Here is a 144179-nt window from a genome sequence, read left to right as displayed (position 1 = left end):
TCTCTTCCCGTTGGCTCATGTACCTCCAACAAGCTATGCTACGGTCACTCACAACTGTTCATACTGATTCTGACATGCACACCTCTGTCTTAAAATGACCATTGCACTGTTTAAAAATCTCCCCACATCATCGGCATTGTAATGGTAAATATTAAATACACCACCCGTCTGTTTTCAAATATTTTTCTGTATTATAAAAGTTGCATTTAAACACGATCTCATTCTTTACAGAAATAAATAAAATGGTACAGTAAAAGCATTGTCTATGACACACTGCGAAGAGCGTGGCGGAGAACAGAACTCAAATTGCAACATTAGCATTTGATTAAGGCATGCACAGGAATCCTACACTGACTGCATATTACCGTACACACTCAGCTCCCACACTTCTCATTACCTTATCTTTTTAGTTGTTCTCTTTGGCTGTTCTCTTTGTGAATGTGGCTCCCTTGGATTAACTCCAGCAAAAAGGAACGCTTGCCTTCTCAAACCGGGGTCATTGCCTGGAATTCTCAGCTTTTGCAGATAGGAATGCCTCAGCCAGTGGAAAGGTCCTTCTTTCAGCTCTCCCCAATCTCGACTGCAGCAGGACGCAGGAATCTGCATTCAGTCAGGAGTCCCACAGCCAGGTCTTCTCCCCAGTAGTGCAGAAAAAAATGTCTGCCTGTCTTTTTCCCCGATACTGCCCACTAAAACTTTCATCTCAGCCCTCTGTATGACGTGTCCCAATGAAATCCATCATCTCTCATCCTCCTACTCTCAACAATAGCTTCGCTTATACATTTGCAATTGTTGCAAATCTGACTTCCTTCTTCCTGCAGTTACTGTGCACAAAAACACGGAGAAGCAGACAAAGAAGAGAAGAAAAAAATCTGCACACACATTTAAATGGTTTTCAGAGTATGCCTAATTCTGCAGTGGAGAACACATTTCATTAGTGGGTTATGTTAAATAAGGTTTTATTAGTCAGGTTAATGGTTAATAGGTTAGCTGTTAATTTTCAAATGTGTCTCTCGCACCATAGGCATTTCAGGTGAAAAATAGTGTGCATTTTTAAATGAGCACGTGTGCTTTTAACTGTAAAAATAGATTTGCATCTTATATGTTAAAATCGTTTTTGACTGAATAGCCTGTCTTTCCGTGTTAATCTGGTAACCCATATAGAAATGCACCGCACCCTTGTGGTGATGCTGCAAAAAGAAATGTGCTACTTGTGCAGTAGTGCTGTACTCTGTGCTGTTTGCTACCTGTGCAGTAGTGCTGTACTCTGTGCTGTAACATGCCAAATATCCTTACATATACCCTCCTTTTGTTTTTAGAACTTGGCTACAATCCAAGTCAATTCCTAAAAACAACTTGTTCTCTCTTTTTTTTTTTTTTACAATATAGCAATCCAACAAAATGAATATTCATGTGCATCAATGAAAAATTTGCAATCAACATTTCATCTGAGTCCATTTTTGCATTTCATAAAATGTTCCACATTTGCCTTCTCAGTGGAAGTGGCATTACTTTAAGTTTAAATTTTCCAAGTCAATTAAAAACAACGAAATAAAACAACTAACTAAAACAAATAATTAATATAACAAATTAAAATAAATAATTAAAATAATAAATATGTGGAACTTCATATGCCGGAACTTCTGTTTTGTCTCTTTTGGTATGTCCCGACCAGCGATGTTATTCGGTTCATTCGAGTATTCTTTCATCTTGGCAATCTTGAATCCACAGCAGTCATCTCTTTTGGCATTCCGGTTATTTTGTCTTCACCTCCACCTGGAGGCAGGCATCTTTTGGTCTTCATCCAGGGGACTCCAGGACTCCATCGTCTCCCGTGGCCTCTGATCCCGGAACCTCCGACCAAATAATGTTAATTGTCTAAATCAAAATAGAAAATAAACAAATTAAGTACATAGCATAATACTAACTTCATCCTTTTGCCAAAAATAAAACATGCTTGGTAAAAATATTGTTTTTTTTTTTTTTCTGAAATTAAACACAAGTTAAAAGAAAACAAGCAGATATTCAATATTTAACACACTTTCTCTCTGCACACCAACCATGAGCTTCCATTATATGTGCATTTATTTATTTATTTATATTATATATTTTTACATATATTACAGTGTTTATGTGCCATCATAACAATCAACTTTTTTTTTTAACTTCTTTGTCACTGCCTCCTGACTACATCCACTTATTTTCTCCTTTTTTTTTAAGGGACTTTATCTGTCTCTACATGCTCAAGCTGCCTGATCTCATGTCTGGGATGGCATGGTTTGATTTGATTTACATGGACAAACTGCTCTATTGCTGTTTCACCTTCATTTTTCAAAATTTTATACACTACAGGAGAGACCTTATCTATAATTCGAAATGGCCCCTGCCAGGCCGCTAGAAATTTAGAATTTTTCTGTTTACTTTTTCCAAAATGAAACTTGTACACCTGATCCCCTACACTGTATTCCTTTACTGATGTCTTTTTATCATAATATGACTTTGCACTGTCAGCAGCTCTTTCCAGATTTCTCTGCACAAAAGCAAATGCATGTTGCAAATGTCTCCTCAGTTCATCAATATATTCATGAACTGTGGATGCACTCACAAGGGTTTGCTCATGTGTTCTGTATAGTAGGTGTTGTGGTAACACCATTTTCCTACCTGTTAAGACCTCATGGGGGCTAACACCTGTTGCTTTGGCAGGAGTCGACCTGATTGCCATCAAAACCAATGGTAAACGCAAATCCCAGCTGGAACCTGCTTCTGCCACAAATTTCTTTAAAATATCCACAACACACCTAGTATTTGCCATACCTTACTCATTAGAGCACTTGTGAAATGACTTCCTCTGTCTGACTCAATTCTTTGTGGCAACCCAAACCTTGAGAACACATGGTTCACCAGCAATGTGGCTGCTGTTTGCGCACTACAATCTGGTGCAGGAATGCACTCAATCCACTTCGACATCAAACATACCACACTCAAAATATAACGGTGTCCCCTGCTCGACCTTTTTAAAGGACCTACATAGTCTATTTGCAAATCTGACCATGGGATTGTTAGGCCTCTTTTCATCAATGGTGCTCTATGCATTGGTGAAGCAGGTTTAAATTGGGCGCATACTAGACATCCTCTAGTATATAATTCCACATCTTGGGACATATGTGGCCAGTAAGCATAATCTTTTAATATTTCTAATGTTTTTTGTGAACCTCTATGGCCCGCAGTTATGGCATCATGTGCATGGTGTAGCATCAGTCCTCTGAATGAAAGGGGTACTACCCACTGTATTTGTCCTGTTATGGACTCTCTAATCATGAGTCCATCCTGTAATCTGATTCGTGTTTTGTTCTTTAATAACACCCTCAACTCTTCTTTTCCCATACAATCATTTTCTGTTAAAGGATTTTGTTCAGGATCTATCAAATGATTATAATAGATTCCCAAAATGTGATCATTCTTTTGTGCCTCAATCAAATCTTGGTCTGGCGTGTCATGGCTCCACTGCACCACCGGTTGATCTACCTCCTTTGGTGCTTTAGAACGTGTGACTGCATCAATTCGTATTTCACCCATTAAATAATCAATAGGTAGCAATTCTCCCATCACAGCCCCAATCTTAGCCAGATGGTCTGCCTTATCATTTCCCTCCTTATCCTCTCCTGGTGTTTTTAAATGCCCACGAATTTTTCTCCAGTATATTGTTAAATTATTTTCTGACACCAATTTGTCTATGGCTTGTATCATTTTTCCATGTTTAAGTGGCTTTTTGTTGTATGTAACCATGCCTCTTGCTTTCCAACCAGGCAAATACTCCACAAAGCTATTCCGTGCATAGTCAGAATCAGTCACCAGGACAATTTCACTGAACTTTTTATCAACTGCAGTAGCAATTGCTTTATAGATGGCTGCCAATTCCGCCACCTGACTGCTCCTATCTCCAATCCTCATCCCTATACTGGGAACGCCTTCACATTTCAACCAGACGTTTCCTATTCCTGCCACTAACTGTTTATTACTGTCATTTTCAATGTGAAAAGCACAACCATCCACATATACAGTTGGCAAATCCTTGCATGTTTTTTCATCAAAAGCTTTGTGTGATGATTGTTCAAATTCCTGCAAACTAGTTTCCACTTCCATTTCATTTGGTATTTGTTCAGCTGCACAGTCATGTAAGTCAGCTAACCCTTGAGCAATTGGGCTCTTTTTATTTTGTCCATATCTCACTTCTACGGGAAAACCTTGTAATGCCAGCGTCCATGAAGTGATTCTGGATTGCGCTAGATTGCCTGATCTAATTCTTTTACTCTCTAAAAATTGCAAAGGTTGATGATTTGTTTCAATAATCACCTTTTCTCCCTGAACAATGGGGCGGAAATGTTGTAGCGCCCACACAGTGGTTAATAGGGCCTTTTCACATTCATTAAATTTCATTTCAACTTGGGAAAATGCCTTACTTGAATATGCAATGATTTTGTGATTCAAATCGTGTTTTTGTGATAATACTGCTGACATACAATGTTCAGAAAAACCTATTTCTATAAAGAAATCCCTGTCCTTTATGGGGTATGCTAAACATGGTGCCTTTACAAGACATTCCTTCAATCTAGCCACTGCATCAGACTGCTCTTTTTCCCATCTCCAGGGAGTATTTAGTTTAAGCAGTTTAGTCAATGGTTGAGTGATTTCTGCATAATTCACAATGAACTTTCTGTTATAGCCTGTCATCCCTAATAAACTTTTTACTCCTTTCACATCTTTAGGATCTTTTAATCTTTGTATGGCCTCTATTTTCTTCCTTTGTGGATTTAGCCCACGTTCAGTCACTTCATGCCCTAGGAAGTTCACTTTTTTCTTGCACCATTGTGCTTTTTGCAAAGATACTTTGGCGCCTGCTTTCTGCAATTGGCCAAGTACATGTCTTATTTCATCAAAATGGCTTTTCAGGCTTTCATTTTTTATCAGTACATCATCCACATAAACTATTGTTCCTCTTTCCGCTGCATCCGGCATGGCCTTTCTCAAAAATATGCCAAATTCACTCCCACTATTGATGTACCCGAACGGAGCTCTAAGCCAGGCATATTGAGTCCTGTCAAATGTAAAGGAAAATAAGTGTTGTATCTCCTCTGCCAATGGCACACACCAATATCCAGATGTGAGATCTAACGTGGTAAATACATTTGAACCATGTATCTGAGCTAGGCCCTGATCAATGAATGGTAGTGGCCATCTAGATACTGGTACTCTTTTATTTAACTCTCTTAAGTCTGCACACAGCCGCCATTGACCATTTGGCTTTAACACACCTAAAATAGGCGTATTGGATGTGCTATGAATGGGCCTGATTATTCCCCGTGATTCCAAATTTTTAATAATCTCTGCCAATGATTCTAAACATGCCAGCGGTAGTCTATACTGGCGTACAAACACTGGATTTCTGCTACAACCTTCTGGTAGTGTGGCCACATGTAAATCAGTTAAACCACAATCATAAGCATCTTTTGCAAATACATCCTTAAACTCCATAAATATTTCCCTCAGGTCGTCTCTATCCTTATCGCTGTCACAAGCATCCGCTAATGAGATCTGCTCTTCTACCATTCTGGAAAATTCTGGAAACTCTTCTGGTAAAGGAATCTCAGCGCTTTCCTCTAACTGTGTGGCTGTGTCTTTTTGTAGAGCTGCCACTTTTAAATATTTTGGCATATCAGCTTCCACTTCAATGGGCTGATTTCCTGTTTCATTTTCATTTAAATTAAATATTATGCAATCCTCTTGATGGCAGCACACTGTCTCATTTGAATCATAAGGATACACAGAATGAATTTTAAATATTCCTTTGGGCTGAGAGTCCAGGTGTTCTGGCAACTCGCCCTTGGCATCTACATATTTTTCAGGAATATTCCCAATCACCATGTTATTTAAATCTGCCGTATAATGTGACTTTTGTATGGCCATTCCTAATGGGGAGTTTTCCTCTAAATGAATATCCTGACAACCTTTATTATTTACCATGATTTTTACAGATCCCTCACCAATGTCTACCAATGGAATGTATTCATAATCCAGGCCTTGCTGTTTTATGGATTCATTCAGGCATACAAATGCATCAGAGCCTTTCATCTGCTGCCCATTTTTGCATTTAAGTGTTATTGCAAACTGTTTTGTAAATGCAGGAATAATAGTATCTTTCCTTATTTGTAATTCGACTGCATAAGGAACCAGTTGTGCACAATGATAAGCCCTTCTTTTGTCTTCAAATTCAGGTGCCGGACCACCTAGGCGTGACCATATTTTTTGATTAAGTAAATCTAACACCATACACATTCTGTGCATGATGTCATTGCCCATGTAAAATTCATTTTGTGCTCCACTCACTATCCATACATTATGGTAAATTGTTTTCTGCCCAATGCTAATTTTAAGCATGCATCTGCCTGCAATTCGGTTTTCAAAGTCTGGACTGTCCAACCCAGAAACATATTGGTTTTTAATCCTAAATTTCGGGATTTCTTCCCTCTCCATAATTTTTTGCAACAATTTCTCATTAATGAAACTCCTTTCATGTTCAAGTGCTAAAGTGGCTTTTATTGTTTTAAGATAATCATTTATACCAACATGAACCCATGGTTGCTCATCTTCCATGTGTATTTCTGCCAGAGTGGTAATGTGTTTTTCTGAATATGTTTTAGGAGCAATATTCTGTTTGCATGTTTTCTCTTTTAAATAGAAACGTAATGTGTGCTCATCTATGGCAGTCTGCCAATCTTTCCTTGGGTCCAAGTATATTTGTACAGGTAGTTTTTCATTGTCGCTCTGCATTTTGTCTTGACACATTAATATAACAGTGACACTAGGTATGCAGCTATTCTGGAGATATACCTCCACAGCATCATTTGTTTTGGCAACGGTGTGACATTCATTTATATTGCTGTTTTGTGATTTTAGTTTCTTAGGCCTCAATGGTTTTTTGGTTAAGGACCACAGCACTCCATTCACCCCATCTATGAGAGGAGACAATCTTTTCAGGCAATCTGTCCCCATCAGAAATGGAATTTCACAAATAGATGTGATCAATACCTCTTGTTTCATTCTGTGCTTTCCTATTTTTATGTCAACCTCAGTTACACCTATGATGGGCACCTCCTCCCCATTAAAGTTATGCACTGGGCCTTGATGTGCCTTCACTGTGATCTGACTCTGTGGAGGCCTCCCTTCATTGATACTCTTTACCAGCTCCTTGGACATAATTGTGGCCTGTGCGCCAGTGTCAATCATAGCGAAGGTGTGGCATTTTTCTTCTACAGTGATGGGTGCATAATATCTGTCCTCAACTTCCTCTAATACACATAAGAAATGTGAATTCTTACTGATTTCAGGGCTCACCTTTCTCAGATCTTTTTCACTTTTGGCTAAGCACATTGGTAAATGAAAAGACATTTTTCCCTCCTTTTTACCCATTTCTGTGCGAGATATTTTATTCATTTCTCCATGTTCAGAGGTTTTTTGGAGTGTGGCCACTGTTCGCCCATCCATCTGGGTAACATCAGAGACCACATTACAACCTTCCAACTGAACATGTGTAACAACATCATTCAGCAATTTGTCATTTTTTAATTCTGTGCATTTGTGATCATTTAGTGTAATACCAGCCCTTTCAGCCTCTTCAAAAATATGTGGCTCAAAGAATTCTTCAGGTGATTGACTTGTACCCTCCTTGTGAGTATTTCCTTTTTCTGTCTGTGTTTGGTCATTGTTTTGCTTGCCCAGGGAAGGAGCTATGTCATCCCCACTTACTCCCTGTTCACTGGTATTCCCCATGCATGAGTCATTTTTCTTAAATCTGTTCCTTTGTTCTTTTGGAATTCCTAATGTTTCTTTTTCATTTGTGCAAATCTTTACTGTTTTACTTAGCTCTAAGTTAAACCGTACCTCTTTTTTAGAAGTATTTGCACTTTCTGTCACAATTTCATTTACTGGTACTTTCATTTTTAATCCATTAGGCATCTCAGAGTCGTTATGCAAAATTATATCAGAGCAATCTGTCATTTTGGCACTGCAGTTATCATGAGTACTTAGTCACTTTTCGGAAGCCCCCCGGTCATTGCTATGGCCATCAGCCCCCTCTTTGGAAGGTTGTTTTTGCGCTGTATAGAGCTTTCCTATTTGCTCAGCTAACATTTTCACTTGGGCCTCAAGGCACTGGAACCTTTCCATCTCTCTAGGATCCTCTTTCTGTGGCCTAGGTCGATATTGGTTGTTTTCCCCCTGATTGGATATATTCTGATACCTCTCAGGTAATTGATGTCGGTTGGGATGGTTTCTGAACTCTTGATTCATTTGTGGAGGGGAGCGGGTTGCACCCATCCTTTGATTATAGTCCCCTGGTGGGGAATCATTGTACTGGCGTGGACTGTAGTTCACGTTTTGCCTCATGTCCTGTCTCTCAGATTGTGGGTACTGGCCCCTATGTTGATTTCCATTATCAGTAAATCGATCCACATATCGGGGCCTATCCTGATTACCATATATCATGGTGCTGGGATCAAATCTGCTCTGTGTCCCCAATGACTGGTAGGGACCATCATTTCTTTGATCTTGATTTTGTCTCTGGTTATTGTTCATACCTGCCATATCAGGCCGATATCCTACCCGGGGTCTATCCCCTAAATATCTAGGGCTGATGTAGCTCTCTCTATTACTAGGATCATGTGTTTGGAACATTGGTACAGGAAATGGCGATCTTTGTTGATTACCCCTTTGTTCATGTGTCACATTATTTTTACCTTGGCTTTGAGCAGACTCAAGGGACATTTTGGCTGACCTGATTTCCATTACTGTGGCTGAGGGTTCTTTAGATTTAGGCCTGGTATCTTTCATTTTATCACTTTCTCTACCCTGACAATAGAGTACCTCATATAGCTTTGTGCTTTGATGTACAATCCATTCAAGGGACTTGTCACGGTCAAATTCACGGACCAATTGGGATATGATGTCTTTCTGTAGCCCATAGAAGTATGCGGTTTTAAACTCATTGGAATTTGAGTCAAAAGATACATCAAAGCGAGAGAATGCTCTTTTTAAGTCTTGTAAAAATTGGCGAGGGGGTGTATTAGGTCCAGCAGTAATTGTGTACGCGACTTTCTTTGCCTCCTGCAATGACTGAAAAGGAGAAAAATGACGCCTAATTTCTTTTTCAAACTCCAGCCATGTCATATTCTGCTGTTCATTTAATCTCCTTATGATGCTGGCCGTCGGGGCATCTAAAGTTAAATGAAAATATTGTCTGTACTTTTCCTTAGGTATATGGAGTGCTTTAAAAATGTCATGCACCGCTTCTAAGTGATCCTCAATGCAGCATTCACCTCCCTTCTTAAATGGTTTGATCAGGGCTTTAATGGATTTCATTATTTTTATGGGGTTACTTGTTGCAATGCATGGAATTGCACTATTTTGTGACTCAATCCTGTTTTCAGAAGTATGAGATTGGTGGCTGCCCCCAATGGGAGTATTGAATCCTCCAAGGGCGCTGCAACCAAGTTCAGTCACCGGCCCAGCCACTGTAGCACTAGCTCTTTGGGCATAGCTAGAATTCACCTCCACTCCATTGAATGTGGTGCCCTGCCCCCTCTAATTCAGTCTTTAACCTGTTAATTAGCTGAGTATCATTCTCTTGCATTCGCAGGGATTTGTTTAAAATAAACCATATTTTGCCGCATAGCCGTATTAAACAGTCTTTCTCTGCACTTTTATCGGCTGCATTCAATAATCTTGTAAGGCAGACCTGAATTATGCTGCCTTCTGCAAAAATAATGTCTAGTTTTTCTTTCTGCACCTCACCCTGAATGCGGTTACTCCATTCTAACGTGCTATTCGAAGACCAATTCCCATGTGCAAATAACTTTGCCTCTAAATATTGCACTAGATCTGAGAATGTGGTTTCCCTTTGTGACATTCTGAAATTCGTTTTTAGTGGCACACTGCTATTATAAAATGGGTTCCCTTTAATGTGCAAATGGCAGTGTGAGACACACTTGCCACGCCCAGTAGGTACTCTATGATCACTTTCCCGGCCTGCAACGCACCATAAATATGTAGGGTATTTTGTGGAGATTTGGGGCCTGACGGTATTTTATTACCGCCGAAAAATAACTTAGCAATAATCACTCTTTGTATTCAGATTTGGCCATGTGCAACAATAATACAATGGACATGCATTATTTCAGCACACAGACCTGCATATTTGGTATACGTGGTTGGTAGGCGCGGTTGGTGGCATTTTGGTGAGCATAATTCCCTTGTTTTATTTGTGGCCCCAATGTCCAAAATCCCTTATCTTTGCTTAGATTTTTCGTGTGATCACTAGAGAGACCTCAGACCTACATTTTAGGAAGACCACATTTTTCAGTAATAGTGATGGTGTGCCACCATGGGCGAACTCACTGACTTATTTACAACAGAGAGCTATATATGGTAGTCTTGTGGTAATTTCCACTACCTTATATACGGTAGGGAGCTATGTTCAGAGAGTCTCTCTTCCCGTTGGCTCATGTACCTCCAACAAGCTATGCTACGGTCACTCACAACTGTTCATACTGATTCTGACATGCACACCTCTGTCTTAAAATGACCATTGCACTGTTTAAAAATCTCCCCACATCATCGGCATTGTAATGGTAAATATTAAATACACCACCCGTCTGTTTTCAAATATTTTTCTGTATTATAAAAGTTGCATTTAAACACGATCTCATTCTTTACAGAAATAAATAAAATGGTACAGTAAAAGCATTGTCTATGACACACTGCGAAGAGCGTGGCGGAGAACAGAACTCAAATTGCAACATTAGCATTTGATTAAGGCATGCACAGGAATCCTACACTGACTGCATATTACCGTACACACTCAGCTCCCACACTTCTCATTACCTTATCTTTTTAGTTGTTCTCTTTGGCTGTTCTCTTTGTGAATGTGGCTCCCTTGGATTAACTCCAGCAAAAAGGAACGCTTGCCTTCTCAAACCGGGGTCATTGCCTGGAATTCTCAGCTTTTGCAGATAGGAATGCCTCAGCCAGTGGAAAGGTCCTTCTTTCAGCTCTCCCCAATCTCGACTGCAGCAGGACGCAGGAATCTGCATTCAGTCAGGAGTCCCACAGCCAGGTCTTCTCCCCAGTAGTGCAGAAAAAAATGTCTGCCTGTCTTTTTCCCCGATACTGCCCACTAAAACTTTCATCTCAGCCCTCTGTATGACGTGTCCCAATGAAATCCATCATCTCTCATCCTCCTACTCTCAACAATAGCTTTGCTTATACATTTGCAATTGTTGCAAATCTGACTTCCTTCTTCCTGCAGTTACTGTGCACAAAAACACGGAGAAGCAGACAAAGAAGAGAAGAAAAAAATCTGCACACACATTTAAATGGTTTTCAGAGTATGCCTAATTCTGCAGTGGAGAACACATTTCATTAGTGGGTTATGTTAAATAAGGTTTTATTAGTCAGGTTAATGGTTAATAGGTTAGCTGTTAATTTTCAAATGTGTCTCTCGCACCATAGGCATTTCAGGTGAAAAATAGTGTGCATTTTTAAATGAGCACGTGTGCTTTTAACTGTAAAAATAGATTTGCATCTTATATGTTAAAATCGTTTTTGACTGAATAGCCTGTCTTTCCTTGTTAATCTGGTAACCCATATAGCAATGCACCGCACCCTTGTGGTGATGCTGCAAAAGAAAATGTGCTACTTGTGCAGTAGTGCTGTACTCTGTGCTGTTTGCTACCTGTGCAGTAGTGCTGTACTTTGTGCTGTAACATGCCAAATATCCTTACAGTGTGCTGCTTGCCTTTGGCATTGTTAATCCCTTTGCGCCCTATTCCGAGGTCCCTTTGCGGGTGTCATGATGCCCGCTCCCGGGGAGCCGGTTCAAGCCCGGCGTCCCCGAAAGCAGACATCCAGTCCCCAAGGAAGGACCCAGCAACCCCATATAGGGGCCCTTTGGACAGTGTCCTGGCGCCTATGGCGTCAGGCTCATAAAAGACATCAGTCCTGGCGCCATAGGCGCCAGGCTCATTATGGGAATGCTTGGGTACACTTACCTGATGCAGACCATGCTGCAGGATCCCGGCCTCCTTGAGGCCTGAAAGGAACTACTTTACCTGTGGGACTAATTTACCATCCGGGCATGGTCGGGGAAGGATACATACCTGATTGGAGTAAGGATACATACCTGGAACTTCTTCCAAGGCTATTTAAACCCCACCTGAACAGCCACACGTGCTTCGCTTTGTTCTGCATCTAGCAGCTGGACGCTCACCATGTCTGCTCCTGCATCCTGACTTCTGCCACGCCTGCCAGCATCCTGGATCACCTGCAAAGGAAGAGAAGAAGAGAACAGAAGAAGGAAAAGTCCTTACCTGCTAAATCCGCATCCCGGAGACATCTCGCCGACAATCCTGAAAAGGAAGACTTTAATTTAAAAGCTCATCGCGTCGATCGCTGCAGCGCCACATTCCACTCACCTTTACAGGGCGCCTCCATGTTCAGCAGCGATCATCCGGTTTCGCAGTCACGCCCCAGCGTCTAGGAAGAAAAAGACCAGAACAAAAGGTGAGAGATAGAAGGGAATAAGGAAAGCTAAATCTCCATGTTAAGACTTCCCTGTTGATTCATTCCCTCTTCATTTCGGGTCCGCGCCGCATCCTGGCATTTCCGGACCCCGGCCCCTAAGGGGAAAAAGAGACTTCAGCGTTAATGAGTGAATGAAAAGACATTGCCAAAAAACGCTCATTAAAGACTTACCTGATTTCTACAAGGATTTAACCTCTCATCTCGGGTCGGTGCCTGTTCCCCGGCATTCCGTACCCCGGCCCCTATGGGGAAAAAGACACTAGCATTAGTACATTAATGCATGGACACAAGGGGAACCTCTTATCAAAAAACTTACCTGGAAGCCAAGCAAGTTTGGTTCTCACCAATCCGAAAATCCAGTGAAGTAACTGGATACCAACGTGCCCCTGCATCAGAAGCAGGATGGAAAGCTCATCCTTCCAGACCCTAAGGTAAGACGCTACGAGAAATCACAGAAGGGTTTCAAGGAGGGTGAGAGGGGAAAGTGGGAGGCCGATTGCATTACCCCGCAGACAGTTAATCCCTATTTTCGCCTACAGAAGGATACTTCTGCGAGCCAGACAAGCCAGATTTGGGGGCCCGGTCCAGTTCGTCTTCCGAACCCTGCGCATCACCTTAGAAGAGGTCACAGCAGCGCGAACCAGGCCAGCACCTCCGTGGGAGTCAGGTGAGCGTAACAGAATGCGAAGCCTTCCTACAAATTCCCACCCAGGCGCTATGGAAAGTTCTGAGACTGATCAGTTGGCCCAATTACTGGGGGAATTACGGGCCGAAGTACATGCCGCTCGTCAAGAGACTAATGCCCTCAGGAGGGAATTAATAATATCAAAGGAAAGAACTGATAACCTGGCCAGACAGCTTTTGCAAGGTCAAGCTGGGCAAACTCCTCTACCCGGTTCCGGAGGGAACCCCGCTCCTGTGTTTTCCAGTAACCCTGTGCAGATTAATCTACCTGGAAACATGCCGCTGGCCCCACCCGAACGTTTTGCTGGAGACCCCAAACGATTCGCCGTATTCATGAATCAGTGTCGTTTGCACTTCCAATGCAGACCTGGGTCCTTCCCTAATGATCAGACCAAGGTAGCCTTTGTATTGTCATATCTCAGCGGCTGCGCTGCCGATTGGTTAGTTCCACTGGTTACTCAAGATGACCCGATTCTCCGTGATTTTCAAAGGTTTCAAGCAAGCATGGAAAGGTTATTTGCTCGGCACTCTCATGGGCAGGCTCTGGATGACGAACTTCTATCCCTGCGACAGGGCAATCAGGACCTCCTATCCTATATTGCAACCTTTAATAGACTAATTGTGGAAACGGGATGGCCAGAGGATAAAAGAGTCACGTTGTTTTATCGAGGCCTTCGCGGAGAACTTAAAGATGTCTTGGCCCAAGTTTTAAATCCGCCCCAAGAATGCACAGAGTATATAGACTTAGTGGTCCAATTGGATCACAGACTTCAAAACAGAAAAGCAGATCGGTCCAGGTTTGAGACCCGGGTGTTGGTCAAGACCCATGCTAATCCCAAGGGAGTTGATGTCTCTGAGCCTATGCAAATTGGAGGGGTTAAAGGACCCTTAACTCAAAAGGAACGTGAAAGGAGGCGGCAGTTAAAATTATGTCTTTATTGTGGGAATTCTGGACACTTTCTACGAGATTGCCCGGCAAAACCGCCCCGAAAGGCGGTAGGAGCCGCTGATAAAAACCATGAAGACTCTGTTTCGGGAAACGACTCCGCCCGACAAGTGTAGGCGTCCGCTTGCCGAGCTTGAAAACTAACTCTCAGACCTCGCATTTCATTGTGCCAATGGTTCTCGTAGATCCAGAACAGCCTAAGCGCTTGCATGCAATAAAGGCATACATCGATAGTGGGGCTATTGGAAACTATGTGGATCGTGAATTGGTCTCTAGGATTAACCTCCCTCTCCGTCCTAAAACCAGCAAAGATGTCATCACCACAGTCGATGGAACTGAAATTGCCTCTGGACCGGTAACACATTCCACTACTGAGGTGACTCTTATTGGTCCCGACGGCCATCGGGAGGGTGTTGTGTTTGATGTAATCAAGGCTCCACAGTTTCAGGTTATTCTTGGAATCCCTTGGTTAGAGACACATAATCCTCGAATTGATTGGCGAGCTAAGAGAATAACCTTCCCGGATTGTACACAAACCTGCTACCCAGAAAACCTGAAGATTAATCTAGCATCTGTAACCTCTGCCTCCATGCAACTACCTCCGGAATACCAAGACTTTCAGGACGTCTTCCAAAAGGAACAGGCCAACACGTTACCTCCTCACAGATCGTACGATTGCCAAATCGATCTGGTGCCCGGTGCACAACCCCCTTGTAGCAGGATTTATGCCCTTACCGAACCTGAGAATCTGCATTTGAGACAATATTTGGATCAATACCTAGCTAATGGTTTTATTCGCCCGTCAAAGTCCCCGGCATCCTCGGCTTTGTTCTTCGTGCCCAAAAAAGAAGGCGACCTTAGAACTTGGATTGATTACCGCGCATTGAACCAGATAACGGTTAAAAACCGTTATCCTCTGCCTCTGATCCCTGATCTCCTTGACCAGGTGAAGGACGCTTGCATATACACCAAGTTAGATCTCCGGGGGGCTTATCTGCCTTCCGTACTAAATACGGATTATTCGAGTACCAGGTGATGCCTTTCGGATTGTGTAACGCGCCGGCTGCCTTCCAATACTTCATGAATGATGTCCTTTGGGAACTCATCGATGTTTGTGTTGTCGTATATATCGATGACATTCTGGTGTACTCCTCTTTGGAATCTGATCACAGAAAACACATCAGGGCAGTACTTGAAAAACTGCGCCAACAAAAACTATTTGCTAAATTGGAGAAATGTGTTTTCCATACCACAGAAGTCGAGTTTCTAGGTTTCATCCTGACACCCAAAGGAGTCCGAATGGACTCAAGAAAAGTGGATGCCATCCTCAAATGGCCATCACCTAGCTCTGTAAAAGGGGTTCAAAGCATGCTCGGCTTTGCCAATTTCTATCGCAGGTTTATCCCGGAATTTTTACGCGTGGTACAACCCATTACTGCACTCTTGAGGAAAAATAAACGTTTTGAATGGTCTGAAGAAGCCGAGCAGGCCTTTCAGGATTTAAAAGCTAAGTTTACCTCCGCACCTATATTAAAACACCCGCGTCCAGATCTCCCTTATGTTGTCGAGTCTGACGCATCCAGCCTAGCCATGGGAGCTGTCCTGTCCCAAAGAGATCCCGAAACCAACCAACTGCATCCCGTAGCATTTTGGTCCAGAAAATTCTCGGCACCCGAGGTTAATTATGCAATCACGGACAAAGAATGTTAGCCATTAAGTCCGCTTTTAAAGCCTGGCGGCATTATCTGCTTGGTGCTCGACATACCATCACAGTGATCACTGATCACCGGAATTTACAGTATTTGAAAAACGTCAGTCATCACGGCAGCTCCGATTGGCTTTGTTTTTCGCTGAATTTGATTTTGTGATTACCTATCGACCTGGCTGCAAGAATGGCAAAGCAGACGCCTTATCCCGAATTGGAATGGGAGAATCTGATACAAACTCAGAACCAGTACCAATAATTCCCGAACAGAGGATTCTAGGCATGACTTTGTTACAGACGCTTGAAGACATTCAAGCCAGAGTGAAACAACTCCTGGACCCTACAACCTTACAGGAATGGATACAAAAGGGATCAGACTTTACCATAGATAATGGTTTACCTTATTTCCAAGGATGCTTATTCCTGCCACATAAGGAATTACACGAACTAGTTATTTCCGGTTATCATGATACATTAATAGAGGGACACCCCGGTATTGCCAAGACAGAGGAAAATGTTAAACGACAATTTTGGTGGCCCTCTTGGCGAAAAGATGTTAAATCTTTTGTGATGTCCTGTGGTGTTTGCGCCCAAAATAAAAGTCAAAAGAAAAGACCAGCCGGTCTCCTTCAACCTCTAGACATACCACGAGCACCCTGGCACACCCTATCAATGGATTTTATTACGGACCTGCCTCCTTGTTCGGGGTACAATACTATTCTGGTAATTGTGGATTTGTTTTCCAAAATGGCCCACTTTATTCCTTTGAAAGGTTTACCTTCAGCTTCTGTCCTAGCCAAAGAATTCCTCGAAAATATTGTTCGGCTACATGGATTCCCATCTATACTAATCTCTGACCGGGGAAGCCAATTCATTTCCCACTTCTGGCGCAAATGTTGTCAAATGGCGCAGATCGACGTAAGATTATCGACCAGTCACCACCCTCAGACCAATGGTCAGACCGAGAGGACAAATCAGGCCCTTGAACAGTACTTACGGTGTATGTTACAGCAATCTGAAAGCAACTGGAAAGACATTCTTTGGATAGCCGAATACGCATATAATAATTCGGTACACTCTGGAACTGGCCACAGTCCTTTTTATACTTTGTTTGGGCATCACCCTCGAACCTCAAACCTTGACTCACCTCAGAACCTCGGAATGCCTGCAGTAGAACATCTGCATTCTACAATTACCCAAGCCTTCAAAGAGGCAACTACGCATTTACGACAAGCCAAGAGAAAATACAAGGAGAATGCTGATCTACATCGGAGTGAAGCACCTCCGTATGAGATTGGGGATCGAGTGTGGTTAGCTACCAGACATTTACCACTCAAAGGGCCTCGAACTTTTAACCCAAAATATCTGGGACCTTATTCTATTACGGCAATAATTAACCCAGTGGCTGTTAAACTTGATTTACCAGCTAGTATGCGAATTCACCCTCTTTTTCATGTGTCACTTCTGAAACCAGTGGTACCCGGAACCCGACTACTCAAACCTCCAGAACCTATTTTAATAGATGGGGAGCCCGAATTCGAAGTGAAGAACATTTTAGACTCAAAAATGTTTAGGTCAAAACTGTTCTACCTAGTTGATTGGAAGGGGTACGGACCTCAGGAGAGGTCGTGGGAACCCAGCGACCATGTGCATGCACCTCGATTAGTCAGGAAATTCCACCGACTCTTCCCAGACAAACCAAAGCCCCCGGAGGGAACAACCTTGGGAGGGGCCTTGGGGGGGAGTGCTGTCATGATGCCTGCTCCCGGGGAGCCGGTTCAAGACCGGCGTCCCCGAAAGCAGACATCCAGTCCCCAAGGAAGGACCCAGCAACCCCATATAGGGGCCCTTTGGACAGTGTCATGGCGCCTATGGCGCCAGGCTCATAAAAGACATCAGTCCTGGCGCCATAGGCGCCAGGCTCATTATGGGAATGCTTGGGTGCACTTACCTGATGCAGACCATGCTGCAGGATCCCGGCCTCCTTGAGGCCTGAAAGTAACTACTTTACCTGTGGGAATAATTTACCATCCGGGCGTGGTCGGGGAAGGATACATACCTGATTGGAGGAAGGATACATACCTGGAACTTCTTCCAAGGCTATTTAAACCCCACCCGAACAGCCAAACCTGCTTCGCGTTGTTCTGCATCTAGCAGCTGGACGCTCACCGTGTCTGCTCCTGCATCCTGACTTCTGCCACGCCTGCCAGCATCCTGGATCACCTGCAAAGGAAGAGAAGAAGAGAACAGAAGAAGGAAAAGTCCTTACCTGCTAAATCCGCATCCCGGAGACATCTCGTCGACAATCCTGAAAAGGAAGACTTTAATTTAAAAGCTCATTGCGTCGATCGCTGCAGCGCCACATTCCACTCACCTTTACAGGGCGCCTCCATGTTCAGCAGTGATCATCTGGATTCGCAGTCACGCCCCAGCGCCTAGGAAGAAAAAGACCAGAACAAAAGGTGAGAGATAGAAGGGAATAAGGAAAGCTAAATCTCCATGCTAAGACTTACCTGTTGATTCATTCCCTCTTCATTTTGGGTCCGCACCACATCCTGGCATTTCCGGACCCCAGCCCCTAAGGGGAAAAAGAGACATCAGCGTTAATGAGCGAAAAAACGCTCATTAAAGACTTACCTGATTTCTACAAGGATTTCACCTCTCATCTCGGGTCGGTGCCTGTTCCCCGGCATTCCGTACCCTGGCCCCTATGGGGAAAAATACACTAGCATTAGTACATTAATGCATGGACACAAGGGGAACCTCTTATCAAAAAACTTACCTGGAAGCCAAGCAAGTTTGGTTCTCACCAATCCGAAAATCCAGTGAAGTAACTGGATACCAACGTGCCCCTGCATCACAAGCAGGATGGAAAGCTCGTCCTTCCAGACCCCAAGGTGAGACGCTACGAGAAATCACAGAAGGGTTTCAAGGAGGGTGAGAGGGGAAAGTGGGAGGCCGATTGCATTACCCCGCAGACAGTTAATCCCCTATTTTCGCCTACAGAAGGATACTTCTGCGAGCCAGACAAGCCAGATTTGGGGGCCCAGTCCAGTCCGTCTTCCGAACCCTGCGCATCACCTTAGAAGAGGTCACAGCAGCGCGAACCAGGCCAGCGCCTCCGTGGGAGTCAGGTGAGCGTAACAGCGGGCCCCGCTAAGGCCGCCTGGTTTTACCAGGCAGCCTTAGCGGGTACCGCAAAGGGTCCAGGGAGCAAATAACGGTACCACAAATTGCGGTACCGTTATTTGCACCTTCCCCATTTGAGCCCTACGGATTCAAGAAGGAACCCACTTAGTGTGGGTTGGGTTTAAGTTAATATGGGCTCACAATGTTCCCACAAATCTCACTACCTTGCATAAAAACAAAACTATCAGAGCCCCATTGGTCGATTATTCGATAACTGACCATCTTGAGCATGAATTTAATATGTGTTAAATGTATTATATCCCAACCCCTATGTGTTTACATTGTCATATGTTGATCTCTACACAACATGCCTCAAGTGGTAATTTTGTAAATGATGAGAAACAGACCCCCACCCCAGCACATGATAAAACGGATGGACAACAAAGTAATGGAAGAAGGGCAAGAGTAATAACTGGAATATTCCCAATCAAATACCAAACTTTATTAGAAGTCCAAAATGGTCCAGGGGGGAGCAAAAGGCAGAAAAGGGGTATGACAAATATCATGGTTTGGGCTTGGATGCAGTAGAAGACCCCCACCATCCAGATCAATCAAACAAATGGTACGCAGATATGACCACAATGGCAAAACAAGCTACTAACGAAAGCTGCCATGTGTGCTCCTTGATGCCCCATACCTCGGGGACCAGTGTCTAATTCATCTTCAACTGTGTAGAATTAAAAACACCTATCAGGCGCACGATGTTTCGCTACAAATGCTGCAGAAGAAAAAAACCTGTTACAACAGGCCACAAGGAGTAATCTGCATCAAAAAGTCATTTTTTGTGACACTATTCTCTGACAACAGGTGGCCGGAGGAGCAAGTGATGTGCAAGACAGAGGCTTTGCTGGGACTGTCGGAGGAAAAGCTCCAATGGATCAAAAGCACATGCACTCCAGTGTGGTCTCAGCACATCGGCAAACAGCTCTCGAGAAGACAATCAAAATATAATGCGAAATACCATTCAAAATGTGTTTCTACAGAGAAGGAAAAGTGCTCCTAGGCACAAACAAGAACTGTAGCAAAACGATCATCATACCCACCATGAAGAAAGGAACAGCGGCTCTAATGGACACTCACTGGGTGTGCGGCAAACAAGCGTACCTTCACCTTCAACCATCATGTAGGGTCACCTGTGCTCTGGCAATGCTGCACTCAGCCCTGATAGTGATACCAGAAAGCCACATCCAAGGAAAGTGGGTGCCAGCAAAGATGTCCCAGGCACCCCTGTCAACTGCCAAAGAACCTCCTGCATATGATGTCTTCCGGAAGAGCAGCTGCAAAGTACAGTGTCACAAAAACAAAGATCATCAAACTATATCTCCACAGAATCTGTTGAACTCTTGGCAAAAATACCTGATACATTTTAATTATTCACCTCTGCAGAGACCTTCTTTGCATTCCTCCTTCCAAGCATCCAAGCTCGAGCAAATGGTTACAAATAATCTTCTGGGAGCTCATCCAGCTGGCCAACGACACAGAAGAAGGATTCAATGTCATCAAGGTGGTACTGAGAGCCCTGCGGCTGATGACCATGCAGAATCACTACGTCATGGACCTACTAACAGCAATGGACTGCAGTGTTTGCCGAACACTCGGGAGTGCATATTGTACTTTTTTACCCTCTGCCGATGCGGTCAATGGAACTTTATCACATGTTATAGCAGCAATGCATAACCTCGGCGAAAGAATGAAGGAAGAAGGAGGAGTGCAGTCCAGCACATGTTTGATAACCTGTTTGAGTGGGTCACGTCATGGCTCGGGATGGCCGTGAAGTTGCTGATACCTATCATCGTCTTTTTTCTGCTAATTTTTATTTTGTGTGCGCCAATTGGGAATTTGGTGCTGTGCTAAATTCATTCCTAACAGTGCAATGATGATGGTGACAATGGACAATGCATCAAAGGTGATTCAGGTGACACAAAAGTCGCAGGTCCAAACAGGAGAAGAATCAGAACCAAAATATATGATGACTGCTATATATAACACTGGTAACATTGTAGACCCTCTGTATTACACCACAATAAAAGAACCCCATGAATTAGAATGGTACAATGAGGTATGGGTAGATCTGGCAGGAGATGGGGGCTGTATATACATGACCTGTACCCCAGATGAATATGCACGGAGGGGGGAAAGCCTTAGATCAGTGTGTCAAGCATGGATGCCAATAAAGGGAACTCCAGCCTGGGATGAAGCAGTGGCAGAGGAAAATGAACGGAAACATTTGGAATACTTACATTAAGTAATGAAAGGAATGTAAGGGAGGAAGGGTCTCCCAGGCCCCCCTTCATTCCTGATGATGCACACACTATGCTCACTCCATGGTTGACAGCACACCTCTGGCCAAGGTGTGAGGTAGCCATTGAATGATACATAATTGTGCATGGCCTATGAGCTGCAAGACTCAATTTTGTGTCAACCACCGACTCCATTTTCTACTAGGCTGCACATACACACTGAACGTGAGCCTGCACCTCTCCCCTTCCCTCTCCGTGCACAGCCAGCCTGTCTCCCTCTACCTCTTCTCCTCTGCTGGCTCTATGGCTGTCCTATTCCCACAGAAGCTTGGGCGCAAACTGTAGCAAGCGAAAATTGTATCTCTCTTCTTCCTCTGAGATCACTGCCCTGTGTATGACTACACCAGAGCCTGGTCTTGGACAAACACATCTGTCTCAACAAACCTGCATCTGCACTAGCAGACCCCTCTGAGAGAAATATAGACATCAAGCCAACTAATCTTAAATTTCTTTGATGTAACAGTTGTAAAACCCCTGCCCATGTGCCACCCCAGTTCACCCCCATAGTACTAATCCCGTGAGGCCATATATTCTTCTTGTACTAACAAAAAGTCAAACATTTGTGTTTGATCCAAGAGGCACTTAATCCATATATTCTGAAATAGTGTGTTAGATAAGGCACCTAGACCCATGTATCTTTGCTCTCACTGTGGCCCAGGCCAAAGGCATATGTGATATATATACTAAGTCTAAGTGTTATGCATTATACTACATTTTGTGTGATTATAATTTAGAATTGATGAGATAAACTAGATTAGAGAAAGAGCAACAAATATTACTGCACGGACACCGCCTGAACCTGCACCCCTCCCCGATTAGCCCAGCTGACCCGTGCGCTCCAAGAAGTTACAAGAACAGCGCTGACCAATCCCGGAGCAATGCATCTATGTAATGTGTACTGACTTGCCCCTTTGCCCAATGAGCAACTTTCAATGTATCCCCTATAGAACATGTCATCAATGACGTGTTTTTAGTAATATAACCTGTATTTTCTGTATCATGGGCAGAGCGCTTGCGGAGTAGCAGAGTTCTCTGCGTGCCCCATTTAAACTTTATATAAAGGCTTGTCTTTTACCTCACTCGGAATTGGTCCTGGTCTCATTCCCTACTGGGGACTTTCCATTGGTGTCCTATTATTTGGTTATTTCATTCTACGATTGGGGAATGCCAGCTTTCAACAGCCATAACTAGAAGGTTGTCGATATGAATAAAAAGGCATAGGATCAGGGAGAGGGGGGATAATAGGTATCTCCTTGGCACTCTACGTAAGGTGGTGTGAGCCAAACTCTCAGAGTATAACCTTTTATGAGGGCTACAAAGTATCCCTCTATCCGTAAGAACAGTAGTAAGTAAGGATAAAGAAAGAATCTCCAAGGAGAACCCAGAGTTACCAGCAACACTGCCCATAAGGAGCTTTGTTCTGCAAAAGTAAAACACATATGCTGTAAAAGAGATATGGAGAAATGTAGACTCCATAGTAAAGGTAAAGCACAGAGGACAGAGTTCCAAAATACAGAGCAGATAAGAATTAATGAGTGGAAAATGGCTTCACTCATTAAGGATATAAAGAAAAAGGTACAGAAGTCCAGACAAAGTGCTGAGGGGCTCACTAGGAGAGGGGATTAATTATACAAATGATAAATCTCCCTAACACTGCACAGCATGTTTTTGGAATGCCCAGTATTTTTAAAATACCATCTATTTATAAGTTGGAATCACGTGGGATGTTTACAGCAAAGGGGATATAGATAATATTGCATGGGATAAATACCGTACATTTACCCCATGCAGTATATTCTTACAGACATGGACTCTACTTTAGGCCCCCAATACATTTCAATATCGACTGGACAAAGACGTGTGGTCCTATTAGAGACTGCGTATTAGAGCCTGCAGCCGCATACAGTTCAGGGTTTATGCCTAGTGTTGCAATGCCTTCAAACCCATGGCCTAGCAAGCATATTATGGACTTTGCAACTAAGTAACATGAGTTCCAATGCTTGCTTCCCGACTTGCCTACCCATATGAGATCCTTGACAATCACTTTATCTTAGAGTACAGTCAGTTCATTTATTTTGTCAAAATTAATTTTGGAAACTAGATGATCCCTAATACTAAGCAGCATATGAAATCAAACAAATAGTTCAGAAAGGCAATTCAAGTCCTAGTTATGAGCCACATTAAGCCTTAGTTGTGTTTACCTGGAATACTTTATGTATTCCGTATGGTTTTGATGGCATGCTGCACTTCAATTATTTACTTACGTTATTTTTAACATATTCAGATTAATTTGAATGGCTCTGTGTTACATTCTAAGGCTGTTGTTCAGAGGGGCAAAAGTGCCTGCAGCCCTGAGAACAATGGGTTGGTGGTGGCACTCAATGGTAGCTACTTGCTTTTTTAAGGGGAGTCAGAAATATTTTTCTTGAATCCTTTGACGAGAAAGCAAAGCATGGTGCCCTGAACCCAACAAGAGGGAATGAGAGGGTTTTCAACCATGACGTGGTTTTAAAAAAATTTAATGAATTGATGCATTTTATAAGTCATTTTCTTTGAGAAATTGAATCAAAAGCCTTAAGATTTGCAGTAGGTCCTGAAGTGGGATATGATATGTAATCACATACTTGAGATGCTTGGTCACTCACATGTGGTAGACATGTGGATGCAGCAAATAATGTACAGATCTCGCGTAAAATTGTGGGCACAAAAGAAACCGAAGATGCATGGTAGAGAAATATATATTTGTGCTACATCACTGACACAGTGCCTGATACAGTTTTCCACTCCAGCATTTTTAAACATGTCCATCAAAATCCACACGCAAGTAGACATTACACCATTTTTAGTTTGGGCTGTTAGGTGTCTCTTGCGACACCTTGTGCCAAAACTATTGCATTTGAGTACAGATAGGGAGAAATGGCATATGTGGAGGAACGCAAAGCTTCTAGGTATTGTTAGTTATTTGCCCACCCATTGACTGCCCCTGGCCCTGCTTATCCCTATGGCCAACCCCACCAAGTTCATGCCGCTCCCTGCCCAAAACATCTACTCAGGGGAAATGCTTTGAGCTCACTTTAATCAAGATTTGCCATCACACTTTGCATGCAAAGTGCCTGCCAGTGTTTGTTCAAAGCACACTACTGAGAGTTAACATACTAGTGGTGTAATAAAAATGTCTTATCAGGCCTGCCTTCAGCAACTCAATTTATAAGCACTCTGTGCGTCCTTCACTGAAGGTCTCCTAAAAACAAGCATTGGCAAAGCCACTGAAGTCTTGTTTAAAACCAGTATTGTTTGCTTGTACATACGTTTTAGGCTTTTGCCAAGCACTGTTATTAGATGCCCAGCTACCATTTTGCACCTGCTACCGACAATGGGTAGTTAATACCACAACGGCTGTGCCTGCCTTTCCCATGCCTGCACAATATCCCAAACTGTTAGCATTGTTTCATTTATGCAGCCACTGTGCGTACCTCAGGAAGTTTCACTGTAGATTGTGAGTTTCTCAGTGTTTTTTTTCTCTTGAAGCACAGATCCTAGTTATCAATTTAGTATTGCTTGTCTTCCTTATCCTCCTTTGCTTCAAATCCTCCCAATTTACATAACAAAACAAGGCAGCATCAGTCTGTGATTGATGGTTGTCTGTGAGTTATGACTGCATTCAGCTAACAGAAACACATTTCAAGAAAAGGCCTTCAAAGTACACCATTATACTGAGCTTTTCGTTGGAATCAATGATTGTGATGTTTCAGTGTGGCATGGTCCCAAGAGATTTACACATTCAGAACAAAGTGAAAATATGATCGGAGAGGGGGGAAATGCAGAGAGAGATACATGTATGTGTGTACTTATATACAGGGAGAAGCACTGCTCTTTTGATCATAAAAGAATGTTTAATAGATAAGAAATCAGATTTGACGGGAAGCAGTGACCCGCTCGATATGGCGTTAGGCTACGGCTTTCAGCCGTGTCTGCTTTCCATATTGAACCTTTTGGTTCCTTAAAATAACCCAGTAGCCATATCCTTTGTATTTATGAAATGTTTTAGCTCTCTCTTTTTAAAAACGTGTTTCGCATAACCACGGTTATTTTGGCAATTTACAACAAATAACCGTGGTGATCAGTAGCTGCCCACAAATAACCACGATTAGCTGTAAAAAGCATGCAAAATCCCAAACTCATCAAGTGCCTCTTCCTCCTGCGGTTACCCCTCATTCCCCTCAAGTCCTTTATCACTCGATAGTCGTCTTCTATTCCTTGCAACAGTCATCATTTTGTGTGACACGCTTTCAATCCTGATCGCTGTTTCTATAATAACTACAGTTATCCCGTCGAATAACTGTGGGTATGCAAACATTTTCGAGCTCTGAACCTGGTCCCAGCCCCCCACCAATTCCCCAATTCACATGGTGTCCTCTTTCCCACTCCCTGCCTCTAGCCTAATGCCATAGCATCCTTTTTCCTCCTCCAAATGGCATTTATTCCAATTGTTTTGGGCCAACTACGATTATAACTGTGGTTATCTCTTGCATCGAATGAAAAAAAATATGGCAGGTTTTCATTTCTGAAATGCCTTGCTCCTGCAAAGCACTGTGGGAGATATAGCAATCATTTTGGGAGAAGGGGAGACCACCTTCTCCGTCAATCAATTTAACAACTACTGAATGGAATAACCCCAAGTCAACGCTTCTTGTCCAATTCCGTCCAGCAGGAGTAGGAGAATGGGAGTAGTCCAAAACCAATATTTGGGAGGAAGGCAAGGTGGGTGTGGCAAACATTTTGTTTAGAAAACTTCAGCCAAATTCAACATGTGAGTCAAACGTTTTATATATATATATATATATATATATATATTACATGGCCACGACAGTGGCCATGTAGTTATGGTTAAGTTGGTGTTTCCATAGGAAGAGCACTTTTTGGGCGGCTTATAACTTTGCTCTCCCTGGACGGATCCTCACCAAACTTTGCAAAAGAAGTATTTGGGTCACTCTGGATATTTTTGCAAAGTTTGGTGAGGATTCGTCCAGGGGGGGGCAAAGTTATAGGGGAGGTCCCAAAACTTTTTTTTTTCCGATAGACTGAATGGGAAAAAAAAGTTGCTCGCGTCTACAGCCCAAACCGCTGGACGGATTTTCACCAAATTTGGACCAGGAGCAGCGGCTTGGTCCCGAAAGTGTGCTTTTGCAAATTTGGTGAAAATCCGTCCAGTAGTTTTTTTTAAAATGACCGAAAAGTAGGTAAAAAAAAATTAGTGATATCTGTGTTCGGTCCGCGGACGGACTTCCCTGTTCGCTCCGCGGACAGTGTCCTGATTGGCCAATCGGCTTGCTTGATGTTCGTGGACATGCAACGTGTTCACTGATTGGACGGCGTGGAGCATGAAGCGCGTCAGATTTTCGGTAGCGCCCGCCATCTTGGATTCGCGGTCGTCCGCGGACAGCGCAGTGAAACTTTGTTCAAAATTTGTATTTAGCAGAGTGTGTTGGTGTGTAGGAGTGCTTGGGGAGGGTGGGAGTGTATGAGATAGGATGAGAGTTGTGTTTTTTATGTGTTAGACGTTCTTTTTGTGTTCGATTTGTCTGCGGACATCACGGGTGTTCTGAAATGTTCTAAATAAACTGAATGGGGGGTGTTCTGAGGACTCAATATGTGTCTGTTTTGTTCGCAGTGTCCTGAAATGTTCGCAAATAAACAAAATGGGGGTGTCCTGAGGACGCTGTCCGTATTGTTCGTTGTCAAGTTGAATATGTTCTAAGAACACTCGCGGTGTCCTGAATTGTTCGCAAATACACAAAATGGGGGTTTTCTGAAGACGTTGTCGAACACTCGCTGTGTCCTGAAATGTTCGCAAATATGAAGGGGTTGTGGCTGACAAGTTGAATGTGTTCTAAGAACACTCGCGGTGTCCTGAAATGTTCGCAAATAAACAAAATGGGGGTATCCTGAGGACGCTGTCCGTATTGTTCTCTGTCAAGTTGAATGTGTTCTAAGAACACTTGCAGTGTTCTGAAATGTTCGCAAATAAACAAAATGGGGGTGTCCTGAGGACGCTGTCTGTATTGTTCTCTGTCAAGTTGAATGTGTTCTTAGAAAACTCATGGTGTCCTGAAATGTTCGCAAATAAACGAAATGGGGGTGTTCTGAGGACACTGTCCGTATTGTTCATTGTCAAGTTGAATGTGTTCTAAGAACACTCGTGGTGTCCTGAAATGTTCGCAAATAAACAAGATGGTGGTGTTCTGAAGACGCTTCTAAGAACACTCGCGGTGTCCGTGGAATGTTCATAGGGGGTCTTCTGAGGACGCTGTCCGTATTGTTCTCTGTCAAGTTGAATGTGTTCTAAGAATACTCGCGGTGTCCTGAAATGTTCACAAATAAACAAAATGGAGGTGTTCTGAAGACGTTTCTAAGAACACTCCCGGTGTCCTGGAATGTTGGTATTGGGTGTCCTAAAGGCATAGTCCGTATTGTTCGCTGGCAAGTTGAATGTGTTCTAAGAACACTTGCAGTGTCCTGAAATGTTCGCAAATAAACAAAATGGGGGTGTCCTGAGGACGCTGTCCGTATTGTTCTCTGTCAAGTTGAATGTGTTCTTAGAACACTCATGGTGTCCTGAAATGTTCGCAAATAAACAAAATGGGGGTGTCCCGAAAACGCTGTCCGTATTGTTCGCTGGCAAGTTGAAAGTGTTCTAAGAACACTCATAATGTCTGTGGACATTAAAAGTTTCCATAGACCATAGTTGAAATGTTTGACTCTATGGATGTGATATTTGACTCAATGGTTGTTTCAAGGGCATAGAGTCTTGGGTGCATGGCCATTTGGCCATGCCCCAAGACTGTATGCCCTGGCAACAACCACCGCAGCATATCACATTCATATTTGCTTATAACTTTGGGTGAAAAACAAATGTATAAGGAACAAAGGTATTAGATACTATGGATGTGATATGCTGCTATGGTTCTCCTTATTATTGTATACTTACTGTTTGGTCTAGTAACGGGAGTCCATGTGGTTCTTGTTAATTTCTGTGATAAAAGAAAATAGCATATTAGTATTAGTATTTTGTAATGACTTATTACATTGTATAATGAATATACTTTTTTTTTTTGGACCCTCATATTTAGTAGATTACAAATCAGAGTACTGTGCAATTTGCTCAGTTTCTGTATTTGTTGCTAAAATCATTGGGTCTGTGGGAGAAAAAAAAATCCATGTTGGATTAAGAAAAACCCTTTTTCTGTTATGCTACAGTTTATTTGTTTGTTTGTTTTCAGTGTTCACTTGTTGTTTCTGGCTAATACTTTGGCTTGTTGTATTTTTTTGGAGCAGTAACATATTATTTATTTGTTTTGATATTATAAAATTTTGGAGCAGTTAGATACCAATTGGCGTATTCTAACTGTCTATTTATTTGATATATTTTAGTGGTATTGATTTATCTATTTGGATATTGTTAAATTTTAGGACAGTTAGATACCAATTGGCGTATTCTAACTGTATATTCTTTGGTCTAATTTTGTGGTATTCATTTATCTGATTAGTTGTTGTAGAATCTTTGAGCAGTTAGATAGCTTTTGGAGTATTCTAACAGTTTATATTTTTTTAACACAAGTTTACTTAGGGTTTAAATACAGTTTAGTTATCAAATGTTGGTTTTAAGAACATCAAATAAGCATTTATAAGATTTCCTCGTAATCTCTGCTTTAGAGTAATGGTACTATCATTACATTCAAACCATCCACATTTCTTTTTTATATATGCAGTGTAGTGCCCTGAATTGGTTGTGGCTCCTGCGTGGTAGATTATACCTATTGTTGTGAAGGTTTTCTTACCAAGTGATATTTGACCATGTGTGAATCCAGTCAGCTTGCAGTTGTTTTTGGTACCATCTGCATTGTAACGTAGAAGCATTAGTGTTATGTATTTACTATGTGTATGTATTACTAACGTGGAGCGATTATCTGAATTGCAGGTAGAGCATAATCTACCATGGTTTGCATTTTGTACAAGTCGCTGAAATGGAATGGATTCACAATTTGGTATTGATATATATATGAAGCGTTCATTGGGGATTTCTTCTTGTGTCACATTGTTGCAGAGAGTGCATGTATGTTTCCACATGTATGAAATCTGAAAGAATTCATTTATAGGTATGTTTTTGTTTTCCAGTACTTGTAGTAAGTACATTAGCAATTCTTGTGGATCTTCCTGTGAATTTATAGTGAATTTCAACATTCCAGCACAGTAGTCCAATTGTTGTCTTATTCCAAAAACACTATATGTGTTGTCAGGATTGTTTGCTGCATTTCTGTGAAGTACTAACATTTGCAAACACAATGGGTCTGTACTGTGTAAGTAAATGTTGTCAACAATTGGTGGTAATTGAAATAGAATATTCATTGCTACATTTGCGTAGCAACTTACACCAACTATATTTGAGAATTTAAATGGTCCAGGTAGTTCTGTATCTAACTGCTTTTTTTGGAGTTTGTCTTCCTTCTTTAAAGAAGTACTTGGTTTACTTTCCCTAATTTATTCTTTTTTGCTTGTGGTACTTGATGAAGTATTAGTTTCTTTTACTCTCTTTGGAGGATTTGCAGTGACATCCTGTTGCATTTCTGTTTGATTTATTTTTCTTTTATAACGTTTTACTTTTTGTGGAACAGAATATGTGTTTAGGTGGGGGGTGTATAGTGAGCGAAGTCTATTGTATTCTAAAATGCAAGGAATATCTGCGTTTATTTTACTTGCATCAAAGTTGATTAGAAATAGACCGTCACGTGTACGTAAGCGTGATAGTGCTACATAGCTCATGCCTTCTTTAAAGACTGTGTTACCTTATCTATCATTGCTTTGTCTAGGGTAAGACCTTGTGATTTATGAATCGTGACTGCGTATACAAGAGTTACAGAAAATTGTTCTCTGCGTACATACATATCTTTGAAGAGAAGGAATCTAGCTGTTGAGCGTCCTATCCTTTTTACTTCTGAAAGTTTGTCAAAGAGTATATTGACAAACTGAATGTTGTTGTCGCGTGGGTATGTTTGAAAGCCAACAACTGTACCCAGTGCTCCATTAACTAGTCCTTGGTCCACGTCAAGGTTACGTTTAAGCATTACTCTGCAATTTAAGGATAATTTTAATAGCTTTAGTAAGCCTGCTGTGTTTGAGATTGATTGTTCTAAACTATTTAGTCTTGTTGTGGCTTGGTCACACATGGGTAGTGTCATACCATGTACATCTAGTTTGTCTGTGGCGCTAATTTCCATGATTGCTTGCATTTCTTTACTTAGCATGATTTCATTGAAGTTGAAACAGCTTGCAAGAGTTGGCATTAAGGCCATACAATTGACTTTTTTGTGGGCTAATTGTTCCATAACACTTGTAGCACATGCATTATCGCCAGAAAGTGCATTAATGTGCCGGGTTTTCAATATTCCTTCTGCTTCTTTAGAAAGTATACCAACTCTGATACTTTTTAAAATGTTGGCATAAGTGAGATCTGCAGATTGCCGCATGTTTTCTGTTAATTCTCTGTATTGGAAATGTTGCCAAAGGTTGACATTTCCAATGCTGCCAACAGTTTTACGGCAGAGTTTGTGTCCTAATGTTTTAAAAATAGGCTCACCTTTTACTGGTGTTAATTGAAGCAGATCTCCAAAAACAATAATGTGTTTTCCTGCAAAGAACTCTTCATAGTCTGTTTTGAGTACTTCTTGTAATCTGAGGTGAATCAAAGCTAACATCAGGTTGGAGACCATGCTCACTTCATCTATTAGTAGCATTTTCATTTGTTTCAATACTCTGCGTAATTCCATTGCAGCTTCTGCAGAAAGTTTGTAATAGTCTAATTTGTTCTGGTGTTCTACTGGTAACAGTAGTAATCGGTGTAATGTAACACCACCTATGTTGTAGGTAGCTTAACCTGTGGGGGCAGTGACAACAGCTGACAGTTTGTTGTTTGTCAATTGTTGAAGGAACTTACTAATGATTTTCATTAGGAATGTTTTGCCAGAACCAGCTTCACCACTGACGTACAGTAGTATAGGTTTATAATTATGGCAGGAACATTCTTTATTTTCATGTTTTACACCATGTGCAATTTGTTTTGTTACTTCTTGAAAAATGCTACTTTGCTCATTGTTTAGTTTTTATTGTAGTATAGTTAAGTCTTCCTTATCTTCATAATGACACATGGTGTTTTCTACTTCTATCATAGCTAATTCTGCCTCATTTATTATTAGTGGTTCTCCCAGTGGTTCTTGGCTTCCTGTTACAGAAGGTTGACTACTGTCAGGAGTGTCCTTATCTAGTTGGGCTTGGAGTTCTTCTTCGTGTTGCTGTTCATTGTGCAACATTGTTTTGTACTGTGTAAAGTTTACATCAGTTATAGTGCTTTCATTTGCTTTGAAAGCATCCTCATATGAGTCATAGTTATCTAGTAATTGTTCTTCTTTTCTCCATGGTTTGAAGAGTTGTAGCAGGGACATGTAATATACTTCTTTATGTTGAGGAGTCTTTAATGACAATTTGATATGATTAATTAAATTTGGTTTAGTGAGTTTAACTAAGCTGCCTTCACAGTTTGTCACTCTATATTTACCTTTTTTTTCATCAGGTTTCATATTATTTTTCTATGTGTAGTTTTGGGCTATGTGGTATAGACACATGTTTTCCAAAGTATTACTTCTGTTTGGGTAGTATGTGTCCAATAAATTGTTTTTTAAAATGTCTTGGCTGTTGGGATCATGTTTGGCTATTGTTTCTATATCTTCATATGATTTTAGAACTATTTTTCTAGATTTAGCTGGACCAAGACTTAGCCATACTATATTTTCAGATTTACCATACAATGCAGTACCAGTTAAACGATCAGCTGCTTCATATGATCAACATTCTCTATGGGTGAGCATTTTTATGCCCAAGCTGTATAATTTCTGAGACACTGTTTTATCTGATGACAGGTCATTCCAGAGGTCTTGGAGCTCTGTCTTTTCTGCTTTAGTTAAGTATGCTGTGACATATCGTGCAACTGCAGTAGAATTGTCTGCAATGTACTGCACATCTATGTTTGCATTCCATAAGTGGGCAATGATTGCATTATAATCATTGATATATTTTTCTTCTTCTTTTCTTTTTATGTAATATGTATTTTTAGGTGACTTACCTTTAACACTATGTCTAACTGAAGACATGAGGTTGTTCACTTGACCTGCATTTGTAACTGGTCTAGGGAAACCAAATCAGCATTTGGTGTAGTATTTCCCTTTGTTTTTGTATTTGCGACAACAATATTTTCCACATTTGTGTCTTTGAAATTGTAAAATGTGTGCATGAAGATCACTATTTGTGGCTTCTGATGGAATTTCACAAGTGACATATTTTTCAATGAACTGTAAAACAGTGGCATCACTGTCTTGACCAAATTTAGGACCATCTTTAATCCATAAAAGCATGTGGATATGTGGTGCTCCTCTGGCTTGGTATTCTTTTCTCCAAAAGAAGTGTTGCACTTCTCCAAGGGGAGGAACAGTTTTATTACAAATAAAATGTAGCATAGCAATGAAGCGATGGTGAAAATATCTTGAAACATTAACAGGATCCAAAGAACAAAATTCTCCAGGTGTTAGTATATCTATGTTTGTTTTGTTTTTATTTGATATGCGTAGGAAATCATGTAAATCTTCCCATGCATTTTCTGCACAACTTAATGTAACAAACCAAGTGGGTGGGCCAAGGTTTCTGATCATACATTTGTAATATTTGATTGTAAAACCTCATCCTTTTGTTGCACTTTTTCTAATAATTGTGTAGCTGTCATATTTTGAAAGTGTGATCCTGATTTTAATATGTGTGCAACTCCGTAACATAAAGTTGCAAGTTCACTTTCAAAGAGTAGGTGGAATATGTATTCCACATTTTGTCTAAATCTGGGATCTTCAGAATATATCCGTAATGAGCGGTATTCTGAAGCTGATATTTGAATAGGTCTATCATCATACCTTCCTCCTTTGCCAGTAGGAAAGAGTAGAGGAAAAGCATGTGCTTCTATACTTTTTTCCCATATGCTGATTGGCGATCCTTTTGTTTGACGCATTTGGTAAGTTTCCATTGCATCTTCTACGGTGTCATTACAGTGCAAAGGATGAATTGTATAATGGTCTAAAGTATTTGATATTGTAGCAGGATCTAGTAGCTCAAATTGACCAGCTTCTTGTGTTTCTTAAATTATTTCAGTTGTATCTTGTATATTGTTTTCTTCAATATTAATTTCTTTGTAATATTCATTATTTTCTTTAAGATATTGGAAGGCTTGTCTAACTTTATATAAATCTACCAGCTGTTGCCATTTTTTTTTGTCTTTTGTAGGTACTCCATTTACTAAGATAATTAAAGATTGCTGCATTGGACGTTGCACTCCTAGAGTATGCACATTTTCTTTTAGATCTAATGGTAAATAAACTACTTTTCCATGAATGCCTTTTACCAATTCAGAAGGAGGTAATTTTGCTGTTTTGGTTGAAGGCGTATTATTGCTTGAAATGGGTGTACTGTTTGAATTATGATGCTCTCATATACATTAAGTTGTTTTAGGGCTTTTGGTACTGGGTATAATTCAAAATTATTTGTGATAGCACGTGAAGGAGTTTGGTTGTTGTCAAGTTTTGTAGTGCAGTAACTGCAAAGTATTAAGGGCTCAGTTATTTCGTATTTGTTTTCTGCTACAAGGTAGAGAGCTAATTCAAACCATTTAGAATCTTCATTGTCTTTTATTTTGTATGATAGGTCTACAGTTTTTGTGTTACTTTTATAAAAAGTTCTACGGCAACATACACATACATGGTTTGGTACTTCAGCTGATGTACTTTTAAATTTTAGTATTTCTTTGTTGTATGTGTTTAGCAAAAAGTTGCCATGTGTAGAATTGTTGCTTAATTGGTTTAAAGCTATTTCATTCTGTAAATGGCTTTCACTTCCAAAATATTTTTTCTGCATATAGTGAATTTCTTCAAGTAGGTCTTTTGCTGTACCATGTAGAAGGATGTTATTTAACTTTGCTAGTGCTAAAGCAGGACTTTTAGCATAGTACAGTGCGCAGAATTGCGGATTGCGCAGAAACAAATGTGGCTTCGTTCTTCTTCATTTGGTCCACAAATGGAAAAAGCAAGGCGCAATGTTAATAAGGCTGTTTGTGCCTTATTGGTGGACTTGCTACCTCTCTGTGCAACTTTCAAGATAGAGGAACATCCAGACATAATTGTAATTCATTGTGGAGGGAACAGTTTAGGACATGTGTCTGGAATTTCTTTGCAATTTGCAATGAACGAAGGACTTCAGAAGATCATGGACATGTTTCCAAACTCCAAAGTAATTTTTTCACGGACAAATGTGGCTTCGTTCTTTCTCATGTGGTCCACAAATGGAGAAAGCAAGGCGTAATGTCAATAAGGCTGTTTGTGCCTTCCTAAGAGATTTTGGCATGTCCTCTTTTCACAATGAAAATATTATGTTTCGTAGTACATACATTTTTTGCAGAGATGGAGTCCATCTTACTTATGCTGGCAATCAGATTTTTCTGAGAAATGTACAAAATGCATTGCGACCTTTTTTGGAATTACAACAACCATTTTGAAGTAGGTGTTAAGCATTTATAATTTTTGACTTACAAACACCTCCCAAAGGCTCTTTTCAGAGCCACCACTTCCACCCAGAGAAAATTGCAATGTTTGTGATAGGGTAGCAACCCCATTTTTTAAATGTTCGCGAACTGTCCGCGGACTTCTAAAAAATACAAAGAGCCCTGCTTCATTTATTTTCACTTCTATTTTTTAACTGTGAAAGGCTGCTCTGAAAAGAGCCTTATTTTTTTGTTATTTTTGATATTTTGTATTTTTTTTTGTTTTTTATACACGACACACTAGGAGAGGAGGGGAAAGGAAGGTAAAGGGGGGGACACCAACCACAGGGATAAGAAAGGGCGAGCTGAGAGAGGAAGATGTAGAGTGGGTTTTATTTGGGTAGTGAGCAGATCTTCTCGTGCTCTGAGACGATAGTCTCAAAAGCACTACGAAGTCACTCCCCCCTGCAGAGTACTGTGTCACAGTACATACATACAACTGTGACCCTCGAAAGGTAAGGGTCATCAGCATTCTGTATAGCCTGTGAGGCAGCTTGAGGAAGACGCTGTCCCACAGAGGTGGTCCTTGTGGTGACAGGATCAGAAACAGAGGATGAAGTAGAGGAAATCATCCTGCTACGTTCTTCGCAAGGTACAACCCTGCGAATAGCCCCAGAGTGAAATGACCTCAGGTGTCGCTTCATAGTAGTGGTCCCAAAGCTGTTCTTACCGTGCTTCCCATGACTGAATATCATTTTGCACTCATTGCAGGTAACACGGTTCGCACAAGCCTTAGGAACATTACCATGAATGGTAAATAACCGCCACACCCAAGACTCACGCCTAGTGCGGGTAGTAGGGTTTTCCTCTACCTCATTCTCATCATCCTCTTCTTCATCCTCTGCATCCTCACTCCTGTTCCCCTCTTCAGGCCCTTGGCGAGGTGGTGGTGGTGGAGGGGGTGGGGGTGGCAGTTCAGCAGCCAGTGTTGCCATCAAAGATGCAATGGAAATCTGCAGTTGGCAGCAAAAATCGCTGTGTTTCGAAGAATAGCCAGAAACACAATGAGAATAAGCTCTAGGTGGTGGTCTTTTATAGGGGTGCTTGTGCGCGGTCCGCGGACATGCGCGCTGTCCGCGGACAGATCGAACACAAACAAAAAGTTTGAAAAGTTTCAAAAGGTATGTAGAAACTCAAGATTACTATCTGGGACTTGTGCCATGGTGAGATTTTATTGAAAAATATTATGGATTAATTGAAAATGTACTTTTAATTTGTTCGGGGACCCGAACAGTGTCCGCATTCAGAACACGCGATCAGCATGGGAGCGGTCATATGATCCGTTCGCGAACAAGTCCGCGAAGGAAGCACATGTCCTCAGGACACCAAATGCACGTAGATTGACTAGCGCATGCGCGTTGATGTTCTACGGACACTGTTCGGGTCCTGAACTAATTAAAATTGCGTCACACGTGAAACAAACATTTCAGGACACTGCGTGTGTTCTTAGAACAGTTTAAATTTGCTAGCGAACAGTAAGGACAGATATACTCTTCTTCCGGACACGTTCAATTTCGTTTATGTACGAACATTTCAGGACACCAATTGTGTTCTTAGAACATTTTCAAGTTGCTAGCGAACAGTACGGACAGGTATAGTGTTCTTTAAGACACCTCTATTTTCGTTTAATTACGAACAATTCAGGACACTGCGTGTGTTCTTAGAACAGTTTGAACTTCCTAGCGAACACTACGGACAGATAGTGTTCTTTAGGACACTTTAATTTGTTTTTTTATGAACATTTCAGGACACCGTGTGTGTTCTTAGAATAGTTTCATCTTGCTAGCGAACAGTACGAACAGGTATAGTGTTCTTCAGGACACCTCCATTTTCGTTTATTTACGAACATTTCAGAACACCTGCACTGTCCGCGGACACCTACATTGTTTAAAAAAAAAAAAAAACTATTTACAACACAATATAAAAATGTAACTTTATTTAACATATATTAATAATTTATGAAAGAGAAGGTGAGGCAGAAACAGAAACAAAAACAGGAGAATTAGGGGTTTCATCATGATTGTTATTAGGTGAAGAAGCGATGGAAGTCTCATCAAAACATTTTGGGTTATGGAGAGGGTTTGGGGATAATTGACTGGGATATGGTGAGGGGGACAAGTACATGTGGGGCAATGGTATGACGTTTTTGTTTTAAAATGATCTTCAACAAAAGTTTTCAAATTATTAAAATTGGTCAACAATAAATCAATTTTTTCTTTTATTTTGTCAAGCGTGTTTTCCATAACAGCTTCTTCAGAGGTAGTTTCTATTTTGTTATGCTCTGTACAAAAAAAAATATATATGTTAAATGTATACAAAATAATAATATTTAAATGGTTTATATTATAAAGTGTTTACCATTAGTTTCACTATCTTGTGACATTTCTTCATGTGGGAAATGTTCCTCTAGCCATTCCAGAGTACTAGACATTTCTGTGAGAGAAAAAAAAAAAAGATAATATATTTTTTTATCTAATACAGAAAGTATAAATATATGAATAAAATTAAGTACACTTACTATTTCAGGTAAGATATGTCCTATGTACTCAGTGGGTCTGCTCTTGTTCTCAGTTCTGTTGTGTTTGTGAGGTAATTATGTTGGAAGCCAATGTATTTTCTTGTGGTATATTCCATTGTAGAACATAGTGCATTTAAATTAATGGTTAGTGTGTTGAATATATGGGTTACATTTATTATGTATTAGTACATATAATGTGTTTGTGTGCTTTATTTTTAATTTGTTAAATGTTCCTATGTTATGATATAACAATCAAACATACCCCCCAGAGTTTTTTAGGTAGTGGTACTGTTCTTCGAACATGTCCGCGAACATTAAATGAGTTTGCGGACATCAAGTACAGTAGAAGAGATTCAGTCAGTTCCATATGTATATAAAGTGAAAGTCATTATTGTTAAGTTGCACTACTAAAAACCTACGAAATTCAATGAAAAAACTTTGTTAAAGGGACGTTATGGTTAAGTTGCGCTACTAAAAACCTATGAAATTCAGTGAAAAAACGTTGTCAAAGTGACGTTATGGTTAAGTTGCGCTACTAAAAACCTATGAAATTCAGTGAAAAAACGTTGTCAAAGGTACGTTATGGTTCCAAGTAAAACCGAAAAACCCTTGAAATTCGCCAGTTATGGTAAGCTAAGCAACCATAACTCGCGCCACCACCATGTACTGCTAAGACTAACACCCAGGACATCAAAGATGACATCACAAATGGTGCCAGTGTTTCAGTGAAAAAACCTGCCGGTAGGAACCTGGACTCCCGGCAGGTCAGACTGGTAGTTTAGTGCCCCTTTATTTCCAGACCAGGTCACTTATAATGAGGCCCAATGGCTACACTACTTAAAAAGGTGTGTCCACATTTATTGTTCTCACATTGAAAACCTGCAAAATAGATACTTAATTGATACACTCTAGATTTATTGCGTTGAAAAAAACCCAGTAGTTTGCTAATGTGATGTGTAAGAGCTCAGTGGAAAATGTGTTTAAATTTGACTTCCATTTTGCTAAGAACAAATATGTGGGTTGGTTCAAGAATGGTAAAAGCAGGGTTTGTTTTTTTAATTGTTGGTTAATTGCCATCCGATTGCATTTGTTTGGAGCAAACTGACATTCATGTCTGTACAATGCAATATGGCTTCAACCTGTGTCTCCCATGGTGGGAGATCTTTTGCATTTTCAATGGTTTTTTTCCCCCGACATGAAGCACTGAGGTAAAAAGTGCCAAGTTCCAACATTAAGGGGGGGACTAACTCTAAGCTGATGAAAAAAAATATATGTTCAGTATTGAACAATCAGGATGCATCTGCTATACACTCCCATATTGAAAACACATTATTGTGGGACAAATGTGGTCCTGCATAATTAGCTCCTCCTATTGTCCTTAGTATTTCTATTATATTGTCTGCTCTTCTATGTATATATTTGTCAGGTATGTATTGTTCTTAAATGGAGATCTCTTAACTTTCGACTTAAAGATGCACTGCTGTTCACTTGATATGTATTTTTCCTTTGTGGCTGAAACTCAATTAACAAAGTCCTGGAACAAGTTCAGGCACAGCCCCTAGAAGCCTTTGCTCTCCCTTGTAATTCTTCTAGCCAGTATCAGACTTCATCACAAGTATCCATGGTCATTGTTTTACAGTGATCTTCCATTATTCAAAGTGATATTTTATGCACCTTCCACTTGCTGCCTGTTTTCTTTGGTCTAGTACAAAACAAACCCATCCTACTACTGTGACACTGGGTAAATGTTCATAAATGATTGATGCCACTGCAGGCAGATCAGAGATTTACAATACCTTGGTGCTCTTTAATCTATTGCATTTCGATTATTGATGAATGTAGCGCCGTTTTGATCAGAAATGACATGATGAGTAGGCATTCAATGAGAGTGGAGTCTTTGCAAAACACATAATTTTTGGATTGACCAAATTAAACCAAGTGATGAGGGGGTAAGTGTGGGAAGATACTTTAGGGACAGGGACTTCAGGACACAATTGTATCAACATTGAGCGCCTCAGGCTGTTATAAACATCTTTACAAGTTTCACACAGTAGTCCTGGGTGCAGAATACAGGGAGGTGTATTTGGAGGGTATTTTGGATAGGATGAATGGAGCCTGGAGGGGCTCATTCAATTGATGACTTGCCTCATTTTAAAGAGTTCCTCTGAAGAGATGGCTTTAATGTCCAGGGGAATATCATTCCAGTGGAGTGCAAGTAGGGAGATTGCATTGAAATGCTGCAACAAGGTAGTGGGTGCAAGACGACAGAGGGTTTTATATATCAATAGTAGGATTTTTAAGAGAGAGTGTTTATGGTAGTTAGAGGTGAGGTGTGATCCTGGGTAGTTTGAAATGGGTGCATGCCACAAAGTTGAGGGCTTTGTTGAGGAGAGAAAAAGAGTGGTTGAGTAGACTAAGAGATAGGCTCAAGCAATAATCCAGGTTTCTGAGGCCAAGTGGAAAGATAAGGGTTTTAGGTGAGTGCCGCGTGAGGTGTATCTGAATTGTCCTAATTTAGCAGAGGTGGAAATTACCATAATGTATTGAAAGAATGTCAGGTTACTGTTAATGATAAAACCAGGTTTTGAGCCAATGCTATGGGGGTGAGGAGGTCTGGGGGAAAGGTGTGGGATAAGGACGAGTGGGCTAGCAGTACACAAATTGAGAAAGATGACTTCCGGCTTTGAAGAATTGAGCATAAGGTATCGCAGAGCATCTAGTTGCAGATGGAAGTTAGGCAATTGGCTAATAATTCAGATATTAGCAGAGTGAAGGAGGGGAAGGAGACGATCTGAGTCAGCAAAGAAGTGATAGTTAAAGCCAAAGAAGGACATTTGTTTTTTGAGGGAGGACATGCATAGGGTTAAGAGAAAGGGGGACTAGGAATAATAACTGAGGAATGCGCTCAGGGAGGGGTATCGGGGAGGAGGTACTGTAGTTCCAGTTGATCGACCCACATGGTCAAAGTCAGCTGAGAGGTCCAGAAGAATGAGGTTGAATGAGAGTTGCAAGTGGTGATCAGTGACAAGAGAACTGATAACATGAGAAGAGGTGTCTTAATGTTTTTATTTTTTATTTACCAGATTCCAAACTAGAGGGGGTCGTTAAGCAAGTATATCTGGAGATAGTTATCTATGGGGTCAAAGAAATTTGTCCGAGAATTTGAATGTGGTGAAAAAGGAGCAACAAAGATCTGCAAAATCAGCGGTTGTACTGTCTCGGCTTGGACATTTTTGGGGGGTTCTGACTGTGTCTGTTTTGTAAAAGGCTAGGGAGATGTCAGTTAAGTGAGATAGGTTGAATAGGACATAGATGTGAGTGGTTGTGTCCATTAGGCATTTCTTTATTGTTTGTGTGGCAAATGGGCCAATTACAGAACAGTATTACTTTGCAAAGCAAAACATGGGTAGAGATTCAGTAGGGGTTATGGGTCAAAAGTTGAAATGAGAAGTGAGTGTGGAGAGGGTGGGATGACAGGAAAATGAGGGAGGAAACAGGAGAAATAGAAGGATGGACAATGTCTCTCATGTTTTGGTGATTTCAAAACTAATGACAGAGAGAGAGAAAGGAGGAAATAGAATGTCTCTGAAGAGGGAATAGTATGCTCTGGAGGATCATGTAATGTTAAAAAAAAAGGTGAGAGACAGGAGGAAATAATATTAGTGTTATGGGATGCTGTGCTCATGGTAATTAATTTGGATTAACGTGATCCGACCACGGCTGATTTTTCAGCGGCCGGAAAGTTTGCATGAGAATGGTGTGAACCACCAAAGGTTTGCACATTTCCCATGAAAACACATGTACACAACCCCTACATACCCATATCCCCCCCACACCCGTAACACACCCATGACACACCCCCCAGCCACACCCTCAACACACCCCCACCCACAGCCCCAACATAAACATACCCTACTTACCTTTTTCTTCACGCTGAGCCCCTGCGGCACCAGTTCCCTTTCACTTTCGTGATCGGAAACTGGCGGCACAGGGTCCTTTATTTTTTTTATGGGGGCTGCAGGGGATACCCCCGCAATCCTTGCTCACTATAATGTAAAGTATAGTGAGAGGGGTTTTGGGGGGACATCCCCGCAGCCCACGTTTTTTTTTTTGGGTGTGTTGCAGGGGTGTCCCCCGCAACACCCCGCACACCATACCACACAGTATAGTGAGTGGGGTGTTGCGGCGGACACGGCCATAGCCCCCGTTTTCTTTTTTCAGGTGTGCTGCGAGGGTGTGACCTGGTAGCCGTACCGGCACCTGTGAGCAGAACATGATGGTAGCACCAGTACCGTTATTAACGGTACTGGTGCTACCACCCTCCCCATTCCCATTGGCTCAATGGGAATGGGGATGTACCGAGCCCGGCACTCGCAAAAGGGCAGTTACCAGGTCCGCTGGGCCAGAATAGCCCGGTAATTGCCCATTCACGGGTGCCGGACCTGGATGCGAGTTTGGAGGTAGCCTTGCCGGTAAAACCGGCAAGGCTACCACCAACCGCATAATGAGGCCGATTGTTGTAATATTGGGTGTTGCCACAGCATTGGTGGCTGATGTTAGCCTGTTTGTCCAACCTTAAATAAATAAATAAATATTCTTACTACACACCGGCCTGATTCCTAGTCCTTTTTTGACACAGGGTATTTGTTGGGGTTTGGTGCGAGACAGGTTGGAGGCCTAACCAAAGTTAACTTGAATCAAAAGTGCTTTATTGTGCGCCACCTTGTTTGGTGGGGGGACTCCCTGAGTTGATTGTGACCACATAATAAACCACGACAAATATCCCAAAATTATACCCAATTTCATGTAATAACACAGAGGAGTGGCTAAAGAGATCAGTGCTGCTGCCCGGGACTCCTAAAAGCACCCTTCACGCCTCTTATTTCTATTCTGTGGATCTTCAACTATATATTTGCATGGGGCTTCTTCCCAGAATTCCCATCTGGATTTTATGATCATTAATTATCCAGCCTTGAGAAAGATCCGTTAGAGTCGAAACACATGTCAGATAGGCTAGGAATAAACACAACCATTATGCCATATCCAACCAAGTCTCAGACTCATCAATGAAGATTAGATATTGATCTAAATATTGTTGAGTACACAGCACAATTGTGAAGGGTCTCCAACCACTCCTCCATGTTTACCTTCCAGGACAGTGGGGCACGAGCACAAGCGGCAGTGTACAGACCCAATTCTCAAACAGGCGTGGGAGTACCACACCTCTAGAGCTCCCAACCTATACTCTTCCTCATGGAATAACACGTTTTGTGTACTATACTCACTACACTTCACCACAACAACACATTTATTGGTATTAATACCATGTGCTAATAGCCTTACAAACCACAGGAGGAGTCGTTATCAATAGGGATAAATGATAACCCTTCACCAACTTTTGACCCTCAGCTCCGCCTCAGGCTATAAATTGATAACGGTCATTATTCCTTGCAATAACAACTCCTGCATTTGTCTATAAGGCTATATTACCCCTATGCCAACCTAGCTCTCTCTCTCTCTCTCTCTCTCTCTCTCCCCGCTCTCTCTTTCTCTCTCTCTCCTCTCTCTCTCTCGCTCTCTCTCCCCTCTCTCTCTCTTTCTTCTCTCTCTCTCTTTCTCTCTCTGTCTCTCTCTCTCTCGCTATATGAGCGAAAATACAATTTTCAGGTGTGCATTGTCTAGAACCACTTCGGCCATTCATGACTGCTGTGCAACCAGAGGGAAAAGCAAAACGCTTTGGGGAGTGTGTATTTTTGAAGAGCAAGCTATTCAAAAGACACACAAAGGAAATGATTTGATTGTGCTAACATTATAAAGTCTAATTATCCTTTGGCGTATATACATTGTAGTCATAATAAGAATGTTACACTAGTCTTAGTAAGTAAAGCACATTATTAAATTCTACTATGACCATTTACGTTATTTTCTGATGCAATGTTATAATTTCAAGATGGACGGTCTAGTGCGCTCCTATTATATGCTTTTGAAATACCCCTATTAGTAATGAGATGTGACCAAACAACACCAGTGAGGTTTCCAGCCTGATTTTCATGTAATCAAAGAACATTTGTAGAGCTTAAGTATGACCACATATATTTGACAGACATGCCTTTGATAAAAGGGGTGGATTCTTGAATCACTAAGTGTATAATGGACACTGGTTTGGGTCTCATTCCTTTTCACAACTCATCATCCTAACATTAAAATGTTTCTAACATTGAACGATACACGGTGGGATAGTTCCTGAATTTGGATATGATGATTGAATAGCTGTGACATCAGTTACTCCATTCTTGTCCACGAGTGATAATGTTTATCATCCTCTGCCATTGACCTTTTTTCCAAGTCTTTGGGTAAGGATAAATGTAAAGATACAAGGCTTCCAAAACACAGTCATCCTAAAAGAATTACAAATATGAGATTATAACGTTGATTAGGAGAATGAGTTACACAGTTCTGTTTGTCAGGTTGCTGTGATTTAGTGTTGTACTTTGTATTTTCTGGAAATTGTTCTGTCAATTTACAAGTAGTATGACAATGTTATTCAATATCTTGGTTATGCTTTCTTAATGCATCAGCCCCTTAGTACCCAGGTATAATTTGCTTGTTAACTACTACATTCCACTGCGCATGTCCCAGTTCTGTTACAGTCTTGTAAAGATGTGTCCCCTCTGTTCCTGCAGGTAATGACTTGGTACCACAGCTGTAACATATCAAGTCCATTTTACACTGATTCTAATTCTTGCAGAATGTCTTCTCCTGCTATACACCAGTGTCCAAAGAGCTCACTCTGGTGACGCGAAAGCTTTGGGATCATGTCAGAGAATTGCCAGAAACATACACTTCATGCACTGGTCAAAGTGTAGGAAAAGAAGTAGTGGAACTATGTTCCCTGCTGGTCTGCCTCCCCACGCTTCCCCCACAAACCCCATCACCACGCCCACTCCCACGTACAATCCAAACCCCTGAACAAACTCACTTGCTGTTTAAGAAAATGTTCAGTGTAGTGCATTAAGTGCAAGTTTCAACTTCTTCCTACACTTTTATTTTAAAAATAAACAATCCTGGAATGGTCTCTTTTTCAAATTAAAGTATAGGAGCAGTAACATTTTGTTAAATAAAGTAGAGGCACACCGCTCCAAACTGCTCCCTCCCACTTTGACCACTGATTCATGTTAATCTCCCCCGACGCCCACCGTCCTTCCGCAGACATGCTTCCATGTGGATGAGACCACTGCATGTTTAGACAGTAGTGAGTGTTCACAATTTCATTTTCCTTTTGGGGGGTTTGGGGCAGGGGCAAATCATGTTTATTGGACAACCTGCTAGCCCTTTATCTATTAAGTGGGTTCAATGTGTTGGGTGTTTCACAGCACACTATGAACAAAATGGCGCTGTATATCAATCTCCCAGATCCCGCTTGCCTTTCCTCCTCTTCTTACCGAGTTAAACAGCCACAAACGGCCACAGAACAAGGAAGGAGGATAATGCGATGTGTACCGGGGAATCATAAACATCAATGCAACATCTTTATTGTATTTTATCGTTTATATTGCTCTATTATGCAAGTCTAGGCAAAAAGGACTAGCATACTCGTCCTTGGCACTTAAGGGGTTAAATATGATTTCTACGTACTGTATTCTAAAATATGCATCAGTTAAGTGATAGGCGACATCATTCCTGGCAGTGAAATACCTGTAACTTCAAGAATATTCACCAGTGAGAAGCCTGGGTGGTCATTAGAAAAACATGAACTAGAATAGTACAGAAACATTGCTTGGTACAAGTGCAATTGACACTAGGACACAATTAACCAACTGCAACAATACATATTCTTTCAATGCATTTTTGCACAAAATTATTACAGAAACCTTGTGTGGCCAAATGACTTCTGCCCCACAGGAGTACAAGAATGAGTAGTGGCTAAACCATCTACTGAGCCCCCACACTGCAACATAATAAGAGTATTCCCAATCATAAAGGTGAAATACCATCTACAGAAGGAAAATTGCACCCCTTTTGCCTACTGGGGACACAGTTGAACTTTTACAAGAAAATGTAAAATTTAGGCTGTGTCTGGGAGGACAATATGGGAAGTGGAGCTCAGGTGAGCGCGGAGGTGCAGGCAGCATACCACTCATTGCACATATTGAGACACACCTTACCTTTCATGGCGAATGAGGATAGAGCGGTAGTTATCGGTACTCTGGTCAACTCGAGGCTAGATTATGGTAACGCATTGCTGTCGGGTAGCTCAACCTACCAATTGCGAAGACTGCAGGTGGCCCAAAATGCAGCAGTCAGACTAGTGCATAGGGCAAAAAAATCAGCCCCAACCTCTATTCTGAGAAAAGCCCTACACCGGTTGCCAGTAAAGGAGAGAATAGAGTTTAAGGTCCTTTGTCTGGTCTACAAGGGCATAAATAAGATTGGACCAACATACTTATCAGACAAAATCAGGAGGTATGTTCCCAACCGACAACTGCGCTCTGCAGACCAAAATCTGCTTTATATACCAGGTACCAGGTGTGTGAATAAAGGGGACCGTAGATTTGCAGTCTACGGTCCTAGAGCATTGAACAAACCGCCCAGAGAAATCTGCGAGATTCAAACCCTCTCGGCCTTCCACAGGGCCTTGAAGACCCATCTGTTCTGTTAGGTACTCCTTGTGTATATTAGCTGGTGCTAAGTAATCTCATATGACCTAGTGGACCGTTTCATAGACAAATGACAATTGCTACATCTGCGCCCAGTTACGATTTCATTTGTCCGGTGCACGTTACAAATACTCAATTCAATTCAATTCAATTCAATTCAAATAGGCACAGTTAAGAGGTATAGCGCCTTCGCCTTTTTTGTTAACGTGAGCTGAGGGCCGGCTGTACTCGCAAGCGGGTTGTGAATGAGTAACAATAGCAACCCAAACAGCAAAGTATAGCAGTACAAAATAAAGGAATGCCCAATCAACGTTCTATAAAGTTATATGTACTTTGATTAAAAACACCATATGCACAAATAACTAAATAGAGCAATACCACGCAAAACCGGGTCTTGTGGAAAGGACACAGAATATGCAAGAGATGGAAAAATGCACTCTGTGAAATGAAACAGGGGTGAAAGGCAATAAATAACCAGAATGTTTGTAAAAGGATATGTAATGTGCACGAACAAGAGATCAAATGTGATCTACCTTGCACGAACAAGAGATCAAATGTGATCTACCTTGCATGAACAAGAGATCAAATGTGATCTACCTTGCACGAACAAGAGATCGAAGGTGATCTACCTTGCACGAACAAGAGATCGAAGGTGATCTACCTTGCATGAACAAGAGATCGAAGGTGATCTACCTTCCATGAACAAGAGATCAAATGTGATCTACCTGGCATGAACAAGAGATCGAAGGTGATCTACCTTGCATGAACAAGAGATCAAATGTGATCTACCTTGCATGAACAAGAGATCGACAGGGTAATTCATAGAATTTCGCAGAAAAGTGTCGCAAGCGGCTGGCACAGAGTGTCCGCGTGCGATTGTGTGCGCCAGGCACGTGCGCTAAAACCGATTTCCGCGCACAGCATATTCATGGATTTCATGCTCCCAAACCAGCCGTGGCGCAGAGTATCGCAGCGACCCTGCAGCAGCGCCAGTAACGCCCCCAAGAACGCCCTCGCGCAAGGAAAAGCCATCAACATCGCTAAATCATCGCAAAGGGCTGCGCTAACCCTGGACCAGTTTACAGGGCTGCCAAACAAGGAACGCAAAGCAGGCAACCTTCATATCAGGAGTACGCGGGAAGTTTTACACGCGATTAGCCAGGGTACGTGTATTACAGGGGTACGCGGGAAGTTCAACACGCGATTGTCCAGGGAACGTGTATTACAGGGGTACGCGTGAAGTCTTACATGCGATTAGCCAGGGCACGTGTAATACAGGGGTACGCGGGAATTATCACACGCGATTTGGCAGGGTACGTGAATTACAGGGGTGCGTGGGAATTATCACACGCCATTTTGCTGGGTACGTGTATTACAGGGGTGCGTGGGAATTATCACACGCGATTAGGCTGGGTGGGTCCTCACAGGTGTTCCCTGTACACCCTCCACGGCCCCTGCAGGCAGCCCACAAAACAGGAGACTACCCTGCACACCTGCTCATGTCCCCCTGCACCCCCACCCCCCAGCCACCAGGGGCACCCACCACCAGGCCCCCACCCATGTCTCCTACCACCCCCACCCCCCAGCAGTGCAGGGGCAGCCTCCACCAGGCCCCCACTCATGTCTCCCACCACCCCCACCCCCCAGCCACCAGGGGCAGCCTCCACCAGGCCCCCACTCATGCCCAACTCATGTCTCCCACCACCCCCACCCCCCAGCCACCAGGGGCATCCTCCACCAGGCCCCCACCCATGTCTCCCACCACCCCCACCCCCCAGCCACCAGGGGCACCCACCACCAGGCCCCCACCCATGTCTCCTACCACCCCCACCCCCCAGCGCTGTGGGGCACCTGCCAGCAGGCCCCCACCCATGTCCAACCCATGTCTCCCACCACCCCCATCCCCCAGCAGTGCAGGGGCAGCCTCCACCAGGCCCCCACCCATGTCTCCCACCACCCCCACCCCCCAGCAGTGCAGGGGCAGCCTCCACCAGGACCCCACTCATGTCTCCCACCACCCCCACCCCCCAGCCACCAGGGGCAGCCTCCACCAGGCCCCCACCCATGTCTCCCACCACCCCCACTCACCAGCAGTGCAGGGGCAGCCTCCACCAAGCCCCCACCCATGTCTCCCACCACCCCACCCACCAGCAGTGCAGGGGCAGCCTCCACCAGGCCCCCACCCATGTCTCCCACCACCCCCACCCCCCAGCCACCAGGGGCACCCTTCACCAGGCCCCCACTCATGCCCGACTCATGTCTCCCACCACCCCCACCCCCCAGCCACCAGGGGCATCCTCCACCAGGCCCCCACCCATGTCTCCTACCACCCCCACCCCCCAGCCACCAGGGGCACCCACCACCAGGCCCCCACCCATGTCTCCTACCACCCCCACCCCCCAGCGCTGTGGGGCACCTGCCAGCAGGCTCCCACCCATGTCCAACCCATGTCTCCCACCACCCCCACCCCCCAGCAGTGCAGGGGCAGCCTCCACCAGGCCCCCACTCATGTCTCCCACCACCCCCACCCCCCAGCCACCAGGGGCAGCCTCCACCAGGCCCCCACTCATGCCCAACTCATGTCTCCCACCACCCCCACCCCCCAGCCACCAGGGGCATCCTCCACCAGGCCCCCACCCATGTCTCCCACTACCCCCACCCCCCAGCCACCAGGGGCACCCACCACCAGGCCCCCACCCATGTCTCCCACCACCCCCACCCACCAGCAGTGCAGGGGCAGCCTCCACCAGGCCCCCACTCATGTCTCCCACCACCCCCACCCCCCAGCAGTGCAGGGGCACCCTCCACCAAACACCCCACCAACCTGGATGACTCTGTGCCATCTTCCCCCGTTGGGCCCTGTGGGGTCCCAGCTGCCCCTTCTGCTGCCGAGGAGTCCAACTCCGACCTCCGCCTCTTGGACCTCCCCTCGCCAGCTGCGGCCTGGGACGCCGCACCAGACTCCTCACTCCCCGACGAGATCACAACTTGGGAGGGGATCCGGGCCTTGCGTCTTCGGCTGGTGGTGCGACCCCTGCCGCTTTGCTCCACAGCACCTTCTCCGCCCTCTTCATCAGTTGACGCTGCAGACAGGGAGAAAGAAAACACAGGCATCAGGGCACTGGAAAATGGACTCATACACACATGACAGTTAAACATGAGTGGCATTGGTAAACCTCACACATGGCATCACAATCCCCAACACACATGTCATTTCAACTTGCACACATGAGCCATACCACAGCCATAATGCAACAGCCAGCACCATCCATTCACATACAACAGCATGGGCAGCCAAAGGTCATCCACACATCACATGCAACATAGGGAGTACACTACACATGCACACACAACACCAAACCTTCATGCATGTGTACACCTCCGCCAACTGTCGCAGTGTCTCGATCGACATCCATGTCACACCTGACAATCATTCCTCCACATCCTGTGCCATGCAAGCCCACACACACAAGCACCATCCATGTGTCACACATGAGACCCCTCGCATGTGTCACCCTCACAGCCCTGTACAACCCCCCTACTTGGCCACATAAAAATACATGTTCAACCTGCACACTCCTGGCACACCACCACACGCACAGCTTACAATCAGTATGCATGTACACTTACCGCTCGACTCCAGACGAGTCTGCTTCTCAAGGACCTGGATGTGGAGCGCTGGAGATATGCGTTCCAGGACACTCATCTGATCTTCCGACAAGTGGCCCCGCCCGCCCCTTAGCATCTGCTGCCATCATGAGGCGCCGGGCCTTGTTGAGGGTCCTGGACCTGAAGTCCTCCCAGCGCTTCCTGACACGTTCGTAGTCGCGGACTGCCACCTCCTCCGCGTTGATGGCAGTCACGATGTCCATCCAGATCCGAGTCCGTCCTTCCTTGTCGGCACGCAACCTTCCGAAGAGGGCATCATACTGCCCCAGGACATGCTCCACCAGGACACCAACTTCCCTGGCACTGAAGCTGGTGCCCCTCTGCCTCCTTGGCCGGGGGTTGCCACTGGTGCCAGATGTTGTAGTGCCCGACATGGCAACCCCAGAGGCAGGAGTGGGTGGGCAACTGGGTCCTGGGGCTGGGCTGTGGGGTGACGGAAAAGCAGTCGGGAGCCTTTGGTTCCAGCAGGGGTGGTCACAGCAACAGCACCCCTGGCTGATGTGCAGGCAGCAAATGGCAGGGCACGTGGGCAGCAGGCAGTCAGGCAGCAGCAGATGGCAGGTGGGAGCGTGCTCAGGGCTCTGGGGGGCAGTAATTTGGCCTCCTGGGCAGGAGCGTGGTCTTTCGTGTGTGAACGCATGGACAGCTTGATACGGAGTGATTTTGCACGTGAAAATCCCACACGTCTGCGTGTAAATCGATGAAAGGCCCTTAGCGCGTAAACGCGTCACTAGCGTATGCGCGTCTATGAAGTCACGTGCACGCGTAGGAAAAAGTTGCGTGACACGTCCGAGTGTCAAAGCGTGTTATTGGTGGAAATAGCCCTACACGCAGAAGTTACAAAGCGTGTAATTGGTGAAAATGGACCTACACGCAGAAGTGTCAAAGCGTGTAATTGGTGGGAATGGGCCTAGCACGTACGCCGCGTAAGTGACGCTGTACGTGTGGGCCTGCATATAAGGTACGTGTAGAACACCAATTCCTTGTACGTGCTTTTCGTGGAGAGCGAGTGGGTGAATTCTGTACTTCTAGTCGTTTCACACGCGATTTACTTCACGGCGTTTCAAGTTTGTACTCCCTGTTACCTCTGACAGCTTTTTCTATTTTTTCTCTTGTACTGGTTTACCTGGGCCTGTTCCCTCAAACAGTGTTCCCTTCTACTGTTGTCCTGTCTCCTCAGACAGCGTACATATCTTCTTTTGGCGGGGGTGTTGCCAACCAAACGCGCTCATTTTTCACACTCTTTTACCTGGCAGACGGTGAGTCACGCACGTATCTAACATCTGTGCTTGCCCCGTGTGTAGCCTACCCCTTCAGAGGTCATTCTAGGCTGCGTGTGACACGCATACGTTCATTCTTGTGTTACTGGGTGCCACAGCGTAGTGCAGGTTTTTCTTTCTGCACACGTGGTCTAGGAGGGGTTGCGTGCACGTCATCTCCCTTTTTTGGGCCTCCTGTGCGTGGCGTGACCCGTCATCTTTCCCCAGGGGTTACATTCAGCCTTGCTAGAGCACTAGGGTACAATTACCATCTGGTACCCAACCCCTTTGACCCCCAATTGCCCAGGACAATAGTCTACAGCCACTCCCATACGCACATTAATATCAGTGCCATGGCTGGGAGGCGAGGATTCCGTAAGGGTGGCAAAGGTGGAAGAGCCACAAGTGGTGGCCGTGGTGGATCCGGTAGGGGACGTGGTCGTAACTTGCAGGGTGAGCCTGTCCCCCCATGTGTGGAGGACCAGTCAAGGGCACCCATAATCCCCCCCCCTCCTGTTGAGGCTGATGTGGCTGACACCATCCATGCTCAGCCCTTGTTGGACCAGCCCATTGTGGCACCAGACCTGACTGACTCCATGGCTGACTTCCAGGTCAGCAGGGCTACGACACGTGCGCTGGTGCACGTTGATGCCATCATGCCACGTGGATCTGGGGCACCAAGGTCATCTGCTGCCCCAAGTAGGCAGGGTGGAGAGGCTGCAGGGGCAGCTGCGGCTCCATCCACCCCAGCTCTCACACAGCCAGCCAGGACAGTGTCGGTCCTAGTCCATCCTGCTGACATTCCCCCTGACACCATTACACTTGAGCCAATGCCTGCACCAACTCCCATGCTGAGTGTGCAATCCCACACACCTGATACAGAGCCCACCAGGGCTCCTGCCCCTAGTGTCCAGAGCGGCGCAGGACACTCAGGATCACCACCACCTTCCAAGCGGAAGAGGAAGAGTGCTCGTCCGGCAGAGGCTGATGCCCCAGACACGGCTACACAGTCCGGCCCGTCGAGGAAGCCCAGCTTCACGGATGACGAACTGAATGCACTTGTCGAGTATGTGTCCGGACATGATAACGAGATGGTCATTGTTGCAGGATCCAAGACCACACCTGCACAATGCCAGGCACACTGGCAGACCGTTGCGGACATCGTAAGTGCCCTTGGAATCGTGAGGCGCACAGCCAATGATTGCTATAAGCGCTGGAATGACCTAAAGCGCAGGGCAAAGAAGAAGCTGGCCTCAAGTCATGCCGCAACTCTAGTGACTGGAGGTGGGTCTCCAGTAGTAGACATGGAACTCACTCCACATGAGTCAGTCGCTGGGACCTACGTCACGGAGGAACAGATCCAAGGCGTGGGAGATCTGCCTGATTACGAGGCATTGTCCGGTGAGTGCACATGCATGTGTGTGTCATCCATGTGCAAGGTGTGTGTGTGAGGGCTTCTGTTTGTGTGCCAGGTGAGAGTGTGTGCGCCTGAGTCGTATGGGTCAGCCATGTGCTTCATGCAATACATCCTGCGCAGCTGCATTTGGCCATTGCAGTATCCCTTCTGCCAACAGTAGACATCTAGCCCAACAGCACGCCAGTTGCCCTTGAAGTGTCACCTTGCCACAACATTGTTGCTTATTTTTCTCTGTTCATTCAGACAGATTGTTTGCATTCCACCACTTATACTAGGCATTTCTCAGTCCTCTAGTCACATGTCTGGCATGGCTATGGTAAAGTGGAGTGACTTTGTTACCTGGATATCATATGTTCACACATGTCCCTGTGCAATTGGACCATTTAGGACTGCCAGCTCCAGGTGAAAATCAGACCTGTTTGATTTAGAAAAGCTATTACATGCGGGAACTGGACTGAATGAATAAGTGCTGCCCTCCTCTCCATCTTGCCTCAATAGCAATGGTACATGCCATCTGTGTGATGGCATGTGTGTGTCACCTGGCAATCACAGGCCAATGTGTGATGCCACTGCCAGGCAGCATGCAGGAAATGTGTTCATCTTCCATCTTTGTGTCATCAGTGTGTGCCATTTGCCTGCCCTTCATACGCAGTGAGGGTGCATGCATGGGAGGGTCTTAGTCATGTGGGACATGTGTCAATCAAGTACTGGTTCACTTGCTTCTCAGCCCTCATTGTGTGCCATGGTGCTAATGCCTGTTTCCATTTCTTTGTTATTATGTATTTTTTCTCTTGTACTGGTTTACCTGGGCCTGTTCCCTCAAACAGTGTTCCCTTCTACTGTTGTCCTGTCTCCTCAGACAGCGTACATATCTTCTTTTGGCGGGGGTGTTGCCAACCAAACGCGCTCATTTTTCACACTCTTTTACCTGGCAGACGGTGAGTCACGCACGTATCTAACATCTGTGCTTGCCCCGTGTGTAGCCTACCCCTTCAGAGGTCATTCTAGGCTGCGTGTGACACGCATACGTTCATTCTTGTGTTACTGGGTGCCACAGCGTAGTGCAGGTTTTTCTTTCTGCACACGTGGTCTAGGAGGGGTTGCGTGCACGTCATCTCCCTTTTTTGGGCCTCCTGTGCGTGGCGTGACCCGTCATCTTTCCCCAGGGGTTACATTCAGCCTTGCTAGAGCACTAGGGTACAATTACCATCTGGTACCCAACCCCTTTGACCCCCAATTGCCCAGGACAATAGTCTACAGCCACTCCCATACGCACATTAATATCAGTGCCATGGCTGGGAGGCGAGGATTCTGTAAGGGTGGCAAAGGTGGAAGAGCCACAAGTGGTGGCCGTGGTGGATCCGGTAGGGGACGTGGTCGTAACTTGCAGGGTGAGCCTGTCCCCCCATGTGTGGAGGACCAGTCAAGGGCACCCATAATCCCCCCCCCCTCCTGTTGAGGCTGATGTGGCTGACACCATCCATGCTCAGCCCTTGTTGGACCAGCCCATTGTGGCACCAGACCTGACTGACTCCATGGCTGACTTCCAGGTCAGCAGGGCTACGACACGTGCGCTGGTGCACGTTGATGCCATCATGCCACGTGGATCTGGGGCACCAAGGTCATCTGCTGCCCCAAGTAGGCAGGGTGGAGAGGCTGCAGGGGCAGCTGCGGCTCCATCCACCCCAGCTCTCACACAGCCAGCCAGGACAGTGTCGGTCCTAGTCCATCCTGCTGACATTCCCCCTGACACCATTACACTTGAGCCAATGCCTGCACCAACTCCCATGCTGAGTGTGCAATCCCACACACCTGATACAGAGCCCACCAGGGCTCCTGCCCCTAGTGTCCAGAGCGGCGCAGGACACTCAGGATCACCACCACCTTCCAAGCGGAAGAGGAAGAGTGCTCGTCCGGCAGAGGCTGATGCCCCAGACACGGCTACACAGTCCGGCCCGTCGAGGAAGCCCAGCTTCACGGATGACGAACTGAATGCACTTGTCGAGTATGTGTCCGGACATGATAACGAGATGGTCATTGTTGCAGGATCCAAGACCACACCTGCACAATGCCAGGCACACTGGCAGACCGTTGCGGACATCGTAAGTGCCCTTGGAATCGTGAGGCGCACAGCCAATGATTGCTATAAGCGCTGGAATGACCTAAAGCGCAGGGCAAAGAAGAAGCTGGCCTCAAGTCATGCCGCAACTCTAGTGACTGGAGGTGGGTCTCCAGTAGTAGACATGGAACTCACTCCACATGAGTCAGTCGCTGGGACCTACGTCACGGAGGAACAGATCCAAGGCGTGGGAGATCTGCCTGATTACGAGGCATTGTCCGGTGAGTGCACATGCATGTGTGTGTCATCCATGTGCAAGGTGTGTGTGTGAGGGCTTCTGTTTGTGTGCCAGGTGAGAGTGTGTGCGCCTGAGTCGTATGGGTCAGCCATGTGCTTCATGCAATACATCCTGCGCAGCTGCATTTGGCCATTGCAGTATCCCTTCTGCCAACAGTAGACATCTAGCCCAACAGCACGCCAGTTGCCCTTGAAGTGTCACCTTGCCACAACATTGTTGCTTATTTTTCTCTGTTCATTCAGACAGATTGTTTGCATTCCACCACTTATACTAGGCATTTCTCAGTCCTCTAGTCACATGTCTGGCATGGCTATGGTAAAGTGGAGTGACTTTGTTACCTGGATATCATATGTTCACACATGTCCCTGTGCAATTGGACTATTTAGGACTGCCAGCTCCAGGTGAAAATCAGACCTGTTTGATTTAGAAAAGCTATTACATGCGGGAACTGGACTGAATGAATAAGTGCTGCCCTCCTCTCCATCTTGCCTCAATAGCAATGGTACATGCCATCTGTGTGATGGCATGTGTGTGTCACCTGGCAATCACAGGCCAATGTGTGATGCCACTGCCAGGCAGCATGCAGGAAATGTGTTCATCTTCCATCTTTGTGTCATCAGTGTGTGCCATTTGCCTGCCCTTCATACGCAGTGAGGGTGCATGCATGGGAGGGTCTTAGTCATGTGGGACATGTGTCAATCAAGTACTGGTTCACTTGCTTCTCAGCCCTCATTGTGTGCCATGGTGCTAATGCCTGTTTCCATTTCTTTGTTATTATGTATTTTTTCTCTTGTACTGGTTTACCTGGGCCTGTTCCCTCAAACAGTGTTCCCTTCTACTGTTGTCCTGTCTCCTCAGACAGCGTACATATCTTCTTTTGGCGGGGGTGTTGCCAACCAAACGCGCTCATTTTTCACGCTCTTTTACCTGGCAGACGGTGAGTCACGCACGTATCTAACATCTGTGCTTGCCCCGTGTGTAGCCTACCCCTTCAGAGGTCATTCTAGGCTGCGTGTGACACGCATACGTTCATTCTTGTGTTACTGGGTGCCACAGCGTAGTGCAGGTTTTTCTTTCTGCACACGCGGTCTAGGAGGGGTTGCGTGCACGTCATCTCCCTTTTTTGGGCCTCCTGTGCGTTGCGTGACCCGTCATCTTTCCCCAGGGGTTACATTCAGCCTTGCTAGAGCACTAGGGTACAATTACCATCTGGTACCCAACCCCTTTGACCCCCAATTGCCCAGGACAATAGTCTACAGCCACTCCCATACGCACATTAATATCAGTGCCATGGCTGGGAGGCGAGGATTCCGTAAGGGTGGCAAAGGTGGAAGAGCCACAAGTGGTGGCCGTGGTGGATCCGGTAGGGGACGTGGTCGTAACTTGCAGGGTGAGCCTGTCCCCCTATGTGTGGAGGACCAGTCAAGGGCACCCATAATCCCCCCCCCCCCTCCCCCTCTCCCGTTGAGGCTGATGTGGCTGACACCATCCATGCTCAGCCCTTGTTGGACCAGCCCATTGTGGCACCAGACCTGGCTGACTCCATGGCTGACTTCCAGGTCAGCAGGGCTACGACACGTGCGCTGGTGCACGTTGATGCCATCATGCCACGTGGATCTGGGGCACCAAGGTCATCTGCTGCCCCAAGTAGGCAGGGCGGAGAGGCTGCAGGGGCAGCTGCGGCTCCATCCACCCCAGCTCTCACACACCCAGCCAGGACAGTGTCGGTCCTAGTCCATCCTGCTGACATTCCCCCTGACACCATTACACTTGAGCCAATGCCTGCACCAACTCCCATGCTGAGTGTGCAATCCCACACACCTGATACAGAGCCCACCAGGGCTCCTGCCCCTAGTGTCCAGAGCGGCGCAGGACACTCAGGATCACCACCACCTTCCAAGCGGAAGAGGAAGAGTGCTCGTCCGGCACAGGCTGATGCCCCAGACACGGCTACACAGTCCGGCCAGTCGAGGAAGCCCAGCTTCACGGATGACGAACTGAATGCACTTGTCGAGTATGTGTCCGGACATGATAACGAGATGGTCATTGTTGCAGGATCCAAGACCACACCTGCACAATGCCAGGCACACTGGCAGACCGTTGCGGACATCGTAAGTGCCCTTGGAATCGTGAGGCGCACAGCCAATGATTGCTATAAGCGCTGGAATGACCTAAAGCGCAGGGCAAAGAAGAAGCTGGCCTCAAGTCATGCCGCAACTCTAGTGACTGGAGGTGGGTCTCCAGTAGTAGACATGGAACTCACTCCACATGAGTCAGTCGCTGGGACCGACGTCACGGAGGAACAGATCCAAGGCGTGGGAGATCTGCCTGATTACGAGGCATTGTCCGGTGAGTGCACATGCATGTGTGTGTCATCCATGTGCAAGGTGTGTGTGTGAGGGCTTCTGTTTGTGTGCCAGGTGAGAGTGTGTGCACCTGAGTCGTATGGGTCAGCCATGTGCTTCATGCAATACATCCTGCGCAGCTGCATTTGGCCATTGCAGTATCCCTTCTGCCAACAGTAGACATCTAGCCCAACAGCACGCCAGTTGCCCTTGAAGTGTCACCTTGCCACAACATTGTTGCTTATTTTTCTCTGTTCATTCAGACAGATTGTTTGCATTCCACCACTTATACTAGGCATTTCTCAGTCCTCTAGTCACATGTCTGGCATGGCTATGGTAAAGTGGAGTGACTTTGTTACCTGGATATCATATGTTCACACATGTCCCTGTGCAATTGGACCATTTAGGACTGCCAGCTCCAGGTGAAAATCAGACCTGTTTGATTTAGAAAAGCTATTACATGCGGGAACTGGACTGAATGAATAAGTGCTGCCCTCCTCTCCATCTTGCCTCAATAGCAATGGTACATGCCATCTGTGTGATGGCATGTGTGTGTCACCTGGCAATCACAGGCCAATGTGTGATGCCACTGCCAGGCAGCATGCAGGAAATGTGTTCATCTTCCATCTTTGTGTCATCAGTGTGTGCCATTTGCCTGCCCTTCATACGCAGTGAGGGTGCATGCATGGGAGGGTCTTAGTCATGTGGGACATGTGTCAATCAAGTACTGGTTCACTTGCTTCTCAGCCCTCATTGTGTGCCATGGTGCTAATGCCTGTTTCCATTTCTTTGTTATTATGTCTTTGCAGGGGAAGACGCACCTGATACTGCTGGGGTTGTGGAGATGGTGCAGAGCCAGGAGGGGTCCGAGGGCCGACCAACCACCAGTGAGGGACGTGGTGTGCTGGTGGGTGAGAACCCACAAGTGCTGCAGGTCGTGCTCTCAAGGGGTGTCTCTGGCTGCACCTCCCCCGAGCCGTACTCAGCTGTTGATTCGGATGATGAGACCTACGTGCCGTCGCAGGTGAGTGTTCCAGGGAGGGATTCTGTTCTGTCCCACCCACCTGCACCAGGGTCAGAACCCTCAATGGGGATGTCAGTGTTGGCAGCTAGGCCTTTGGTGGTTACGGATGCAGGGTCACACTCCACGACATCTGATCCTGTTCCTGGGCCAGCAGATCAGAGGGGGAATGCAGTCCTGCAGCCTCAGGCAGTGCCGGTACAGCAAGGCGCAGTCCGCCTTGCCCCAGACAGGTGTGGTGCCCGCCGACGTGGTGGCCGTACGCCACCTGGCAATACCGCATGGGAGCAATCCATTTACGGTATGGCTACCCAACAGGCAGCATCATCCGAGATGATGGCTCAGGCCTTGGATAGGGTGGCCACTTCCATTGTCCCCCCTGAAAGGCTGATGGAGCGACTAGAGCAGGCAACCGACTCCATCTGCCAGTCACACAGGGAGGACATGTTGGCGTCCAACAGGGACAGGCGGGCGGCACTGGCGACTCTGCAGGAGGCCATCTCCATAGAGTCCCAGGGCCACAGGGAAGCCCTGAGGCAGGAGCTCCATCAACTCAGGACGACTCTTGTTGAGCTTGAGGCTTCAACACACCAAAGGACAGAACAGCAGCTGGAGCGTCTCACCCGTACGCACTCAGCTGAGATGCAAGCAACGAGGGCGGAGGTCCGGGCATCCCGTGAGTTGTTGCATGGGGACCTCCTCACCCTCATCCTCCAGAACGAGACCTACCACACCCGCATGCTTGCAGCCATGGAGGAACAGAGTAGGGCCTTGCGTGGGCTGCCTCCCATAGTGCAACCACCTCCGGATGCAGCTGCACAGGGTGATAATAGCGACAGCAGTGATACTCCCACAATAGGGTAGCCGTGTGGGCCATGAGCCCATGGAGGTGTTTTTTTTTCCCAGGATCCACACAGGTGGGTTTTGGTGTGCACCCTGTCCTCGGACCTCCTGGGTGGCCTCCGCAACCCCCCCGGCCCATTAATGGCCATTTTTGATTTTTTTTTATTTTTATTTTTATTTTTATTTTTATTTTTATTCTTATATTTTTCCCAATTTTTTTGGGACAATTTGTTGGCTTCCGTGGTTCCTGTGGGCATACGCTGCATTGTGGCTGGGCAGGCTTGTCATGTATTTGGTTCAGATGCCTGGGTTTGAGTCACACACACCCCTCCTGCTTCCCGTTTCCATGGGCTTGCAAAGGGTGTGCCCAAGTGACATTGAAGTACATGGTGACATTGGACTCCCACTACATGTGTGGGTAGTCTAGTCAATACTGTGTATACATTCCTAGTGCATATTGCTGTTCTGTTGTACACTGCATGTTGCATTGATGTGTAACTCATCATCTGTGTCTGCCTCCCAATTTGCAGGTCCCTTCCTCATGTCTACACAAGGCCCTCTAGTCTGGAGATGGGGTCCTTGTTGGCAGCAGTGCACCTACAACTCTACATGTGGGCTGTGTTATATCCTACCTCGCGTGGCGTGGTGGGGTTCCGAATTGGCGTCATCATGTGGGGGCTGAGAGGGTAGGCACTGTCCCCTGTGGAGGTGGTGATTGGTATCATTGGTGGGGTTGTGACCTTGCTCAGTATCCAACATGCATGCATGTGCAGTGGCATACATACTCACCAAGCAGCCATGTATCGCCATGCCGCCCAGCTTCTAGGTCCCGGCTTAGGGTGGACATTCGGTAAATGAAGCTGTCGTGGGTGGACCCGGGATAGTTGGCATATACTGAGGTGATGATTCACTTGGCATTACATGCTACCTGCACGTTGATGGAATGCCAGTGCTTGCGGTTCCTATAGATGTGCTCAGATGCCCTGGGGGGACGTAGAGCCACATGGGTGCAGTCGATGGCACCTAGCACTTTGGGGAATCGTGCCACACCGTAAAAATCCAGGGCAGCAGCATGCCTTTCTGCAGGTGTTCTGGGCAGGTATATGTGCCTGCGGACTGATGGGCGTGCAGTGATGATGTTCAATACCTGGTGTAGGCAGCGTGACTGGGTGGCCTGTGACACCCCACCCACTATGGCACTTGTCCGCTGAAATGATCCAGTGGCTAAGAAGTGCAGTACATTGAGGACCTTCTCCAGGGGGCTGAGTGCTTGGGAGCACAGGGTGGGTGATGTGAGGTCATCCTCCCACTCACTCACCAGGTCCAGTATTATGTGTGGTGGAAACCTGTACCTCCCATACACCTGGTCATCAGGCATCCCGAAAAGGCTGGTTCTGGGTGTGAATATTCTGGCCCTGACTATCCTCCTCCTCCTCCTTTGGTAGCCCACTGCCACTGCTGCTAGGAACGGTATGTTCATCCTGGCGTCTGAGCTTGTTATTGTTAAAGTGCGCAAATTTATGCTTTGCGCGTGTTCTAGGCGAGCGTGTGACCTGCGCACCCCTGGAATCCAGTTCCCAGTCCAATAGCGTGTGGAAATTCCCACGCACCACGGGATACAGGTGCGCTGACGTACTTGCGTGTGTAAGTGCCCGCGCACCCATGAAATACACGTACATAGGCCAATCGCGTGTACGTTTCACTTTTGTCCAATTACACGCGATGACACTCTGACGTGCAGTATTTCCACGTGTGCTCCGTCATCACGTGCTGAGTGGGGAACACCCATGCGGGTCACGTCACAGACGCGCTTACGCGCTGAGGGACTCTGGTCCAATAGAATCGCGTATGCGTGCTGACGCGCTAAGGGCCTTTCCTCGGATTTCACGCTGACGTGCAGGATTTTCACGTGCCAAATCACTCCGTATCAAGCTGGCCACGCGAAAACACACGGAAGACCACGCTCCTGCCCAGAAGGCCGAGTTACTGCCCCCCAGTGCCCCGAGCAGCCTCCCACGTGCCATCTGCTGCTGCCTGCCTGCTGCCACCGTGCCCTGCCATTTGGTGCCTGCACATCAGCCATCTGCAGGGGTCCAGTTGCTGTGTCCACCCCTGCTGGAACTGAAGACTCCCGACTGGGATTACATCGCTCCACAGCCCAGCCCCAGGACCCAGTTGCCCACCCACACCTGCCTCTGGGGTTGCCATGTCGGGCACTTCCACATCTGGCACCAGTGGCAACCCCAGGCCAGAGGGGCAGAGGGGCTCCAGCTTCACTGCCACCGAAGTTGGTGTCCTGGTGGAGCATGTCCTGGGGCAGTATGATGCCCTCTTTGGATCGTCCCGCGCCAGCAAGGAAGGACGGGAGAGGATCTGGGCCGACTGTGTGGCAACCCGCAACGTCCTGAAGATCAAGAAGCGCTGGGAGGACTTGAGGTCCAGGACCCTTGTGAAGGCCCGGCGCCTCGTGGAGGGGGGCCGGGGCCGCATGAGTTCCATCCAGATGAGGGTCCTGGAACGCGTACGCCCAGCGCTCCACGCCCAGATCCTTGAGAGGGAGGCCCGTCTGGAGTTGAGCGGTAAGTGTCCAAGCATTACTGTGTGAGACAGGGCATGTTGCGGTGTGCTGGTTCTATGATACTTGCCTGTATGTGTGCCATAGGCCATGTATGCATGTATATGTGCAGGGACATCATGGTAATGCATGTGCGACCAGTGATGTGTGACCCACATGGTTGTTGCATGTGTTCAAATGCCGCATGGGGAGCCCTATGCAGATTTTGAACATGAGAGCATGCCAGTCTCTGTACCTGGACATGGGTGGGGGTGAGGGATGGGTGCTGATGCCAGGTACATATATGGTAGCCATGTATGTGTGCCTGACCTGCGTGTCTGTGACTTGTGCATGCCATGGATGCATGACACATGTGTGTGACAATGCACAGATTCAGTGAAGCAGCCAAATTACCCTTGTATCTGCTGTGTTTGGTGTGTTTGGGGCCAGATGGATGTGACTGAGGCGAAGTGTGTGCATGTCATAGGCATGAGCCATGATGCATGTGAGTTACATATCATTGAATGTTTCAAGAGTCCATTGGACATGCATGGAAATGTCCATGGCATGCACCATGCCTGTTACTGTGTGTGTTTTGCCTGGACTGACCCATGTGTTGTGGAGGGACATGATGGAAGTGTACTTTGACAGTGGTGCTCATCTGCTATTGCTTCCTGTCTAGGGGACCATTGTACAGTGCCCTGATGCTTGTGTTCTTTGTCTCCCTCTACGCAGCGGCTAGTGAAGAAGAGGGCGGAGACGGCGCTGTGGAGCAAGGCGGCGGGGATGCCCCCACGGCTGCAGCGGAAGGGGTGGGTGAGCCCCCACAGGGGCCTGCTACGGTGGGAGACGGTGAGGAGCCATCCAGGTTGGTGGTTTGCACAGAGGAGGAGGAGGCCGCCGCCACTGGGGCACACATGGGGCCTGGTGGGGGCATCCCTGCTGGTGCAAGTGGTGCAGTCCAGGGCCAGGGGCAGGAGGCAGCACAGGTCACCGTGGAGGGGCCTGTGCATGTCGCTGTCCCTGACCCTGTGAGTGCACCACCATGCACCAGCAGGGATGCCCCGTCCCAGGCCCGTCCGCAGGTGGAGGGGAGTCAGGTGACATGGACATCCCTGCTGGTGCATGGTGGTGCACTCACAGGGTCAGGGACAGCGACATGCACAGGCCCCTCCACGGTGACCTGTGCTGCCTCCTCAGGTAGAGGGGATGTCCATGTCACCTGACTCCCCTCCACCTGCGGACGTGGGAACCCCTGGCCGTGTGGAGAAGGTCCTGATTGGGGTCGCAATGCGCACGGCTGTGATTCGTGATGCCGTGCGTGCTTCCCGGGAGGAGCACGCACGTCATCACGAAGTGCACCGTGCCGACGTGGCCCAATTGGGATCGGCCATGTTCGGGGGTTTCCTGCATGTGTTGGCCAATCTGGCGGCCCTCTCCTCCTCTGTGCAGGCTATACACCAGTCGTTCTCCTTGCCGTCTTCCGGCCCAGATGCCACCAGGGCCCCCTGTGGACCTGCCCCAACCAATGCAGCCAGCTCGGTGGGGATCCCATCCCTGCCACAGTTGGGAGTCGGAGGTCCAGCAGGGGTGGACAACACAGCAACTGGACCCCGGCAGATGGAAGATGTGACAGCATCATCGGGCAGGGCACGTGCACGACGGCGTCGGTGGTTTCCATCAGCCTGGATGCCGTCGTGCTGGCAGAGGCAGTGGCGTCGGAGGCAGCAGCAGGCTCGATGTGGGAGGCATCATGGCTCAGGGCCATCAAGATCAGAGGGGCAGGCATCGGCCGGAGGGCAGGGCAACCCTGGGATGGTGGTGTCTTCCGTGTGGGAGCAGTTGGTCCAGCGGATAGGTGCGGAGCGGCAGCGGGCGGAAGAGGAGCGGCTCACCATGGTCAGGGCGGAGTTCTCCATGCGTCGGGCGTTGAGGCGGGCTGAGTGCCTCGAGGAAGCTCGCAGGGAGTTTGAGCTGGACATGGGGTTATCCCTGCGAGACCTCGGGGCCAGGACAGAGTCCCGCCTCCAGGACATCGACATGGAGTTCGATGATGCCCTGGCCAGCAACATCACCGAGTGAGCCGCATGACTTGCCCGCTGCCTTTGTATATAGTTATTTAGTTAGTTAGTGTTAGGTTTCCTTTATTAATTTTTATTTTTTTGGACCGCTCGGACAATGGCCACTTTTTTGTATATATTATTTTCATTAGGTAGTAGTAGGTTTCATTTATGGTGTTGGGCTCATGGACCCTGGAATATTCGTGTATATAGTTTGCTTTTTGAAGAAACATTTTTTTTATTAATTATTGTGTTCACCATGAGGAAATGGTTTTTCATTATTTTCCTTCCACATGATATTGCTTTGGACAACATTTGTTTTTGGATTACTTTGTTTTTTTTATTTTTACATTTGTTCTCGGACATGGACCATTTATTTTGTTATCCCCATTGTTGTATGTTTGATTTGTTTACTTATTTTTCACCTTTAATACATGTTTTTTTAACTTTCACTTGTGGTATTTTCTCATTGGTTTCACACATGTCATTATATGGGTTTTGACATTCACTTGCACCCATTGTGTATGTGTGTGTGACGGACATGTGTTCATTTACAGACTTGCCATTGGGGTTGTATCATGTAATTGCATTCACTATGTGGGTGGATGCAATCCTTGCCTGGGTGTTTGTGCTGGGTATGCTGCCCATTACTGCCATGATTGAGTATCGTCAGGACCTGGGGGCAGGGGGACATGTGTGGGTGCCTGGTGGAGGCTGCCCCTGTACTGCTGGGGGGTGGGGGTGGTGGGAGACATGAGTTGGGCATGAGTGGGGGCCTGATGGAGGGTGCCCCTGGTGGCTGGGGGGTGGGGGTGGTGGGAGACATGGGTGGGGGCCTGCTGGCAGGTGCCCCACAGTGCTGGGGGGTGGGGGTGGTGGGAGACATGGGTGGGGGCCTGGTGGAGGCTGCCCCTGGTGGCTGGGGGGTGGGGGTGGTGGGTGACATGAGTTGGGCATGAGTGGGGGCCTGGTGGAGGGTGCCCCTGGTGGCTGGGGGGTGGGGTGGTGGGAGACATGGGTGGGGGCCTGCTGGCAGGTGCCCCACAGTGCTGGGGGGTTGGGGTGGTGGGAGACATGGGTGGGGGCCTGGTGGAGGCTGCCCCTGGTGGCTGGGGGGTGGGGGTGGTGGGTGACATGGGTGGGGGCCTGGTGGAGGCTGCCCCTGGTGGCTGGGGGGTGGGGGTGGTGGGTGACATGAGTTGGGCATGAGTGGGGGCCTGGTGGAGGGTGCCCCTGGTTGCTGGGGGGTGGGGGTGGTGGGAGACATGGGTTGGACATGGGTGGGGGCCTGCTGGCAGGTGCCCCACAGTGCTGGGGGGTGGGGGTGGTGGGAGACATGGGTGGGGGCCTGGTGGAGGATGCCCCTGCACTGCTGGGGGGTGGGGGTGGTGGGAGACATGGGTGGGGGCCTGGTGGAGGATGCCCCTGCACTGCTGGGGGGTGGGGGTGGTGGGTGACATGGGTGGGGGCCTGGTGGAGGGTGCCCCTGGTGGCTGGGAGGTGGGGGTGGTGGGAGACATGGGTAGGACATGGGTGGGGGCCTGCTGGCAGGTGCCACACAGTGCTGGGGGGGTGGGGGTGGTGGGAGACATGGGTGGGGGCCTGGTGGAGGATGCCCCTGCACTGCTGGGGGGTGGGGGTGGTGGGAGACATGGGTGGGGGCCTGGTGGAGGATGCCCCTGCACTGCTGGGGGGTGGGGGTGGTGGGTGACATGGGTGGGGGCCTGGTGGAGGGTGCCCCTGGTAGCTGGGGGGTGGGGGTGGTGGGTGACATGGGTGGGGGCCTGGTGGAGGGTGCCCCTGGTGGCTGGGGGGTGGGGTGGTGGGTGACATGGGTGGGGGCCTGGTGGAGGGTGCCCCTGGTGGCTGGGGGGTGGGGGTGGTGGGTGACATGAGTTGGGCATGAGTGGGGGCCTGGTCGAGGGTGCCCCTGGTGGCTGGGGGGTGGGGGTGGTGGGAGACATGGGTTGGACATGGGTGGGGGCCTGCTGGCAGGTGCCCCACAGTGCTGGGGGGTGGGGGTGGTGGGAGACATGGGTGGGGGCCTGGTGGAGGCTGCCCCTGGTGGCTGGGGGGTGGGGGTGGTGGGAGACATGGGTGGGGGCCTGGTGGAGGATGCCCCTGGTGGCTGGGGGTGTGGGTGGTGGTTTTGACATGAGTTGGGCATGAGTGGGGGCCTGGTGGAGGGTGCCCCTGGTGGCTGGGGGGTGGGGGTGGTGGGAGACATGGGTGGGGGCCTGGTGGAGGATGCCCCTGCACTGCTGGGGGGTGGGGGTGGTGGGAGACATGGGTGGGGGCCTGGTGGAGGATGTCCCTGCACTGCTGGGGGGTGGGGGTGGTGGGAGACATGGGTGGGGGCCTGGTGGAGGCTGCCCCTGGTGGCTGGGGGGTGGGGGCGGTGGGTGACATGAGTTGGGCATGAGCGGGGGCCTGGTGGAGGGTGCCCCTGGTGGAGGCGGGGGGTGGGGGTGGTGGGAGACATGGGTGGGGGCCTGCTGGCAGGTGCCCCACAGTGCTGGGGGGTGGGGGTGGTGGGAGACATGGGTGGGGGCCTGGTGGAGGGTGCCCCTGGTGGCTGGGGGGTGGGGGTGGTGGGTGACATGGGTGGGGGCCTGGTGGAGGCTGCCCCTGGTGGCTGGGGGGTGGGGGTGGTGGGTGACATGAGTTGGGCATGAGTGGGGGCCTGGTGGAGGGTGCCCCTGGTGGCTGGGGGGTGGGGGTGGTGGGAGACATGGGTGGGGGCCTGGTGGAGGCTGCCCCTGGTGGCTGGCGGGTGGGGGTGGTGGGAGACATGGGTGGGGGCCTGGTGGAGGCTGCCCCTGGTGGCTGGGGGGTGGGGGTGGTGGGTGACATGAGTTGGGCATGAGTGGGGGCCTGGTGGAGGGTGCCCCTGGTGGCTGGGGGGTGGGGGTGGTGGGAGACATGGGTGGGGGCCTGGTGGAGGCTGCCCCTGGTGGCTGGGGGGTGGGGGTGGTGGGAGACATGGGTGGGGGCCTGGTGGAGGCTGCCCCTGGTGGCTGGGGGGTGGGGGTGGTGGGTGACATGGGTGGGGGCCTGGTGGAGGGTGCCCCTGGTGGCTGGGGGGTGGGGGTGGTGGGTGACATGAGTTGGGCATGAGTGGGGGCCTGGTGGAGGGTGCCCCTGGTGGCTGGGGGGTGGGGGTGGTGGGAGACATGGGTTGGACATGGTTGGGGGCCTGCTGGCAGGTGCCCCACAGTGCTGGGGGGTGGGGGTGGTGGGAGACATGGCTGGGGGCCTGGTGGAGGCTGCCCCTGGTGGCTGGGGGGTGGGGGTGGTGGGAGACATGGGTGGGGGCCTGGTGGAGGATGCCCCTGGTGGCTGGGGGGTGGGGGTGGTGGGTGACATGAGTTGGGCATGAGTGGGAGCCTGGTGGAGGGTGCCCCTGGTGGCTGGGGGGTGGGGGTGGTGGGAGACATGGGTGGGGGCCTGGTGGAGGATGCCCCTGCACTGCTGGGGGGTGGGGGTGGTGGGAGACATGGGTGGGGGCCTGGTGGAGGATGCCCCTGCACTGCTGGGGGGTGGGGGTGGTGGGAGACATGGGTGGGGGCCTGGTGGAGGCTGCCCCTGGTGGCTGGGGGGTGGGGGTGGTGGGTGACATGATTTGGGCATGAGTGGGGGCCTGGTGGAGGGTGCCCCTGGTGGCTTGGGGGTGGGGGTGGTGGGAGACATGGGTGGGGGCCTGCTGGCAGGTGCCCCACAGTGCTGGGGGGTGGGGGTGGTGGGAGACATGGGTGGGGGCCTGGTGGAGGGTGCCCCTGGTGGCTGGGGGGTGGGGGTGGTGGGTGACATTGGTGGGGGCCTGGTGGAGGCTGCCCCTGGTTGCTGGGGGGTCGGGGTGGTGGGTGACATGAGTTGGGCATGAGTGGGGGCCTGGTGGAGGGTGCCCCTGGTGGCTGGGGGGTGGGGGTGGTGGGAGACATGGGTGGGGGCCTGCTGGCAGGTGCCCCACAGTGCTGGGGGGTGGGGGTGGTGGGAGACATGGGTGGGGGCCTGGTGGAGGGTGCCCCTGGTGGCTGGGGGGTGGGGGTGGTGGGTGATATGGGTGGGGGCCTGGTGGAGGCTGCCCCTGGTGGCTGGGGGGTGGGAGTGGTGGGTGACATGAGTTGGGCATGAGTGGGGGCCTGGTGGAGGGTGCCCCTGGTGGCTGGGGGGTGGGGGTGGTGGGAGACATGGGTGGGGGCCTGGTGGAGGATGCCCCTGCACTGCTGGGGGGTGGGGGTGGTGGGAGACATGGGTGGGGGCCTGGTGGTGGATGCCCCTGCACTGCTGGGGGGTGGGGGTGGTGGGAGACATGGGTGGGGGCCTGGTGGAGGCTGCCCCTGGTGGCTGGGGGGTGGGGGTGGTGGGTGACATGAGTTGGGCATGAGTGGGGGCCTGGTGGAGGGTGCCCCTGGTGGCTGGGGGGTGGGGGTGGTGGGAGACATGGGTGGGGGCCTGCTGGCAGGTGCCCCACAGTGCTGGGGGGTGGGGGTGGTGGGAGACATGGGTGGGGGCCTGGTGGAGGGTGCCCCTGGTGGCTGGGGGTGGTGGGTGACATGGGTGGGGGCCTGGTGGAGGCTGCCCCTGGTGGCTGGGGGGTGGGGGTGGTGGGTGACATGAGTTGGGCATGAGTGGGGGCCTGGTGGAGGGTGCCCCTGGTGGCTGGGGGGTGGGGGTGGTGGGAGACATGGGTGGGGGCCTGGTGGAGGCTGCCCCTGGTGGCTGGGGGGTGGGGGTGGTGGGAGACATGGGTGGGGGCCTGGTGGAGGCTGCCCCTGGTGGCTGGGGGGTGGGGGTGGTGGGTGACATGAGTTGGGCATGAGTGGGGGCCTGGTGGAGGGTGCCCCTGGTGGCTGGGGGGTGGGGGTGGTGGGAGACATGGGTGGGGGCCTGGTGGAGGATGCCCCTGCACTGCTGGGGGGTGGGGGTGGTGGGAGACATGGGTGGGGGCCTGGTGGAGGATGCCCCTGCACTGCTGGGGGGTGGGGGTGGTGGGAGACATGGGTGGGGGCCTGGTGGAGGCTGCCCCTGGTGGCTGGGGGGTGGGGGTGGTGGGTGACATGATTTGGGCATGAGTGGGGGCCTGGTGGAGGGTGCCCCTGGTGGCTTGGGGGTGGGGGTGGTGGGAGACATGGGTGGGGGCCTGCTGGCAGGTGCCCCACAGTGCTGGGGGGTGGGGGTGGTGGGAGACATGGGTGGGGGCCTGGTGGAGGGTGCCCCTGGTGGCTGGGGGGTGGGGGTGGTGGGTGACATTGGTGGGGGCCTGGTGGAGGCTGCCCCTGGTTGCTGGGGGGTCGGGGTGGTGGGTGACATGAGTTGGGCATGAGTGGGGGCCTGGTGGAGGGTGCCCCTGGTGGCTGGGGGGTGGGGGTGGTGGGAGACATGGGTGGGGGCCTGCTGGCAGGTGCCCCACAGTGCTGGGGGGTGGGGGTGGTGGGAGACATGGGTGGGGGCCTGGTGGAGGGTGCCCCTGGTGGCTGGGGGGTGGGGGTGGTGGGTGACATGGGTGGGGGCCTGGTGGAGGCTGCCCCTGGTGGCTGGGGGGTGGGAGTGGTGGGTGACATGAGTTGGGCATGAGTGGGGGCCTGGTGGAGGGTGCCCCTGGTGGCTGGGGGGTGGGGGTGGTGGGAGACATGGGTGGGGGCCTGGTGGAGGATGCCCCTGCACTGCTGGGGGGTGGGGGTGGTGGGAGACATGGGTGGGGGCCTGGTGGTGGATGCCCCTGCACTGCTGGGGGGTGGGGGTGGTGGGAGACATGGGTGGGGGCCTGGTGGAGGCTGCCCCTGGTGGCTGGGGGGTGGGGGTGGTGGGTGACATGAGTTGGGCATGAGTGGGGGCCTGGTGGAGGGTGCCCCTGGTGGCTGGGGGGTGGGGGTGGTGGGAGACATGGGTGGGGGCCTGCTGGCAGGTGCCCCACAGTGCTGGGGGGTGGGGGTGGTGGGAGACATGGGTGGGGGCCTGGTGGAGGGTGCCCCTGGTGGCTGGGGGTGGTGGGTGACATGGGTGGGGGCCTGGTGGAGGCTGCCCCTGGTGGCTGGGGGGTGGGGGTGGTGGGTGACATGAGTTGGGCATGAGTGGGGGCCTGGTGGAGGGTGCCCCTGGTGGCTGGGGGGTGGGGGTGGTGGGAGACATGGGTGGGGGCCTGGTGGAGGCTGCCCCTGGTGGCCGGGGGGTGGGGGTGGTGGGAGACATGGGTGGGGGCCTGGTGGAGGCTGCCCCTGGTGGCTGGGGGGTGGGGGTGGTGGGTGACATGAGTTGGGCATGAGTGGGGGCCTGGTGGAGGGTGCCCCTGGTGGCTGGGGGGTGGGGGTGGTGGGAGACATGGGCGGGGGCCTGGTGGAGGCTGCCCCTGGTGGCTGGGGGGTGAGACATGGGTGGGGGCCTGGTGGAGGCTGCCCCTGGTGGCTGGGGGGTGGGGGTGGTGGGAGACATGGGTGGGGGCCTGGTGGAGGATGCCCCTGCACTGCTGGGGGGTGGGGGTGGTGGGAGACATGGGTGGGGGCCTGGTGGAGGATGCCCCTGCACTGCTGGGGGGTGGGGGTGGTGGGTGACATGGGTGGGGGCCTGGTGGAGGGTGCCCCTGGTGGCTGGGGGGTGGGGGTGGTGGGTGACATGGGTGGGGGCCTGGTGGAGGGTGCACCTGGTGGCTGGGGGTGGGGGTGGTGGGTGACATGGGTGGGGGCCTGGTGGAGGGTGCCCCTGGTGGCTGGGGGGTGGGGGTGGTGGGTGACATGGGTGAGGGCCTGGTGGAGGCTGCCCCTGGTGGCTGGGGGGTGGGGGTGGTGGGAGACATGGGTGGGGGCCTGGTGGAGGATGCCCCTGCACTGCTGGGGGGTGGGGGTGGTGGGTGACATGGGTGGGGGCCTGGTGGAGGGTGCCCCTGGTGGCTGGGGGGTGGGGGTGGTGGGTGACATGGGTGGGGGCCTGGTGGAGGGTGCCCCTGGTGGCTGGGGGGTGGGGGTGGTGGGTGACATGGGTGGGGGCCTGGTGGAGGGTGCACCTGGTGGCTGGGGGGTGGGGGTGGTGGGAGACATGGGTTGGACATGGGTGGGGGCCTGCTGGCAGGTGCCCCACAGTGCTGGGGGGTGGGGGTGGTGGGAGACATGGGTGGGGGCCTGGTGGAGGATGCCCCTGCACTGCTGGGGGGTGGGGGTGGTGGGTGACATGGGTGGGGGCCTGGTGGAGGGTGCCCCTGGTGGCTGGGGGGTGGGGGTGGTGGGTGACATGGGTGGGGGCCTGGTGGAGGGTGCCCCTGGTGGCTGGGGGGTGGGGGTGGTGGGTGACATGGGTGGGGGCCTGGTGGAGGGTGCCCCTGGTGGCTGGGGGGTGGGGGTGGTGGGTGACATGAGCAGGTGTGCAGGGTAGTCCCCTGTGGTGTGTGCTGCCTGCAGGGGCCGTGGAGGGTGTACAGGTAATACCTGGGAGCACACAGCCAAATCGCGTGTGGAACTTCCCGCGCACCCCTGCAATCCACGTACCCTGCCTAATCGCGTGTGGAACTTCCCGCGCACCCCTGAAATCCACGTACCCGGCCAAATCGCGTGTGGAACTTCCCGCGCACCCCTGCAATCCACGTACCCGGCCAAATCGCGTGTGTAACTTCCTGCGCACCCCTGCAATCCACGTACCCTGCCTAATCGCGTGTGGAACTTCCCGCGCACCCCTGAAATCCACGTACCCGGCCAAATCGCGTGTGGAACTTCCCGCGCACCCCTGAAATCCACGTACCCGGCCAAATCGCGTGTGTAACTTCCCGCGCACCCCTGCAATCCACGTACCCTGCCTAATCGCGTGTGGAACTTCCCGCGCACCCCTGAAATCCACGTACCCGGCCAAATCGCATGTGGAACTTCCCGCGCACCCCTGAAATCCACGTACCCGGCCAAATCGCGTGTGGTACTTCCCGCGCACCCCTGAAATCCACGTACACGGCCAAATCGCGTGTGGAACTTCCCGCGCACCCCTGCAATCCACGTACCCTGCCTAATCGCGTGTGGAACTTCCCGCGCACCCTTGCAATCCACGTACCCTGCCTAATCGCGTGTGGAACTTCCCGCGCACCCCTGAAATCCACGTACCCGGCCAAATCGCATGTGGAACTTCCCGCGCACCCCTGAAATCCACGTACCCGGCCAAATCGCGTGTGTAACTTCCCGCGCACCCCTGAAATCCACGTACCTTGAGAAATCGTGTGTGGTACTTCCCGCGCACCCCTGAAATTCACGTACACGTCCAAATCGCGTGTGGAACTTCCCGCGCACCCCTGCAATCCACGTACCCTGCCTAATCGCGTGTGGAACTTCCCGCGCACCCCTGAAATCCACGTACCCTGCCAAATCGCGTGTGGAACTTCCCGCGCACCCCTGAAATCCACGTACCCGGCCAAATCGCGTGTGTAACTTCCCGCGCACCCCTGAAATCCACGTACCCTGAGAAATCGCGTGTGGTACTTCCCGCGCACCCCTGAAATCCACGTACACGGCCAAATCGCGTGTGGAACTTCCCGCACACCCCTGCAATCCACGTACCCTGCCTAATCGCGTGTGGAACTTCCTGCGCACCCCTGAAATCCACGTACCCGGCCAAATCGTGTGTGGAATTTCCCGCGCACCCCTGAAATCCACGTACCCAGCCAAATCGCGTGTGTTACTTCCCGCGCACCCCTGAAATCCACGTACCCTGAGAAATCGCGTGTGGTACTTCCCGCGCACCCCTGAAATCCACGTACACGGCCAAATCGCGTGTGGAACTTCCCGCGCACCCCTGCAATCCACGTACCCTGCCTAATCGCGTGTGGAACTTCCCGCGCACCCCTGAAATCCACGTACCCGGCCAAATCGCGTGTGGAACTTCCCGCGCAGCCCTGTAATCCACGTACCCTGACTAATCGCGTGTGGAACTTCCCGCGCACCCCTGAAATCCACGTACCCGGCCAAATCGCATGTGGAACTTCCCGCGCACCCCTGAAATCCACGTACCCTGCCTAATCGCGTGTGGAACTTCCCGCGCACCCCTGCAATCCACGTACCCTGACTAATCGCGTGTGGAACTTCCCGCGCACCCCTGAAATCCACGTACCCGGCCATATCGCGTGTGGAACTTCCCGCGCACCCCTGCAATCCACGTACCCTGACAAATCGCGTGTGGTACTTCCCACGCACCCCTGTAATCCACGTACCCGGCCAAATCGCGTGTGAGACTTCCCGCGCACCCCGGTATACACGCACACGTTTTTTTTCTGTCAGCGCGTGTCTGTGTTTGTGGGTACTCCTTTGCACGTCATTTGTCCTGGAGGGCCACAGTATTGGGCATTCATCATGGCTGTATATAGGTGCTATTTGTTGGCGCACCTTTTGGCGCAGATTTCTTTCAGGCGCAGAGACGCTACCGCCTGCTTTCTTGTGGCGGTCGTGTTTGTGCCTGTGCGCTGGTTTGAGCGTGCGCTTTTTTGCCCTATTCTATTCCATGAATACGTGTTGTAGGCGAGCGTGTGGGCGTTCCGCGCACTTGTACCCTGTGCTTCCCACGTGACGCCCACATTTTGGCAAGTTGTTCCCCATTCCGAGTGGTACGCCCCGTGTTCCGCCTACTTTTGTTGCGTGCGCCGCGCTATGTGCGATTTTCGCTCTGGCCTGTGCGATTTTCGCTGTGACCTGGCGCACGCTGTTTGATGGCCTGTGCGCCAACGTGCGCCGCGCACTTTTTTATCGCACATCCGCTGGTTTTCTCGCGCACGGACTTCTATGAATCGATGTGCGCTGCTTTTCGTGCGATTTTCGCACTTGCACTGCGATTTTCGCTATTCCACTGCGAATCGCACGTTTTTGCCCACTTGCGCCGCGCTAATTATTCCATGAATCGGCCTGTAAATGTGAACTACCTTGCATGAACAAGAGATCGAAGGTGACTTACCTTGCATGAACAAGAGATCAAATGTGATCTACCTTGCATGAACAAGAGATCAAATGTGATCTACCTTGCACGAACAAGAGATCGAAGGTGATCTACCTTGCATGAACAAGAGATCAAATGTGATCTACCTTGCACGAACAAGACATCGAATGTGATCTACCTTGCACGAACAAGAGATCAAATGTGATCTACCTTGCATGAACAAGAGATCGAAGGTGACTTACCAAGCACGCCAAGAGATCAAAGTTGACCTAGCGAGCATGAACAAGAAATCTAAGGTGACCAATCGAGTATTTAGGGCCCAAGGTTAAACCATGGGCGCAGTTAGGAGTCAACAATACCTTCCTGTTATTGTTGATGAGTCAACAGCTTCGAACCAGGCTTGTTGGTGCCGCAGGAGCGGTTCAAGAGGTCAAAGGTGAAAGAGTATGTTTTTTTGAGCTTGGGAGGCTTTTGCCCTTGTGCTAATTGCGCTCACACCAGTGCATCGTTTTGGAAGACTTTCCTGGGTGTTAATTTTGAAAGGAGGAAGAAACTATACTTAAGAGAACACTGCAACTAGAATCGTTAGAAAGTTTTATTGACAAACAGAGTGGCTTTTAAGAGCAAAAGGAAATGGAAGTTGAGGCGTATTATCTACTGAATGCCAGGGTTTCTTCCTCGGCCATTTGTGACCTTTTAATGTTTTCTCTATTATTTATTTTATGTGCTCGGAAAGGAAATGGTAAATGTAACTTTTATATTTAATGATGCTGTCCGACCACTTCCAACACCTATCATTTCAAATCATCTTGCATCAAACAGCTAGACAGATAACAGATAAAAGGTTTTCGCTGAAGCAATAGTATGGCCATGCGAAAAAAAAGCACTGAAGACGGGCACTTACATTAGATACAAACAAAATGCAGCACTAAGGCACAAAAAGCAGGCATTATATCTAAACACCTCGTGGCCAGGAGCTGCCTAGGACAGCTGATAAAAGGGAGAAGGGACTAAACATAGGTTTAGAGAAGAAGGAATGAACAAGTGTGATTGTTGATGAAAAATGAAAGCCCATATTCACCCTTGAAGGAGAACTGTCCCTCTCAGAATCATTCTGTGGTCTCCATAATGCAAAATAGGCATCGAGATGGTGTTATTGACCCACCCACTCATTATGCTTATTTTCCTGTATATCTGCAGCAATGCAAACTGGATTGCCTCGTGGTGCGGCCAACCAGAGAGATACTATATTGTCTAGGGCCCAGAAAAGGAGCCAGCCTAAGTCAGGGGTCTCCAAACCACATCTCTCTAGTGGTTGTGGACTACAACTCCCATGATCCCTAACCGTTGACAATGCTTGTTAGGGTTGATGGGAGTTGTAGTCCAAAATATTCAAAGAGACAAACATGGCAGACCTCTGGCCTAAGTAATGGGCTAAAGGAAATGGGAAAGGAGCAATCGAGTTTTACAGGCGGAATGTTTTGATTGAGGTCCTGACATCCCATTCCATTCCAATGCAGATCCCAGAAACAGGACATCATAGTTATGTTTTTTAGAGTAATCTCATCTGCACCAATGTCACCATAAAACAACAGTCACTTGTCCACCACTATGTATCGATCATAACGTCTTGTAGTAATTGTAATTGGTTATTTATAATGCGCCCAATACCCAAAGGTTTCTAAGCGGGGACCCAGGAATCGAACCTGTGGCGTTGCCCCTGAGCTATGCTCCCGGCCCCATTTATGTGTCAATGTCCTGGAAATCGGTTATTCAATGGAAATGTTACATTATACTTTATATATTTTACATTATATAGTTCTTTTTTGTGTGTTGCCACTCGCATTATAGGTAAATGGATTTCAGCCAGTTTGACGTCCTCTCCGTTTTTTAGCTCTGTCTCTGTGGTGTCCTACACCAAGGTCACCACACACCAACGTGCACACATGAGATAATGACAGAGGCCACACAAAGGAAGATGGTTTCCAAGGTCTCCACCTGCAAGTCCATTGCAGATTCCATATGAGCCATCCTTAGGATTCCCTTCACCGTGCCTGGTTTTTGCAGCAGGTTTTTACTGAACGAGGTCGACTTGCAGCCCACTATAATGTGTGACCTCAATGCCTTGTCGTTGGAGTAATGATGAATCGCACAATTCTTGATACTGACTCTGAGCAGCACAATCACATTGTCCATGGTTTCTTCTTTTTCCTGGACCCTGGTGTGAAAGATGTGACTTGTGTAATCCACGTTGGTGTGGGGTGCAAAGTATTGGGATAGAGCCTCTTTTTGTTCATTAGATGAGGCAGTGAGTTGGAGGCTCATATAGTATGTCTCGGACGGCTGCTCCCAGCGCAAGAGTAAGCAGATGCTGTTTCTGTGATCATCCAATGGCACCCAGGCGTCTAGATATACATGAATGTCTCGTTTCCAGCACACCCACCTGGGGCCCAAGTTGCTAGTGTCTGTTAAATCAAATGCTGCTGGCAACATGAGTGATAATGACTCAATCCTAACTTGCACAATGCAGAGACGTCGGGATTGCCTCCCGGATGCCTTTTTACGACATGTGTTACCTTGATGTAAGACAGTGGGCCTCATTATGACCCTGGCGCTAATGAGTTAACGGCGCCGTAAAAGGCTGCGTGCCGTTAACCCATTAGCGCCTTACTACGAGGTCCCTTTGCGGGACCCGACCTGAACAGCTGGTCTAGACCAGCATTTAAAGTAGGGACCCACAAAGGGACATTGGTGCTAAGTACGGTACTGCAATTTGCAGTACCGTACTTAGCGCCTTCCCCAGTCCCATTGAGCCCTATGGGGCAAAAATGGGAATGGGGAAAGGCCAATGTTCAACGGGGAATTACCGCCCCGCCAACCTTGGAATGTGGTGGTAATTTCCCATTGAACATTGGCAGTAATGAGGGCCAGTAATTGCAATCTCACTACTCATGCTCACTGCTTGGGGGCTTCCTGCACAGAAAGCACAGGCGCCCTGTCACCTTGTAGACGCCACTTGTTGCTCTTCATTTCTTGGTTGTTCTTCTTTTCTTAGTTAGACACCTGCACCAACAGCCTGCATGCTCTCCTGCATGCAGTAATGAAATATCCAGTAGTTAAATTTGTGTCAGTTGTACTAAAAGGGTCAGAGGTCATGTCTGTGAATGGGCCAAGTGAATGCCACTTCAGATCACACACCCCACACGCATTTGGACATAGTGCAGTTCAGGTACCTGATAAAGGACATATGCCAGCTGAATGGCATGTTGCCTGTGCATGTCTTTCCACTCAATTGAACACTATAGAGCCTGTGCCAACATGACATGACCGGAAGAATGACAGTGTACACTTTCTGTTGCCCCTGTGCAGGTGATTCTGGTTACCCCCTGATGCCATTGTTGAAGACCCCTGTGAGTCAACCACACAACATCCACGAGCAGACATACAATCGTGTCCATGTACGTACTCGGGGCCCCATTGAAAAGACATTTAGCCTGTTAAAGGCAAAGTTCTGCTGCCTGAGCAGATCGGAAGGAGCACTAATGTACAGCCCGGAAAAGGTGGGAAAGATAGTGCTTGTCTGTGCCATGTTGCACGACATGTGTATCAGACACAACGTCCCTCTGCCCCCCGACATGCACATGCCCCCATCAGAGGCTGAGGAGGACAGTGATGATGATCAGACAATTGCACAGCGCCGTGATGGCATGAATGGACGTGTTGCAGGAGATGAACTAATAGAGCACTCCTTCTAATCACCTGTCACACACGTGGCAGAGGCCAGCTAGCGTACTGGGCACTGCACATACATAAATACACTCACACTGAATAATAAATGTTCAGTCATTAATTCTGTTTGCAACACCAACTATATTTCGTGAAATGAAAATATGTACAAATGTGAAATGACTACACTCCTAATACTGTGCACTCCAACTATCCCTCTCCACACGCCCTCCCCAATTATCCCTCCACACGCACCCTCCCCAACAATCCCTCCTCAAACCCTCTCCCCAACTATCCCTCCAGAAACCCCCCTCCCCAACTATCGCACCCCGCACCCCAACTATCCCTCCCCATACCCCCTCCCCACCTGTCTGTAGCCAACTCCTGTCCTATTTTCATTTGTACATTGGCAAGAGTCACAGAAAGGCCACCTATTGGTATATGGCCTATTTGCGGCCCCTTTTATGCACCTTGGGCTGCTTTGCACTGAACTCATTGGTGTTTTGCTGGTTGAGGGAGTGGGTGGTGTTGCCAGGGGCCTTCGGTCCAGGAAGGCCTGCAGCAACATCGCCATAGTTTCAGCGATTGAAAACATGATGCTGTTGCCCTCCCTCACCCTCCGTGACATTTGAACTATGGCACGTGTGCATCGACCAAGTGCCTGTGCATTTTGCCTGGAACTGGCCTGCACTAGCTCTCACATTACCTGTGCCTCATTAAGGTGCTGCTGCACCAGGGATGTGAGAGCATCCTGGCGTTGCTCCATCCTGGTCAGACAGCCTTCTATATCTCTCACACTGTGGAAGGGTTGAGTTTGGGGGCTCATTGGGCCCATGGGGCTGAAAGGCCGGGCCTCTTAAATGCTCTTGCTGTATCGCCAGTTTCAGGACGACCCTCGTCAGCTGAGTTCTCTCCAAGACACCCATGTGCACGTCCTTGTGGAGGTGCCACAGGGATCTATGGTGGCTGTGGTGGAGTTGTTACAGGGATCTGTGGTGTCTGTGCCACAGGGGGCTGCATTGGCTGTGATGGAGGTGCCACAAGGGCCTGCGGTGGCTGAAGGGATGCAGATGGGGTAGCACTTGGACATCTGCCTGTTGAGGCTGTGGAGTCCTGTGTTGTGGTGGTGGTGGTCCTTCAGCGTCAACGCCTGGTTCCCCTTGATGTACTGGGTTGGCCGTCCTTATTGCCAGATGATGTGCCTGAGGGAGTCAGAAAGGCAGGGCATAAGTGATGAATGTGGATTGATGAGACAGAAATGAATACTTTGACTTTTTGATGACTGTGCTGTGTCAGGGACATGGCGGGGGACATGGCATCGTGCACACATGCTTGTGTCATGGATACTGTGCGGTTGGATGCGGGTGGATGTGTGATGTTCCTACATGGTGTGTGCAGTGTCAGAGATACCTTTGTGGTGTACTTGTGATTTCTGGGTAGGGTGTTAGGGGTGTGGCATGGATGTGGTCCCCATGTGCCTGCTGCCTGTGGCACTTACTGCGTCAGTGAAAATTTGGCATCAAGAGTCATGCTGGATGGGACAAGGGAGTCACATGTTTTCTTGGTGTGTGACGCTGGTCATTTGTTGGTGGTGTAGGTGCTTGGCACTGATGTGACATTGTGCCTGTGCTAACACAAGTTTTGCTGTGGCAGGGGGATGTGTATCTGAGTGCCAGCAGGCGCATGTTGTTTTGGTGATAAAAGGGTGCCTGTGATATGTTGTCTGTGTGAATGGGGTATGAATGAGGTTTGGTGTGAAGGTGTTGTGCACAACGCACTTGACGTGTTTGGCAACTCGAGTGTGTGCAGGGTGGACAGGGAGGTTGATGTGACATTGGGGTTATGTGTACTCACCAGCCTCCTCGGATGTCACTCCTCTGGCTTCCACAGCACCAACTCCCTCGATGGATTCAAGGTGCAGCACACTGCTGCAGGTCTCCTCCAGAACTGTAGGCGGATGGGGGATGCGCTGCCATCTCCTGTGGCCATACCGTGGGTGTGCTGGGCCGACAGGAGGTTGCACACCCTCAAGCGTAGGTCATCCCACCTTTTATGGTAGTCACACACAGTGCGGGAGGTTGTGCCAACTGCAGTAACTTTCTGTGCCATCTCCTCCCAGATGGCCTTTTGTCTCAGCTGTGCCTGCCTACGCAGGTCTGTGGTGAACAGATGGTCGGTATGCATACTTGCCAACCCTATAGTTTTAGGCAGTAGGCTACTGATTTTTAAGCAGTCCTACCGCCTACAGATTTCAGTGAGGCAGGCTGCAGGACAGAGCGTGCAACATATTAATTAGTCTGTCTGTACAGTGGGCTGGTAGGCGATTACTTTGATTGGGCTCAGACCAATCCACTGACCTGATAGCCACATGACTCTGTCTTGCACTCTTGCCGAGACAACCCTTAGATGAACCAACAGTGAAGGCAAGTGGCAGAGCGTAACACCATCCCACAGCATCTGCCTATCACACTGAGGGGGGTAGCAGCCGCCATGTCATTCAGTGTTCAAGTTGCAATAAATATGTACTGCCTGGGCTGCCGCTACAGAGCAGTGACAAACGTTGCCTACCAGCTCTGTGTGATTACCTTCTGTGAAGTTAGGTAATGGAATTTGGTGTTACCATTCAGAATTATACATTTTGTAAATGTCAACATCTTTCCATGTTATGCTGTTTGATGGGTTGTGTACTTTAGAATGCTTCAATCTGGTCACAGAATGTTGGCAAGTATGGGTATGCTCCACAATGGTGTCTGCCAACATGTTCAGTTCTGCCTCGCTAAAGTGTGGCTTGCGCCTCTGGGTTGCAGGTACCCTTGATGTCATCTTCATTTCGCAAGACCAGTTCTCAGGATACGTATATGAGTCATGTGTTCTGAGGATTGCAATGGATTGTGTTTTATTAAAAGCAGCCGGTTGATTTCCTGTTCTGGCAAACACTGTATTTACGGTCACGGTAATAGCGGAACCAGGAGCGTGATGCCAGAATTGGAGTCACTGAGGGTGGCAGTGTTGGGATTTTGGCAGATGTTTGGTGTAATTACTGGCATGCCGGTGCCATTGTATCCAGCATGCCGGAATGAGCGTGCACACCAACACGGAATCAGCCGTTGTTTTTCCGGCAGCTGTACTTCAGGAATACGCTAGCACTGGCATGCCGGTAATTACAATTTCTTACTGAGGCCCATAGTGTCTGTATTGGCAAAAGCAACGTCATGTGAGTGCTTCGCTGTAGCCAAGTTATGGTAGATGTACGATCACATTGGTGGAGTTAGGGTACATTGTCAATACTTGTGAAACCATAACTGACACATTCTGTGTGTTTTGTTGTTTTGATGTGCACCTATAATAGATGCCTCAGAAGGCTTTTTCACTGTGTTTGTATTTGTATATTTCTTAAGGGACATTTAGGCATGGATCCACCCACAACGCCAGACACACCCTGGATGCAATCTTCTGCAGAGAAGGGCTATGAGCATCTGCGCCACCCACACCTATGTTATGAAGCGCTCATTACCTGATCCCATTCTACATCATATTCAAAACCATCCTACATGTCAGCAAGAAAAGAAACTGGAGGAACCTAGACCTGGAGGCCTTAAACTTACTAGACTTGCCCCTACCTAGCAACACAGAACCATCCAAAACAACCACAGAAACAGCAGAAAACACACTCAACATCTAATTCACAGAGGCCCTAGAACAATTGGCACCAGTAAAACATTTCAAAGCCACACCAAAAAAACTGGCTGAAAATGGTTCACAGAAGAACTAAAAGAACAAAAATAAAACTGCAAAAGGGAAAAAACATACAGGACAAAATAAAATACCAAAGGCAGCTCAGACTATACAAAGCATTGTAGGTTCTTTGCACAGCACATTGCTTTTTTCTTTTTTAAGCGTTTTTTACATGCTTTTTCTGTTGTATGCATTTTACCTGTGAAATTATTGAATAACGTTCTGTCCTGCTGACTTATTGCCTCACTGTTTATTGTTCAGCCTTTCACAGCAGAGTCAGCATGATGGTTGCACATTTAAAGTTGTGTTTCATATTGATGCCGATGGAACTACAGTTCTCAGCATCACTGTAGTCCTTTGGCATATTTAGCTATCCTCAGACGCATCATAGCCGGCACGCCAGAGCCAAGCTGGTTTGTGGGGGTCCGTGGCAGCCAACGCATGGTGTGCCTCTCTGTTAGTTGATTCGTAATGCAGGCGATATAGTTTTGTTTCTGTACAATCTCCTCTGGATATTATTTGCTATTTGACATATTATCAGCTCCCGTTCCTTTCGCATTATTCATCCTACACTCCTATGATGTGTGTTTATGCCACAGAGTGCCTGCTCTCACTTAGATTGTAGTCTAAAGGCACCGTGTCTTTGTGAGCATTGAATACAATTAGACAACTGGGCATTGAGAGAGCCTCTGCTGCCCTGGAATCTAGTTCATTTCCAATCAATATGGCACTAATTCATTCTAGATTGCCCATTAAAAGGCTGTGGTACTAAATGAGATGATTATCTCATCTAAGTTGGATATTTTATATATTACGGAATCATGGTTTTCCTATTCTTGCTCCACCTATTTTCATCTGTTAGTGCCAGATGATATGATATATGATATGATATGATATGGCATTTGTAACGCGCCTATACACAGGTGTTTCAAGGCGCGACGAGGCAGGGAGGGGAGGAACAAGGGGAGACAGACAACGATCCTACTAGGCCAGGTGTCATTCAGATCGCGCAAGTGCAGGGGTGGAGGAGGGGGAAAAGTGCAAGGGGAAGGGGAGGGGGGGAAGTGCAGTACAAGGTAAGTGGCGTAAAGTAATAAATAAATAGGGCCACCTGGTGGCAAGTGCAAGGTAAGTGCAGAACAAGTGCTGGAAAAGGGGGGGGCTGTAGGGATACAGAGACAGTCCCGCAGTGCAGAGGGGTTCCAGGGCATCAGTGCAAGTGGAGAGTGGCTGGGCCCAGGACCGAGGCCGTTAAGAGTGGTCCAGTTGCAGAATCAGTGCAGTTTCAGTGAAGAATATTAGCTGTTCAGCAGGGGAGAGGGAGAGAGAAAGCAGAAGCAAAGAGGAAGGTTTTGAGGTGCTTCCGGAACCGGAGATGGTTCTCCTCAAGTTTCAGGGAGGCAGGAAGGCTGTTCCAGAGGGAGGCCCCTGCCGCGGAGAGAGATCTACCCCCAGCTCGTTGCTTCGAGAAGCGGCTGACCCTGAGGGAGTTGGAGGCGGATGAGCGAAGGGCTCGGGAAGGAAGATATTTGGGAAGAGAGAGTTGAAGGTATTTAGGACCAAGGCCCCAGAAGGCCTTGTGGACAATGCAGAGGGTTTTGAACTTTATCCTCGCAGCCACTGGGAGCCAGTGTAGAGATTTCAGTCCTGGAGAGATACGGTCCCTGGGCTTGAGGCCAAGGACAAGTCTCGCAGTTCTGTTCTGGATGAGTTGCAGAGGGCGGAGAGTGGAGGCAGGCAGATTAAGATAGAGGCTGTTACAGTAATCCAGCTTCGAGAGAACCAGGGCTCGGGAGACAGTGAGCTTCTGGGGTAAGGAGAGGAAGGGAAGAATACCTCTGAGGAGGTGCAGCTGGTAGTGTGACTTCTTAGCGACGTCAGAAATATGAGGAGAGAAGGAGAGTGTGGAGTCGAAGATGACCCCAAGGTTTTTTGCATTGCAGGTAGGAGCAGGGAGGGGGCCAAGGGAGGCAGGCCAGAGAGCTGCAGGGAAGGAGGGAGTGGGTGTACCGATGAGTAGAATCTCAGTCTTACTGGCATTAAGGCAGAGGTCATTGGCGGCACACCATTCCTGGATAGCAGACAGACAGTCAGAGATGAGGGAAGGAGAGGGGGAGGCTGAGGGTAGCCTGAAAATGAGCTGGGTATCGTCCGCATAGCACTGGAAATTAGGGCAGAGAGCGGCGATGCGGTGGGCAAGGAGTGCCAGATACTGGTTGAACAGCCAGGGAGAGAGATTAGATCCCTGGGGGACACCACAGGTGGAGAAAAAGATGTCGGAGAGGAAGGACCCCAGTTGGACCTGGGAGGGTCGATTTGAAAGGAAAGAGGTCAGCCACGCCAGAGCCTGACCAGTGATAACCAGGTTTTCACGGAGACGGTTGAGCAGGATGGCATGGTTGACAGTGTCAAAGGCAGAGGAGAGATCGAGCAGAATGAGAACACACGGAGTGTTGGAATCGAGGTTCAGGAGAGCAGTTTCCGTGCTTCTGGCAGCTCTGAAACCAGATTGATGGTCATGAAGACTACCAACAGATTCAGCATGGAGGGTAAGCTGGGAGATGGCCAGTTTCTCCAGGAGCTTGCCCAGGAAGGGAGTGATGGAGATAGGGCGATAGTTAGCCGGGCAGGACGGGTCGGAAGAGGGTTTCTTGAGAAGAGGGTGCACAACGGAGTGCTTGAGAGGGGAAGGGAAGACTCCAGAGGCAAAGAAGTGGTTGCAAAAGTCAGCCAGGGCAGGAGCCAGGGAGTCGATGTGGTCCTTGATAGTTTTGGAGGAACAGGGGTGAACCTGTTTAGACGAGACTTTCATAGATCGGACTTGTCTGGAAACCTCGTCAGCAGAGAAAAGTGGAAAGGCAGAGAAAGAGGGAGGAGGGGTGACTGCAGAAGGGCCAGAGGAAGAGCCGGGAAGGGAGGGAGGGAGGTGAAAGGAGGAGAGCGAGGACAGGATGTCCTGAGTTTTATAGATGAAGTGAGAGGCCAATGCAGTGCAGAGGGCCTGGGAGGGGACAGGAGAGGTAGAGACTGCAACAGGGTTGGCCAGCTCCTTGCAGATTTTAAAGAGTTTGGCGGAGTTGTTAGATGCCGCAGAGATGCGGGCTTGGATAAGGGCTCTCTTCTTGGTGAGAACGGAGAGCCGATACTGCCTTTGGAGCAGGCGGCAGGCCAGTTTTTCAGAGGATGAACATGAAGCACGCCATATCCTCTCTGCAACCCTGCACTTGCGTTTTAGGGTGGCGAGATCCGAGTCATACCAGGAGTTACATTTGGCTTTGGGCTTCAGGCGGATTCTCATGACGGGGGCAAGGATATCAAGAGTAACAGATATAGCAGAGTGGAGCATGGAGAGGGCTGTGTCAGGGTGGGAGTCAGCCGAAGGGGCAGGGGGGGGCGAGAAGGTAGCAGCAAAAGCCTCAACTGACACACGCTTCATGGGTCGGATGACCGAGAAGGTGGGTGGCAGTGAAGAGGGTGGCTTTGCCTGTGGGGTAGGGAGGGTGAGGTGGGAGGATAGGAGAAAGTGATCACTCCAGGAGAGAGCAGTGGAGAGAGGGACGGAGAGGGGAAGGTCAGAAGAGATCAGAGCATCAAGAGTGTGCCCAGCAGAGTGAGTAGGCCCAGACGGGAGAATAGAGAGTGAGAGAGAGTCGCAGAGGTCACGGAAGAGAGCAGTGGGGGGACTGGAGGCATCAAGGTGGATGTTGAAGTCGCCAAGAAAGAGGAGTTGAGTGGTTGAGGACAGGAGTGAGGAGGAGAGGTCAGCCCACTCAGAGAGGAAGGAGGAAATTTGACCAGGTGGCCGATAGATAGTAGCCACGGTAAGGGAATGGCTAGGAGAGAGAGAGAGTCGGCAGACAAGACATTCAAAAGAGGAGTAGGTCTGCGTAGGAGTGACAGTGGCAGGAATCCACTCAGGGAAGATAAGGGCAACACCACCCCCAGCACGGTTTGGCCTGGGCAAGGAGAGGATCTTGTAACCATCAGGTAGGAGTGTGTCAAAGCTGGTGGCAGATAATTTTCATATTAAATGGCTGAACAGAGATTCGCACAAAGGTGGTGGTGATGCTGTAATGTTATTGTCTGTTATCGGCTACCAGGTCCTGTTGGACCTTTTCTTAATTGCCTGGACGGTCATCTAGGGATGGAAGCTCTTTTGCATTCTAATCATGTATTGTCATCCTTGACGACCTGAATATCTGGTGTAATGTGTCAGATGATGCTGATTGCAATCATCTTTTGGACATTCTACAAACACACCATTTGATATTTTTGAATAAGTTGACAACTCATTCTGGAGGTCACCCTCTTGAACCAGCACGTTTCGGGTGACTGAATTTTCAGCATTAAGCAACCACGCCAGTTTCTTTGTCTGGCCATTTTGTGATCTACTTTTCCCTTGTAGTCACTTCAGCCAACCCTTTACAAGCTCAGAGCAACAACCATATTCTATGTCATTCAAGGAAAGATTTGGATCATATTCCAGGTGTGATGCTGCTGGATGGACTGCCCCCACTTGATCTCGCGTCCGGTTGTGCGACTACATACCATAGTATTAAATCTGTACTCCAAAAAACACGTTGACACTATGGCACCTTTCAAATCTCATAAACTCAGCAATAGGAATAATCCTTGGTGTAACGATAAATTGTGAGCTCTTAAGGGAGCATATCGGGTGAAGGAAAAGCGATTGTTAAAAAATAAGGATGAGTCTTCTCACCTTGAGGCTAAATTAGCCCTCAAGACATATAAGAAAGAAATAATCCTTACCAAAGCTTGGTAGTTGCAACAACAGATTGATTTTTTTCCAAAAACAGACCTAAAGCCTTGTTTTCGGCTGTTAGGAATTTTGTTGCCCCTCAATGCTTTGCCTCTCAGCTTTCCCCCTCTCTTCAGCTTGCCAATAATTTTAATGTGTTTTTCTTTAATAAAATTGATTCCATTCGGAACAACATTGATCTTGAGCTTGCTAATTGTTCGGCTGTGTTTGTGACACATTATCTGTTCCTGATCCATCAATTGGTACTTTTCTGCGGAGAATTCAGCATTGGTTTAGGAATTGCCAAAAACTCTGAAACCATCTAACTTAAATTATGATCCACAGGAAAGCAAGACCACACAGAGAAACAGAGGTTTGTATCCCAGAGCCGTGCTTAGAAGCCTAACTCATGTATTAAGCGCATTATAAAAAAACAATTAAATAAACAAATAGTCCCTGCCTCTTTGGCTAAACAGCATGCTGCTGCTCTGAGTGTTCCTTTAACTTTTGTAATTCATTCATCTCTTGCCCACGGTTTTGTCTCACCAGAGTTAAAGAAATCATACATCACTCCTTTTTTGAAGAAATCTACTAAGGACCATGAAATATTGGACAACTGTTGTGGCCCAGTAAGATTCTGGAAAAAGTTGTTACTCGACAGTTGCTGAAATTTCTCGAGGAACACAATATTCTTGATACTTTTCAGTCAGGTTCTCTCAGTGTGGAATAATATTTGGAGGGTGGCTGATCAGAGCAATATCTGCACAATATCTGCATGCTGGTTATGCTAGACCTATCAGCAGCCTTTGATAAGGTGGATCTTTTTTTTTTTTTTTATTTTTTTATTTAATGCTTCATCTGCCTTTTTAATCCCCACACTTGAAGACATCTTACAATGAATAGAAACATACATGGTTTCAAATTCGATGGGCTTCCTTTTTAGAAAGCTCTGAAGCCTACGGGCGTGTGGCGCTCTATAAAAATTGAAATAAATAAATAAAACACTTCTCGTGTGTGGAGACGCATAATGGACTGAACTATTTTGAGCATGTAAACACAAGCATCCCTTTATGCAGAGTAATATTTCCAAATGGCTCTGTCTCCAAACAAATGGCTCTGTAATGTAGATATACAAATGTTAGATAAGACATCACAGCACTGTATTCCTTACATGCCAGCTTTGCATGTTAAAGCCTCGGAATGGTTTCTCTCCCTTCATTTTTTGACTACCGTCTGATGAAGAAGGTCTTTGGGACTTCAAAAGCGAATTCATTTTTCAACGCAGCACAATATTTTCAGCTATTCCAATAAAAGGTATCACAACTTGAACCTTTGTGATTTAATTTAATCCAGCAATTCAACATTACATTCTTGTCATGGATAGTTGATACTCAGTTAGATATCAGGTTTAGGGACCTCTCTGATCATTTGATGCACCTGATACTATATCTAGAAGCAATAGAAATACAGATGAAAAATAAATGGATTCGGCTGAGATACTCTTACTTGGCCCACCATCCATGGCTAGACAATTATCTTTTTTTTTTAATTTTATTTTCAAAAAGTTCATATCATAGAAATATATGTACAATAATATAACATCATGCACTAACCATATCAAAACCAACAAAACTATATACATCAGAAAACACCCCCCTCCCCTCAAGGAGTCACATTATAATCAATAAACAGGTCTGATACAATAAAATAAATTTGCCCCAAATCTTATTAAATAACGCATCCTTCTTTTCTCTCCGATACAGCACTCTTTCCATATCCGCTAGAGAATGCATCACTGCAATCCACTCCTCAATAGTAACAGGAGTAGATGTTTTCCACTGTCTCAAAATTAGCTTCTTCCCCACCATTGCCCCACGAAAGATCCATTCCTTCTGAGAAGTAGTCAGGTCGTCCAACAATTCCCCACTACCCAGTACTATGGTCTTAAAATCCATATGAACCTTCACTCCAAGAATCTTTTCACAGATCTGGTCAAATTCAAACCACAGACCCCTTACCCATGAGCACTCCCACAACATATGCTCAAAGGTGCCCACCTCATGTAAGCATGCCCAACATTCAGAACTGTTACACATTCCCCTCTTCATCATTCTCTCAGGCGTCCAGTATGTCCTATTCAAGATCTTTATTTGACGCAACCTGTCTGAAAGACTGAAAGAACACAGCTTCACGTTCTCACAAATACACATCCAATCATCCTCTGTAATGTCTTCACCAATTCTCTCATTCCAATCTAATCTTAAAGCATCATTAGCCTGATAATTGGACACAACCAGTCTATAAACATAACTAACTAGGCCACATCCACTCACCCCAGGCTCCCAACCAAGCATGTCTGTATTGATTTTCCTTTCCAAATCCACAGCCCCCACCGCCCTCCTGATCTTCCGATAATCTGCCAGGCGAAAAGTAGGAATGTCAAACTTCAACTGTATCTCCCTAGCCGTCATCCAATTCAAGCCATTGAACAGATCGCCAATCCACCGCACCCCAGCCAGGTACCACTCATGCCAGAACAACATTTTTCCCTCATGTGTAATACTTGGATTCAGCCAAATGGAAGCACTTGGATTTTTCAGCGCATTGTAACCCAAACACTCACACAATGCCACCCATGAGTTCCGCAAACTCCTGGTCAGTGGGCCTACCATCTCGGCTCGACGTGGCTTACTGGTCAACACAGCCCCAGGCGACAAAGGGCCTACATGGCTAGACTCAGCACACACCCAATCGTCATGCTCCGATTTGAGAAAAGCGAATATATTCCGTGACATAAAAGCCAGATGGTATGCCTTGAAATCAGGGACCCCTAGCCCACCCTTGGACAAAGGCAATTGCAGTTTGCTAATTTTCAGACGCTGAGGTTTGCGATCCCACAGAAACTCCTGCGTAAGTCTATCTAACTCACACCAAAAATGTTTTCCAATGTCTAATGGAACCATACTCAGAACGAAGTTTACTCTAGGAGTCGACACCATTTTTAAAGCATTCACCTTCCCCCAAAGGGAAAGGTTCAACAAACACCATCTATCCAAATCCAATTTGATATTATTACACACCATAGTCATATTTACATTCACAAAATCAGCAACAGTGGGAAAAATCCAAACCCCCAAGTACAGTAGTTTATCAGCACACCACTTAAAGCCCAATCTGGTAATACATTGTTTGTCACACAATGGCACCAATGGTAAAACCTCTGATTTTGCCCAGTTGATCTTGTATCCAGAGCACTGGTGAAAGGCCTCAAGAATGTTCATAAGAACCGGCACTGACTCTCCAAGGTTCTTGAGGACCAATAATAAGTCATCTGTGTATAACCAAATCTTTTGCTGCATTCCCCAACAATTTATGCCCTGTAAACCCTCCTCATTTCTCAAATTTATAGCCAAAGGTTCAATACTAAGTACAAATAACAAAGGTGACAATGGGCATCCTTGTCTCTTGCCACGTTCCAATTCAAAAGGTTTGGATCTCAGACCATTAGTTTTAACATCAGCTGTAGGCCTGGTATACAGCAGTTTAATCCATGAACAGAACTGAATCCCAAAACCCATCTTGTCCAATACTTTAAACATGAACTGCCAATCAACCCTATCGAACGCCTTCTCCGCATCAAGTGATAGAACAGCCAAGTCTTCCGACAACTCTGACGCTTTCGCGATAGTACAAAGCAGTGTACGCATGTTACTGGACGTCATCCTACCTTTAACAAAACCAGACTGATTCCGATCTATCAATTTAGGCAAAAGATTTTCTATTCGCAAAGCTAGAATCTTAGCCAGAATCTTATTGTGCACATTAATCAAACTAATTGGTCTGTAACTGGACGCCAGTGATTCATCCCTGTTTTTCTTTAAAAAGACAGAAATAGTAGCATGTCTAGTAGTGTCAGGAAGTATACCCCTAGCCTTTGAGGTCTTATACATGTCCGTAAATAGCGTCAATGCAGAGTTAGGTAACCACCTATAGAATTCCACTGGCCGTCCATCTGGCCCCGGAGACCTACCAACATTCAATTTCGAAATTGCCTTTTGGCCTCCTCCACCGTGATATCTCCCTCTAGTAAAGTAGCCTCCTCCTCTGAAACATCTTGAACTTGAATCCCCGCCAAAAAATCTCCATTCTCTGCATCAATATGGGTTTCATTCTTATACAATTCCTCATTAAACTGTCTGAATACCTCATTTATACCTTCCGAAGAGAAAGTGACCTGGCCATTAGAGTCTGTAATAGACATGATCAAGCGCTCAGATTCCATCAACCTCAATCTATACGCTAACCAGCGATCACATTTCTCCCCATGTTCAAAATAAGCACATTTTTGATGAAAATACCTCTTATCCACCCTATTAGATATCAGCTCCCTCAACTCTCTTTTCAACCTGTTTAGCTCGGGAAGCAAGTCCACTCTCGTAGGATCCACCATCAGAACCCCAGACAAGTCCCTAATCTTCAGTTCCAGTACATTCTGTGTATTGTCCCATTTTCTCTTCAAACCACTCGCCAGACTAATAAACATACCCCGAACCGTGCACTTGAATGGCTCCCATATCATATCAGATCCTACTTCACCAGTACAATTCTCCTCAACAAAATAGTCAATTTCAGTCGCAATTATGTCCATCTCATCTAGATTGTCCAACAATATAGTATTTTGATCTACACAAAGTGTAACTCCACTTCAAATCCACCGAAACATGTGCATGGTCAGTCAGCACAATATTACCCATATCACTCCTTTTATAGTTTTGCAACATGTCTCCTGCCATCAAAATCATGTCAATTCTGGAATACGTAGCATGTGCACCGGAATAAAAAGTATATTCTCTCACTGAAGGATTGTCAATCCTCCAACAGTCCTTCAGATTATGTTCCTCCAGCAGATCCCGAAAAGCCCGAGATTGCATGTCAACCCTCCTGCAATGTCTGGTACTACTCCTGTCCATAGCAGAGTCAATAACCGCATTGAAGTCCCCCCCTAAGATTATGTTACTGGACTTCAGGTTTTGAATTGTTTGAGCCACCTTTCTGAAAAAGGTACCATCATCCGACGTCGGAGCATAAACATTACAAAAAGTCACTTCTTTACCCTGAATATTAGTTAAAATAGCAACCATTCTACCTTCCTTGTCACATATTTCTTTGACAACCTTGATTGGTGCATGTTTCCTAATAAGAATAACCACACCCCTGGACCGTGACTCAAAAGATGAACCATAAGCCCTCCCTACCCAACCTTTCCTCAAAGCATCCAAATCACCTTTCAAAAGGTGTGTCTCCTGGAGAAAATAGACATCTCCTTTTAAGTCATTCAGATAAGCCAAAACTTTCCGTCTTTTCTGTATATTGTTCACACCATTCACATTCCACGAGACAACTCGCATTTGATCCCCCATTTTCAAACACAGCTTATCCACCCCCGGCCGATGCAAAAGTGATCCCTGCAACCAACCTTCAAAATTATTTGTGACTCCACCTGGAAATGCCAACCCCCCCCCCTCTGAAACAGATGCAAAACACTAAGAACAGCTTATAAAAAAAAATTCTAAAACACATTCCAAGAAGTCCAACACCCTGGACTCCTCTCCTAAATAACCCAAACTCCCCAATAAAACCCCTATAACCCAAAAAGGACAACCTTAAAGTTAACTCGATCAAATTACATCAACAACTCAATATCACAGCAATAACCTCAACGTAAATCCACAACAGTTCCACCACCACAATCCGATCCATACAGAAACACACCGCCTCCCCACAAGGCCATATCCCACACTCGAAGCAAGCTGGTCACTTCCACCACAGTAACCTCAGCATTAATTCAAGACTGCCTCCTCCACCTTAAATCACCATTCACCACAACCGAGAAATGACACTATTTTGAGAGTCCCAAAATAAATGAAGCATTGAATAAATAATCAATCACTAGACTGAATCAACATTGATGCAGCCCCAATTAGACAAACAATGTAAAACAACATAAGCTACCATGCACAAGGAAAACACCAAACATGCATCGAATATGTCCATCAACTACCGATGATGTCTCTGAGAAATCAAGGCATTCAAAGTGACGTGTCACATAAATGCAACTAGCGTCCCCCCACATCACCCCAACCTTGCAATTTGAAGTACCAGTCAATGCCATCATAAAATAGGAAGCACATTGCATAATTAAAGCTCCAACATTAACACAACAAAATGTCATGAGTATGACCCAATCCAACTAAAGGTGACGGGCACAGGCACTCCAAAACATTCCATTTTGACGGAGAGAGAATTGCTAGCAAACAACTTCGAGAGTTAAAAGTCCAGGACATGAGCAATGATTCCACAAAACTAAATCTGCTCAACATATAATTAGCACTCCTGAACATTTCGCAGTATTACTGCCCCACTAAAGCATCCATGACAACTAGATAGCAAAAGCTAGCCATTACACATATGAAAACACCCAAACAGCACCCTCCAACATCCGACTATCACTCCAGTTCCCACAAAATCCCGACTCACCACCGCATCATAGTTGTACATTCTGATCCTGCCTTGAGTGGAGAAAAGTTGTTAAAAACAACAGGATTCAAATGACCCAACTCACAGACACCCAGTACAAAATGGAAACCCACCAGAATTCCCAAAACACCAAATAAAATCATGTACAAGCTGTTGTAGTTGGTGATTATAACATTTCAACCCGTCTAGTGGTTAGCGGCTACAATACCAATAAATGGTTTAACAACATACTGAGTAAATATATGTCTTTTCGGAGCACTTTTGTTCATCTCGTTCATCTCGTAACCTATCAAGCGTTGGTAAACATGCAGGAGGAAGAAAGCTGCTGAAAGGGAAGAGAAACCAGTCCGCCGGCTAAACCCCAAAAAACCACTCCAAACACAATGAAAATGCCATCACTCAAAATCCACTCAGCAGAGTTCACATTGAAATGAAAGATCGCAGCAGTATAAGATCATCCCGTGAAACACAGGACAATCCAACCCTGTCAAAAACATGAGGAAAGCTCATATTCAAGCGGTGCTGGTAATGATATCATTTAACTATATTTGAATAATGAGTTCTCCAAGCATACGCAGCACATATATTACTTTTGGGAGTGGACTGAAAAAAAACGCCTGTAATATATGCAATTTGACGGGCTGACATCCACTAACACGCCCTGCCTGACACTACCAAAGAAAGCCAAAACAGAAAGGCTCACAGGAAAACCAATCCATCTGGCCCCAACTCAAATAGGCATGCATGTAGCGTCTGGCGCTCATTCTCCCTCTCGCTGCCCCTTCAATAATTAACTATTCTGTGTTCGTTGTATGCACACTGCTGTAAGGGAGAATAACTAGCAGTCTTCCATGCTTGAACTGTCACCAATACGTTTCAGTGTGCCTCAGAGCTTTCAGTGAACAACCACTAGTGCAATTGCAAAAGAAAGGTCATGATGTCGAAAGTGTTCTACACGGAAGAGGCCAGTGTTGTTTATGCAGATATGTTACTGTTAATAAGGCACTTAAGTCCATCAGCGGTACTCAGGAAAATGGGCGTTCTTTAGAGGCAGTCAATCAGCTGATGGACCCAGGCTTCCCTTCAGAATGTTATTTGAGGCACTTTGAAAGCACCATAAAAGCGTAAAAGCAATTACTTGTAATGGCACCAGTGTAAACAGGCAGTGTCACAAGAATAGAAGCGTTCGGGATCAAAGGGACTAGCCCCGCAGTCTCCCGCCGTCAGTTGATTAATTCCTTGGGCGTCCCTCGGGTGTTCTCACAAAGCAGAGGTCAGGGAATAAGCAAAGAAAAATTAGCAATGTTCCTCTCTTAACCCATTAAGCAGTGGACAAACAAAAGAGCATGAAATCGGGAAGTTGCAATGCGAAAACGGTGCCGGGAGCCGCAAGTATGAAACGGCTGCAGAGGAGGAGCAATTCGAATGCGATCACCATGGAAGTTGGGGACAAAGCAACCCGCCGGCTACACATGTGGCGAGCACCCTCATAATAGGGGCAGAACAGAGATCAGGGCACTATCTCATCTGCCATACAGAGCGCAACTCCCAGCTCCGTATCAATGATACGTGACCAACTCCACTCCCCAATGATCCTGCCACAGGTCAGCTGACTGGAGCACATGACCGAGCAGTCAATGCATGGTCCTCTCTTCTAACCCCTCCAGATATCACAACATGGCCAGAACATGACGTCAAGAACACTGAGAACGGTGAGAATGCATCAATCAAAAAAAACAAAAACCTTTAACTGAAATATTGAGTCAGCGCCATTTCTTCACAATGTTATTCAATGCCAAAAATAAAATAAAAATTAAAATGATGATAATAAAAAAAAATATATATTACGTTTAAACCAATACACCAACAGTTGGTAAAAATAACATCTGTGAAAAAATTAATTTTCCATCAATCCAGTCTGCATCTCCTGAGCCTTTAACCATTTGAGAGCCTCATTAGGATCTTTAGTGATTTTCTCCCCTTCAGGAAACACCAAAGTTAGCCAGTTAGCCCTGTTGAGAAAGGCTTTCACCCCCAAAGACCTTGCCAGGTCCTTGGGCTCTTTAAAGGACTTTCTAATCTCCACAACCTCCTTTGGGTAATTTGGGTAAATAAAAATCTGCTTCTTCTTGTAGTAAATATTTTCAAGATGTCTTGCTGCTTTCAAAACTTCTTCCTTGATCCTGGTGCACACGAAGGAAATCAGGACTTGCCTGGCTTTACCTTGAAGGCCGATTTTCTTGCCAATCCTGAATGTATTATCAATGTCCATAAGTGTTATCTGTCCATATTTGATTGAACTCTTCAAAACCTCCAGCACTTTTAAGGCCAAGTCTTCATTTTATTCTTCCTCCAATCCAATAATCCTTATCTTCCTGCACCTAATCCTCAAATCCAATTCCAATGTCTTAGCTCTCCCTTTATGAAAATCATCTTTCAAATTCTTGTAGGCTCTGAAGCTTCCCGAAATATCCGATGTCATAGAGGCACTGCTGCTTTCCAAAGCTGAAACACAGCTGTCCACCTGGGCCACCTTCATAGACAAATCTTCCATAGATGCTTTAACATCAGTCACATCCTGAGCAACTTTACCCAAGTCTTGTGCAACTTTCATCAGTAGAGAGTAGATGTCCTGTGGACTTGGGATTTCTGCCATGTCTGAAGCTGATTTGGTTTTCTTCGGGACAGGGTTGTCAGCAGTTTCAATTTTCTTTTTGGAGTTCATATCTTCAATAATCCATATAAAGGAGAGGGCCAGGAGCTGCTGGTTTAAGCTGCTGCCTCTGCTGCCTGCATTCCGGAATCCTCTGATAAGGTGGATCTTGATATCTTGCTGGGGAAACTGGCTTCAGTGGCTCAAATCTCCAGCAAGTCCCTTAGATAGTTTGCTTCCTTTTTATCAGACCGTGTTCATGGTGTCAAACTGGGTTCCTTTGTTCTGATTTCCTTCCGGTTCATTGTGGATTACCCCAGGGTTCGTCATTGTATCCCATTCTCTTCAATATGTATATGCATCCTCCATTGGATATTATTGCATATTTTCATTTACAATATTATTCCTATGAGGATGACACTCAGATCTATGTCTGACTTACCCAACCTAGGGAAGCCCTGAATAGATTTGTGGCCTGGGCACAGAAAATGTAACTTTGGATGTTAGATAACAAACTCCAATGAAATCCTGCAAGAACAGAAATTGTTATCCTGGGCTATAAAAAAAGGTCAGTCGCCGCTCTGCCCTTTGTCCCACTTCATTCTTTTCTTGGTGTTCCCATCCAATTGGCTTCTATTATAAACAATCTGGGTTGCATGTGGCAATCAGATTTTCCTTTTAATATGCATATTGGTCACATTGTCAATTCTACATATTTCCAACTTTCCTTTTCTTGCTGAGAAAAATTGTGGGCCATTGGTTGGAGTCTTAGCCAACTCAAAGATGGACTATTCCAATGCCCTACTTTTGGGTATTCCTAATTATCAAATTCAGCGGCTCCAGACCACTCAGAGCTCGGCTGTTAGGCTGGTCTTTGCCCAAGCAATGTCTTATTTTGGGCTACTGCAGATGTCTTCACTGACTACCAGTGGTGCAAAGAGTTATTTTTAAAATTCTGTGTTTGATTTATAAGTGCATACACAGCCTTGCACAGGTATATCTTTCATCAAAGTTTCAAATCTACCAGCCAATGTGTTCTTCATGTTCTCTTGACCGACATTTGCTAGTGGTACCTCGTTCTAGATCAGTTTCTTGCGGTGACAGATGATTCTATTCCAGAGGACCTCAGCTGTGGAATAATCTTCCTTTGAACCTCCATCAAATAGAATCTCATAGTTGTTTTAGAAAAAGTTTTAAAACTCCCTTGTTCAGTTACATTGGCTGTTGTTGAGTTTTGTTTTATAACAGCTGCACCCAGATGCAGGTTCCCTTCTTGGGTACCAGATATATGTGCTTTATAAATAATGAAATCAAATCTAATCAACAGTATTCAAGGCAATTAAATATACTACGCCACAAGAATTGAATTGGCAAACAATCCACAGAAAGAACTCTTCAGAATGATCAACAAATATTAAAAATTCATCCGGACACAAGCACTTTGTGACAGCATCACCAACCACCTGAGATCAAAAATAGAAGCAATCCAACAGACCATCAACATGTAGGGTGTCCTGACCCACGTTTAAGCTACCCTGCTACAACATTTGGTGCTGTGGGCTTAGAAAATTCAAGATGGCGGAAAACCCACATGTGCGCTGAAATCCAGGAAAGCTGCGCAGTTTGTGCGCCCACCAAAATGGTTGCCTCACTTGCCACCCACCAGTGCGAGAATGAAAGGCCGGGTTGCCATGAGGGAAATGGGTTGCCAAAGGAAAAACAGTAGCGCCGGTTAGCTTCAAAGCGCTTTAAAACCACCATTGGACTACCCGCACAGTAGTCTGAAACCATTGGGAATGGCAATGCTGATTGCCAAATGCAACCTAGAAGTGTGGGGAATTCATTTCTTAAATCCCAAAAATGAGTGCAGTACCAGTACTCACCACTATCCAAAAGCCGGCGTTTTAAAACCACTCTGTGTGTTTTTCTGAAGGCAAGCAAAATGCCTATTTCAAACCTTGCAACATGTGCAAAATATTCACTGAACACCAGCAGACATTTGGCAGAATGGAGTTTTGTGTGCCTACAAAATCTGGGAAATGAAGAGCCCAAAAACAATGCTTATAACAAAAATGCTATGGAGTCAGCAGCTTAAGCCTAACTACAACTGGATTTAAAACCACCAAAATCGAAAATGTTAAATTAAATGAGTGACCTATGTTTGGTGTCACATGCCTTTGTAACTGTTGAAATGTCATAGTTTTGCACTTAGAATCAGCATTCTAGCTGCATGTGTAAAATTACAAGTTATTTTAAAAGCAACAAAAAGTTAGCTGAAGGTCTGGCTTAAGGAACTTGATTTTGCCTAGCAACTACCCATCAGGAGTGAAACTTGAGTCACCACTGTGTTCCCAGGCCAACCTTCCTTTTGCTGCCCAGGCTAAGGATATGCCATCTATCTGATAACAGAACATGGTACGGGCTGACTGAAGGGCTCACACAGACGTGAGATTATGCGGAACAATCCAGGCGGGACGTTGTTTCGAAGGAGAATGTGCTAATTGATTCACATTCATAAATTTTGGAATAGGAAGAATTCTCGGGCTGAATAATACATACAAGATGTATATTCACAGCTTCTAAATAATGAGCTTTGCCTTGAAAAAGACCAAGATAGGTCGAAACACGTGTTGGCATTTTACTCTGATACCACACATGCTATGAAGATTAAATTTTTGAAACCTTTACTTTAGTGGCATTTCAGAACATTTACTGTCAAGGAAATTCGCCAGAGGATTATCCACTTTTCGAAGGGTTTTGGTGGGAGCGCATCCATAATGTGGGAATATCAAATGTTTTTCTTGTCTTGCTAAGTGGGTTTGAGGTGCCCGCTCTTTTCCACAGGGTGCTGCACCCCAATCTTCGAGGTTTAATTGACTTGTTTCTTCCTTATATCAAATTGCTCAAGCGCTATTCACCTGGCACACCCCAACACCCCTTGTTCTGATAATTGAATTATCTGTGCTCTGCAAGAGAGTGAACAAAGCCCTCTTCACTCAGGCAAAGGTTTTTATTACCGCAGTCGTAAATTGTAGCTTCCTCTTGGCAGGAGCTGGGAGGAGCACTGCCTGTGAGAAGCAAGCTGGCTTGGCAGAAACTGGAAAGACTGGTTTCTGTACCATGTGACCTGAAAAGACACACCCCTGCAGCAAGGATATGGTTTTATAAAAAGATGAATAACTCATAGAGCGGACATGTGAAAATTTTATAAATGATACCATAATTCTTGTGATTTTTCTGCCCACAGTTTAAGACGTGGTAGGAACCGGTGGTATGTTCGGGGAGGTTTTAGCGGAAAAGTGGATATTACTCTAAATGTGTGCATGTTAAAAATCTGAAACTTCATCAGTTAATGTCCCTACCCCCTGCACACATGTATGTAAAGTTGGGTCCATGTCGGAAATTGAAAAAGCAGTTAAAAAGTGAAATATGTGCCAGTTCTGAATGCAAGCTCCCAGGAAGAGCAGAGTTTGAACAGGGGATACCTCCTGTGATGCATGATGGGTGCATATGATTTTAAAACAATATGTACCTCTGCAAATATGTATTTGTTTCAAATCTAGATTTGTGTGTAAGTTAACAGGAGGAGTGGACTTTCTGCAGGCTGTAAAATGACATCAATCTGACTCACAGTTCAGTTTGCCAATCAAGCGGAGGAATGGAAGTTTGACCAATTAGAAGCTGAGAGAGAGGTAGGGTCAGTGATGCTAGAACACACCCACATTCTAAACACATAAAAGCAGACAGACAGGACAGATAGGGACTTTCCAAATCCATTTGCAGCGGGACGCTCTGCCGGAAAAATCCATACTTACCTCCATCAACCTCCAGAAAGCCAAACTAGAGACTTCAATCTATCCAGAACTCAGAGACCAGACCAGAGGGAGAAAGCAGTGCTGTGCCCAGAGAGAGACCCGAGCCCAGTCCAAAACCCTGACCAGATCCATGGCGAGGCCCATTTCACTCAAGAATATAGTGTGAGTACCCAGCAGAACTGTGTAGAACCAATCTCTTAGTTTAAATTCGTCTAATTCAATTTATTTAACCTAAGTAGAACTGCCTCCTAGCTGTCACCGGTCATTTCTAGTTGCAAGCTGCACTTGTCTTTTTGAACTTTAAAATTTCGAATCTGAAAAACGACCTTTATTCAATCGTTCATATCTCCGCAACCGTTTGTGCTAGAGACTTGCAATAACTTTTATTTGATAGCTTAGAATCGTGGCTTTCCTACGAACCAAGAACCGCATTCCTACCCCTTATAGTTTTACCGCAATCGCGGAACACGCATCCGCGAATTTTACCGCGATTTGAAATTTCTTCACATGTAAAAACTGCTGCTGCTTGCCTGATTTCCATTTGCCAGAAATTCGTTTAACCTGCTAACTATCCCTGCATCATTGCTAGTGTGAGCCTGGACTAATATTAACTAGATACCACTCATCCTGAACCTCTGAAAGGGAATTAACAGCATTTCCAGCATATTTCTCATCCATTGCTAACACATATAAAAGCATTTGGGCCTGTGTTTTCAAAACTCCTATCTGTTTTCTGTTGTCTAAGCTTGCTGGATTGAACTGATTACATTGATTGCATTTCTGAGAACTGTGTGCTTTCCTCCCATTCCCTTGCATTGCATAAAGAGGGGGGGAGTGAATAGCCAGAGAAAAGTGATTACATTGTTTGGTTGAAATCATATTGAGTATTTTCTGTACTGCATTCATTGAATATTGCATCCACCTGAGCTTACATAAAGCATCCTCTACCACATTATACTTCTGTACCTATTTACCAGTGTGCTACCTTATCCATTTCTTGTCAACTCCTTATTGATTATAGAGAAGCGTGTTAGTGCCAGATTCTCCGTTGTTAATATTTACCATATCAGATTAAGTGTGATATTCAATTATTAATTTATTAAAAAGTGTGATATATATTTTAATTTATCAAATAAACCTTTTAAACTTGCAAAACAGAATTACTTCTTGGCTCAGTGGGGTCAGGGGGATTCCAAGAGAGGGGTGTTATACAAGGGTAGTCATCCAGAACGCATGAACTGGACCTAAAGATATATCAATAAGGGTTTTCATTCAGTATTCTAGACTAGGCGTTAACTTGGCTGTAGTGCTGAATTGAATCCTCTTACAAAGTGGGGGCTCGTATCCGGGATTCTGGGTTAGAATACCACTTATGCAGCTTAATACAGTGTGCTAACTGACGGGATACATACATCCAGTCGGATCACCACGCTGCATTACGCTGTGAAGCATTCCTCAAAAGGGACACTCCAAGAAAAGTTCTGTTCTGCAAAAATAAAATACAAACTTCTGTAAGTCAGGACAGAGACCAATCTCTAGAATGACGACCTTAGTAGACATGAAAATAGCCAGAGAGCACCTCTTGCATAAGCTATTTGTGAGAGGTGAATGGACCGAACAGGGCCAGGATGTGTGGTTGCAGGCCATCACACAACAGGTCACTGAAACAGGGTCAGATATATATAGAGATCAGGGTCCCTTACATGTGGCCCTGAGTGAACTATATATGGCTCCTAAAGCCAAAGAGGAACACAATAAGATTGCCAGGATAGCAGCATACCTGTACCTATACGTTGGAGACATGCAGGATAGATGTGCGGAAAGCCAAAATCTGGCAAATAGGCAACAGATGGCATTACAGAAGGCCCAATCTGATCTGGACTCTTCTGAGCAGAGGCTGCAGAGGAGCCAGGAGTCAGAAAATGACAGCAGACGGTACATCACTAAAATAAAGGAGGATATGGATGTGCTGCAAAAGGAAAAGTCAGAACAGGATACCAGATTTCTGGCCCTGCAGAAGGAGCACCAAGACAGTTTGGACTCCTTACTGCAGAGCCAGAAAAAGCTGGAGCAACAATTAGACTTTAACAGGGCATGTACGGAGCAGGTAGCCACCCTGCAAAGTCATCTAGATGGAGTGAAGGTAGAGAGCAACAAGCTGATCTTGAAAGACCTGGATACCCAGGCAGAGTTTGATGAGGAGCGCCAAAAAGCTGGTGCCCTTCAACGGCAAAGGGACGACCTGGCGGCACAAATGCAGGCTCTTAGTCAGGAAAGAGACGCCTTAGGCCAGGAAGTCTGCCATTTAAAAAGGAAAATGGAAGAAAATCACCTGGCCCACCAGGGGCTGGGTGACCTCCAAAAAGAAAACCAGAACTTGGTAGAGCACACCAGAAGGGTGGAGGATGCTCTAGCAAGAAAGGAGCAGGCCAATAGGGACACAGCTCAGGAGGTAACCCTCCTGCAGCAAAGACTGGCCCAGTTCTCCAGGACCAACCAGGAAGCACAGAGGGAAAATGAGGCCCTCTGTCAACACAATGATAGGCTCCAGCAACAGGTAGCGATGCAGGAGAAACTGATAGAGTCGAGTAAGGCCTTAACAGAGGAACTGAAAGCACAAATGCAGGCTCTTGCATTGCAACAGGGAGCAGGGGCGGATAGAGATGAGGTCCGCTGGGAAAGAGAGACTCCTGACCATAACCGCAGGAGCCCTAACACCAGGGGCCTTCATCTTCCCCAGTCCCTGGACTCTACCACCCCCGTGTCCCCTGGCGCACATGAGCACAGGGCCACAGGGATGGCAGATTACTATCCAGCTAAGAGTATGGGGCTCATAGGCCAGTACCATCCAGGAATGGAGGGGTGGGCATCCGGGTATGGGCACCCAAGTACAATACAGTTCAGTGGGGAACCCCAGGAGAGTAGGCCCATTAAGGGCATCCTGAAAACCTCTGCCCAGTTAGGTCAGTGGAGGGGGTACCCATCAAATCCTGACAGCAAGGAGGAATCTGAAGACTCCTCTGAACTGCGCAGGACACAGGAGACCAGGTCCCCACATTCTGCCAGCCATTCCCAGGCTCGCAGAATCCGGGAAAACCTGGAAGAACAGACGGGAACCTCTGGGAGCAGTGCCTCTGAGTCCGAAGAAGAATGGACAAGGGTTACCCGAACCAAAAAGGCCAATAAGGCAAAAAGGGCCTTGCTTAAGGACCCCTTAAAGCAGATTAAGGCGATCAGGAGCGTCATCACGCCTTACCATAAGAACGCTAAGTATTCTGTTTGGGAGCACTTAGAGTTGTTTGAACAAATGATGGAGACTTTCCATTTGAAGGACAGCCAAAGCTGTATTCAATATGTAAAGTGGACATTCTCCCCGGAATACTCCAGTTTCTTTGCGGGGCTGGAGGACCAAAATCATTTAAGATGGTCCACATATAAGGCGGCCATCCTGAAACATTTTTCTGTTCACAGAAATCCTCAAGAGGCTCGCAAGGCGGCCTACAATTTGCAATGTGGGGAGGATCAGGCCCCACAAGAATTTGTGCAGGAGTTAAAGCGGGCTTTTGCACAGACCACAAGAAGGGTGCGCACGGATAGCCGTGAATTTATAAACACGTTTTTCCATGCCTTGCCCAAATATATCATGACCCAGCTCGTGAGGGATTTTCACGAGAAAAGATCTTTAGACTGGGTCATTGAACAGGCTACCCGCATCTATGAGGTGCAGAAGCCCATAGAAAATAAAAGCAATGCCCAGAAAAACCCCAAAGCCAACAGCACCCCTGCTGCTGCCAAGGTGGCAGAGGTAAAGGTCACCCCCGTTTTGGATTTGGAGATGGGGGGGCCTAAAAACCTACCTGCACCTAATAATGCTAGGCCCAGAAGGTCCTCGGGCCAGTCGCAGACAGGGAGCCAGGGAGGCAGCCCCACAAATGGGGTCCCTCGCTCTCCTGACTATGTAAGTCCTCGCTACAAAGGTAACAGACCCATCCTGGGTTATGTGTGGACTCCTCCAGCCCAAGGGGGGGGATCCAGCCAAGCACCTAACCCAGGGAACTTCCCTCCAAACTTCCCACAGGAGGGCAGAAATTTACCAAACCCTGGGCAGAACTTTTTCCCCAGATATCCACCCGACTTTCAGCCCCAAAACCATCCATCCTTCTTTCCCCAATTCCCTGAGCCCAGACCACTGAATCCGGGAGAGGGGAGGCCAAGGGTGGAGGGGTACCCAAATCTTCCCAACCCGGGGTATTACCAGAGGAGGGACAGCTACCCTTCCCGGGATCAGCCCAGGGGAGAAAACAGGGCCCCGTATCAGCCTGAGCGGGTTTCCCAGTTAGAGCGCCAGGTTCAAAACATGGCGCGGGATATGGGTCATATACTGAGGGCACAGCAGAACCCTCAGATCAGCATGCCGGCGCAGAACGCACCCAACTCTGGACCTGGTGCTCCAGAACAATGACGGGGGCAGCACCCCGATAAATCACCGGTTCCCAGGGAGGAGGCACAAAGGGAAGGGGGGTGTAAAGCCTTGGAGGAAGCTTCCTTCCTCACTTGTAAACAGCCCCTGGAAACCCAGGAACCGGAAACAAAATCTCTTGCCCCTGAAAGTCTGCCTCCTAAGGAGCAGAGGGGGGGTAGGAGAAACAAAAGACCCAAACAGACTCAGTTTGAGGAGGAGGTACAGATCTTCCAATTTGAGGGAGAGGGATCCTCAGAGGATCCTGGGAAAAGGATCTTCTCCTTCAGAGAGGGGGGAACTCCTCCCAAAGAAAAATGGGTCCCTAGGGATGCAAATCCAGACTGGGGAGATGTGGAGACTGAGCTACCGCCGCCCACCATCTCATCCCAGAACCAACAGCAAGAAAATCCCCTGGTTCAAACCCATCCTGGCGACTGCCTCCAAAAAAGGGGGGGCGGCCCAGAAACGGAGCCAGGGGAACCCACAATGGCTCTGATCTCCAGTTGCAAATTTTTTCTTTCAGATTCCCAAGACTCTCCACAGAATTCTGCCCAAATCTCCTCGCTAGCGATGTCCAAAACCAGAAAATTAGCCCACCAGTTGTCCAAAAATGTACATTATCTGTGCCCCCTTGAGGAGAAGGAGGGAAGATATTATGCCCCGGTACAAGTACAGGGGCAGGGTACAATCTCAGCACTGGTGGACACTGGATCTCAAGCTACCCTTCTGTCCAGAAGGGCCTTTGACGAACTGAATGCAGGAAGGGGAGAGAATTACCAAATTCCTCTCACCTCTCTTCCTGGACAACTGCAGAACTTTGACGGGAAGGAAATTCCCGTCGAGGGGACGGCAGACTTGGACATTAAGATCGGGCGACACAAGTTGAAACACCCGGTCATAGTTGTGACCCCAGAGGGCACCCCTTGTTTACTAGGGAATGACCTCCTGAGAAGGTTGTCACCCCTAATAGATTGCGTAAACAAGGTCCTCTGGACTCAGACTAGCCGACCCATAAAATTAAAACAGAGTGTCAACCATGTTAGTTTAAACGGCACATGCCACATGGTTGAACAAAAATCTGACCAAGTAGAATTTCACTTCCAGAACAACCAAATTCCAGACGTGACGGTAATAGCAGTAGGACAACAGACTGGTGATGGGGGGTCCTCTCTATTTCTGAAAATCAACCTTCCTTCCAGTCTAAGGTGGTATTCCACGCTGGAAGGAAACACTTTGAAATTCTATACCAATCCACAATCTGAAACTCCCACTCCTATAGTCCAGAAAGATGTGAAATCAGCTCAAAGCCTGGCTGATATTCAGCAAATTGGAGAGCAGTTGTTCATCCCTGTTCAGTTAAATGATGGGAAGGACTCTGTTCTCGCTCGAGTGTGTGTGAACAACGGTAAGAGCTTCATCAGCGAAGCCATGTTTCGCCAACTTCCAAAAGATCCAGCCATTCCCAACTTCAAACTGATAGACAAATGGGAAATGGACCTGGAAGCACCCAATTCAAAACATCTCCTGCCAAGCAGGTGTATGCTCAAAATCTCCATTGGCAACAAGAGCATAGTCCATAATTGTTGGGTCGTGCGAGACGTCACTGCCGCCTTTTACTTAGGCAGTGACATTCTCAATCGCTTTGCCATTAGTTTGGACCTAATAAACTTCAAAGCTTGGTCCCGATTAGCGGATAATCCCATGGGCTTTGATGATCCAGAAAAAGCATTTAGGTCAGCTCAATTGCTACCTTATGCAGTTGAAATTCAGGTAAAAGAGGAAGTCACCATCCCAGAAAGGACCCGACAATTCTCCCTGGAAGTGAAAGTTAAAAGGGGACAAGAGTTGAAAAACCCTGATGCTTACATACATCTAAGTGCTTCTCTCCAACAGCAAGGGTTGGGGGTAAACCCAACTCCATTAGTCAACATAGAACATGACACCATTCTAATAGAGGTGGATAACAGCGACTTAAAGAGTATTACTCTAGCCGCAGGCACCATTATTGGAATGGCGGTTGATGACCGACATTTCTCCATTGATCTTGTAAATGAACTGTTAGGACCCATCCCCAAGGACTGTTTTGACAGTGACAGTGATGACAACGCAACACCAGACAGGATTTTTACCCGGCATGGGGGGAACTTCCTGGTGTACACTTCCTGCCCCTATGGTAAGGAAGATGTGACCTGTGACTTCAGGAGGGATGAGGTGATTTTCCAGGTCCATGAGGGCTGCCTTTCCCACCTGAAGCCTCCGGTCCAAATCAGCACTCTGACCAGGGACTTCTCCACCCAGCTGGAGGAGGCCGCGGAGATAGCCAAACCAGAAGTCTTTCCAGGCTTCAGGCAGATGGTGGAAGAGAGAATCAACCTAGCTGATGCCTGTGTGACTCTGGAACAAAAGCAAAAGTTGAAACAAGTTTTCTTGGATTTCCAAGATCTCTTTGCGGTAGACTCATATGACTGTGGTCGCACTGACATCCACACAACAACAATCCCCACGGACCCTGGCATGACTCCTGTATTTGTGAAGCAATATCGTTTGCCTCTCGCATCAATGGAGTCCCTTACTGAAATAATTAAGAACCTTGAGTCCCGGGGAATAATCCGTCCAGTCCACAGCACCTTCAATAATCCGGTGCTGGGAATATTGAAGCCAAACGGCCAGTGGAGACTCTGCGCTGACCTCAGGGAGCTCAACAAACGGGTCCACACTTCCCGATGGCCTCTTCCCTACATTGACCAAGGGCTGGCCCAGATTCAGGGGTCACAGGTATTCACTGCAATAGACCTGACCAATGGATACTGGACCGTGCCTGTCAGTAGGGAGGACCAATACAAGCTGGCTTTTACCTTTGGGGGCCAGCAGTACACATGGACCCGGACTCCCTTCGGATACCTTAACTCCGGTAATGAGTTCAATATTTTCCTACATAAGGCCATGCCCGACCTGGGTACGAGGGGTAACCTGGCTTATGTAGATGATGTCCTCATCAAAAGTTCATCTGTGGAGGAACACATAGCAGAGATCCGTTATGTTCTGACACAGTTGAGGGCCGCCGGAGCAAAACTTTCCTTTCAGAAAGCACAGTGGTGTAGAACCCGTGTTAATTTCTTGGGGCATGAGATTACTCCTCAGGGTCTCTGTCCCCAGGAAAAGAAAGTGGAAGCACTTCAGAAACTGAAAGACCCCACAACTCTGCGGGAACTAAGGAGCCTCCTTGGACTGACTAATTACAGCAGAAAGTTCATTGAGGGCTACGCAGAGATCACCAGACCCCTGATTCATCTCCTGAAGGGGGGGGTCAAGTGGGAATGGGGTCCAGAACAAGCCGAGGCAGTAAAACAACTCAAAAGAAGCCTCTCACAAGCGCCTTGCCTAGCTTACCCTGTTAGAAACAAGGAGTTCTTCCTGGAGACGGGGTTCTCTAATACGTGCTTGACGGCAGTATTATATCAAAAGCATGACAAGGTCAATAAAGTAATCTCCTATGCGAGCAAAACTTTATCCTCTGTGGAGGAAAAATTCAACGATTGTGAGAAGGCACTCCTGGCAACGGTGTGGGCATTGAAGAATTACCGCCCGTTTATCCAGGGGGAACACATCATAGTGGAGACTCCACACCAGCCTCTGCAATATCTCCAAAGTGACAGAATCCGGGCCGGAAATGTGAGTAATTCCCGAATTACTTCCTGGATTCTGTCAATGCAAGGCTTTCCTGTGGAGGTCAGATATGGCCAAAACAAGAAGAGTCCCCTCGCGCAAGGTCTGGCTGACTTGCATGATTGTGCCAGAGAAAACTGTCTCGAGGACGAAAGTCTAAAAATAAAGGACAACATGGAGGCATACCTTAATTCCCCCCACAAAGTCTTTGAAGAAGACCAGTGTGAGGGAATGCCCACTGTGTATGTGGATGGATGCTCTTACCATGTCGACAACAACGGGGAGAAAGAACTGGTGGCCGGCGTAGGGAATGCATGGGTGAATGAGTCCCCAGAACCCTCCGCTGGATACAAAATTGGTCCCCGAAGTAGTCAGGTGGCAGAATTGATGGCTGTGCATCAGGCCATCCTCACTGCTGTCCAGCATCAACTCCACCAACTGGTCATAATCACAGATTCGGATTATGTACGGAACGGGTTCGTGGAGCACCTGGTTAATTGGAAAACCAGAGGCATGTTATGTGCTAACAACAAACCCTTGAAACATGGGAAGTTGATCCAAAACATTGATGATCTGGTCACCTCGAACGAGATGACCATCTATTGGAAGAAGATCCAGGGTCATTCCAAAGTAGAGGGACCAGACAAAACTGGAAATGACTTAGCTGATCAGCTGGCCAAAACCGGGGCCATCCAAGGGGATCTAATTGAGATTGAGTCCCTGTTGGGGGAAATCCAGGTCACTGCTATCACTAGGTCCCAGACAAATGCTCACAACGACCTTTCAATTGCACAATGGAGTAAGGAGACCCCTGATGCTGATTTGATTACCGCTCAGAAGGGGGATCCAATAATTGGTAAATTTTACCAGCACCTTGAGGACCCTGAGAACTTTCCCCTGACGGATACAGATTACATTGGGAAAGAGGACCTAAGAGTGTTGATGAAATGTCCAAAAATGTTCCGGATCCAAGACGGTTTGTTGGTAAGGAAATCCAAAGCTGGCCACGATCAGTGGGTGGTTCCTACCTCATTCCGAAGCCTGATGTTAAGTCACGCCCATGATGCGGCCACTGCCGGTCATAGGGGGTTTCACACAACATTGGAAATCTTAAGAGAGGTTGCATACTGGCCACACATGGGGCAGGACCTCGACCAGTACCTGAAGGGTTGCCTTGTGTGTGCACAATTTCAGCCATCATCCCTCACACACCGGGCGCCTTTACAAAAGAGGGGAATGACACTGCCATGGTCAGATTTACAAATCGACTTTGTAGGCCCTGTGATTCGCTCGGCTAGGGGGAATAAGTACATGTTGACTGTGACATGCTTGTTTACCAAGTGGGTGGAATGTCTCCCAGCCCCAAACTGCAAGGCAGAAACTGCAGCTGCCTTGATGATTAACCACATCTTTTCCCGTTTTGGTCTACCTCAAAGGATTGAGTCAGACAGAGGTAGCCACTTCACCAGTGAAGTAATGACAAAGATGTGGGAGATACTGGGGGTCAAAAGGAAGTTGCATATTGCTTATAGACCAGCTTCTTCTGGGGCAGTAGAGAGATATAACCGGACAATTGTGAGCATATTAAAGAAGTTTGTGGCAGATTCTGGGCCAAGTTGGGATATCCGATTACCTCTGGTCCTAATGGCTATCAGATCTACCCCTTCATCTGCAACCAAAATGTCACCATTTGAGTTGATGACTGGGCGCAAGATGGTGCTTCCTCAGCATTTGCTCTACCGGACCCAAGAGCAGACACTAATAAATGCCTCCACTACTCATGAGTATGTGGAGAATTTAAGGAAACACCTTCAACATGCTTTTGCTTACGCTCAGCGGAATCTAGAAAGATCGACTGATAGCATGAAGACCCATTATGACCTGAAAACTTCCAGGAAGGAATATCAGGTGGGAGACCGGGTCTATCTATACAACTTCCAAAGGAACCAGGCCAAGCAGCGCAAATTTTTGCCTACATGGAAGGGACCCTTTGAGATCGTCGATAAGATCTCCCCTGTGGCCTACAAGATCCGCATCCCCAAAGGTGGTTCGGCAGAGGGGGAAGACAAGTGGGTCCACATAAACCAGTTGAAATGTTGCCATCCCAGGCACACTCTGCAACAACTGGAGGAATCCTCTGGAATCCTAGCGGGTACTGTATCAGACTAATTCAGTTCCAATCATAAAACATACCACATCTAGTCTCTAACATACTGGGATTTACATGAAACTGTCTCTAGTGATACTGTTTTTTTTTCAAAATAAGAATGTAATGTTTCGTTATGATGAAATGCATATGCCGCCCCACTATCTCAACAGTGGTGGAAAAAAAAATCGTCTATGAGTAGATATTGCCGCTCTTCCTTTATCATCCTAGGAGAGATGAAACCATGAAGGATGACCAAGAAGGACGATCCGGAGACCGGGAGCAAAGACACAACGGGCCCGGGGTACCGCCCAATCTTCCCATCAGGACCAGCGAGGAGAACTGATCGATCTGACCGGATGGAGAAGAAGATGCTGAACTGTGCCATCTACAGAAGAGGAAGAAGATTATGCGGACAGACCGGTGCGTGGGTCAAAACCCTTGGGCACGCGACTCCCCATCGACCCAAACTCAAAGTGCAGTCACGTGGGGGGGCTTGTAGGGTGTCCTGACCCACGTTTAAGCTACCCTGCTACAACATTTGGTGCTGTGGGCTTAGAAAATTCAAGATGGCGGAAAACCCACATGTGCGCTGAAATCCAGGAAAGCTGCGCAGTTTGTGCGCCCACCAAAATGGTTGCCTCACTTGCCACCCACCAGTGCGAGAATGAAAGGCCGGGTTGCCATGAGGGAAATGGGTTGCCAAAGGAAAAACAGTAGCGCCGGTTAGCTTCAAAGCGCTTTAAAACCACCATTGGACTACCCGCACAGTAGTCTGAAACCATTGGGAATGGCAATGCTGATTGCCAAATGCAACCTAGAAGTGTGGGGAATTCATTTCTTAAATCCCAAAAATGAGTGCAGTACCAGTACTCACCACTATCCAAAAGCCGGCGTTTTAAAACCACTCTGTGTGTTTTTCTGAAGGCAAGCAAAATGCCTATTTCAAACCTTGCAACATGTGCAAAATATTCACTGAACACCAGCAGACATTTGGCAGAATGGAGTTTTGTGTGCCTACAAAATCTGGGAAATGAAGAGCCCAAAAACAATGCTTATAACAAAAATGCTATGGAGTCAGCAGCTTAAGCCTAACTACAACTGGATTTAAAACCACCAAAATCGAAAATGTTAAATTAAATGAGTGACCTATGTTTGGTGTCACATGCCTTTGTAACTGTTGAAATGTCATAGTTTTGCACTTAGAATCAGCATTCTAGCTGCATGTGTAAAATTACAAGTTATTTTAAAAGCAACAAAAAGTTAGCTGAAGGTCTGGCTTAAGGAACTTGATTTTGCCTAGCAACTACCCATCAGGAGTGAAACTTGAGTCACCACTGTGTTCCCAGGCCAACCTTCCTTTTGCTGCCCAGGCTAAGGATATGCCATCTATCTGATAATTGAATTATCTGTGCTCTGCAAGAGAGTGAACAAAGCCCTCTTCACTCAGGCAAAGGTTTTTATTACCGCAGTCGTAAATTGTAGCTTCCTCTTGGCAGGAGCTGGGAGGAGCACTGCCTGTGAGAAGCAAGCTGGCTTGGCAGAAACTGGAAAGACTGGTTTCTGTACCATGTGACCTGAAAAGACACACCCCTGCAGCAAGGATATGGTTTTATAAAAAGATGAATAACTCATAGAGCGGACATGTGAAAATTTTATAAATGATACCATAATTCTTGTGATTTTTCTGCCCACAGTTTAAGACGTGGTAGGAACCGGTGGTATGTTCGGGGAGGTTTTAGCGGAAAAGTGGATATTACTCTAAATGTGTGCATGTTAAAAATCTGAAACTTCATCAGTTAATGTCCCTACCCCCTGCACACATGTATGTAAAGTTGGGTCCATGTCGGAAATTGAAAAAGCAGTTAAAAAGTGAAATATGTGCCAGTTCTGAATGCAAGCTCCCAGGAAGAGCAGAGTTTGAACAGGGGATACCTCCTGTGATGCATGATGGGTGCATATGATTTTAAAACAATATGTACCTCTGCAAATATGTATTTGTTTCAAATCTAGATTTGTGTGTAAGTTAACAGGAGGAGTGGACTTTCTGCAGGCTGTAAAATGACATCAATCTGACTCACAGTTCAGTTTGCCAATCAAGCGGAGGAATGGAAGTTTGACCAATTAGAAGCTGAGAGAGAGGTAGGGTCAGTGATGCTAGAACACACCCACATTCTAAACACATAAAAGCAGACAGACAGGACAGATAGGGACTTTCCAAATCCATTTGCAGCGGGACGCTCTGCCGGAAAAATCCATACTTACCTCCATCAACCTCCAGAAAGCCAAACTAGAGACTTCAATCTATCCAGAACTCAGAGACCAGACCAGAGGGAGAAAGCAGTGCTGTGCCCAGAGAGAGACCCGAGCCCAGTCCAAAACCCTGACCAGATCCATGGCGAGGCCCATTTCACTCAAGAATATAGTGTGAGTACCCAGCAGAACTGTGTAGAACCAATCTCTTAGTTTAAATTCGTCTAATTCAATTTATTTAACCTAAGTAGAACTGCCTCCTAGCTGTCACCGGTCATTTCTAGTTGCAAGCTGCACTTGTCTTTTTGAACTTTAAAATTTCGAATCTGAAAAACGACCTTTATTCAATCGTTCATATCTCCGCAACCGTTTGTGCTAGAGACTTGCAATAACTTTTATTTGATAGCTTAGAATCGTGGCTTTCCTACGAACCAAGAACCGCATTCCTACCCCTTATAGTTTTACCGCAATCGCGGAACACGCATCCGCGAATTTTACCGCGATTTGAAATTTCTTCACATGTAAAAACTGCTGCTGCTTGCCTGATTTCCATTTGCCAGAAATTCGTTTAACCTGCTAACTATCCCTGCATCATTGCTAGTGTGAGCCTGGACTAATATTAACTAGATACCACTCATCCTGAACCTCTGAAAGGGAATTAACAGCATTTCCAGCATATTTCTCATCCATTGCTAACACATATAAAAGCATTTGGGCCTGTGTTTTCAAAACTCCTATCTGTTTTCTGTTGTCTAAGCTTGCTGGATTGAACTGATTACATTGATTGCATTTCTGAGAACTGTGTGCTTTCCTCCCATTCCCTTGCATTGCATAAAGAGGGGGGGAGTGAATAGCCAGAGAAAAGTGATTACATTGTTTGGTTGAAATCATATTGAGTATTTTCTGTACTGCATTCATTGAATATTGCATCCACCTGAGCTTACATAAAGCATCCTCTACCACATTATACTTCTGTACCTATTTACCAGTGTGCTACCTTATCCATTTCTTGTCAACTCCTTATTGATTATAGAGAAGCGTGTTAGTGCCAGATTCTCCGTTGTTAATATTTACCATATCAGATTAAGTGTGATATTCAATTATTAATTTATTAAAAAGTGTGATATATATTTTCATTTATCAAATAAACCTTTTAAACTTGCAAAACAGAATTACTTCTTGGCTCAGTGGGGTCAGGGGGATTCCAAGAGAGGGGTGTTATACAAGGGTAGTCATCCAGAACGCATGAACTGGACCTAAAGATATATCAATAAGGGTTTTCATTCAGTATTCTAGACTAGGCGTTAACTTGGCTGTAGTGCTGAATTGAATCCTCTTACAAACACAACCCAGGCAAACATGACCACTGCCGACATACCACAGACAAAGGGACGAAACACAAACTACAGCAAACTCACCTGACTAGAACCAATCACAGAAGAAACCTTTGCCACACTGATCAAGGACACCAATCTGCAGTATCCCCAAGGGACCCTTGTCCCCTGTACATCTTCAAAGAAATCCTCAACCACAGACCCCAGCAACACAGTTCCGGAACCTAATGAACCTATCCCTCGAAAATGGAATCGCACAAACCGCTTTCAAATTAGCATGCATCAAACCACTGGTAAAAAAAAGGAATCGGAAAGTGCAGAAGAGCCGGGCAATTGCAAAACGATATCCAATTTTCCCTACCCAGCAAAGATCCTGGAGAACCGCATTCACAAGATCCTACTAATATGTAGAAAAACAAATGGAATACTCGACAGGTCACAAGTTGCCGACAACGATGCCCAATCGGACCTAATAATGTTGGACATATCTGCGACAATCAGCCATGCAACACTAATAAAAAGACTGATAGAATGTGGTATACAGGAATCAGCACTAATGTGGCTTACCTCATTCCTCACAAACCGAACCGAAAGAACCTACTCACCACCATTCATCTCAAACACCAAAGATATCCCCTGAAGTATATGACAGGGATCCAGCCTCTCCCCCCTGTTTTTCAACATCAGCATGTACCCCCTGATCAAAAGCATTCAAACCCATGGACTAACCCCCTACAACTATGCAGATGACATACAACTGATAGTAAAGACGACCACGACTATGGAACAAAATAACTGCCTCAGCAACTGCCTCACAGACATCTACAACTGGATGACAATGAACAACCTCAAATTGAACCCAGCAAAAATGGAAAAAATTCTCACAGCCTCAGACTGGACTGGTCGCCTGGCCGGCTGGCATGGGAACACAACCAGGGACTACCAAGGTAATAAATACCCTAGTAATACTAATGGACAATGAACCATCCCTGACCCACAAGACAACACAATCATCAAAAAAATGTCTACCTCCTACGGCTACTTAGAGGAATACTCCTATACCTTCCCTTTCCTCACAGAACCCTCACAATCATATGCCTAATACGTATGAGAATCGACTACTCAAACAGCCTCTACCTAGCAACGGTAGAAAGACTGCCCAAGAAAATCCAAAGCGTGAAAAATACTTCTGCCAGGATTCCACTAAGATTAAAGAGAAGAGACAACATCACTCCAGTTCTGAAGAGCCTACACCGACTACCAGTGAAAAAACACACTACATTCAAAGCCCAATGCATCACCCATAAAGCCTTACATAAATAAGGTGCTGAATACCTCCAAAATATGATCAGCAATTACCATCCAAGAAGGGACCTAATATCAAGTGACAACCTACAAATAGAGACAAACCAATACAAAAAAAAGAAATTCAGATGCTCATGTCTAATCGCTAACCTTTGGAACACCATGCCCAAAGAAATTAGAACTACAGAAGACCACATCTCCTTCAGGTAATGGCTCAAAACCTGGTTATTCAACAGACAATGATAACTGAAAGGTAGCACTGGCTGCAGAAATATTGTGCCCATCCTAAACTGCCCACCCTAAACTAGAGCTGCCCAGCTGAGCATTCCCCCATCTATCTCTATAACTCCTGCTGCGCACCCTTTCAGCAACCAAGTGGACATCAGGTACACACCCAACACCCATGACTAACCTGGACGATCAACCAGGAACGCACATGGTACAACCACCCAACAGCCACCATAACTCATAGGGAGGTCAGCCCCGGACGTAGAGACGAGGCGAGATTGGGCCGATTAACCACAACCAAGAAGGTTGGTATATACCATTAAGTGTCAACCGAAGACCCACACCAGAGGCTTCACCAAAACCGACCAATTTATTAACCCATTTCCCCTTTCTGCTCCTCTGACATAACCAACGCCACTGCACTTGAATAAGGTGTTGCCACAGTACACAAAAACACACCAAGTATCACTCAAAGGTTCACACTCTACCGTCTATCTGAGATTCTGGAAGCAAACCTAATAGGAACTACCAGGCACATAGGGGGTCATTCTGAGGTTGGAGTAAAGGGAAAAACGATGCCGGTAAAGGATTACCCGCATCGCTTACTGCTACGGGCCATTCCGACCGGTCAGACTGCTATTTACGGCACCGTAATCTACGATGCTGTAAATACCAGTCTTGGGTCACGCGCGCGCCCCATCATGCCGAAATTGCGTAAACCGGAACTTATCACAAGTATGGAGCACACATAAATAACGGCCTCATCAAGGCCGTAAAGTCACTTACAGGCATGGAGTACACACAGGCATCTCAGAGAAGGAGTAAAGAACCCTGAGCAGTGGTCCACAGATACACAAGTGCACACAATCAGCACAGGTGGAGGCAATGGAGTGTGCCACAGCACAAAAGGACCACACACCACACCCCCTCCCACACCAAGAAAAGACCAATAGTGGTAGCAGCACATGAGGCAGGAGGCCCTGCCAGCAAGGTATCGACCACTAGAACCACACCAAAAACACCAAGCCTCCCAACTGAGGAGACACAGGGGGAGAAGGAGGGGGAGACAGGCCCAGCATGCAGCACCAGTGCAGCCTCCGCCACCACCCCAGCAGCCCCCATTCCCACGCAGCAGGTCCTGTACCCCAAGGAAACCCCTGAGCAGACAAACACCCCCTACCCGCTAGAATGTGACAGCCTTACCACCATAATTTGGTGACTAAATTACTAGATAAGTGAGCAGCATACAAATACACACCACTCTCCTGGCACAATTGAAGGTGGTGCCTGTGCCCCACACCCATGCCACAGGCACCTATCAGCACACAGTTGGTCCCATGCATGGCATGTCACAACCGTCCAGTACACGGACGCAGAACGAAGTGCTGGAGCACCTCCTCAGGCACACAAGGGGCTACAAATCCCTAACAAGGACTACCCAGGAGATATACGACACAAAAGTTGGTCCCCATGCATTGGCAGAAATGCCAAATGACATGGGTGCCCCTGACAGCACCCACGTGGATTAGGTTGACCTGCATGGCATGCATGTGGCAGATCACAACCGCAAGCAATACCAAACCCCCAACGTGCAGACGGAAAGCAATGCAAGCAAGAACAGTTCCCCTACATGACAGTCCAGACACTTACCAAAATTGGCTACAGATGCAGGTGTTGGCGGCTGTCCGTTGACACCATGGTACCGGACCCCTGTCAGAAACCCACAGACCAGGCCCAGGGAGCCCTATTATAATGCCCAGACCCGTGCATGCGTGGAGATGAAGCAGCCACCTTGCTTGCATAAGACACATATGAATTGCCAAAGCTGGACTGGTGGGGGACCCATCTACTGCAATGTGCTGTCCAAGACCCCATGTGTCATGTGTACAGCTCAACGAATTGACATGGGACTGCTAGTACCAGATGAAGATTGAGTGAAGGAAGAGGAGGAAGGGGCAAGACAGCATCATGGAGGCGGTGTATGGGGGGACATGTCATGTGGCTTACAACGTTTGGACATAATAACCAAAACACAAGACAGCAGAGGCTGGCATTATATGGGCACACAGGGCCCTGGGTGTGTGTATACTTGTAGACCATGCACTGTCAGACGTCATGATGCACATGCTGAATGATGAATGTCCACACAGATTAAACTTTGCAACTCCAAAGGCGTATTTAAATTTTGAATGGATGAGTGTAAACAATCCCTCCACCCGCCCAACCACCTCCCCCCAACTCCACAACAAACCCTCCCCCCCTCCCCCCAACTCCACAACAAACCCTCACCCCCCCCAACTCACCAACAAACCCCATCCCTCCTCCGCCCTCCCCCCCAACTCCACAACAGTACTCCAATGTAGTACATTAAGGCCACATGTGGCAGCAATGACGATGAATGCATGCTCCCGGGGCCCGGAGGAGGCATATCCTGGCGCCGCATGGAACGCAGAGTGCGTCGCGGAGGAGTTGCCGGTGTGTCACGACTGGATGTGGCCGTGTCCTCCTGCTGATGCTGCGGATTGGAATGTGCACCGTCAAGGGCATCAGCTATGCGTCCTAGGACATCACACAACCTGTTAGTGCTCTCAGTGACTGCCTGACACATTTCCCGGAGTTCATTTAGCCATTCCACCCTGGTCTGGTGGTTGTCCTCCATGAACACAGTGATGAGGTCAGTCAGCTGAGTCGCACGACGTGCATCAGATGATGGGTGTTCATCACTGGAGTGACTTGGCCCTACGTGCTCTGGCATGGACTGGACTGGTGAACTTGGGCCACGATCATCGTCTCCCTGTGTGTCTGTTGGAGCAGTACGGTCAGGTGTTTCAGGATCCCCAGAGTCACTGCATGATGCCAGGGGGACATTGCTGGGCTCCGGGGTGTGCACTGTGGGGTAAAACTCCTCCTCGGACGCCCCATAGATGGATGAAGGGCTGTCCACATTCTCCTCGGGGCCCGTAGCTGCAACCTCCCCAGCAATACTGGCCTCTGCCGACGCGGGGTGGCCATTGAGGCAGGCGCAGATGCTGGGAGGGATTGGGGTGGTGCAGCCTCCACTGACCTTTCAGGAGCCGGGGTGGGTGTTTTTTTTGGTGCTGGAATGCGCCGGACCCTGCCACTGCCCATGGAGGTGGTTGAACGGCTTGTCTGTGGCTCACCTCTGTCATGATCAGTGCCTGTGTGGGTAGAAGAGAGGGCCCAAATGAGTGATTGTATGGTGTCCTAATAGCATACATGGCTACATTCACATTTCAGTCATTTGGGGTTTGTGGCCTTTTGGGTGTAGCAACAGCAGTGGTACATGTGCACGAGTATGATATGTACGCAGGTTTGGGAGTGACTCATCCTGGCCAGGTAATGTGCTGTCTGGCTGGCACACTGCCGAACCTGCTGCACAGTGTTCATGATGGGATGTGGAAGTTAGTGCACTATGGTTGATGTGCGTTATGTACTTGCACTTGGCCCTTGATTGCGTGGCAGTTGGCTCTGCATTAGTTGGATGGGGGGGAAGGCAACATGACAAGGTGCCTTTGATGGCCCTTGGGGGAGTATACATCATGTAATTGCCATTGGCAGTGTTGACTTTGGACACTCACCTCCTTCGGCAGACGACGTTGCACCACACTCCATCTCGCCGACACCCTCAATCGATTCCGTCCCAATCAACGCCGCACATGTCTCCTCCCATGGCTCAAGTCTCACTGGGGAACTTGGGCCCCCTCCAGTCTGCATTGCCTGACTCCGGGTGGCGGAGAGGAGGCCCCGCACCCGCAAGTCATCCCACTGCTTGCGGCAGTCCTTGGGGGTGTGGGGGTGGTGCCTACTGCACTCACCCTCTGGGCGATTTGTACCCAGACGTTTTTCTTACGGATTACTGACTCTCTCTGCATGTCCGGGCTGAACACAATGTCAGCATGCTCTGCCAGGTAGTCCACCATGGCCTGCAGCTCTTCAGGGCTGAATCTCTTCTTGCAGAGCCGGTCCGCAGACTTCTTTGGGGCTTTTGGCATAGTTCCTGGTTGTGTTGTCCTTTCCCCGACTTTGGATTGCTCCCAAGGGTGCTGGCTGATGAGCGAGGCAATGGATTGTGTTTTTAAAGATGGCCGCCGCGCTCCTTCCCGTTCCTGTGCGATGACGAAATTTCCAGTTCTGCTGTTTTGCGGTGACCGTAATTTACGGGATCTGTAAATTACGGTCACCGTTATTTACAGACGCTGCAGCTTCCAAGGCGGTGTTGTTATGTATGTGTCGCAGCATGCCGGTAAGGGGTTTTTCGGGCCATTTAGCGGCATGCCACTAGGTACTTTTCTGGCATGGCGAAAAGCGTGTGTCCGCAAGGTCGGAATGGGCCACAATTAGCGGTCTGCCACCAGGCCGGTGTCCTACTTTCCGCCATGCCGGTAAGTACCTGTACTTACCTCCTAGCTTGGAATGAGGGCCATTAACACTACACAAATACAAACCAACTAAATAATTACTCATACACCTAACAGCCATTCGTGACTCATTTGTGACCCTGGACCCTAACAGCTAACCAGTGCCCACAACCACTGTCCACCCGATCATCACACAACACACACACACACACCAACACCAACACTAGCATACACCCGAGGCGCTGAGTCCTACCCACACAATTAAAACAAACAGGGCCTCCTGAACCAACTCCCACATGCAAAACAATGCTGTTTACGTGCGTTGTTTTTTTGCACGTCCTTTTTATGCTTTGTTTTTCATGCGCAGTGACGCATACTCCTGCTTTCGCATGGCGGACGTTTTTCCGGATTTGCGTGTCTTTTTCCACATGCTGGAGAGCCCTGCTCACTTCCATGAATACGTGCTCTTAGCACGCATATGGGCGTTGCAAGGATTTTACTGCGTTACGGCCACTTTTTTGCTTGTTGTTCCCCATTCCACGTGTTCCGGCCTCTTTTTAGGTTTATGTTTATGTTTATTGAGTTTATATAGCGCTTTACTCCAAAGCGCTTTACAGTATAACAACAAGGTACAATAATGAAAGAAGCATATTTACAAACATGAAACAAACCAATGGTACAGTATGTAGAGCAATTTACTCAAAAGGAGGGGAAGAGTGGGGGAGGGGAGGGGAGAGGAGGTAGGTGAAGGGGGTTTCAATGTCTGATTTGAGGTCAGCGGGAGTGGGAGGAAGGGGGAAGGAGGGAGGGGAAGGGGAGGGGGGCCCAGGTGACCTCTTACGCCCCCTGGTGGTTTCAGTATCCAATTTGAGATCAGCCGGAGGAGGCGGAAAGAAGGGAGGGGAAGGGAAGGGGGGCAGGGGCTTTGAGGGGGGTGAGAGGTAGGGAAGGAGAGTCAGGGGGGAGTGGAGAAGAAGGGCTTTCAGTGAGGAGCAGAAGGATGAGTAGGTGGGCGTGGAGCGGATAGAGAGAGGTAGGGAGTTCCAGTGGAGGGGGGCCAAGAGTTGGAAGGAGCGGAAGCCTGAGGAGGCACAAGGGACGGTGGTACAGTGAGAAGGTAGAGATCAGCTGAGCGGAGAGAGCGGGAGGGAGAGTAAAATGAGAGGAGGGAAGAAAGATAGGGGGGGCGAGGTCATGAAGAGATTTTTAGACAAGGCAGAGTACTTGAAATTTCAATTGCGAGAAGAAGGGAAGCCAGCCGAGTTGAGAAAATGAGGTAGAAATAGAGTCTCGATGGCTAAGAAGACATAGAGTATGGATAGAGGAGTGGTAGATGGATTTTAGGGGAGTCAGGTGAGAGACAGGGAGTCCAAAGAGAAGAGAAGAGCAGTAGAAGAGGCATGAGAAAATAAGGGAGGAGACCCGCAGGGACTCAGCGCATGTCTTGGGTAAGCCCTGGGCTTTGTGTTCCATGAATTAACTAAAAGGCACTTGCATGCATTTTGCACGCAAACGCCCCTTTTTGGCGCAATTTAAATCCATGAATCAGGCCCATAATCTCCTGCATAGATTACTGGCTAATCTCTGATACATTGTTTAATCGTGCATGCACTAGTCAAATATTGCCCCGCATGTACTCTGATCATTCTCTGATAGTGCTGGCACTCAAAACAGGTGAAGATCGCGCACCCCGCTCCCTCTGGACGTTTTCTCTTTGGCATTGAGGGATGCTGCGTTTGCGCAGAAACTTTCTGATAGTATCTCCTTATATTTTGTCACAAACACAGGGATGCTCTCCACATTTTCTTTCCACTCTGTGGAAGTCATTTAAAGTATACTTAAGAGGGGTTTCATTGTCAACCTCAGTGGGGCTGCTAAAATTGATACGAGCGGAACTCGAGGAAGCAGGAAGTAAAAATCTGGGATCTCGAAAACAGAGATCCACCTGGCAGGCAGAACATTTCATGGGCAAAATGAAGAATGCGCTAATGCAGTCCCAGGAGCTTGCGGACAGATAAATACTTCATATGTGTAGACATGCGCAGGCTTGTAGATATGAGGAGGTGGAAAAATCAGGCAGGGCCTCGGCACGGGGCGTGGGCTCAACACTGGCAACATACTAATTATGTGCATTCAAGCGTCTATACAAATAATGCCTCCATATGCAAGGCATTTGCTAGTTTTTATGGAGATCTGTGCTCAACATTAGTCTCCCGACTCTTTCGCCAGAGGCAGAGTATTCATTGAAAGCACCATTCTCAGTAGAGGAGAACACTACTGTCATTGTGCATCTTCCTGCTTTGAACTTCCCTTCACAATCACCAAACTCAAGCAGGTCACTTTGAATCTCAAATGCAGTACAAATATATATAATGGAACAAACTGCAACTTTTATGTTGGTCCCTATTACAGATAAAGCAAATATCTGCAAGTACATGGGCCTCATTACAACCCTGGCGGTAGCCGTGCCTGTCACACAGGTACGGCTACTGCTGGAGTTGCATTTTTCCGGCCCCTGGCAATGGGGAATACAGGGCCATTCCGACCTTGGCGGACCCTGTATGTCCCCATTGCCAGGGGCCGGAATCCATTACTCCCCATTCCCATTCGAACCCCATAGGGCTGAATGGGAATGGGGAGGTTGGATGAACTGGCACCGTTTATAACGGTGCGGGTGAACCCGACATGCTGTGCTTGCGGGTGCCTTTCTGCCCGCCAGGTTTTATCTGGCGGGCAGAAAGGAACCCGCGAGCACAACTCATAGTTTGCTGGTCCAGGAACTACAGTACCGGCATGCTTACCCGTAGCATAGTTCCCAGACCGTCAAACTTATAATGAGGTCCATTGAATTATATACAGTTTTCTATGCCACACAAGGGTAGTTTGAATTTCCTGTTCTTGACGTTTGAGGTTTATGAAATCACACATGGCTGTGTCAGGATTTGCAAAGTACATTATGTTGCACTGAAAAACACATATTAAAGATGTGCGTTGAGCAGGAATTATATTTTCTTTGTAAATAAATTGGGCCTCATTAGGTGGCTGGCGGTAGCCGGGCCTGTAATACAGGCACAGTTGCTGCCGGTATTCGTATTTTTATGTGCCCAGAAATGGGCAATTACCGGTCATTATGGCCTTGCCGGACCCGGTATTTGCCCATGTCTGGGCGCCGGGAAAAATTATTCCCCATTCCCATTGAGCCCCATAGGGCTCAATGGGAATGGGGAAGCCGGATGCACTGGCACCATTATGAACGGTGCCGATGCATCCGACATGCTGTGCTTGCGGGTACCGCTCTGCCCGCCAGGTCTGGCCTTTTCCAAATTATATTTACTTGCATTTCATCTCAGGCTTTCTCTGCCAATGATACTCTCTCTGAGGTCCACTGTTGTTTTATCCTTTTCAATTGCGAGCCTTATCTCCTATTTCTAGGTATGTGTTTCAGGCTTAAACTATCCAAGGTTTAACTTTGAATGCATATGGTTCCTGCACTTCCTCCCAGGAATTACCTTCTCTACCTGTCTTGTTTAAATGTTCTTCTTATATCTTATTCACTTCCTTTGTTAACGGGAGTCTTCAATAATACTTTGTTCTTCGAGTGGGATTAGTGCCTTCACATAGATAATAATTACTCGGCGGTCTCCCCTTGTTCCCAATTCCCCAGTCAAGAGGTTTTTAAGGTTGCAGGGCTCAGATCTCACTCAGATCATGCTTATCATTGTCTTTGCTGTTCCTTTGTTACACCTTGTCTGTTCCTCGTCACATGTCGCCTGTCTGCAGATGCTGGTGATCGGAAGGCTTCAGAATTTCCCGTTGTGGTAGTTTCACTGCTGTTCTTTGGGCATCCTGCCCACCAATCTTCATGTGTGGTCGCACCACAACTAGGTACTTTTCCTCCTGTTCGTACCACTTCCTTTGCGTTTCTGAAAACCAGGGCTCCAGGCGTCTCACACTCTGCTGCTCTGGTTCTTCGAAACTCACGGGCTCCTCCATCTGCTTGGGGCCGTCCTCCACAAGGCATGATGAAGTCAAGGAACTTACCCTGCATATAGCGCTCTCCTTCTCTCCATCTGCTCTGACTTTTCGCAGTTAAATACATGTCTCTTTTTAAAGAATCATTTTGCTTATTTTCTCCACATGGATTTCTTTTTACGTTGCCTTCAGCCAAACATGAAGTAGCCATAGCATTCTTCGTAGAAGACAGTCCCATATATGCAGCAGTGGTAGTTGTCTTGGGGAGTTCCTCAAAGGAACGGAAGTCCTTGCCTCCAAATGGGGAGCCTCTGCCGGTGAGGTCCCACTTGCCTCAAACGCTAGGGAGTGTTTTCTGAGCAGGCTCACCTCCCTAGCCTCACAGGGGGTGTCTCCCTCTAGGGAAGAAGAGCCTGTTAAACTCTGAGGCACCATGACTTTGTTGGATTATCCAGGTAAACTTGTGCCCTGATGTGAGTCTAATCTTTAAAACTGTTTATCTATAAATGCGTGTGTGCATGGGTGAAAAGTGTTAATTCTGTGTGGCTGGGGGTGCAGGTGTGTGCATATATATGTGTGCATGTGAGAGAGTGTTTAAGAGAGAGAGATTATGTGCACGGAAAGTTACAAGTAACACCTGTAGTTGTTAACTTGATATATATACAAGCAAATAAGAGCTTAAAACGAGTGCTTTCTGTTGATTGACCTGGCTATAGCCAGTGAACTAGCTGTTGCATGCCTATAAACCACCCAAACAATATTTTCATGAGACTTTCATGGTGATGTCAGAGTGTCCCATGGGGTACAAACATCATCCCTAAAATACAGAGTATGCCCGTCTCTGGCATGTGTGCCAACGATATGCAGGGTGCAAAGTTAATGGTGAATATTGTGATGGTTGACAAATTGAGCTGGCTCAGTGAGTGCATACGCTTGCGGTTGTGCATTATCTTTTGGTTTGGTTTCTATAATTTATATTGTCAAATCTGACAAGTACTTGATATAGAATACTAAAAGCAATGAGCAGCCCGGGATGCAGTGGACTTGTTTGGAGCTTTTGTAAAAGTAAATCTAGTGCCTGCACAAAAAAGTAATTTTAGTAATGGTAGACACTGATGATTGCTATTGCTGAAGTTAAAAACGACAGAACATGCAATATAATGGCACGTCCTAGACAAGTAGACAGCAGAGAGGATCTTGAGGCTTTATTTTGTTCATTTATAGTTTTGACTATTAGTGCAAAATAAGCCTAGATCATTGAATTGCAGTACCAATGGCAGGCAGATTGGATGTGAGGGGGAGCATACAGCATGTCAGGGTTATTGGGTTATTTACCCTTCCATTGGCTGTACAAGGCCATGCTAATCCATATGGCAATGTCCAACGACTACTTCCATTCCCCACCCAAAAAACATCCTCCTGCGATATTTCAGCTGTGTCATGCATACATATAATGTTTTGTGCTCTATAGGACAAGCCATTGTTACTTCTAAGTGGGCTTCTTAGAGTTAACTACTGTTGAACTGACACACTGGTCGGCTATTTTCCCTATTTCTTGAAGATCAAACTAGGTTCAACGTTTTGCATTATTGAAGAATCTCAGCGATTGCGACAAGATCGTCAGTCACGCTGTGATCAACTTGTAGTTCTAAAGAATTATGCTTCCCTGCAGGCGTGGGGCTTTTTCTTTCCATTGTCGGTGCGTTTGGGCTGGTCTGTGCTGGTCTGGATTTGGACGTGCTTACAGATGTGCAAACCTGAAAGTATTTTCCTGCCTTGGGTAAGTCCCTGTATTTACTCCATTTCATTTCACACCCACAAAAGGTAGGTGTTCATAATGGGGCTTCACCCTGAACTAATTCTACTCCTGGCAGCACAGAAACTTCGCCAAGAAGCAATTGTTCAGAACTTCATGGATGAGATACAAGCTGAGAGGCAAAGTACCCCAATCACCAACCCAAGGTGCATTGGCAATGCCAAGGAAGATTCGCTCAATGCACTGCCTCCAGACAAATAATACGATTAGCCACTTCACCACAGAGAAATGTTATGACCCCCTTATAACCAACCCTCCAGCTAAGACCACAGCACAGCGCTAACAATCAGCATATGAAACTAACCTTGCTGAACACCCGCTCGCTTTGCAAAAATGCTGTAGACATTCACAATTATATTATCAACAATAATGTTGACATTATGTGCATCACAGAGACCCAGCTACAGGATTCTGATGGCCCTAAAATCGACTTAGCAACACCAACTTCTTGTGCAAACACCACCTAAGAGGCTTGTGTGGAGGGGTATCAATACTAAGCAGAAAAGAGCTTGACCTCTTCGAATGAAACATTGTGTGCATTGGATGCGAAATCATCCATGTGAAAATGACCCCAAACGACAGCAATTGCATCAACATTTACTAGCCACCCACAGATATGCCCTCTAAACCGTCCCAACTCCGTGACAGTAATGGTGAGAGACCTGAACCAGTGGAATGAGATCTAAATGATATTGAAGCCTTAAGTCTTGAAGAACGCATTAACAAAATGGGCATCCCAATACAAAACCATGAGCCCACACACATTAAAGGTAACATCCTGGATTGGGTGACAACAACAATATCAGTATTAGGAGGATCAACATTAAACTCTGTATTTGATCTGATCACTCCTTTATAGATTGCATTATACATCTGTCTGAAAAACCAGGACCTAATGGAAACCCCCCCAAGAGAGTATCTAGATGAAATCTGAATAAAATAAGAACTGACGATTTGAACAGCTGCCTCCAATCAATCATGGATGCCTCCTCAGACCAGGATCCTCCAAACAAAGTGACAGAATTCTACAGATCACACATTATCACATTCTTAGACAAGGTCACCCCATTACATCTAAGAATGTGCAGGACCGTCTAGACCATCGGAACTGATTCACCATGACCCTGACCAACCTAAAAAAAGTCCAAGAGACAGGCCGAACGTGCCAGGGAGAAAAACAAGACCAATGAAAATGAAAAAATAACTGGAAACTGCTCAAAACAGCCTACCAACTTAAAATCTATGAGACAAAAAAGGAATTCTTAAATGAACTAATTAATAACGCAGGCAATGACACAAGAAAACATTTTGAAATCTTCAGAAAGAGAGCAAAACCAAATGCCCTAGCTCGACCTTTTTCTCCAGAGAAAGATGACTGTGTTAGGATACAACAATCCTTTACAGATAAGGTCTTGTCATCTCGCAACAAAATCAAAAACTATTTAAACACAGTAGAGAGACCCTCTGATCTTGACCTTGTAAAAAATTAGAAGAACAAAGCTAAACAGCCCCAGTTCTACTTTACATCGGTCTCTATCAAAGAGATGGAGAAAATATTAAACAATATGCACCATACTTCTTGCCTAGGTGATCTTATTCCATCCAAAATCATCCTGAGTAAATTGTTTGCCCCTTTTCTCAGGAGATTTGTTAATGCCTCCTTCCTACACAGATCGGTCCCCACAGCAATTAAGGAAGTGGTTGTGATCCCAGGAATAAAAAACAGGATTGAACCGTAAAGAGATTGCTAAAGGGACGAAATATGTACACAACTTAGAGGGTGAGGAGAATAGGCAGTGCAGATAGTCTTTAGTCCCCTTCAACATCAAACACACACCTAAGAGGCAGTCCAAACCCTAAGAAGAGAGCAGCCTTGTGCTCAATAGTACATGCAGTGCAGGCACACTTGGTTGTTAGAATGGGCAAAACGGGGTCTCTTAAGGGGTCTATAGCAGTTCAGGAAGGTGGGTGAGGCGATGAAGAATAGATTCCCACTATTCGAGGAGGGCCTCCACCTGAAGGCAGAGGTGATTCCAAGGTTCAGGAATAGCTTTCTAGTTCACACTAGCAGTGGTAAGGAGAGGGACCCCCAGGAGCCACTTGTGCGTAAAAACAGATGGAGGAAATAGAGGCCACCAGTTACGGTTAGGGTTACGCACCAGCCACAGGCGCACTCCAGACAAAACTTTGCCAGTTGAGTCCACTGCGGCTGCAGGTTCAAATGCGACAGAAAGGACATCCCTGCGGTTTTCAGTTCCAGCGATACAGCGATAATTCCTAAATGGGACAGTAGCGATTGCTGCGCTCCTGATGGATGGATCAGGCCAGTTTCACTGCAGCAGGCTTCAGGGGCAAGAGGGTCACCTGCAAAGATTGTTGCCACGGCTGGGCAACATGGTAACCGTGTTTACTCCGGTCCTGGCGCACTCGTCTCACTTCAGACATGGGAATGCCAAGTGTTCGAAATTCGGTGTGAGCGTACCGGTAACAGGGAGCTAGCAGTATACCAAGTCTCGAGGTGCTCCTCAAAACGACAGCAGAGACAGAGCAAAGTTCCTACGTAAGATGGTCAGTCCACTGATTGGCCCAAGGACTCTTCTGAGAAGGCTTACTTACAGGTTTTGTTGAAGGTGCCGAGAATAGTTAGTACCACTATTCTAATGGGTCGAAGCGTCTCAGGGTGCCAAACCTTCCAGTGGTTCACCAGCGGTTCCTTGACTCGGCTTCTTAGTTTCAGGATACTTGGATCCTATACTTCGTTCAGTGTGAACTCCAGAGAACGACATGGTATGGTTGTTTTCAACCTCCTCTTATCCAAAGTCCCCTTTGCGCCAAAACGGAGAGAACCCAATGGGAGATCTGCTCACAAACACACACTCCATACGTGGACCAATCATGGACCACGGTTGTCCCAGTCATTCACAGCACTCCAGACTCTCTGGCACCCAGGATGTGTATTGGGGACAGACACCCCAGCCCGCATCCTGGAGGCACACACACAAGGCATGCAGAAGCCCACAAAAGCTTGGCATTTCGCGGGAAACAGCATGACCAAATAAGGACTGACCCGGGTCGGCTCGACCTGGGGAAGGCAAAGGGGCAAGATGGCCAAAGGACAGGACAAAGAACCTCATGGCATGGCCATTTTGGAGCCAGGCCACCTATTTGTGCCAAATGCGGTAACGCAGTTTAAATGACAGTAAATTGTTAAAATTATAGGAAAAGATAAGCTGCCACCAGCCCTCTCTATGACACATCTGCACATCTCCCAAAAAGCCATACGAGAGTATCTAGGGTCTTTGGAAACAACTATGAGACCCAAGTGCAACATTGGAAAAGGACTAAGGGAAACAAAGTCTCCCAGCACTGACCGTCTTAAGGGCATTTCAGTTTCCCCATAAAAAGTGAGCAAAAGCCTAGAGGAGTGCAGGAAAAGGCTATGCTCCCCAGGCAAAGTCAGACTAAGGTGTTTAAAGAGCAGCAAAAGGTTTGGGGATGTACAACTGGAGGGAAAAATAAAAGAAAAATGAATTCTTTCCTAACACTCGCCCCTCACAGACTAAGATCAGGAGGAACTAATCCACCCCTGGATGAGTCTCTTGTTCAGGTAGGTTAAACATTCTGGAGAACCCATCAGCATTGCTATGTTGGACACCTGGCCTATGCTCAATAGTGAAGTCAAAGCCTTGCAATCTGTTACGCTCACCTGGTCTCTGCAGTGACCTGGGGGCACGGTTGGAGCCCTCCCTGGACTTGGCACCCCTGGATGGGACTCCTTCCCCAGCTGCTGTAGTGTGGGCTGCTCTGATTGCTGGCACTGCCCCTGAGAGAGTACGAGAGGCAGTGAGAATGCTGTGGTTGGATTGCGATTTCCCTCAAACCCTTAGTTCCAAAATGAGGTGAGCATGCGTTTCCCCATACAGTCTCACCTGTTTTCTTGTGAGGATGAGCTCTCCGTCCTGCTTCTCATCATCAGGGGCGCCTCTGATGGACTTAGTTGCTTCACTGGTCCGTGTGTGTGGCGGCCCAGACCGGTTGTGACTGTACCACTCAGTGTTGGGAGCAAGTCCAAATGGTGCCAGAGGGAATTGCGGAGCTCCCAATTGGAAGGTAAGTTGGTTTTCAAGGTTGAACGCAAGGCTTATGTGTTGCGCGGCCGAGCGCAAGATATTTATGCAATCTCTAACCTTTTGTGTCCTTTTCTATTGCAGGGATGGCCTTGCGGCGTCAGACTTAAAGCGGCTATCCAAAGACCTGCCAGCGATTACTGGATGGATGGATCTGTGAGGATGCTGGGCGTCTGGACATCTGGAACAGGTGAGGATGGGTCCCGACTCCGATGACAATGTGAATCAGGTAAGATGTGATGCGCATCCGGCGGTGGTGTTGCTGGAATCAGGTAGGCTGCGCGTTGAATGATGGTATTGCTGGAAGCAGGTAAGGTGCGCGCTAAAATGAGGTGTTGGCGTCAGGTAAGCTGCGCTTCAAGCGGTGATGTGGCTGGAGTCAGGTAAGGTGCGCGCTGAAGATGATGTACTGGAACCTGGCGAGATGCACGTTTAGATGATGAGCTAGAAACAGGTAAGAGCGCTTCAGGCGACGGTAAGCGTTACGCTGCAGAATGCAGACTAACGCGAAATGCTTGCATGCAGGTGGGGCTGGCTTAAATAGCCTGGCCCCAGCCACTCCCCTTTGGCCCTGCCTTGTGGCTCCACCTTGCCACTCCCAGAGACTGCTGCACATGCTCCCCAATGTTTCTTAATAGCCACACCTGGCCTGGATGCACCTGCCCCAGACACAAAGTGTGCAAACTTTCTCATGAGCCTGTCCTGTGGCCATGACACAGATTTATGGGCCACCTAAGCAGCTGTGGATTCTCTCCCTTCATGTTCATTAGCCATTTTAAGGGCTCATGGTCAATTTGCACAGTGAAGTGAGTCCAATAGAGATAGGGCCTCAGTTTGCTTATGGCCCACACAACAGAGAAACACTCTTTTCTACTGTGGACAGTCTGAGCTCTCTGTCCTTAAGCTTGCGACTAATGAAGCCAATAGGGTGTTACTTACCTTTTGCATCTACTTGTGACAGTACAGATCCTATCCCAGTGTCAGAGGCATCTATCTGCACAATAAAAGGTCTTTGGTAATCAGGGGCCCTGGAACAGGGAGTCTTTTAAGCCATTGGAGCCCTTCTCAAACTCTTCAGACCAAGTGACCTTCTTGGGTTTCTTTGGAGTGGTGAGAGCAGTCAGAGGGGCAACACTTTCCCCATTCCGCAATCCCATGCACTTGCCTAGTATGATCGTTGTCTGTCCTCCCCTTGTTCCCTCTCCTTTGCCTCATCGCCCCTTGAAACACTTGTGTATAGGCGCATTATAAATGCCATATCATATCATATACGTGGATACCATCAGCTATGGCAGCCAGTCGTTATATCTGGAGTGCACAGTCGAATCCGGGTTGAACATGTCTGCCAGCTTATCTCTGGGCTCCTCCGGATGATTTTCTTTAGAATTTCTCTTCCTGCTTCTCAATTTAAGCAAGGATCTGGTGTCTAACAATTCGGACTCTAGCGAAGAGTCATCATCACCTATATTGTGTGCGCTTCTCTGGAAGATGGTAGGAGGCCTGGCACAGTCGACCTCTGCAAGCTCCCTTGGGCTTTTCAAAGGCGTCAACAGCCTCAGGAGGCTTTGTCTTTCCCTCGATCGCAGAACACAGGGGAGTCTAAGATGCTTTTCTCTTGCAGGTCTGGTCTCTCCCCATAAGAGCCTCCTTCGTGAGAGGCTGAATAGAGGACATGTGGACATCAATTTTGTGCCTTTACTTTTAAGGCCATCTCCAATGAATCACTCCTGTGCTACTTATCTCTTCTGAAGTGGGCATACTCCCTAAGCCATTTCATCTACTACAAAATCCCCTAATACTCTCCTAGAGCTGAGGCTCAAGTCAGTGTCCTCGTCCATCAACACTTGGTCCTGGTTTCCCTCTCTGCAGCTGTCTGACTCCATCCTTTGAATCACACTTTCTCTATCTCATCACCCTTGACCCTATCAGCTTCTACACAATATTCGTTCTCCTAAAGCTCCTAATCCTTCTGCTTTATCTTCACTTTGTTCGTCCGATTTTGCTAACTACTTTACATCTATAGTAGCTAATCTTTGATTAGCATGTGTTTCTTCTCCATCTTCTCCTTCTTCTTCTTCTTCTCCTGTTTTATCACTACGCTCTTTCTCGTTGTTTTTCCTTCTTACGGGCCAGGACACTTCCGCTCTTTTAACTCAAGCTCATCCTACAGCTTCCCCTTCTGAAACTCTCCCATCTTCTGTCAATCCCAAAGTATATCCACATCTACTTCCGTATCTTACTTCCCTCATTAACTCTTCCTTTCAACACTCTCGTTTCCCTGTGGCTTATATGCATGCACTTATTATTCCACTTCTTAAAAAACCTTCTCTTGATCCATCAACCCCCGCTAACTTTTGGCATATTTCTCTCTTACCTTTTCTCTACTAAATTCTTGAACGGGCTGCCTTTTCCCAGGTAACCCATTATCTGAGTCGTCACTCTCTTTTCTTCCCCCTTGCAGTCTGATTTTCGTCTGTCCCACTCTACTGAAACTGCACTTCTTCATATTTCTAACCCTACTCACAGCTTGTCACTGTAAGCTTTATTCTATTCTTATTCCTCTCAACTTATCTGCAGCTTTTGATACTGTGGATCATTCCCTCCTTATCTCCTCTCTTTCCTCCCTGGGTATTTCTGGGTCTGCTCTTAATTGGTTCTGTTCTTATCTTTCTCAACAGACTTACTCCATCACCTGGGCTGGACATTCTTCTTCATTTCCTCTTCTTTATGGTGTCCCCAGGGTTCAGTGTTAGGTCCTCTTCTTTTCTCTCTCTACACTGCTCCTCATTCTGCCTTCTTTTAACCTCTTCTTTCACCTTTATGCTGATGATAGACATCTTTCTTTCTTTTTCTTCCTTTGACTCTGTCCTACACTTCAAATTGTCTTGTGTCTGTCCATACTTGGATGTCTTCCCACGTTCAACTGTTAAATGCCTCAAAAACTGAGGTTCTGTTCTTTCCCCCTCTACTATTTCTCCCACCCCTTTTCCCCTCTCCTCTTTCCTTTCCTCCATCTACTCATTCCTTTTCTCTTTCAGTGCGCAATCTAAGCGTCATCTTTGATTCTTCCCTTTCTTTTTCTCTCCATAGTGCCTCTATGATTCCTTCCTGCCGCTATACTGTGTTTAACATTCACCATGCTCGCGTCTATCTTTCTTTTCACGCCACTAAACTTTTTTCTCTGGTTTTCTCTCGTACTGATTACTGCTCATTGTTATTACTTGGTCTTCCTGCTTGTCATCTTTTCTCTCTTTGTTCGATTTATATAATTCTACTGTTCAGCTTCATGTTTCTCTACCTCCAAGTTCCTCTATTACTTCTTTACTCTCTATCTCATTACTTCCCTTTGTATCCCGTCTTTTCAATTATTTTCTCTTGATTGTTTTTAAGGGACAGCATGGCCCCCCTCTAGCTTTCCTCTTTACTTTCATTGTATGTCCCCTCGCGCTCCTTGCAATCTCAGAATCTATTTCTTTTGGCCTTGCCCCCCCTAGTTTCCTGTTGAAGGGGTGGTCCCTGAAAATAGGTGAAGATGACACTGAAAAGGTAATACAGAGTATTAAGGATTTGAAAGCAACTGGGCCAAAATGGGCTGGCCAACATGGTTCTAAAGCAAAACCATGGTAGGTGGGCAGGAATACTTAAGACTTTATTTGAAGAAGTCTGCAGTGCACAAACTATTTCTGCTTCGTGGCAGCAGTCAGTTCTTGTGCCAGTGTACAAGAAAGAGGATTGGTTAATACCTGACAGTTACTTACTGCTGTCATGACACTTGTGGATGTTGTTATGGAGAATTCTCCAGAATGGCTAATGTCCCTTACCTACTGAGTATCTCAGTAGCTTTGCTGGATTTCTAGGATTTATTTTTTTCACCTGGTAAGAGTGTGAGCCTTTTTTCCCACTCTTACATGTGTTTTGCTGTGTGTGTTTAACATTTTTGTGTTCATAGACTGTGGAGCTTCACCTACTCCATAGGCACCATCTTTTTACTGTGTGTTACACAGCACCTTCACTGCAGTGACACAGGGTTGCCTTTTTCAGACTTCCCAACTCAGACTCCGTTTTCTGGGATTAACTACGGTCTCCCAGAACATGTAAAGTTGCCATTGACTTTATTAGTCTCTTTAAAACCACAGACCCAGTGTAAACTATCTTACATAGAGTACTGGAAAGGGTTAATACTTATCCCTTTTTGTCTGTTTCTCTTGGAGCATTGTTTTGCTCCCTTTTCATCAAGACTTGGTTGGTGGCAATGGTAACTACCCTATATTTCCTACCGCGGTTATCTTAAATAACCTTGGTATTGTTTTAGGCTATTTTGGTAGCCTTGAACTTAAACCCGCTAGATGATATATGTGTTTATACGGTTCCGGCTGGGTTTATTCGCCATTTCTTTTTGTGTTTTACTCTGCGCACCAAACCAGGTTTGGTTCCTTTGTTCACTGTCTTTTCACAGGCTTCTCCACAGAAGCCCCCCTTAGGCGCCTGAAAGTCTGGGTAGGCAGGATGTGAGGGAGGGGTTTTAGGACCCCTGCCATGGGTTCCCTTGGTAACCCAAGTCACACTCCTGTTTGATTGGCTAGGTGACTGTCCCGCCAGGACAGCCACCCTGCTGTGTGATTGACAGCCAGGCTGTGTGAATGGGGGAAAACTGCATAAATAGCAGGTCTCTCGGATCGGAAAGGCAGAGTTGCCACTGGAACGAAAGAACCGACAAGGAGCTGACAGAAGAGAACCTCTACAATGACTGAACCGCCCGGTGAAGCCCTGCTGCAGGTCCGAATCTTCAGACTCCAATGACAGAGAAGATCTACCAGGAATCTTCTTCCCCCGAGCTGGTGGGACCAACCAGTTCCCGAAACTGCAAGCCAGGACTCCGTCCTCTGGTCGAATTTGCTGTACAGAGCTACAGTGAACTGGATAGGCAGGAAGGTCGGACCCTGCTTGGGTTTTCAGGAATGCACCTTTTATTTGTCGCTTTGCTCTGCTGCTGGTTTCTTCCCTGGGCAGGACAGGACCAGTGTTCCCTCTAAGCTGTGCGCATGTGCGCTTGCCCAGCTTCCTTCTGGGTGCCGCTCAGAAGATTTTTAGCAGCGCACACAGACAATTCTCAGATATTCAAAAATATGTAATAAAGCACAAGCCACAGCAATTAATTGAAATTAGCTTTCTCTTAAAATAAGCAACTAGTCTTGATATTCTGCTAATTTGCATTACGCTACTATGCAAGGGTGACCATAAACACCTAAAATCCCTAAAAGCAAAATACACACATAAGAGGTTAAAAACTAATATGAAAAACTGGCTCCATTAACAGAAGATTCTAACCAAGATACACCTGCACACATTAACCATAATGTTCCCTCCCCACCTATGACTCCTAAGCTTGATTCTACCACGCTTTAACCTTATGACTCTAACTTCTGCCCCAGAGCACATCAAGATAGTACCGGACAACCTTGACTCCTCCTCTCTTGGCTCTGCGAAAGGTTAGCAGATGTGTACCTACATCCACTTGATATGATATGGTTTTATGTTTGTTGTAATATGAATGATACGAATAACAGGAATAACGTTCAAGTGCCAGAATTTCTGTTACTCATTGTGTCTTACCAAAAGCACGATACAATCTAACTACCAGCTAAAATATTGGATACTGACTGTAAATAAGCAGGCCCCCTGGATGTGTAACCTTATCCCATACTTCCTCTTCTTTGTACATATGTGACGCAAGTGCTTTGAAGCCGCGCCCTTGCTAGTGAACACATTATAAAACTCAAATATGAATTTGCCCTATAAGGATTTTTAGAAGACAAATGTGACGCTCAGCGGCTCCTACTTTAGCATTAATAACATTACCCTATAAGTAGAGAGCTACATTGCAATATAATTTACTTTGCCAAAAAGGGATAATTAGTATGAACTATGCCTGGGATTACCCGTCCATATTATCAGGGCACCGGATAGTCAGACAGGAGAATGATTTTACACAATGTGCCTCGTTTCCAAGTGTTCAGAGTTCCTTTGGGCATAGACCACCATACATTATATGGTAACTCGCTGCTATGCAAAAAACTGTTTCACTGAGCAATGTGTAATCCTACACAATGATATAAGTGTGGGGTATGTTGCGAACAATCTTGTATGCGCTGCAAAATAATTGCGTACATGCAGAGTCATGGCATTCTTAAAATGCACATAATATGTTGAGGCATTAAATATGCCTTGCTTGCAAAGTATTGTGGCTCTGCAAATATCCCAGTGAGTGCTTACTACTACAATCCCTCATGTTTTACAGTGCTCTATCAACTAGTATTGTAGGCAACCACAGGGGCCGGGGAAGGGTAAGAGTGGAAGAACACAGGTCATCACTTCTTGCGGGTGATTATCAAAGCAGCAAATTAAAAAAACCAAGTCAAAAGTTTCGGCAGTACACTGAAGGAAATGTGTTGCTCGTTTGCTAAAGGATAGGAAATTCTAGTACCCGTCTAGACAACAGCACCTTTTTCTTTCTATACTCAACTGCTAAGGTCTTTTCAATATAACCATGCACTCTGTATTGTCTCTAGCATCTCCCTGCATCTTGTTTAACTCATAACAAAGAATTACAGAACAGGGATCCACATTTACAGACGAAGGGACTCAATCTGTTCTATCTCTCAAGATTTGATGCCATTAACTTAAAAGGCATATATATGTGATATTCTTATATATTTATGTCGCCTGTCATTTCATTTTCTATGTTGGGGTTACAAGCAAGGCTCTAATCAGATTTTGCTCCCTACCTGGAGCCAAATGATTTTTCAGAGAGTAAAAAAGTGATTAGCTTTGCCAATAGGAATACTTTCTGATTATTAAAAGATGTTCTTCCCCTTAAAATTCCTGTTGAGTTCAGGCATTAATATTAGAAGAGTTCCTTCCTATGCCACTGCTCTACTGGTCACCAATTCGACAAAATATCAGTGGAGCTTTGTGGGTTGATGAAACAAAATGTTAATTGTTTCTCATTTTTGGTGGGCACATTTTCATATTTAGGGAGTAAAAATGGATGGTCTATATGTCTCTTAGTTGTAAGGCTGGTGTTATCAATACCCAAAGGACAACGTAATGTGGATAGTAAGCAGAGGCACAGGAATATTTGATCATCATATTCTGAGGTGCAGCTATTCTGATGCAATTATCATCCTTACACAAATTATTAGATGCATGTTCTCCTGGCCCTTGAATTACTTCATTAAAGTGACACTTGAACTCCTGTCTGAATTTCTTGGCAGCCACATCAGTTTATGACGACATATACTTGTGTTTTGTAGTACACATGAGTGATTTTCCAGTGGCATAAAACATTTGCAAGGTACTGTGGCAGATGCTGAAGTCTTGGACTGGTTGACTTTTCTGTTTAATCACATATAACATATTCTATTTTAGCCTTTGTGTTTGTAAAAAGTGTAGTAAGATTGTAAGATTTGTCAAGAATCGAAGTGGCCGGGAAGAGGAAATTACTTTCCAAACTCTCTTCTGTGACGGTAGTTCACTACATACGCACGCTCACAAAGTGGCTTACCTCATTAGTCAGTTGCGCACATGGAAAATAATGTGCGCACAACAGCAAACCAGTTCCGCACATAGAGCAAAATAATTAGAGGGAACATTGGACAGGACCCTCCAGTCTTCCTACTTCATGTAAGTCCGACAGTCGCTTCAGGAACCGTGAGCCTGCAGGACCTGTCAGGAACATCCACCTCAGCTACAGCTTCTTCTCCATTGAAAGGTACTGTGCAAATCTGGTTGTTCGTTTCGTCCAGCCGCAGTGAAGGTGTGTGAAAACTTTCAACAATCTGAGGTCTTGTCCTTCTCTACTCTTTAAACTAACTTTCCTGCCGACCAACTTCATCCGGAACTCTTGGCAAAGAATTAACCGCGAACTACCCTGAACTGTGTGATCTTGAGCAAAAGACTTTTGTCCTATTGACTTTGCCCTAAACCTTTTTGATTTGATTCCATCATTGTAGTTCCTCTTTCTAGATTGCCCTGCTTACTTACCTGTTGATGCTGCTCAATTTTCAATTTGTTGGAGTGCCATTTTGCTCACACTTCATTTTTGACCTTAACTTGTTCATAATCTATTGGGAGTGGTATCGTGTATTCAGAGTGTGATTTTTCAACTGCTTTACTATAGTGAATTTTATACAACTGATGTGTAAATAAATGTATATTCTTTTACTCAGAAACCAGTCAGCGTTTGTTTGAATCATAGTAATTGCTGTCCTTTGTGTAACTATTGATACTGCTCACTTGCTCTTCAGATAAGTCTGGATGCTCAGCCATCACTACCATTTACTGTGTAGTACAGGCTTGTACAAAAGGTGAATTTGTACTGTCACTTGTAGCCTTAATTGTGTGTGGTGTTCCCAAAGGGTACTGCATATAATTCTGCATAACAGATGTTACTGGGAAGATGCATTCTATATTTACAGTTTGGGCCCTTCAGAGTTGGACTTAAAGCATTAACCTATTGCACTTCACCCAAAACGGGGTTTCGCCCGGATGTAGTATGGTACACAATTTGTTGGCCAAAGACGTTCTCTGCCGGGGTGCCTCTACTTCTGAAGGGGCTGGATTTCTGTGCAGCTTTTGACAGGGTAAACTGGGGGAAGCTGTGGGCCAAAATGAAAACATTGGGGTTCCCGGAATGGCTTTTGAATATTCTCAGGGATTTGCATTTCAATACTCAAGCTTGTGTCCGATGAGATGACCAGGGGACCTTGACACAACTGGTGCGGATACATAGGGGAGTTAAACAGGGGTGCCCTTTGGACCCATTCCTGTATAATTTATATATGGCAGTTCTACCTAAGTGCTTTAAGGTGGGAGTTGGATGTTTCCCAAGGATTGGTTACTGCACCATTCAGTACATGTTATATGCAGATGACCTGGTCCTTTTCAATCATACCCTTTCTAGTGCTCCCGCCATGTTTGAAATTCTAGCAAGGTTTGCTAGGGATAATGATTTAATAATTTACATGGGGAAGACCAAGGTAATGACCATCGCGCCTAAAAGATTCAAACATATGAGCTTCACCACCAGTTTGGGTAGGGTTGCCTATGTGGACACATCCCTATCTGAACCTCAAGGTGAGTGCTAATAGGGCTTATAAGGGAATGAAATATGCTAAGAGTCTAAAGGCCCGTCAATTGACTGCATTAATAAGAACATATTCGATTAAGACAGCAGCTATACTCTTGATGGTATTATTGCACTTTATTCATAGTGCTTTTGCTAGATGGTATTGCTTGGGTTGGAGTTGCTTTGTATGGGTGATTATAAGTGGCTGGATAGCCTTGAGGGCTAACTTTGGAAACGGGTATTAAAATGTAGTTCCTCTCCCCCGATGGAGTACTTTCGATTAGAACTGTGGTTGGTTTCCCTGAAAGCACAATTGATGTTGAGACAGTGTTTACATCACATAAAGGTTAATTCTCTCCCACAATGTAAATTAATTGCCACTCTCAGTGAGTCGGAAGGCTGTCTTTACAGAGAGTGTGAAATTGAATATGTTGTATGAGTGGATAGGATGGCACACTGATTTTAATTGAAGGATGAGGGTCCACTTATTGAATCAACTGTTTAAAAGCAGAATAAGGAAGTGGGATTGGACTAACAATTATTTGCATGGGTCTACTCTTGCTAACTATAAGTATGTAGTGAATATGACCAATACTTACCTACAAACCCAAAGATACCTCAGGCAATGTCGTGCCATGCTGTGCAGTCTTTTTATTTTTAATTATGAACAAACCAATTGCCTCTGCTGATTTTCTTGGTGCCAGGTGTAAGATTCCGGAAGTGGACCATGATATGTCGTATTTGTAATGTACTTGGGGCCTTAGAAACCCCTCGGCACGTCCTTACCCAGAGTAAGAAATTGGGCAATACATATATAACATTCCTGGGGAGCTTTGTGCATGAGTATGAAGCGATAAAAGACGATGACTTCATGGTAGAAGGTTATATATCTCTTGGTCGATCCCACTTGAGGTGGGTATCAGGGTCCAGGTCATCGCTCCCAAACCTCATAGTTTTGACAAAACTAAAAGGGTTTGGGAGCGATGACGTAAAGACATAACAGCTGCCACAATTTATTTGAATCAATATTCAATCAGGTGTATTGAATATCTATTATTAATAAGATACACAGACCGGAGGCAATAAGAATAAAGCATATGATTGACCCCCAAGAAGTGTGTACATACTTTTAGATGTAGGAAAGTAGTGAGAGAGGACAGGTTAAAGACCTTGAGACACCCTCAATAGGCGTCAATAGGCATCACATCAGTGCATTCAAGGGCTAGATTGACCACTGTGAGGGAGAACAAGATACCTTACACAGGGACATTTAGTTATCTGTATGGAATCAGTCACAGGAATAATTTGACATTTTGAACACTTAACTTGACCCAGAATTCAAGGTTGAAGGCCACTCCCAACACACTGGGAAAAAAAACACACTGTAGCCCAACTGAGATACCAAATCTTGGAGATGGTACAAAGAGCCCCAAGAGGGGGCAACCATGCAAAAAAGATGGACCACCGGGAGTTGTACTGGATAGATAAATTGGATAGCATGTGTCCATACGGAATGAACGAAGACTTCCACCTAGGAGTGTTCATATGAATAAAATCTCGAACACTGCTCATATCCTGATTTAAGTTGAGTGTTAGCTTAATGAACAAACTGACCACCCCTTTTCTCTCTTTTCTGAAAATTATTTTGATTAATAGTGACCTTGAACACCATAACATCAAGTTTCATAAGCTAATCTGGTGCATATTGACATTGGACCAACATCCTGAAGAATACCATGATATTTGACCATATAAATTGTCACCATTGTCGTGATTAATGTGTAGAATGACAGATCTTACAGCATGAACAAACTGTAACATTGTAGGTATAAATTAAAACATGTATGTTGTTGTTTTTTCAATATATTCAGCATGTTTTCTTCAAGATACTCAACACGTTTTCTTTAATAAGGTTGAAATACTGTGAACGAGATGTTACGGGAGATGCAATTATGTCCCACAAATAGCTTGGATAGCATGGTCAAACTTGAATGTTTCATATACCAGAGCATGTTTTCCTCAAAAGATTTGAATAATGATGAATGAAAATAGTGTTGACCATTGTGGTGGAACACCAACATCCTAATATACTAAGATTGTGAGCAGAGGTGCCCCTTCGAGTAACTCTTCCATCTTGAACTCGTGCTTTTTTATTATTTTTTCTCTTGATTTTCTAAAAGATTTACACACACAAGGGTCTCCTTACCCTAGGGTAGGTTACACCATTCCTGATATATCTTCAATGATCCACATCTCGCACTTCCCCTTTACTGGGAATGGAGATGATGGCGGGATGTTGTGGGAGCATCGCAGAATGACGTCAGATGTTTACATCTGACGTCATCACTCCAATGTGCTCCGGCGCCCCGCAATGTTTATACTGTCAGAGAGGTAAGAAAGAGCACAGGCCACAGATGCTCAGTGCAGCCTCCTTTCAATTGTTTAATTGTATTGACCATACGAGAATAGTAGAGGGGTTGATCTGACTCCCCTTTTCATTTGTAGATACCAGCTAAAGACTTAACTGCAAATAACAAGCGCTGCTCACTTCCAGAAGTTGGGCCTTATATTATTCACCGGAGCGATACACCTCTCGTTTAAGAAGGGGTGAGTTCGCATCATAATTTACACAGAAGCTTTTGTGTACACCTTTATAGATGATAGATTATATTAATCTAATTATAACTATCCAAAATGCTAGTTTGAGCACTCATGACAGTTTTATCTTTAATGTAAATCAAGATATGTACTACCTATAGATCTTTAGTAGATTCTAAATTCTTCCTGTAGAGTCATCAGCTCCAGCGACCCTATAAATCCCCTTGGACTAGTCTACCACACTTAACAGTAACATCAACATCAAATTTAATCTTGACATACATCTGATGGGGCACCGATGAAAGGTAGGGATCCCTTTGATTATAAAAACCATAAATCTTCATGATGATTGGCATTGGTGAACATTGCACTGAAACTATTTCTATTTTTTGTAATTTTCTCTTTAGAGGGAAGCAGATAGCTCAGAAGAATTTTCTGATCTGGAACATATGAACTTTACAATTGATATAATTGAATACTTTGCTCCTGAAGAAGGGAATCTATGTCCCGAAACGCGTTGAGCCATTTGAACAGTAGTTAGGCCTCTACTGTACCTAATATGTATATTTTACTTGTTGGAAGACATGTCACTATATGAAGATCAACAGTGGGTAATACTGCTGAATATAGAATGGCATGGGAGTCCCAGCTGAGTCCTTTACGTGGCCCGAGTGCATTCAGTTACCACGAGGGGTTAATCCATTTCGAAGGAAAGGAGAAGGCGGGGCTGCATCTACAAGAGAGCCTACGAGGAGCGGAGCGCAGCGGAGTCCCAGCTGAGTCCTTTACGTCCTTCGCGGTCGGAGCGTTAGGACCACGGACTACGTCTTCGAGGCGATAAACCCCCTGTTCCCAAGGCCCCCGTGTGTGTGCCCGGCTGCCGCGGGTGCTTAAGAGTGCGTGGAGCCTCGTGAAGGTCGTCTACGACGGTCCCCTTCAGCTGCGGACATCTCAGACGTAAGGTACGTCCGGCTTCAGAGCGTACCTGTGGGCTTAAGCCACCCCCTTGGCGTGCAGCTGGAGGGCGGGGGGGGGGAGAGACGGACTAAGGCAGCTCCCCTAGCTGTCGGGCGTTCCCCCGCCCTTCTGATTCAGTGGCCTTTCAACGGTGCTGGTTCTTTCTGCTTTCGGGAGGTGGGAGCACACGCCTGGTTGTGCCTTTCGTGCGGCCTTTTGGTTTTTTTTCTGGGGAGCCATTGATCCTCAAGTCTATAGACTTCTTGCGGGCTGTATCTCTGCCTGTCTTTTTTAGCAAAGGCCCATGGGACAAAGAACTCTGGACATTGGGCTCCGGATTTCAGGTTGTAAAACCTGACTTTGATTATTTAAATCGCTTTTAAACTGTTTTTATGCATCAGCTTAATTGCTAATTCATATTTCGGCTACCTGTTGCCGCGACTGTTTTTTTATGTACCTTCACACGCTTCTCTTTCCCCTACTTTTTATTTCTTTTTGTTTGTACTCCATCTGCATCTCAGGAGATTGTGTGGGGGCTGCGAGTTTTTCTCTCCCCCCCCTCTCCTGTTCCTGCTGTTTAACCCCCTTACAGAGCCTGATCTGTTAGGGTGAGTGGTGGTTTTTTTTTTTTTTTTTTTTTTCTTTCACCCCCCATTCACCTAAAGTTTGTGCGGGTTTGGTGGTATTCATAACCCCAATATGGGGAAGCGCAAAGCAGGAGAGGGGGGGGCCACAGGAAATGGTGCAAAAAAAACTAAACAAAATGCAGCTATAACTAAAGCGAACAAACCCCCGAAACCAGTCAGACCCCTAACGAACAGAGTTGTTAACCCTTCCCAAAGATCGCTGGACTCATATATGGACGTTATGGCCAGTAAAATTGTGAATTGTATGCATGCAGCGGAGTGTGTCCCCAGAGTGGCAAGCCCACAGCGCAATGGGAGCGGTTTATTAGGTTTAGAGGAGATGAGAGAAGAAGTTGTAGCCGCGAGTGTAAGTTCTGGGTCGACTGGGGTCATAACTCAAGTGGTGGTAGATGGGGCAGGGATACCCCCACTGTTGTTACAACCCCAGTGTTTGAGGGAGGAGGCCCTCGGATCCATTGGCAAAGAGCCTGAGTTTCTGGATTCTGGGTCTCTGGACAGCTCTAGAGCCAGTGAAGGAGATAAAGGTTGGTTAGAGGCCCTTCTGGATGAAAAACTCAAACCTTTACAATTAGTATTGAACTCCCTGAAGGGACTTAAAGAGGGGGTATTAAACACACTGGCCATAATGGATGATACCATCAGAACTGTTTCCCTTAAGTTAGGCACCCTGGCTATTGCTGTGGAGGAGCTGAGAAAAGTGGATAGGACCTGCCAACGTACATCATTCGCCCCTCCAGCTGCTGTTACCACCTCCAAGGGTGGAAAGGGTTTAGACCCACAGGGGAGGGTTTCTGACGTTATTGTCATAGGGGATGTGGAAGTAGCCACTGAGGTAAAGAGTGGGGCAAGGGAGCCTGATTTAGGAAGTGCAAAGGGCAAACCTGATGCTAGACCAAAGCCCCATAGTTTGGGGTTAGGGCAGGAGAGTTTAACCATTTTGAATCTCCCCCCAGAAGCAATCCCTCTTGTGGGGGTTATCACAGGATTGCCTGGTCTCCCATCCGGAAACTTTGAATCAACTTTATCATTGATTAATAAAGCATCCCACTGGATCAACACCAATCTGATGGGGCCAAAGATTGACCCCAATCTCATTCGTATGGCTAGGCGTGTGGGCTGGGTGGGGAATAGGCCAAAGAATCTGAATGGGGACTGCGTGGTAATTACTTTATCTGATCCCCAGATTATGGATTATCTTTTGAATTCTAATCTGGCCCGTGGCCTTAAGCCCAATGGTAACCAATTGCATAGTAAATTGCTCCCTTTGGATTATTTTTATGCATGCGTAGGGGGGCAATTGGTGCATAACCAACCCACTAGAAGCCTGAGTCGAGGTGGGTCTGTTGGGATCGACAATATTCCGGGTGGGCAGCCCCCAATTAATAATCTGGAGGGCAGCTGGAGCACCGTCCAGGCGAATAAGGGACGGTGTAATGCCCCGGGTAGGAAACTTTTATCTCCCCTGCCCCTGGAAAACCAATTCGAGGTTCTAACGTCTTGTGAGGATATAGATTGACAATTGGAGGACGCAGTGGGAATTGTAATAGTGCAACCCTTGGCTGTATCCCAGGAGGTTTGCGTTGAGGAAAGACCACTTCTCCGCATATTGTCTTGGAATATAGCAGGCTCATCTGGCAAACTGAAGTTGGTTCCGGTGATGGAGCTTCTGCAAGCTAATTCAGTAGTCCTACTCCAGGAAACATGGGCAATAGAAACCCCGCATCTTGATGGCTTTGTTTCCTTTGATATCCCAGCTAATAAGAAACCGAGAGGAAGACAATACGGGGGTTTATGCATATTGATAAAGACATCTTTGGAATGCAAGATTAAGCAACTACAGACAGGGCTGGATTTCCTTCAGGTGATATTTCTAACTACCGGCAAGGGAGATGTCGTATGTATTATCAATTTCTACAATAGCCCCCATCTCTCCGACCTGGACAGGCTTACTAAAGTTAAAAAGTTCATGGAAGATCTACTGTCCAGGGGCGGGAATAATAGAATCTTCTATATCTGGGGGGGTGATTTCAACATCAAAATGGGTGAGGGGTTAGATTTGGATATCCTTGATCCTTTGGAGGATCAGATTGAGAATATCCCGCCTAGATGCATGCGAGATGGGAGAGTTTGTCCTAAAGGCTTACAGCTAAGTTTATGGCTGCTGGAGTGGGGCTTTCGTATAGTGAATGGCCGACTGGCCCC

Source organism: Ambystoma mexicanum, chromosome 5p (genome assembly GCF_040938575.1).
Source record: "Ambystoma mexicanum isolate Mex_15411 chromosome 5p, UKY_AmexF1_1, whole genome shotgun sequence".
Taxonomy (NCBI): Eukaryota; Metazoa; Chordata; class Amphibia; order Caudata; family Ambystomatidae; genus Ambystoma; species Ambystoma mexicanum.
Note: the sequence above shows the minus strand (reverse complement) of the source record.